At 38.5% G+C, this 123,769-nt stretch overlaps 2 protein-coding genes across 5 annotated transcripts; one reads left to right on the top strand and one right to left on the bottom strand.

Moving 5' to 3' along the window:
* Positions 1-2,417: 2,417 nt before the first annotated feature.
* On the bottom strand, positions 2,418-17,178 carry LOC139695065 (TNF receptor-associated factor family protein DDB_G0272098-like). 4 transcript variants are annotated; one of them, XM_071593679.1, is made up of 7 exons: positions 17,085-17,178; positions 16,663-16,819; positions 16,417-16,575; positions 12,660-12,971; positions 9,092-9,238; positions 5,963-6,083; positions 2,418-4,127 (listed from the first exon to the last, which is right to left on the bottom strand). In XM_071593679.1, the coding sequence occupies exons 2-7, from the start codon at positions 16,745-16,747 to the stop codon at positions 2,903-2,905; spliced, it is 2,049 nt and encodes a 682-aa protein (XP_071449780.1). In that variant the 5' UTR covers positions 16,748-16,819; positions 17,085-17,178; the 3' UTR covers positions 2,418-2,902. The 4 variants fall into 4 exon arrangements, with proteins under 4 accessions (XP_071449780.1, XP_071449777.1, XP_071449781.1 ...); XM_071593676.1 differs by having other exon boundaries at positions 16,663-16,844; positions 17,085-17,176; XM_071593680.1 differs by having other exon boundaries at positions 16,663-16,760; positions 17,085-17,126.
* A 13,118-nt stretch (positions 17,179-30,296) lies between these two features.
* LOC139695273 (uncharacterized) lies at positions 30,297-68,346 on the top strand. The gene is made up of 3 exons (XM_071593968.1): positions 30,297-30,423; positions 55,245-55,441; positions 67,322-68,346. Exon 3 carries the CDS (start codon positions 67,345-67,347, stop codon positions 68,344-68,346), a length of 1,002 nt encoding a protein of 333 aa, XP_071450069.1. The 5' UTR covers positions 30,297-30,423; positions 55,245-55,441; positions 67,322-67,344.
* The last annotated feature ends 55,423 nt before the right edge of the window (positions 68,347-123,769 follow it).

The raw sequence follows: 123,769 nt of genomic DNA, 5'->3' as shown, positions 1-123,769 counted from the left end.
CTATGATTGGTTGAGGGCATGTGGACATGAATACTTGGTCTTTTACATCTCCTCTTCATACCATTTTGTTCAATAGTATTGCCACAACTCTCTGGTCTTATCTCCTCCGCTGTATATTACTCTATATTATTATTATCACTCCAGTAATCACTACCATCCTTCCATCTCGCTTAGCACAGCCCTAAAACATCTATATTTCCTCCCTCCATCTCCTGCTTTATACTTTCTAATTATCTTTGTCCTCAATGTTATCCTAGCATTCAAAGTCCTATTCTAACAGTTTCATTCCACTTTTGTGCTGCAGCTGTCGATTCTGCTCTGGAAGGATTTCATGCGAAATCTCTTGCTCTCTCTCTCTTTGCCGAGCACAGCCAAGTCCTATAGTTGCCAGAACTCACTTCTATACTTGCTTCCATCACAATTCATGTGGTTTCCTATTGCCTTCCTCAATAGTGTTTTTAATGTAACACCATCACTAAAATGGCTACCCGGTCGAGATCAGATGCCTTTGAATTCATTTTGCTGAGGATTGGATGCTGTGCAAATTGTCTTAAATATGTCTCCTACCATTTGACCTATCTGGCATGGGTGATCCTACCAGATGCAAATATCACTGCACCCACCAGCATAGTTTTAGGGGTCAAGAGAACATACCAGCCCTCCCACCAGATCTCAACTGTAGTCCACATGAAAGGGTTGTAGTTTTTTCTGTCATCATTTTTAATACTGTGAGGAGGGTACATATGTATGGAATTGATTTACCCTCCATTTGCCTTGTCCAAAGTTTTATTTTGCCTGCAAGTTGAAAGCAATGAGACTAATTATTTGAGGCTTTTTTAAAGAAAAAAACTTTTAAATTCTACACATATGAACTGCATAATTGAATCCCCAAAACATATATCGCTTGCACAGTATTTTTAGGATGGACTTGATTCCATCCATAATTATTTATTTGCAGGAACCGCAAAGACAGAAAAACTGTAGTAGGCAGCTGTAGAGTTGCAACATATGCAACTTTCTGTCATGTCCAGAGCATTTTTATTGAACATGGCATCTATTGTATGTCTTATGACTACATTCCATCACTCCTATCTTTCATAATTTTATTCTAGTTAAGATCACTAAAAGTGTGCATTTTTAATAAATAGGGTATTTATTAATTTGGCTAGACAAAATGTGTTTTACCTCCAAGTAAAACTATTAAAGAAAACTTCGGGAATCAGTGGTGTAATTCATTGTTTCCTTTTTTGACATTGCTACACTGAATCAACAAATACTTTCTGGAAATGGCCAAGAATATGGACATTTCCCTTTCTATTTAAGTGAAAGGACAAGCACAAAAAATATTCCTTCTGTGACAGAAAATTAGGAAAAACCTGAAGATTATTACAGATGTTTTCAATGGTACATTGATTTTTTATGAGTGATCTAAGAGAACATTTAACCAATAAATGTACTTGTAGGCTTTAAATATTTTTCTGACCATATCAATTTTAACGAAAACCTGTTATATACATTTAGCAATTAGCTGAAATTTTACCAGGGATTATTATCACAAGAGGGCCAAGTTAATTGGCGATGAAAATTACAGAGGACCAAAAAGGCAGCAAAAATGGGCTCAATGTTTTGGAGGAGAGTTATTGTGAAATTTCTTCCATTAATATAGACACTGAATATTCTTTGTACTTTGACATCGCCTATGGTTATGCCTAGGAGTACTAACTCGACATTATACAAAGTGAAGTCTTACTTGAAAAGCTGAATTTGCAGGTGATCAGTAAACTATATTTATTGAAAAGTCCATTCAGGTCTGTGAACCTTTCTGTTTATATTAAAATTAGAAATAGAATAATTTTGATTATTTTTATTTATGACAAAGCTCAATGGTCTGTCATCATTAACTTTCCACAAAGTGAGTACAGCTCAAGTTAATGATGAATTGGCTATGCTGGACTTTTCCTAAAAGTTTTCCATGAAGGCCGCAACTTTTAACTTTTGCTAATTTTCCTTCCTCATTGTAATATTAAAATTTCGGGAATAAAACAGTAAAAGCAACTCATTTTAATTCACAACCAACATGCCTGTTAAGCCTATTCTGCAGTGAAATATGTTAAACAGCAGGCAATCTTAGCCAGAGCTCCTGTGTAAGTGGGTTCATTGTAGTCAGAATCTGTCATTCTCCCTTCAAATTCATGTTCAGATTGCTGTCAAAGCTCTTCGCTGATAACTTTTTGATTTGACAAGAGGGTTTTTCTGCCCTTATAAAAGAGGGAATATTGAATTGTGCGAGTATAATTAATTGAATAAATTTATTTAATTTTGTTCAACATTCATATCCTCACCACTATACAGAGGAAATATATGAGCATATATGAAGTTATTGTGGTTATGAAGATCACACAATAAGAGACCAGAGATGCTTTTTTAAAAAATAATTTAATGGGTATCAGAAATTATATTGCCAAAATAAAAAGTACACTCAAGAAAAAAATGATTTTTCATTAGAAGAGTCAAGAAAAATATCTCTTAGAAAAACTAACAAAAAGCCAGATCTATTAAAAAAGGACAGTGTAAAAAAAGGAGGACAAACAAAAAATAAAAGTGTATATTGCACACACTATTTTCAACTACTAATGTTGATAAAACATTCTTTCAAGTTAAAAAACATTTCCTTTCCACAAGAAAATTTGATATGTCAACTACATTTAACTACATTATTATATACAACAAATGTACAACATCACAATTTTCACACATTTTAAAACATTCCACATCAATTCCTAATGTTTTTGAAATCTACAAAAATACTCACAGACTAATTTTTTTTAAAGCTTTGCGTTAGTGATAAACTCTGATTATCCTTGGACATTTCTTCTTCAGGGGGACATAAATCCTCTATTCATTACTTTTCTTCACCTTTGCGAAAGTACCAACGGGAAGGTTGAATATCCCTCGATTTTGTACGAGATCGAGCTCGAGCAAAGACCCAATCACTTCGCCTTTCGTCTCTCCGCCGCTCGGCCCTCGAGTTGAACATGGCCTCCACCCACTCCCCACTATTCGCCAATTCGTACTGCTTTGCACTGTATCGACCATTCTCCCGAGCACCACCATTCTTAACATCCATCTCCTTCCTTCTCTTATTTTCCATCTTTGGATACCGATTCTCCTTGTTTCTACCTTTCTTGGGGTTGTAGTCAAAGTCAAATGCATTAGGGTCTTTATATTCCCTATATTTATACTTCTCTCTCAAATTTTCCGGTTTGTATTCATTTTTAAGAGCCCTCTCTTTAATTTTGTAACTCTCTTCATCACTACTTGAAGTCTTTACTTTCTTTGAATTAAGGTTTATGTATTTGTCGTTCATGGCATCATTCTGATCGAATTTCCTCTTTTTTGTCCATAAGTCTGAGTTTTCCACTCTTATGTCATCCATTGATCCTGGGAACCCATTTAGGCCCGCATCTTCATTTGTGCCATCATCTTCACCATCTTCATCACTACAGTTGTGGAAGAGTTGCTCATCCAACCAACCCAAGACAGGGCTTTGCTTTGAGAGATTCTTTTTGATTTGGCACCACTTGTTTTCAAGCTTCTTATTTATAGTTCGCAGCTTGGATGTAATGCCATTGGATATGGTATACAGGGGCTGGCCCTCTTTCAATGCATCCTTTGCAACCTTTTGAATTTTCTGTGACGTCTTCTGGATGACATCTTCCATTTTACTAATTGCCTTCATTGGGACATCAAAATTGAGCGTACCTTCATCCATGTTCTTCTTGAGGCCATTCAACTTCTCCTGGACATTGTCCATCAGGGAAGAAAACACTGTGAATGCCACACTCAATGCCTCTTGTGAACTTTCTGGTAAACTCTTTTCCCCATTTAGTGTGCTGTGGAATAGTGAGGCAAGGTCTTCAAGGGACTTTTCCAATTTGGGAAATGTCTCATCTTTGCCATTCGTGGTTTCATCAGGAGGGGTGGGAAAGCCACCAGAGGAAGTCCTCTCGTATGTGTCATCACGAGTATTTGCCCTCTCCCGAGATGAATCCTTCTTTCTCTGCTTTGGCATTCCTCCCTCAACACCGTGCTTTGCTGGAAGTTCCTGCGCTACCTCGCACTTTGCCCTGGAATTAAAAAAATTATCAAAGGTTTTAATCAGTTAAATAAATTACTCATGAAATTGGTCTCAGTATGACTCTTTCCCACCATGATCTTAAGAAATAAACACCACAGAACTATCAAAATGATTGAAATATGTACAGATTGTCAACAAAATAAAGTAAACCGAAGTATGTAAATAAAATTAAAGTATCAAACTAATATATAGGTTGATGACGGTGGGTTATGTGTATGAGTACAAGTATTTTACGAGTACTAAGTACCCAACCCAACGAAGAAAACACAAAATTTTTGCAAAAAAAACATATTTATTTTTTAAGGAAAAACTATCAACGGTGATTTTTTATACAAACTTATTGCGATGTTTGAGTGAGGAAATCAAGCAAAAGTGGCTGCATTCCACTAAGAAGAACGTGTTGTTTCATCAAGACAATGCACCAGCTCACAAATCCGTTAATGCAATGGCCAAAATTCATGAATTTAAGTTTGAGTTGCTACCTAATGCACCCTATTCACCAGATTTAGCCCCCTCAGATTATTTTCTGTTTGCAAACTTGAAAAAAATGGCTCGGTGGTCAAAGATTTTCCAACCGCAAAGAAGTGATGTCGGCAGTTAATGGCTATTTTGACGAGCAAGACAGTTCTTACAATAAAAAGTGTATCGAACTTATTGAACATCGCTGGGAAAAGTGTATAGAGCTGAAAGGAGATTATATGACAAAATAAATAACATTTTTTTCCAAAATTTTTGTGTAATAATTTGTTGTGTCGGGTACATCTGGGATTATCCTTGTAGAAGAATTGGATGGACATAATATGAAATGAATGGGCTGGTAGCAGAGCAGTAACAGGTTTTCTTACTGTAACATTTTTAGATCATTCAGTTTGGCACTATTTCGTTTATTTAAAAGTAAATTCCAGACTGGTGGGCAGTTCTGTTGCTTCTGAAAAGTTCTAGTCAATGTGCACTCGAAAGTGATTGTATTTGGTTATGTTTTTGGCACATCTGCCAATACTGAAATTTTTTTTCATCATTTCAAACATTATTATTGTAAAACAGTATCTTCATATTTAATAACTCTTGTATTTGACAGAGCATTTTTATTTCTGTATACATAATTAGAATGCTCACAACTAATAAATAATTAGTTGAGAGAATGGCATGTATTTAGCGGACTTTTTTATAATTAATACTTCGCTTAACTGTTTTAAGTATATGAGTAGGTTAAACCACTATGTTGCTAAGTTACTTTTTGTGCATGACTTGGTAACAGGATAGAGGCACTGACTTCAACTTATGAAGTGTCAATAATGTAGGTATAAGGGAAGTATTTTCACAAAACATAGTAAATTTATTTAATGATATTGATGTAATGAAAGGTTTGGTCAATATGTTATCTCCATAGAGTAACAGAGTGAAGATAAATAAATTAATACATCAAAATTACCTATCTTAAATTTAAAATTACGTATCTTAAATTACCTATGAATTAAATTGAGATTAAGAATAACTGGAGATACCAAATGAAAATTAATACGTCAAAACTACCTATCCTCAAGTTATGTTACCTATATCACAACTTGCCATAAAAGGTCAACCTTGGTTTGCATGTTTTACCATTTAGTATGTTCAGAATTCCATGTATCTTCAAAAGCGTGCTAACAGGAGTTCACTGTATTTGGGTAGGGATTGGTCCTGCAGGGGGTAGTTGGTATGTCCACTGCCTTATTTGATAATACTTAAGCCATTAGAGTAAATTACAGAAGCATCCACTATCTACTATTTTTGAATGCATTAAATTGATATTATGAATAACCGGAGATACCAAATGAAAATTACCCCATCATAGTGTTGAGTACTTTCTCCTCCTCCTTTCTGTCTAAAGTTTCAGCATTCTTATCATGGAGGTATTTGTTGTGACATGGAGAAATGGAATTATTGCGGCGGATTTCTTCAATCACTGGAAAATTAATGTCATCAATTAGGCATTATTTCCAAATAATTGCAGTTCACTATACAATTAAGCTTTGATATTCAGTCCTTCACTCGGACCATTGGGGACACATGCACATAAAGCAATATAACCACTTCCCCCTTTTATGTAAGGACCAGATATAAATTGAAAAGTAAATTAGGTACCAGATATACGAGGGATGTCCATAAAGTAAGAGTACTGAATTTTTTAATTTTATATTAAAAAATTTATTTAAAATTATCCCATAATACCCAAATGAGGTCACCTTCTGTGAAAACTCAGTTTGTTTTCTGCCTTGTGACAAACCTATTAATGTGATTGATTCATTTAAAAGGTATCTGCATTGAAATATTAAGTAGGGTCGATTGTTGCATGTAATGACGAGAGGTGTCTGATGAAGAGAATATTGGGTTATATCTGGCGATGTACATGTATATACAGTAAACCTTCATTAATCCAGATTATACACTTATGGGGCCAGAGGTTGTCAAGATTAGGAGAAATCCAGATTAATCAGGGATTTGACACAAGTAACTGAAAGAAAGACATCATCATACATCTGATGGTTTTGAGTTTTTTTAATGGTAATTGAATACAACAACAATGGTATTTAACTAACTGGTTATCTATCATAAACAATTATGTCGTGAATATGTAGAATTTTGTTGAACAAATGAATAATTTGCTTCATGTAGTAGTTGACATTCATAATTTACAATACAACTGAAAAAATGATGAATTATTACCTGTTTTCATCCATGACCAGGGAAACTTTCAAGCAAAATGCATTTTTTGGAAAAGTACTCGATGCAGCCATCTTGTGACCCCACAAGAAGCCAACCACACTAGCTGGCTGAACTCCACCCAGATTGAGCGGGCCTCCATTAGCGAGGGCTTAATGTATAATATATGTAAGTAGACAATTTTTGATATTTTGGATTGAAAACCACTTGGCCATTCCACAAACCTTTTTACAGAAATGACAGATTTGATTTAAAATGCTATACTCAAGCTGATGATCTGGCGATGATGTTGCACAATGAAGCCTGGGTCATGGCCAATTAAACAATTTTGGGGGGACAACAAAGTTTTGATAGTTAACTTCAAAATGAATTCATTCCAACAAGTTCTGCAGATATTTTGGGACTTAGGTGTATTTTTACCTAAACTTATATTGAGCCCTAGAATTCATGAATAGATCGTGATTTTGCATCAAAGTAACCCCATTTCCGACATAAATTTAATTGTTTTCAAATTTTTCCCTTAACGCACACCGTGTTAGCTGTAAATTCTTATCCACTAAATTTAGATTACAGTAAAATATTGCTTTATTTTCAAAATTCAAGAAACTGGTATAATAACTGCCTATTTGTGGGTGTGATTGGTCAATTATGGACTCCTGACCACTGGATATAACCCCTGAAATCTATGTAACTAAATTTTTTGGAGCAAACTTTGGAAATGTATCTTTTTCTGGTTGTTTTTTCTATCGGAGTCACACCTGTTAAAGTGGGTAGACAGTTTTATGCTTTTGATACAATTGTAATTGAGCTGCAGTTAGATTCCCTTTCATTATCTCACAAGAAGGAAATCTCTTTTAAGGCAGCACTTTCATATTTACTTTTAGCATACGCAAACGTAGTATGTGTACATAATACTTCTCCAAACTATTGTCAATGCTCACTAATCTTGTAAAAAATACTGAATTGTAGCACAATTACACTGAATTTGTAAAAATCAGGTTCATCACCAAATTAATACACAACTAATCTTATTACAACTAACAAAAGTACATAAAAATAATTGGTTGCATTGAAATTTAACTAAAAGTTCATCAACTATTTTTTCATTTTTGTCACATTAAGTTACTCTGTTATATTATTTAATTACAACTTGTAAGCTTACATGCATTTAACTGTAAATTATTGACTCTGAGATATCAACAAGGTATATGGAAGTTTTGGTGAAGGGAGAAACATTTTTGTGGAATGTGTTTTCCTATATTGTGACATGACTTTAAATTTTAGAGTGCACTTGTATCTAAAACATGATGACTAGGAGCACAGGATGTTCAAATTATAAGTAGTATCTACTTCGATTCCTGGAATTTGCACAGCACATTTCCCCTAAGTTCTTCTGTCACATGATTATTTGGATTAGATTTTTCTAATGAGTAAATGCATTCCGTTTCAAAATTAATAAATAAGTTGAGAGGTAATGCAAGAATTAACTCTTTTACTTAACTCATTAATGCAACAATTTCAGAGGGTAAAAATCATTTGTCATGACTGGGATTCAAACCCGGATCTCTCAATTTCTGGCCGAGTGCTTTAGCCAGTTAAGCTATCGAGGCATCCTCTTACACTCTGTCATGGCATCTTGTTCCTTTAAAGCCTCCAAAATTTTGGAGTGTAAGAGAACGCCTCAATAGCTAAACTGGTTAAAGCACTCGGCCAGACATGGATGGATCCAGGTTTGAATCCCAGTCAAGGCAAATGAATTTTACATTCTGAAATTATTACATTGAAACAGAAACATTTAATGATGAACACTTAAAATTATCTTCAGTAAAATTTTAAAATACATGACAGGTTTGCAAGCCCACAGGTCATGGTTTCAAATTTCAAGGCACATATATTATGAGTTATCCCTATTAAAAAGCATGAAAGGTCTCACAGTTTTTGGTCAGAGACAAATCTTAGCTTTAGGTTATGCATTTTTTGAATTAATTGAGATCAAAGCAATGAGATTTTACTGCAATGTGTGATTCAAAATTATAAATATCTACCAGTTAAAGTGGATTTTATACACTACTTATAATGATTATTTTAAGTACACCCACAGTAAAATTTAGAGCTAGAACTACAGAGCTGTACTGCAAATGGAAATATGATCAAGTTAATTTATAATGGAAATACTTTGATACGTCAACTAGAAAGACCTGTGACTAAATCACACTCTTGATCAGAAAAGAAATGCACACGAGCACTAACCTGATTGTAAATTGGCAAATTGCTCTTTAAGAGCATTATTTTCAAGTTCCAACTTTTTCAACAGCAATGCAGACAACTCCTCATTCTGGGAGGTGTTCACAACGTTATCGTCTACAGCACTCCCAGCAGGACATTCCTCCTGAAGACCTAAAAAATAATATTTGGATTTATGAATGCTTGAACTAAACAGAATCAACAATTAAGGATGATGATGGGTTTGTTGTTGACAGCTACGCTTAGCAATTCCATAAGGAGACACTATATAAAATCCCAAGAACAAACCTAAAAATATTGTAAAAATTCGATATATGAGTGAGTACAAGGGAGTACCCAAGAATAACCAGAATTATTTTTTTCAATTTAATTTTTTAACAAAACAACATTATTACATTCAAACTACTCTCCATTACACTTAATACATTAACCCAATCTGTAATTCCATTCCTGGAAACATTTTTCAAACTCATCTGTTTTGATGCCCGACAGCTCTTGCCTCATTTTTTCTTTACCCCTTCCACTTCATCAAAATGTTGTTCTTTCATGTCCCTTTTCATTTAAAGAAAAAAGAATAAATCACATGGTGTGAGGCCAGGTGAAAAAGAGGTGTGGGGCAAGGGAGTCATGTTGTTTTTGGTTTAAAACTGGTGCACTGAAATGGCTGCACGAGCCGGTGCATTATCATAGCGGGAAAACTAGTCCTTCGTCTCCCACAAATCGGGCCTTTTTTGTCACACACTGTGATGCAATCTTTTTAAAACTTACCAATAGAAAGCCTGATTAATAGTCTGACCTGGTGGGGCAAATTCAGAATGCACTTTCCCTCTCACAACGAAAAAAAATGCAAATCGTCTTATGGTTTGATTTCACTTGACGAGCTTTTTTGGGCAATGCTACAATGATATTTTCCACTGGCTTGACTGTTGTTGACAGACGTCTGTCCCTTGTCATCAAGTGACTTTTTACCTTCCTTGAAACAAAAAAACCATTGCATGAGCTTTTCCCATAGCACACTCCTTGAGAGCTGTTTTTAACATCAAAATAGTTTCTTCAGTGTTTTTCTCAAGCAGGAAGCAAAATTTCAGAGCGGTGCACTGTTCACTCAAATCCACCATGACAAAAAACGAGGAGCAAGCAAAACTGCTTCAAAAAAAATTGTTGTGACTGAACACATTCTACCCAGATGACAACAATGCCTGCACTAAACTCGGAAAATTTACACTATGTTCACCTAGCGGAAGAAATGCAAAAGCTCCACCAACCACAGAACTATTCTGGTTTTTTTTCAGTACCCCTCGTAAATAAACCACATATAAACAATCTGTATTATAACAAATCAAATCATCTGTCTCACCAACTTTTCTGACTTGGTGGATGCCGCATATACATTAGAATATTGAGTAACTTCCTCATCCACATCTCACTTAATTCTTGCACCAAAATTCTCCAAAGGTTCCTGAAACCAAATGAATACTGATCGCAGTAGTTTCCCCAAAATAGAGAATTCGTACTAAGCTGTGTACAAATGAGTTAACTTGTTAAGCTGACTAATATAGGCGGAACAGTTTATTTAAACCTCTGTGTGAATAAGTCCTCTTAATTTGCACCTGGTATTCACAGCCTGTTTGATTCATATCGATGATAAAAGCACGGTCAAAGTGAGGAATTAATTTACACACCTGCATTGGAATGGTTACAGTAGAGTGTATATTTTTTCTGCACTAACTCTTCCTCTTTGATGAAAATATATGTAGTTGATCATCGCTGATGAATATTGTATTGCATACTTGAATATTTTCACTCAAGATTAAGATGCTACAAATTTGATGTCATCAGAATGAAGAGGAAATGCTGCTCCCATATCCTATTGTTGAAGCATTCTCATTGTCAGATGTTCCCTGTTTGAAAAATTGGTCATATTATCGTTTGTCATTTTTTCTAAACTTTTCCATTATTTTCCTCCAGTCAGGATTTCCTTCTCCCATGACTTCATGTTTTCCATCCTTTTAATTCTGTGATTCACTTTGAGTTGAAGTGATTTCAAAGTCAAATTTGGATACAGTCAAGCAGTTACGTTAGCTTTAATTTTGATTAATAAAGGTATGATACACACTTGATTACAGGATTATTCAATACATTCATTGAAAGAACTTGACAAATGACATGGATCTTCTTCACAATTGGCAGCATCCATTGTAGTATTCTGTCCATCTATCAATTCTGAATTGTCATCTCACAATAGATCTACTCCATCCTCAGATGGCATTTCATCCATCATGTCCAATATAAAAATACATCACATTTCACCGCAGCTGTACATTCTAATATCACTGGGCTAATATGGCTAAAAATAATGCCAATTTGTTGAAGAAATGTGGTGCATAAATGGCATCAACAAACAAATCCTCTTCACTAAGAATATCTGTGCTGCAGGTAGAAAATCCCCAGCAGCTGATTTTCTTGGGATAACTTCCATTTTAGCAAGTTTGGAAGCTCTCTCTTCTTACATTTCTTCAAAACAAATAAATAAGATTACGTGACATTCTTGGCATACTTGGCCTATCAAGGAGCTGATAAGACTAACTGGCAGCATTAACTGGGAGAAAGGACACTGAATAATACTCTCATTGCTATCTTGAGGAATGGAAAAGTCAAACTTATTCCTAGGAAATGATTGCTTATGTGTTAGCTATGTGACATTTATCACAAAATAAAATATTCCATTTCACATCTTCAAAATGCAACGGTATTATTATGTCATGACAACAATATCACCAGCCAGATGAACATGATTAAATACATGCCCTGATCAACAACCAGTTATCTGTATCAGTGTCCCAATTGATCCTGTCTGGTTTGTTTCATGAATTTCACAGAATAGTCAACAAACAAATACCAACCCCCACCACTGATAGTTCTGTTATTGGTAATATCTGGCAAATGTGCTTTGATATCCTATAGCAGTCCTATGTAGATGCAGGATTTTGCCGCCACATAAAATTCTGGAATTTGAATAATGTAAGTTGCCTCCTACTTTTCATTGTCAGGATTGAAATACTCATGCTGTTCACCCATCAGTATATTTAAGATATTCATGGACAATTCATTGTTGCAAAAAGATTATCAGCAATGAATTCGGCATCATTAACGCACTGAGAGCGTTACATTTTAAGTTCTAACCCATATAGACTGATTTAGACATTCAAAACAGCAATAAAAACCTGCTTCAGTTTTAATAAATTCTTGGAATGCAATTAAATTAAAATTTATTCAATTACAATGGCCTTGCCAATATATGTCACATTTGACATGATTCCCTTTTGTTCAACATAGCTATTATAAACATGTGCTGTGTCACCATTTTTATACTCTTTCTTAATACATATCTGTAAAATTAATGGATAACTTTCCATGCTCAAAAATTCCACAATGCAGCTTAACACATCATACTTATTACAATGTTTCAAATATATTTCAACTTTTCTATAAACCTATGACTCTAAGTGGTAGTGTAGAATACTCATCATTCTCACAGCAACTAATTTCACACATTAAAAAGGGGTCAACTTACCCATAAAGTGTCCCATTCCGAGTCCTAAAACAGCAGCACAGGCAATAGCTAGCAGAATATTGAGTGAAGTGTTCAAGGCACTGTTAGGTTGATGGACATATTTCTTTTCAGATTCAGTTCCTAGTAAATCATGAGATTTGCTTGAACACTGTGATGAGGTGTCAGTTTCATCAAAGTATTTATTAGATGACCTTGACCCTGAGAGCTCTTCTCTATCTTGTTGAGGGGGATTGCAAGGCAGTAGGTGGAGTTCCTCTTCCTCCTCACTCTCACTAATGATTGAGATGCCATCGGAATCAATGCTCTCCGCACCTGCAAGATCCATGCAGAGAGATATATTTTTACCAAGGAAATATTTTTGTAGTCTAGTATTTAACTCCAATGTCAGCACAGGATGCATGACTGATTTCACAGTTTTATTAAGCCAAGCATTACAAGACCAATAGTCAGTTGTACTTATAATGCAGTGTACTACTGTAAGGAAATCACTTAACTGTCCTGATTCAGTGACATTCTTTTTTATTTTTGATACATGCTAACTTAGCCAGGCTTCTATTTGGGCTACTCAGGCCAGTCAAAAATTGATAGAATATTCAATAAAATCTATATCTTTTCTTATTTCAAATAACTGGCAGCGATAAATATACAGGGGAAATTTAATCTTAAGAATTTCCAAAGTACACAAACAACTAAACGCATACACAAATCATAACACTCCCTTTTGGCATAGGTAAAGTGAAAAAGTTCTGATTTTAGGTTATTTCATGAAAATTATTCCGTAGTGAGATTCTATGACCTAGTGTTAATTTATTTAATGCTACCTTATCCATGTACACCTCTTTCACTGCCACGAAATTATACATTGTTTCATTCAAGCATCGGTCACTTTGATCACGTCTCGTACATAAAATTTGGGATATAGATGCCAGAACTAGCGGACTCAAGGACTTCTTCCCACAGAAAATATGGGACAGCAACTATAGGGTTATGGGTAGTAAAAATTCCACTTCCCACCCTCAGCATCTAGTGAGTAAGTAGTTCCACTAAATTACATGCACTTTCACTAACCTTGAGTGATTTGTAATCAAAACCCTTCCCGCACGACCACATTAGAATGCCATTAAATAATGTACTGTTCGTAAGAGTATAGCTTGCTTTGCTTTGTCTGTTTTTAAATTCCCCTTCCATCCCTCATCTCTCTCTGTAGGGGAGACCCTCTCGCTATCTGGAGCATTGGGTCACATTCCCTTCCTGTGTTCTTGGGGGAGTAGACCATTACATATTGAATGTCCATGTGGTAGTGGAATTTTACCTTCTTACTCGTCAAATTATAGCTCGCTCATTATTGGATAAATATTTAATACATTATAAGGTGCAATCGTTTGTTAGTTGATAGTATATAGTATGTATTTGCATGAGGGTACGTTGAAAGGGTTTTTGAATGAATGTATACATACGCCACCGTGGGTTTAAGTTTGCATGGATGTGTTGATTTTGCAAATGGTTTAGTTCTCTTTTCCAGTGGTGACCTAACAACCACCCCTCCACATGCCCTTGCGGTGGCTTATGGAGTATTGTGTACATGTAGATTCATGCTCCTGCCCTTTAAAGTTGTAATGCCTTGTCTCCAGAGTCCCTCTGATTCATCCATGATTTTTCTGGTCTACTCCTTGACAACATACCATTTATTCCTCTAATATACATAATGTACATACTTTTATAGGTTATGAGGAATAATACATAATGGATACCAAAAAAAACAACTTTAAACTTGAGTGAGCATGGATGGGGCGGAGAGAAAAAAAAGTGGGTAGACCTCGGAAATAGGATAACAACAGCTGCACAGCAAACAATAAGAATGAGATGGAAATGGAAGAATGTTACCACAAAATTTGGAAGAGGAATGTAGAGAGAACTAAACAATTAACTTATTTGAAAAACCAATAGGGTCATGGTATAGATAGTTGAAGGAGGTTATGAAGAAATTCTAGCGATGAGGAAAGTACCAGCACAAGGTATAATGGCAAGAAGATTGTCATATTGCCGCAAAGGGAAAATTATCGTTACTGTATAAGAGCAGACAGGAAAGTTAATACTGGAGCCAAATGTAATTCAGCAAAGATAGAAACAATATAGTATAGGTTAATATTGGGAGCAAAAGAGATTCAGAGAAGTTAGAAAGAGTAGGTAGAGGAACTTAATAACTTTTTGGTCACTATTGTTTTAGCAGCAGTGGCCCAGGTATACTCTATGCCTATCAAAATAATGGTTCTGGCAGTACCTAACAACTATTCATTCTTATATATAATGTGGATTTCCTTTTGTACACTTCTATTTTATCCTTCTGTTCCTCATCAATTTTATCTGCCTTCATTCCACGCAAAAGGTCTATTCTCTTTCTTCCCTATCTCCCGTAAAACTTTACACTTGATGATACAAACATTTCCTGCCTTACAACCCTGATTGCAGCATAAAGTACATATCTCCACAAGTAATTGTCAAATAGGGAGAATACTGGTTGTCATTATATCGTCCTCTACCGATGAAAGGCTTTTCAATGAGATAATGTGCGGCTAACATTAGGTGTTGGCTGAATAGCAGTGACATTTTACAAATAGCATCGCTTTGTCTTATGACACCCATGTGGGATTTAGAAAAGATACATTTGGTGAAATATACTGAGAAGGTGCAACATAATTTCACTGAGTCCCATATAACATGAAATGGGTGCTTAGTTCGAACTCCGATTGATGATTTTTTACAAAACTTTTTCCAACCTCAAATATACAGGTCACTGTTCCAGTTTTACTAAGATACGAATTCAAAGGAATGATCCACTCGCCCGGGTAATATGTATTCACTTTAAAAGACGACATCGAGGAAACCTATTGTCGGGCTGGACAACTAATCCTCTGTCCGCCACTCAATTAGCTGTTTTGTTTCATCCGCCGACCAGTGAGTATTCGGAACCTTACGCATTTGGTGTCCGATTTAATACAGTTGCTTTAAACACCTCTCCTCAGAATCGCCTAAGTACCATCGCGGCTATCCGCTAAAAGGACTTCAAGTTTCTGATTTATTTTCACCTCTACGTTCTTGAATGCAATCATTGCCTTAACGTGAGAGTGTATAATCGCTTGATTCTTGCTGCAGCCTTTAGTGGCCAATCAATATTTTTGTGCCGACCGCTCTCAGAACGCAAGTAATAACAAAACATAGAATTCTCAAATTGCAAAATTAACAGGAAGAACATTACAGCCCCTTGACAGAGCGTAGGGACGATTGTTTACACGGCTGTCGGCGACTGAGTACGTATATATGAAATCGACACATCAAATAGGACGAGAGCGCGTCGATTTACTTAAACCTCGCTTGGCCTCACACAGATTCTCTACATCCTCATTCCTGAAGGAGCTTATTATTTGTGGGGCAAAATAGACGTCATTCGGGACAGCAGCTTTGATGTCATATGAGGGAAAATATATGACGCAGATGGAAGATGTGACTTATAACGTTTGAGGATAGAATGGACGTTGGATTTCTAGATAAAAGAGCTTATCTCAAAAACACAAGCTGGTCAGTACATACAACTGTTTTCCGACATTTGAGCAGCTTTGACAAACACCGGTAGTCTGTTGGGGATGGAAAGCAAAGAGAATCTACGATTTAGTTGGAGGTAGGCAGTAATTTCACAAGGCTGTCTTAATAAATCTAGTCATAAATTGATTTTATCTGTTAAGCTTTAAACACTAGGTACCTTCATTCGGCGATTTCACAGTACTGTCAGGAGGTAGTAAATCGGGGCTATCAACCGACTCACAAAGTTCACAAGTGTCCCGAGTTTCTTTTGCAGCTTCAGGTAATATTTCCGTACTGGAATTCCCCGTAGTAATTTCTTCTGAAGGTATGCCGTCGTCTGTAAGTTAGAAGCAAACACAATGAGACGATGAACAAAAAGGAAATTTACACTCATATATTTAAGTACAAGCGATAATTTATATACCTTGCTCAATGGTTTCTTTGTCAATGAGTGTCCAACTTTCAGACAAATCAGAATCTCCACCGTTAGTGGCTGTACCGTTGTCCATGTTTCAACAACTTCTACAACAGCGAAATTAACACTGAACTCGGTTGATCTTTATTGACAGCCGCAGCATTCCCTTAGTGAAATTTAAGCGTAGCGCACTAAAATTTACGAGCAAAATAAGATACCGATTTCATATGGAAGTCCATAAAGCCTGATTCCAGTTTTCGTCGAATTAAAGATAAGGGCAAAGGCTTTCTACTGACGTAGTTAACTATAAAAATATCATTACCTTCAACGTTTATGAAGTATATTTGTAAAACACACCACATACAAAAATATAGCTAAATCCAAATGTTATCATGTACATGCAATTATTTTGCTAAGAATGCACCACTTACTGTCAATTGCTCGACGTTCTTCAAAAATTACGAAATCTTTTTTGACAGTTTACCAAGACATACGTACCATACGTACACAAACGCGCAGAAATTGTTTTGGTCGAACAAAATGTAAGCGTTATGCGCATCGTAAGTTTTGTGTATTTGAGGAGATTAGAAAAAGCAGGCTAGAAACAGGAAGTAAATTCGATGGCTAAAAGAGCAATTTCATTATTTTAAGGGCAATTAATTTCCTGCCCATTGTCAGTAGGATTATAAGAGAGCTATTTAATAAAGTAGTAACTTACTGTCAACGTGAACGCATATCATTGGTTCGGTGAATCAACGTGTTCTTTTAAGAAAATTTTGTATCTGACGAAATAGGAAAGGGCGAAGGTATCGTCATCTTTCTCTTCTGCTGAAAATAGATTAATCCAGGAAATAATACGGGCCGAGACAAGTTACCTTTATTCTGATAACAGTTTCTAATTTTAATACATCGATTTGGTTGTAGTATTAATAGCCATTACTATTCTAGCAGCCATTTCATGCAGGCATTGTTCCGCATTTAGTAAGAGTAATAATGAATTAATTATTAATACAGTCGATTTTCAGTGGCCGCCTGTCTTCTAACATTCTCCATTGTTTGAATATTCCCATTCTCCCAAACCCATTGTTCATTTCCCTTCCCCTATATCCAGTTCAAATCCTCTCTAGTTCCTCTTAAATCTCTCATCCCTGAAGATCATCGATTTTTGTATCATCCATTTCTAGAATCTAAACGTCCACCAAATTCCTTAGTTATTCTCTTTTATGTCCTCTAATCTTGCATACTGTCATTTATTCCTTCCCTCAGAAAATTCTGTTATTCTAACTTATCTCTTCTGACGCCCCTCCCGCTCTAATGTCCTGACGGAAGACGAATTAGAAAGTTTATTCCGTTGTTCCTGCATACTCTAACGCATGCGATCACCATACTTCTTCGAGTGAATTTCTTCATAATTATACCTGATTTGCTCTCATTTTTATATTTATGAAATATCATTCAGTATTCTGAAGGCATTTCATAACTCCTTTATTAAGTGACTTATTCACAACTTTTAGTTTGATAACTGTGGTCACTTGTTTGGGTTCTTCTACATCCTGTCTGCTGTAACACTTGACTTAACCCTTTCCACTTTCCTTTTGACATTTATTTTGTTTATACACACACTGCATAGTGCAGATATTCTTATTCAAATTGCGTGGTAACCCTTAATACTTCTCTTCCTCAAATGTCATTACCATAAATAGACTCATGTCCAAAAATTCATTCATTATTGGATATAGCAACCTGGGCAGTGTTGATACATATTCTGGTATGAGTATTTGCCATCCTATCCTGGATGATGATGGAAATTTAGATGTTGGTGTGGCATCGTTTAGAACGAAATTAATTAAATATCTATTTTAAAGTGCATACTTGGTGGTTCATCACTGTCAATATTTTTGGACCCATTTCAATAATTAAGTGGCAATATTAATAAAATACAAGCTTCTAAGCTGTCCTGTGCATTTGAGGACCTCTCAGGAATATAGTTTTTCATTTCATGAATTTTGCTGCTCTTGTTACCTCTGTTGGCAGTATGCCTGCTGGCTTCATAATTGGTCATAGATTCAAATAGGAACTAGGCATTGTTCTTATCAAATGAGCTTTCGCGAGTTGAATTTAGTTTACAAAATGGCTGCAGCTTCCAGAGCAGCTTAATAATGCCCAAATTAGTGATTCTCCATGCCTTACTAAGTAGTATTTATGATAATTTCTAAGAAATGTGAGAGATGCTGCGACAGTTCCTTTAACAGAGTCATCTTCTAATGAGCATATAAATGCAGCAATTTCCCAGTGTAAAAATCTGTGTATCAATGTAAAGCATTTCTGAGCTCAAGATAATGGTCCACCAGCACATTTCCTCTTCATCTCTATGCATTCCAGATTTTTTTCATTGCCATTTAGTTCTTCCAAACATTCTTATGCAATGTGGAGATATCATAAACATCAAAAATATGAATGGCAAGTATGTGTTCTCCTATAAAAAAATCTTAAACCACCACCAACAATAACAAATTCAATTAACAATCTTGTTTGTTCCATGGCCAAAATTTTGCCATATCGAAAATTAGAGATTCAGCATTGTGAATTTCAAATAGTCTTAGTTGACTATATTGAATTACCTGGAAAATATTATTTAATGGAGCAATGTAACTGAATGATTCCTACCAAACTAATATGACTTTGGTGGAGCCAGTGGCTTGGAGTTTTAACTGTGAGCAGGTTTTTATCTGTTCACTATTTTCAAATGGCGGAGTTCAGCTTGAATAGAATGATGTTTGGTTTATAGAACAAAACATACATGTTTCCTAAACAGTATTACTAAAAGTCTAAAGCAATGCTAAAAATTTTATTTGTACTCAACCTGCAAAAGGCAAAAAATTGCACTGAATCCATAATTTAAAAATAGCTTATTAGAGTCCACACTTTTATGTTGAAATTTTTTCACTCAAAATTTTCAAAATCGATGAAAAAAAATTTCACAATGATTCCACTAAATCTTCACTTTATTTATTTTTTGCCACTATTAATTATTTTTAAAAAGGTTTACATAATTTGTAATTAGGAGTTGAAAGGATATTTGGAATGAAATCTAATACGAAAGTGGTATTGTAATAATTACACATATAACAATGAACATCAGATTTTATCTATAGCTAAAAATTGAATAGCTTTATGTTGAAGGGGTGGTGTTTGACTGCATAGCAGAGAAAGCTGAAATCTTTGGTCTTTTCTCCCACTCTTAGGTCTATCATGTTTACAAGTATTGTAATTGCAGATGTAATTGAAGCTGCAGCAAGCTTAGATGGCAAGCCTTTGAGCGATAAAGAAATAAATCTCACTCTTACTCGGACCTAAATTTATATAATAAATCCTATAATAATCTCAAGTATTCTCATTAAGTCACAGAAAGAGTTTTGAAACATCATACTGAGTTGTTTTCTGGTACTGGCCTTCAAACCAGTTAACTCAATGGTTCGGGACAAAATTACAACTCCATTGTCTTATCATTACCCAGATTAGATGAATGGTCTCCAAACGCCAACTGTGGCCCTAGATAAACCAGAGTTAATCAATTAAGATATAAGTCAATTGCATAAAGTTTGGAAGTAACACACATGGAAGAAAAATACTAACTTGTGCTCAGTATAATTTATTTTAAATATACATTTGAATCTGCTGCTTACCATTATAGGGCTACAATGCATATGTGAAAGCAACAACACATTAATTAAGTACTGTATTCATATCTGTACTCAAACTTGAAGTCACAGATCTTAGTAAATGGCATTCACAAATGGCGCAAAATTCTGGCATTTATTGTACGAGTACTAGGGAACACCTATTCATAATAAGAGGATTAAAAATTTTTCAGCATTTATTTTGCATACACTGCTGATGTTTTCTGTTTTGCTCATCCAAAAAATAGTTATATACTCTAATTAATAAAATATATCAATGCAAATTATTAATAATGGCATCCTAATTGAAGAAAAATCAATAGAGTGCCAAGAGGCCTAATGATTAGTTAATAATAACGTATACATAGTATCTTAAATTATTACTCTTCAATGATAGACTTAAAAATAGGAAGGCTAGTTGGGAATGCGTTCACTATTCGTGAATGTGCGTTACTCATCCAATAAATAATTCATAAATACCAAAAAATTGAAGCAAACTTCAGTTACTGCATTGCTGTGACAGATTCATTGGTTAAATAAATCTATTCAGAATGGTGGGATTATACTGTATGTATTCTGCATCTAATCAGATTTTTATTGCAGTCAGATTAGAATTACTTTCATAGTCTTCATTTGTGCAGGGGAACATGTTGGGGATGGGAAGTTTCAATGAAAGGATGCCATGGTGGTGATGAGTCATTATACTTTCATTACCTTTCCATTACTACATAAAATAAAGTGTATGCTCTTTTCTGGCTTCTCCTTTCCCATGTCAGGCTATGACGGCAGGTAATTCCCCCCAAATATTACTATCACATGCTTGATACCCAATACAATAGAAAACTTGAGAAGCAAAATGGTTTTTATGCCAAATATTAAAGCCTTAGAATTCTTTGGATTTAAAGTTTGAATATCATTGAAAAAATCAATTTAACGAAAAAAATTCATGTTGCATAGTTTATTGCAGAGATAAAATACTATCAGATTATTGTGGGAAATGATATGAATGAAATCACATCAATTGATGAGTAAATGCATAATTCAATTCAAGAATATAGTATGTACGATTGAAGAAAACTCAGATCTTAACAATGCAAGCTTAAAAATTAGGCTAAATTGATTCAAATGATGACATGAGTCAAACAAATATGTATCAAAATTTTAATGAAACATTGATGAATATACGTTTCAAATATCAATGTCACCTTCAGTTCTACTTATGGGAGGAATTTCTACCATGAATAAGGAAGTTGTCTCTTTAATGCTAGCATGCAAAATTAAGTTTCTGCACATTTCAACTCATGTAAGAATACATTATTCCTTCCCCTATAATTTGCAAGACATCCGCTTCTGGAGGACAGCCCACTGGTGATCACCAGCAAAAGATATTTGCAGTTTAATGTTACTTTTTACTCCCCAGGTCTGTTTATTCCATCTCGTTCGATGTCGTACTACCTGAAAATAGTGTGATTCGACAAATATCCTCGAATGAAATAGCTTGTGACTGCTAAATGTTCTTTTCGTTAACTCTCCCCTGGATAACTTCTCACGCCCCACACACATATACCTGTAATTATTCACGCCCCACAATCCGATAATTACTCACGCCATTAATCCGATAATTTTTAGGCAGGAGTAAGAAAAAACATGTTTTGATCCACCAAACTATAGTTAATGATGGAAAAAAATATTCTGAAGGCTGGATTGTTGGAAGCATAGCAGTCTTAACTCTTTTACGGCTATAAACCGTATGAACTATAAGGATAAAATAAAATATTAAATGTCGACATTAAATGAGCTTGTAATTTACCACGTACTTTATTTTAAGGTTCAAAGAGTTTCACGGGGATCGAGATGGTGCGGGGGCTGTCGTACTGGCTTCCCACCCATAGGGCCCGGGTTCAAATTCCGGCGGTGTTGAATATTTTCAGTGGTATCTCGATTCCTACTTAGCTTTGTGGAGGGCACTTTGAGTGAGTACGCCGTCCGTCGGATGGGACGTAAAGCTGCGGACCGCTTGGCGCCTTTCGTAAAGAGTGGACTGATCCCGACGCCGGGTTGTTCTCCACCCTTCATCCTTTCCTGTCCATCCCTGACGGCGCAAATGACCTCAGCTGTCGTTCGCCTCCCCTAAATACTACTACTACTACGTGTTTCACCGACTTGCGGCATAATCAGGTACAAGTTTAGTTCACATGCAGCAGTTGATTATCTCACTAATTCAATATGGACTTCAAACAATGCCACTAAGTGAAGCCTGAAATTGAAAGGTATAAAATATTAAAGTTTGAACAATACAGCTCAGCGGTAAACCTTAGTCGCGAAATCGGCAATTCTCCCAAGGCATCTCCCCGATTCATCTGAAACAGAATCCACTTCATAATCGCTCTTTTAATTTAAGGACAAAAGTTAAATGCTGAACTTATGGTGCTATGTGGTCGGTAGCATTCTGTGTTTCAAAACACGTGAGCTATAAGGATGAAGACAATTGAGAACATTGATGAGAGAGTTTTTGCTTTCTCTCACATTAGAGTTTTGTTTATTTTGCTTCTTTGTTACATTTTTGCCTTTTTAATAAGAAAGCAATGCATTAATTTTAGCTATCGAGCAAACATAATCCGCACAATTTCACCTGATTCCTTGGCGCGTAGTTGGTTACGTGCGTTCAGCGAACTTGTTCGTAACAGATGACGAAGTAGTGGGTACCTCTCTCAAGGTCAAGGACATTTCATGCCCACACTGCGTAATCTGAACGTATGTTTTCCGATTTTTCGTACAAAATAAATGGCCTGATTCGGGCTGATCGGCGTTTCAAAAATGCTCTGTTTACAGAAGCACACATCTGCCGTTAATGCCGAACTTCCAAGTAGCCATTGTAGTTTACTTTCGTAAAAAGAGAATTACTGCTTCCTCTGGGTGCAAAAATCGTGTTTTGCGAAATTTTGGCATCATATTTACGGGGTCCACACGGTTCTTTTTGTCATAATTCAATGAATTTCCTTAAAAAAATGCTGGCCGTCTAATCAGGCATTCGTGTAATACAAGTATGCTACCCTCTTCGGCGGACCGGAAATATCAAACCCGAAACCACCTACTTCGAGGTGCCAAACATTCTGCCCCGGTATTTAAGTCGAACACTGTGTTAGGAAAAAAAGCCATGACACTATTCAAGGGATTAGGACTTCTTTTGTTCCCAAAAAATGTTGTCTGACAAATTGAGGTCGTTGATTTTTTTAATCTTCGCGTTGCCCGAGACGAATTTTTGATTTTCCGACGGTGTACCGCCATTCCGAATCTGTTAAGGTCTCCCGCGCAGTTAGATCGTGTAATTGGAGATTTGGGTCATTAGGCTTCTTAGTTTTCTGCCCGCGGATAATAGAAAAAAACCTCAGTTTTCAAAGTAGAATAAACGTGCTTCATATATCGACATCGATTTATTTTGATGGAAGAATAGATTACGAGGCGGGAGTGAAACTGCATGGGAAATTTTTGGAATTTTATTTGCCCACTGAGATGTTGAAACTGTTTCACATGCTTCTGAGAATGCGTCCACAGTTACAACTCACTGAATACAGACTGTAGACGACGGGAATATATGTAATTCGTGTTCATGAAATTTCGGAGTCCGCCAGGCTTGAATAAGCTTTCGTAATATTTCTACGTCTTTTGCAATACACCCCCTGGCCGACTGTTTCAGGACATAGAACTTGTTATTTATTTGCAGTTTGCTCAAATGTAATGCATAAATCCTAAGCTATTTTTTGCTTAGTTCTTCCTAAAAATCTAACTTTATGAAATATGTAGTTTCACTTAAAATTTTGTAAACTATGAAATTGTTTAACCTGTAAGTTCCAACAAAGTGTTTTTCATCAACAAAGTTTTAAAAATATTTTACATACTCAACGCTATGTTTTTTAAACATTAAATACGAATAAAATCAGCAGTTGGTATTGCTCATATTGATGCATTAGTAAAAAAATCGTAAATTTCCTGAAATATGTTTATAACAACATGTTGAAATTCGGAAATTTCCACAAAAATTTATTTAGTGGCATGCCGCATGCAGGAATCATTCTTCAGTGTAAATTATTTGTGTCTCTGTTTTTATGCATATAAGAGGGGTGACCCAAAAATAACAAGAATGTTGTTATTGATTCTTTAGTTCTCAATATATTTACATTAAATTTTGTTCACCTTATAAGTATTCCCCATTGACCACAATGCACTTCTCCAAACGATGCTTCCATTGTTCGAAACATTTCTGTAATTCATCAATCGGGATGTCCTTTAGGCCTTCTAGCGCTTTTTGTTTTACCTCCTCCACAGTGTCAAAACGCTTTCTTTTCATGTCCCTTTTGAGTCTGGGGAACAAAAAGAAGTCACAGGGAGCTAAATATGGTGATGCCGTTTTTGTCAAAAATTGCATCATGGAAAGGGCGGTATGAGCCGGCGCGTTGTCATAATGGAAGAATCAGTCGCCTGTGTGCCAAAGATCTGCTCTTTTCTTCCGGATACTCTCCCTCAATCTCTTCAAAACCTCCAGGTAAAACTTCTGATTGACAGTTTGACCCGGGGGAACGAACTTCGGGTGCACAATACCTCTGCAATCGAAGAAACAAATGAGCATTGTCTTGATTTTTGATTTCACTTGGCGAGCTTTTTTTGGACGAGGAGAGCCAGCTGTCTTCCATCGGCTTGATTGCTGCTTCGTTTCAGGATCGTATCCATAGCACCACGGTTTATCACCAGTAATTACCTTGGAAAAAAATCAGGGTCCTCTTCGAGCTGATTTTGAAGCTCAAAGCATGCCTGAACTCGACGCTCCTTTTGCTCGTTAGTGAGATGGCGGGGGACAAATTTGGCTGCAACCCTTTTCATATGCGAATCTTCGGACAGAATCCTCTGCATTGAGCTCCATGACACTCCAGACATCTCAAAGAGTTGATCAATGGTTCTGCGACGGTCTTCACGATTGAGGGCATTGATTTTGTCAACGCTTTCATCAGTTCTTGATGTTGACGGGCGGCCTGAACGGGGCTGGTCTTCAATTGACATTTCACCATTTTTAAAACGTGTAAACCACTCATAGACTCTGGTTTTGCTTAGGGCAGCTTCCCCATAAGCAGTCTTGAGCATTACAATAATTTCCGCAACCGATTTCCCCAACACGAAACAAGATTTCACTGAAGCGCGTTGCTCTTGAATATCTGCCATCACGTTTTTCGCCGAAATGAAAAAAAGTAGTTTCACTGGAACAGCTCTCACAGATGGACCGATCCAGTCACAGCGACGGCGCTGCGCATATTGACGCAGGTGGCGTGAGCCTGACGTACGACCGGCCGAACAGAGGCTTCCCCCACTCTCGCTCCCCACCGCAGCCCAATTCCCTTTACTTTTGGGTCCCCCATGTATTTAGGTATTATACATTTTATGCACATATTTTGTCAGCTATTTACGGTGGGTATTTGGATAAGAGGCGCATAAGGAGTGTTTTTAGTAAAAATAAGAGCCAGAGTGAGAAATGATTGGACCATAAATGAATGCAGATTGGAAACATCTTACGCGTAAGAGAGTGAAAGAAGTGTGCCATTGGTTGGGAAAATTCAAGTACATCTGCATGAGAATCGATCAAATCACCTAGCAGATGTATGAGAGAAAGGCAAATTGCCCGAGAGGAGAAGAGATAGATCAAGAAAGTCAAGGATTAATATGGTTGACAAATTTCCCAAGGAGAGGAATATTAAATGTTTCAGGAACAGAAAATCATGTATGGAACAATGAAATAATGCAACTTATTCCACTGATATGCAATAATAGGTCAGTATAAAATCAGGAAATATTAAGTTAAATGGCTAAGAATGTCATGAAGGCTGTAGGCAATGCCTACCGTGAAAGGAACAGCATGAATAGGATATATACGTTCATGCAAATATTTTCGCTTCTATCCTCCAAGTGCTTCACTGAAAGGTTGTGAATGCTGGGCAATGTTATCTGATCACAACAATAATCTAGTCTTAAAGGCTATATGACTGGTGCCCATGCATAACATTTCGCCAGGGGGATCGCTGGGCCCGCCACAGAATGGGCATTACTTGCCTTAACTTCATATTTACGCGGCTATCATTAAGCAGGGGTGAAGTTATGCACTGCTGCTGAGAGGCTATACAGCGGACAATACTCTAAAATTGAATACGATACCAAAAAAGCTTTGAAGCTTGAATCGGAACGTACCGAAGCGCTTCGACGTGCATGAAACGAAACGAAAATCAGAAGGGGTACACGGGCCACCTCAAATGGCCTCTAGACTAATGAGAAAAATGGACGAGACTATATCTCCCCTATCCACTGTCGCGAACTGAACTTTGGAATTACGTTTGTGATCACTTAATATTCATATGCACAGGTACGAGTACGATATCTGTTCAAAAGTTATCGTGAATTTTGAATTTTCGCGGGTTACCTAAATTTGATTTTCGATTTTTTAGTGGCGTTATGTTGGTACTTATATCTATTACTTATGCCGAAAAGTTCAGTCATTTTGAATGTTCAGTTAATTGTTGACAGCAGTTTTGCTTGGATTTTGGCTTGTCTTCGATTTTTGCCTGTTCCAAAAAATGGATCAAAGAATCTGTATCAAATTTTGTGTGAAAAACGAAATTAAGCGCGCGGACGCATTCCGAATGTTGACTGTGGAGAAGCTACCTTGTACCGAAGCAACATTTATCGGTGGTACATAATCTTCTCAGAGGGCCGAGAAAATGTGAACGACGAAGAGCGTGCCGGATGCCCGAGCACATCAACAACAGACGAAAACATTGATGAAGTGAAGAAGAAAAGAGTATCGGGCAATCATCGAATCATCGTCAGAGAAATTGCTGAGGACCAAAACATCTCGATTGACTCGTGCCATTCGATTTTTACCAATAATTTGGGCATGACACGGGTCGCCGCGAAATTCGTACCAAAATTGCTCATTTCCGACTGATAACAGACGCGCTATGAAAACATTGCTAATGAGGTGTTGGACTCTGTCCGCTACGAACCAAATATGCTCCAGAGGGTCATAACTGGTGAAGAATCATGTCACGGGTCTGACGATCGGCCCGTGGTGGCCTCTTACTACCAAAGAAGTGCCCAACAGAAGCCCTACCCTTCTGTTGGACACCCCAAGCCAATAGATATTATATTCTAGTAGCTGTTTATAACCAGAGACATATGGATATCGTAGCTCGCGAATTTCCGAAGAATAAATGCATGATAAGAATAAGGGAATATATTTTTAAATACGTAATTATATGCTATTTTACTGCATTTTCTCCGGTAGTATCTCTCTCGATTTTGTCTCAAATTGCCAACCTTAATTCACGAATATGTTTATGATCAGTTTGCGAAAAAAATATTTTTTCTTAGAGCTTCGCTTGTCAGCGGGTTGTTTTTAATGAATTTGTTTGCTCTTAAAAGCAGATTATTTACAAGAGAAGTAAGAGGTGTTCTTGGGTATTAGTTTTTTTCTTTTGATTACACAGGAAAAGAGTGAAATTATTATCAGTTGACAAAATCGAAATAGTACCCTTAGTCTTGATTCCTGCTATACATTCCATATTCTCACTAAGAAATACTTGCACAGCCATGGATTTCTTCTCACTTCACTCGCAAATCTCCGAGAAAATTCGAACCCACTACTAATTCCGCGGGTGTGTACATAGTTCTTAAGCACGCCTCTCTGCAAAGCCAAATGCATCCTTCCTTTTGCACCTATTTCCGAACTAACTCCTTAGCACCCCTAGATCCTACTGCACTCTAGTCCTACTCTTCAGTCCTATTCACATTAATCCTAGTAGACTCTCTTCAACAAATTCATAGCATTTCAGGCAGTGGATTTCCCCTTTCTTTATAAATTGTGCTCAATCAGTCGAAAATTAATAAACATATGGTCATCATTGGTGAAAAAGGTTACAAGGAGATAACAGTTAACGAGGCTCGGGGGTTAAAAGATTCCCACCGAGCTGTTTGAGCTACATTATCTGCATTATCTTGATAAAAATGAATCACTTACCAAAATCAGGGTTTGTAAAATTATCTTTTAAAATTTTATTGTTTCAAGTAGCAATTCCATGACAACAGAATGGTACCGATTGGATAAAATTAAAGTTTATGTTAAATTGGCCAATTTATTAATAAAAATAAAATTGGAAAACAATTAGGTTTCACGTAATACATATGAGAGGCTAAATATGCAGACTGTTTCCCAGTGCTTTAGATAATATAATTGGCCATATTTTCGCCATTTATATTGAAGATAGCTAGATAGATATAAAGCTATATTGAAGATAGTGCCTCTCGCTCAAAAATTCGATCGATACCATTATGCCTGAAACAAGTGCAGTTTGCTGTTCTTCGTTCCAAAACACACCATCAGCGGACGTTCACTACATAACCTTTTTCTTCAATTCGGTCATGGCACTAATTCCGAAAAAATTAGGGTAAATATTTATAACTTTATGAATGATTATTTCTTATCTCTGATCAACAAGATGCTGTTTACTATGTTTGTGTTCGGTCGTCTCTTGTTTATACTTTGTCTTCAATTCGTATAGAAATAATAGATAGATTTTCAATAGTTGGTCTAAATGGGAATACATAACGAGATGTATTTTTTATTATATCGAGGGGTTTAATTGCAAACATGACCGAAATATTTTCCCGTCTCCTATTTTTTCTTTAAAGTAAACAATCATCAACTCGTGGGCTGGTTTGACGAGTGACGGTTGAGCAAATCCTATTTAGCCCCATGAGACGTATGAAATTCACACTAATTGCCTCCGATTTCCCATAAAGATGCCGCTCCAAAATATCTCTCAGCTTGGGTAAAGATGGATAGTCCAAAGTCACAGGGAATGGAATCCGGTCCCTTCAGGTTCGATTTACTTTTCAAAAACCCTCAAAATTCCGAGAATCGGTCAACATATGAGGAGTTTTTTTATGACTCGAGTAAATTGTAATTGCTGATTTAACCTTGAAAGTTAGCTATTCGAGGAAATCACGATTTCCGGTCTGAAGCTTTAGAATGTGTCTATACAACAAATGTTACCCTTGACATTATCATTTTTTCAACCCCATTTCATAATTTAAAAATAATTTGGATAAGTGCTATTTCGACCCGAATCGCTACATGACCCAAAAAGCTTCAATATGTCGTAGTTATTAAATAGAAATATGACAAAACATGGACTCAATTTCACTCGGAAAGCGCAAATATTTGCAACTGAAGCCCAGCTCAGGAAACACTTGGATGTAGGCAATCACTAGAATTACTGTGGAAATGTGCTCTTCGTTTCATGACCCAAATATCTCTAATGTAGCATAATTATTATTTTTAGAAACATGACAAGTACGAGTATGTCCTCGGTTTCCTTCAAAAACCTAGCGAGCGGAAAAATTTGTACCTGAAGCTCTTCTAAGACGGCACTTAAGTGCGTACATCCACTATTATTTCCGTGGAAACGTGTTCTACCACGGAGAAACGAACCCTGGCCATGAGCGTGGGAACCCGGGTCACGCAAGCACTTACCAGTGGTAACCCTGGTTGTCCTCTCCCCTCTCTTTGATTCTCCCGTCCACCTCTCGAATGCGGAGAGAAGGGAATTCCGTGTCGAAGGGGGGAATGGTGGGAGGGAATTTGTATAGTCCGGACCCAACGACGACTCACAACAACCTTTCCAAAATAGGTTCTCGGTCCAACCCTTCGCACCGGAAGCACGCTGGATGGACGATCGTCGTTTGTCGGGAGGGGGAGGTGGCGGAGGGGCGTGTCCAACAGCAAAGGAGAGAATGGAGGGCGGCGGCGGTGGTGACGCCCTCTGCGGGCAGGCGTCGAAGCGACCGCTGCGGAGAGCGCGCCAGGCAGTCAGTCAGTCGGGCGCCGAGGTTGGATCGAGTGGTACTACGGGAAGGGAAGGAACGAGGACTCGCGGTTGTTGAAGCCAAGCCGAAGAAGGGAGACAGGCCCGCAGCGGGACGTTAGAAGAGTGTCGTCGTCCTAGACACGACGCAAGCGTCAGCAACGCAACTCGTTGAGGATTTTTCCCTGGTGAGCATGGTGGTGCGCGGTGCGCGCTCCTTTACACCCTATTCCATACCCTGTGCAAGCCTCTACGAGAGCGCGTGGCATGGTGTACTAACGTTTTTAATTATGTAATCGGTGGAGGAAACTCATTCTCGAATTAGGAAGGGGTGATGATTTGAGGGGACTGTTAGCCCCAGATGGTACGTGCACTTGTGTCTACTATAGAGGCCGGATAATCAGGCTAAATTACACCACATGCGGCATATAGCTACACCATTCGTCAGCAAAGGATTTTTCACGAATCACCATGGTGCTGAACTCGGTTTTGCTGTCGTCTCAAATCGTGGGTGGGAAAAGCGAATATTTAAATCATTCAAGTCTGGAGAATCATGTTTCCATTGCTTTATCATAAGGGAGATGTAAACTGCCGATGTTATAGTAGATGTTCTAAGAATTAGAGATCTCTTTTGGGCCGTAATTCATCTTTATTGTTTTATATCTTTATAATATTAGTCTAGATTGCTCTCTTAATAAACTAGAGAGAGTCCTATCGTAGCTTCTCTAATAAGAGCTTCTTACCCCTCTTCGCACCATGTTGTCATCTGTCTGAACGTAGAGAATCCACTTTTATCTTCATCATAATTTACACCTTCTTCGATTGGTCACACATATTTACGATGCATCCTAAGTGTGATCTTACTTAAGCGATATGATGCGTCTCCTTCAATATTTCACAATAAGAGTATTCGTAGCATTCGTCTAGTGAAGCCTATACCCTGTACCTCGGCTCTAATTATTCATCTAAGGTACTTGTATATCTTTGTGAGAGATTACTGGAAGGAGTCGAAATTACTTGATTCGAGTTACTGAATCCGATGTCGACTTTTTCACATGCAATGATTTTTTCCCATTTATTTGACTCCAACTTTCATTACTGTGTATTTTTTGTATTAAATTTTAATTGTTATTCTTTACTCTAGCTTGAAATATTGTCTGAATTGCAAGGGAGTAATTCGTATTTTCAAAGCCCAAAAAAAAAGTTTATTAAACATTTTTTAAGATTCAACATGAAGAAACTGGTTCGGCGGTCGTGCAATTGGCGACATCTCAGATCAGAAATTGATTAAAATCGGGTTCTAATACAGAACAGGTTAAAAGGTTTTTCTTCCAGAAAAACCTACTAAACTGTTCCATTTATTTATTATGAAAACTTTTCTCCATTTTTTGCGGATACATTTACACCTGTTTTCGTGGCTAAATTGTGCAGGTGAACAGCATAATATCGGTAATTATTCTAATTGGTAATGATCAAGAAAATTTGAATTTCTTTTCATAACGTTGGAAGGGCGGTTACCAGGAATTATTTCGAATGTATTCACTCAATGGAATTTACTATTAGTTAAAAATGTACTTACTGAATGGGTACATGCACCTGATGATGTCGCCCATGCGTCAAAGCCGATAGTACCGAAATAAATTTAATGTGAACATTACAAAATTTACTCATTCCGAGATGATGAATTTTTGCCAAAATGGGTCTGAGACTATTGACTTCATGGAGGTTAAGTGGTGGCCTATCTGTTTTCCTACTCGATCGGCTATTCAATTACCGGTTTCCAATCTCGTTGAATTCGAATGAGTTCATAATCGGTGAATCTTTTATGTGACTAAATTCACTGATGGAGAGGCAAATACGAGTATATATCGTATATAGTCTTGAGTGCAAGAAAACGGGTAGAATTTATTTCTAAAATCTCTCCCTCGTTATTTCTCCGTGCAGAACGAAGACCAAGTTACAATTACTCTTTAAAATACAAGTGTTTCCATCAAAAAGGCTCACATTTTCCATTCGCAGAATCCGGCCGTTTTGTCTCTCGACGAGCGAACTTAACGGAGAGCCTTCACGTGGGGATCGAGATGGTGCGGGAGCTAACGTACTTCCCACCCAGAGGGCCCGGGTTCAAATCCCGGCGGTGTTGAATATTTTTCAGAGGAATCTCGATCCCTACTTGAGGTGCTTTGTGGAGAGCACTTTGAGTGAATACGCCGTCCGTCGGATGGGACGTTAAGCTGCGGACCCCTTGGCGCCTTTAGTAAAGAGTAGGCTTATGCCGACGCCGGGTTTCTCTCCACCCTTCATCCTTTCCTGTCCATCCTCTATGGCGTAAATGACCTCAGCTGTCGGTCCCCTCCCCTAAATACTACTACTACTGCCTTCACGTGTACTTCTAAAGAACCCGAATCGAAACATAACTTACAGATTAAAAAATGAGGATATAATGAGAGTTGGTGCATACCTCCTCGATACATTGGATCGACCTCAACTCATTAGATCAATAGCCTCTTTGCATTCCTTATCCTTTTGTGCATTTTTGAAACTTACAATTCTCAGATCCCTCTCGATTTATCCACCAATACATGCCCCTTAGCCTCCCCCATAGTGCCAATTTAATCAGATTCGCCTCAAATAGTGAGTGTGTCTTATTTAGCTAAATACACATTTCTACAAATGTGGCCTAGTACTTCAATACACGCCAAAGCTATTTCCTTTGACTACTACGTGCTCTTCACGCCCACCTGTCATTTTCTCCGCCCCATTTAATTTTTCATTCCAGCCTCGTAGTAATTGATGTTCTCCTCCAGGCGAATTGTTTTTATTGTATTGATTTAAAAGCAAATGATTTTATACCTGCTTTCCTTTCTGATTTGTTCCATCACCCATCCCTCCGTACCCAAAAATGCTCTGGATGATTTCAGAGAGTGTTTAAAAACTCGTTCCGCTGTAAGAGAGAGAGGTAGAAGGGTGAAATGAGAAAGAATTTCCATTGAAATGAAACTTTGAAATGCGTTGAAATGAATTATCCCAGAAATTACGGGCAGCGGAATTTGAGGAGAAAAAGTAAGGTTCTAGAAACGGAATTTCGTCGAGGATCAGTTTTTGTATTAAATAGGTTCTTTCATAATTTGCAGTTATCCCCCACGTGGGTCAGTGATTTAAAAAAACAAAAAAAGAGTGATGATTGTTATTTATTTTCCTGGCTGTGCCATATTGTACCTGTATGAATAGTAGAAACTGATTGAAGCTTTCCTCAAAACTTATTCAAGCTACATCGGGACATTTTTAGGTCAGCCAACTGTAATTAGTCTTAGCCATTTTGATTGTTTAAGCGGTATGTAGGAAACTGTGTTGTATCTGAAATGCTTGTTTGTTGTGAAGGTATAAAACGGACTCCGGTAGTCGTAATTTATTTTTCCGTTTATTCCGTTGTAATGCACTGCGTCCATACCTTACGCGTGAATCGAACTGTCAACCTCGAACTTCGACGGTGATCGCGTCATCTACCTAACTTATCGAATCGGCAGCCTACTTTATGCTGATTGCCAGTTTGTTATGTAGATCAGGATTGAAAGATTTTTTCTTTTCAAAAGTCCAAAACAGTAGCAGTTTGAGGAATGCTATTTGAATTTTCTATTTTATTGCCATGCCACTGCAATCTTCTCTCGGGTTGTCTCTTATATTTTGAGTATTACCGCTTTATCAAGTTACATGTGCATAACTATAATCTGTAGTAATTTTCCTGATGGGTCAGTTTTATTCCTTTGCATGGTCTTGCTGTAAGCGAAAAATTATAAATTATCACCGTCATAATTTTAGTTTTATTAGGTTTTTTTAAGGAAACGACATCCACTCTTTGGGAAGTTTCTAAGTTGGCTCAATCAATAAAATACGCACAGTAGCGGTTTTATGTAGGTGACACTACGCTGATGGAGGCTCTACATCGATTCTCTTTGAACCTTTCTCTGAAGCGGAGGAAAAATTTGTGAGGTCTAAATTTCATCGTCTAATGCGCGCGATTTCAGATGTCATGACATTGGCGACGGAGAATTGTTGGTTTGGAAAGACAATGGGGGTATTCTCACGCTAAAGACTGTTTTCAGAGGTGGGTGCTGGTGGTTTTATACTTTAAACCAGCCCCTACTGTCGACAAGATGTTTTCAGGTAATAGGTTTTCATTTATTGCCAACCGCCAGATCGGGCGTTAAACTCTCCGCCTCCTGAAACGCTTTTAGGCTAATTTTGACCTTGAATTATTACTTCTATTGCACGCACATCCATCCTGAATGAAGAAAATTATCTGATCAAATGAGGTCCTAGCAAAATAAAATAAAGCTCCCGCCCGATGAACTTTCACCGTGGCCTTCACCTCCGCTGTGGATGATCTTGACCCTATTAGTTTCTAATTAAAACCCTTGCCAGTTGGATGGTGGGCACGGTTTAATTTTTAGTATTTCACTCTAGGACACACGCCTTTGTAGGTGTACACCTGTGTATGCACTATGTAAGACTTAACGAATATTACATACAATTTAGGTATACCACTAAAGTATTCGAATATTCTCAACCACATGAAATGTTACTTCGGTTATGAGGAAGATAAATAAGTGCGAAAAAGTTTTATTGATTGGGAAAGTGGATGCAACTTTTATGTAACTAGGAAGTGAAGGAATAACATAGCTAAAATGATATATTTAGTTGAAAATTATTGCAAGAAGTATGATACAGATCGTTGATTTCTCTGTGATAGATAATGTTGGAAGATAAAATATTGACACTTAAGTTTCTGCTGTGGTTGATGCCTTAATTATAAATATTGAAAAGAGAAATACAGTGTACTTGGGACGCTTTCTACGGATGGGACTCGGAGAATAGCAAAAAATATGGATATATATTTCTAGCAATATGTCTTATTCACAGATTAAAAGCCACTTTTACTTCTTATTTCTCTAAAAAGCTGCTTAATACCTAATTATCTTTTAGTATATTTTAGTTTACTATGTAAGAAATTAAATACAGTTTAAAAAAATATTTTGTAAATAACAAGCAAATAGGAGAATACAAGAAGACAATCCCAAATAATTGGCTCAATTATGCTGAACTTTGAGCTGAATTACACCTTATTTTGATATGCTATTGATTCATTTACCTCCAAGATGATTTAAAAAGTCAAACTCTACCCTCACCATTTCGAGTATTCCAATCGAAGTGGCTAATATATGTATTAATCCGTCCATCCATTTGCATCTATCATTTCCTGAATATAAATTGTATCCACGCTATGATGTGAATTACAATACCAGTTTAACAATTGATATATTACAGTCAGATCGGAGGCTATAAGAAACCACCATTGCCATTAGAACGCTAATTTCATTAAATTTTTTCTATGTACCATCGTTTCTGTTAGAATACTGACCTATCGTATGTTATATTTATTGATTAATAATTAGAGGATAACCAAACTTTTTTCGAACGATATCTTTACAGATACACGAAACATTTCATGACGAAAAAAAGGTACAGTCTCTCAGGATCAAGTATAAATGTTCTTTTATGCTAAGGCATAGGCCATCTTTGCATTACCATCTCTTATGGCAACTATGAGATCCTCTTATTCAACATCTGTCTAGCTATGCGGACGTTTAAGTCTCTTTATTCGTCGCGCATTGAAGTCTTTTTTTTTTGGTGTTTCATTGCGGGTTAGTCACCGGCGGTGCAATCCGGCGGGATAAACATGACGAGTTTACTCTTCTCTCCTTCCAAAGGATGGAAAGGGGCGAAATCAATAACTATAAGAGACTTGTGCCACGAGGCTTCCGCTATGATTCCTTTGCCGAGTTTGCAAAATTTGCTCTTTGCGCCTTCGCAATTTTTAGCAAACGTCGCAGATCTCCTTTGAGACTTATATAATTATTTGATTTGTACATTTAAAATTAATAAATTATATTATTAATATATTAATATTAATATATTATATATATATATATACATATATATATATACATATACATATATATATATATATATATATATATATATATATATATATATGATTGAATTTTAAAACTATCTTAGCGCGGAATGAGTACGAGTTTATATAATATTTACGACCACACCACAAAAATAATTTTCACTTAAAATAACAGGTTAGGTTAGATTATAATGGAAAGAATTACTAGCAGTTCAACCGATACTATTATTAGTATTTTTTTTGGTAGAAAACATATTTTAGAATATTAAATTAAACGGCTGTTTATACCTCTCAGGATCATTCAGGAGTTTTCAGTTCTATCTGACTATATACATTCAAAAAGTAATAATATGGATTACGAGATGTTTTTGGTTGTATTAGGCAAAACTTTTCTCTTTCCTATTATACTTAAAGTGATCATCGTCAGTTTTTTTATGATTTTGTTACATTGAATATGTACACCTAAGAAAATCTGGGTCAAGCTCGGCTCCTGGAGTGGGAATGTAGCCATTAGTCGTCAGTGTAAGGGGCCACGCTAACCGTCGAAGCAGCAAACTGATATATTTTAGGGCGCGCCGACAGTTATGCCCTTCGCACGGCTCGATCGTGGTCAAAACGAGAGAATTCTCGCGGATTCTCTTCCTATTGTGTTCACGCGTTCATTTTTCCGAAAATGAAAAAAAGCGCGTGCGTGTCAAACTGATGACCATGCTGGCCGGCCGCCTGCGCAGGAAGTTGTGGGGAAGAAAGGGGTTCGGGGAGGGGAAGGGATTGGTGACGGGTGAAGGGAGTGAGTGGGTGCGATATATGGGTGGAATGGGCGGGCGCACAGACGGATGAGCCCGAGATGACCTTAGCAGGCAGTTTTGACGGCAGCAAAGCCTCTCACTCCAACACCCAACACTGGCGCTCTCCCTTCCGTTAATAAAAATGTAGAAATGAGGCATATGCTTTTTTTTTGGACGAAACAATGGGATCTCCTCAAGGCGTTCGTAAGAATGCCAATTCTTTCATCTTGCGGAAACTGTGGGCACATCTCTGTGCCCTATCGGAGTGCGGAGACTTATCATAATTTAAGTAGTGGGAGGTGGTAGGGAAGAGAATTGCATTGAGTGGCCGTGGCTGAGATCGCCCTGGGCTCAAAAATGGGTTTGCCAATGCCCGTGACCCCAAATCGGACTCTGAAATGGAAAAAAAGCGACCCTCAAGGTGGACGTGTAGCTATAGTTGTGACTTTTTGGCGGTATGAATGAAAAGTGAACGTGCTCGGGAATTACTCTCACAGAAAACCCCACAGGAAGTCAGGGAATAACATAAAGGGCTGGGGGGTTTCAGTAAAATTAGTACGGTAATTTGAATTGAGTATTAATATTTACATTTGTGGGATCTCTAAATGAATGCTTTTACTTTCAAGTTGCGGTGGGAAGGTCAAGGCCGGTAAGGAAAATTCATTAGAATATTTAATTTGTCTGTAGACCAGCCGTTTTTATTTCAAACCGAGTCAGTCCCAATCTAACCTATGGATTACTAAAACAATGGTCCCCTTTTCATATTCTTTTGAATTTTAAGCGTGTACATACTGGAAATAAGAAAAATGAGTAAAAAGAATAACAATTGCTAATCATCAATGGCACTCAAAAATCCACTTCCTTTACTCCTGTAGTACTTTTTGTGTACTCAAGTTAGTGTAATTTTTTAATCCTCCTGACTCTGATATTTTCTGCACTTGTCATGATAGCTATTCCAATATTTTTTTATGGTTCCATAGAGTCAATTTGCGTTTGTAGCTTAATGATTATTGAAGGCATGATAATACTTCCGGGAAATTCATTTTAAATGAAATTAGAAATAAATTTCTATTCCCCGTAGTTTTTTTTACGGTGCTCTCATTGTTGTATAGTTCTTAGCAGCTGCCTAAAAGTAATATTTCTTGGCACCCATGTTGGGCCGATTTTCGTGGGTATTGGGTAATTTAAAAGTTATTTATCAATCAAAATTCCTTTGGTAGGAATTTACTCTTGAATGAATCTTATAATCGCCAAGCTTATCGCTTTACCTGCAGTAGTTAAGAATATATAGACTTTGTGAATATGTGATCGCTCCAGGGCAGTTTAACAGTTATCTCGTGAGATTTTGGTCTCGTATTTTTCTATCAAAAGTCCAAGCATTTTAAATTTGACGGTAAACGAGAAGTGGAAGAGGGGAAAGGAAGAGAAAACAACTGTATTCACTCACTGCACGTCAAATATGATGAAACCTCCGATAAGCAGCTTAATAACCAACAGTCACGGTCAAAAATATGGCGGGAAAAAGAGGTGAAAGCCACAATTAAATCAGAGTGGGAGCGGTTTATAAATTTTGAAAACATAATAAAATATAAAATTGTACTACGGAGCATATGAATTCATTCTCAGAATATAAAAATGAATGATAGGATAAAGTACGTGCATTTCAGATGCGAATCTATCCATTTAAAACCAGGAAAGAAGATTATTTTCCCAGGTGATGTTAAATTGGAAATCTGTGGCTAAAAAATGATGTATCGTGAAGAAAATGCAGAATTCGAAAAATATTTTTCGAATTGTATCGTATTCGAATATCGACGTGTGTTTATGCAAAGCCTTACTTATAATAGAGGATGTGGTGGCCCAGTGAGTAGAGCGTTTGATTACTGATTGGAGGACGAGGATTCGAATCCCGGTGAAAACTTTGGAAGCCCTCGGACTCACCCAAGCTTTGTGATTTTTCGGGTACCAGGTCTTCCTGGGAAAAGAACTGGCCTCCCTAATTACCCTCGTGTGTGAATTTCCCTCGCCGTCGGGCTGAGTATTGGGTGAGCTCTGATTTAATCTCTCTAACCGACCTTCGGGTTGATAACTGTGGTTTTTATTTATAAGCTCACTGTTTATGGTTTTAGGGTTTTAAATACCGCAAATCTAATGTACAGGCACCTTAAAAATAGCTATTTGGAAATTCATCCGGTTTCTGGGTAGGTATTTTATTTTACGAAACATGCAGTCATGAAGTGAGCGCACATAATCACTCAGCAGCTGAAATCGAGATATTACTATTATTAAAAAAATTCCATCTATGCTATCCGAGGTTATCTAAGCTCACTGCATTACTGAATTTCGAGCATAACCTCTCAAGACTCGGCGGCGTAATAAATACTAAAAAGTTCTAGTACATAGGACTTGACGTTCTGCACAAAAAATATGAAACCTTGAGAAAGCCTAGTGTGAACCTTTATAATTAGGCTTTTGTTAATGGTTAAGATATACACGGAATATTCTAATTCTATACGCAATATCTTACCATGGCGCGAAAATTTGTCGAAGTCAATTTTTAATAACATGCTTGAAATTTAATAGTCTTCAAGCATGGAAAACAATTCATTGAGAGCATTAGGATACGTAAATTATAACTTATATGGCCTTATAATTTTCTTGCATCTGGTAGGAATTTCTTATTTCTTTCAGTCGATAATATTCTAAAGCTTATACGTATGTTATAAGACTACCGTAAATAATTATTAGTTCATCAGCAAGATTGGAGTTTTAGATGGGATGAAAACCGTCGCAGAAAAGCGTGCACAATACCCCGAAGAAAATTAGCATTTATAAGACCTATTTCACATATAACCCTTTGCATTCGGTTTAATCATTCTATAGCTCCACAAACTCCATACCTGCTTTCATTCCGTCCATACTCCCTTCTTTTAGTCCATGCCTTATCCTTTCACCCGTACCAACTCTCGTACCAACATTTCCTTTCCTCTTTTCTCTCGTACTAACATTTTCCTTTACATCACACTCCTCTTCGTTATATCCTATTACTTTCCCATATCTCTTTCATCACTTTTTACTTCCTCACGTGTCATGCAGCATTATCTCCGCCTACGCATCTTCCTTTGCTCTCTTAGAGTTAATCTATTGTCTCCATTCTGGTCCATGCTCACATCACAAAAAGCCTCCATTCCTCTTGCCTCAGAAACCCAGACTTCGGATCCATCCAAGGCCCCAAATGAAAAATTTCACTCATGTTCTTTCTTAATTTGATTTCAAGATGAGGAATCAAATGATTGGGGGCTAAATTGAAGAATTTTTCCTTTTACTGGAGTAAACTCCCTGTATTTCACACCCTCTCCTTGGTATACATGTATACTTATTTAGTTGACGCCTTTTTACCTAATATGCATCCTTTCTGGTAGTCGGTTCTTATGTCTTCTATGAATTGTTTTATCTGCTATACTTGGTGCTATTCTAAATGGATGCTTACGTAGCCTACCGGTATTATATATATTGTGTATTTTAGTTTTCTTATAATCCGTATCCATCCCGTACTTTTTACATTTATTATATAATGCACTTAGCAGTTCGCAACTTTAACGATAAATGCTATACATATTTATCCCGTTCTATTATTGTTCTTAGTATATATTTTGACACTTTGCATTTTCATCCTATTTTGAAGCCGAAATTTTCCTGCCCCTTAGTAGTTATTTTGTATCTTGGGATTCCAACACCGAAGACATATTCCTTTTCTATAACCAAACTTACATATACTACCTTGATCAAAAAGTTCCCGGAATAACCACCGTGTGGCGCTCCCATCGTTCCGATTTGAGTTCTGTTTTTTTTGTTAAATTGGTACATCTGTTGTTGATATTCCCTTTAAATCTTAGTGTCATAACTTGACATTTGCAAAAGTTACGTAGCCAAGAGTACATCTATCTCTGTGTGTGTTGGCGATTTTTTACAATTGCAGAAATGGATTTAAATTTGCAACAACGAACTTGTATTAAATTTTGCGTAAAAAACGGATTTAGTGGCGCACGGACGTTGGAAATGTTGGAAAAGTGTTTCGGCAACGATTCTCTAAAAAAACGGTCGTTTACCAGTGGCACGAGCGGTTCAGAGGTGGTCGTGAGTCAATCGAAGATGATGAACGCAGTGGCAGACCATCGAAATCGAAAGTCGATGAAAAAATTGATAAAGTGAAAGAAATGTTGGTCAATAACCGCAAATTAACCATCAGAGAAATAGCGGAGGACTTGAACATTGCCTATGGATCCGCCCAAGACATTGTGGTTAATGATTTGGGTTTCCGTCGTGTAGCAGCAAAGTTGGTGCCAAAAGACCTCAATTTCATGCAAAAAAGAGACCGTGTTGACGTCGCAAAAGACATGATTTGCGAGGCTGAATCCGATCCCACATTCATCAAAAGGATCATTACTGGAGACGAGACGTGGGTTTATGAGTACGACACGCAATCCAGACATCAGGCAAGTGAATGGCGTTCACCAAATGAGCCGAGACCAAAAAAACCACGTCGTTTTCAGTCAAAAAAGAAGGCAATGCTGACGGTTTTCATGGATTACAACGGTGTAGTGCATCATGAATTTTTGCCAGAAGGCCAGACAGTAAACAAAGAGTATTATTTGGGCGTTATGAGACGTTTGCGTGAAGCAATTCGCCGAAAGAGACCAGAAATGTGGGCAGAAAACTCGTGGATTTTGCACCATGATAACGCACCGTCGCACAGTGCTATCATTATTCGTAATTTTTTGACGAAAAATGCAACAAATACCATCCAACAGCCACCGAATTCACCTGATTTGGCTCCCTGTGACTTCTTTCTGTTCAATCGAGTTAAAAAACCATTACGGGGAACGCGTTTTAGCAGCCGAGAGGAAGTAATGGAAAAATCGCAGGAAGCACTGATGGACATACCGAAAACCGAATATAAAAAATGTTTCGAGGATTGGATCAAGCGCTGGCATAAGTGTGTTGCAGTCGATGGGGATTACTTTGAAGGGGACAATATAGATTTAGATGAATAAACTTGTATTTTTAATTTTCTGAATAAATTCCGGGAAATTTTTGATCAAGGTAGTATCTTGTGCGAAAGTCTCCTTCTTTCCCCTGATGAAGGTGGTCTTGCCACCGAAAATTTTGAATACGTGTGTGTCCTTTTAATATGTTTTTATGTATTTCAATTGTCGCGGCAGTCCAGGGGTAGAGCGTTCGACTACTGACCGGAGGGCCCGGGTTCGATTCCCGGGAAAAACTCTCTGAGCTTTGTGATTTGTTGGAGTACCAGATCTTCCTGGTAAACCATAAACCGCTCAGGGAAAGGAACTGGCTCCCCTACCTTGATATGTGAATTTTATACGCCTAATAGGTCTTGGCACTAGGTGAACTCTACCATCACCTACTGAACCCAACTTCGGGTTGATTGGTGTTTATCTATGTGTGTGTGTGTATATATATATATAAATATATATATAAATATATATATATATATATATATATATATATATATATATATATATATTATTAGGTAATGTACCGTTTAAGGTAGGTTTTAGGATGGACACAACTACCAATTAAATTTTGTGAATCCCAACAAAACAAAATCCAGCAACCTAGTGTACATCAGGTCCCTCTTCATCTCTGAGTACTTTCTTCCTCCCTTCATCCCGTCCAACATCCTTATCCTGTTCCTTCCCTTTCCTCGTTTGACTAACATTCTCCCCTCAATTACAGTCTTCAACATCCCCTTGCCGGTCAATACCCCCTTCATCCACTTTTCCTGCCTCCATAGGATTTCTCCCAACAAAACCCTCTCTTCGCCCACCATACCAAGTACTTCCTCATTTGTTTTCTTCTCTGTCCATTTCACCTTCCCCATTCTTCTCCAAACCCATATTTCAAAAGCCTCCAGTCTACGTCTATCCTCCTGCTTCAATGACCACGTTTCCGCAGCGCACATAGCTACGCTCCATATCAAGGTTTTTACGAGTCTTTTTTTAAAATCCTTAATCAACGTCCCTGTCATTAACTCCCTTCTCCTTGCAAAAGCCTCTTTGCCCAGCGCAATTCTTCTCCTTACGTCTCTACTACTTTGACCGTGTTGGTCCAAAACACTTCCGAGATAGGTAAACTGTTCTACCTGCTCTAGTTTTCGCCCTCCTATTTTAATGTTTAGCTTAGCCTTTCTTTAATCGCATACCCTTTGTTTTATTAATATTGATTCTCATCCCATGTCTATTGCACTGAATATCTAATTCAATCAGCAATGCTTGCAACCCCTTGGCTGACTGACAAACTAAAGCTTGGTCATCAGCAAACCTAACTGATTTTACGAATTCCCCGCCCACTTTCATTCCTACCTCCAGTTCTTCCCATGCCTCTTTGATCATTTCCTCTGCATACAGGTTGAACAGCAACGGTGATAATGGGAAACCCTGCCTTTCACCTCTTCCTAACACTGCCCATCCGGACTCCCCGTTCACCACTCGCACCTGAGCAGACTGAGGCATGTACAGGTTGCGGATTAGCCTCCTTTCCCTCCAATCTATTCCTATTTTCCGCAATATACTCATTAGTTTTTCCCAATTCACTCTATCAAACACTTTTTCGAAATCTACGGAACAGACATCCAGGTTAAAATACAGAAATACATCCTCATTGTATTTTATGTTCCTCTCGATTAATTATCTCATTACTGTAATGGCATCACGCGTACCTCTTCCCTTCCTAAACCCAAACTCATCATCCCCTTAGGAATCATTTGCCCTACTCTCTATCCTTTTGGTGATGATCCTGAGAACAACTTTAGTTGCGTGGGATATCAAACTTTTCGTCCTGTAGTCCTCACACGATGTAGCCTTTACCTTTTTCGGAATAGGAACTAACACTGATCTCACAAAGTCTTCCGGCTAGATTCCCTCCTCATAGATTCTACGAATCAGCCCATTATGAACACGGTAATAAACTCAGTATATATAAATTCCAAGAAACTGTGGGAGATGCCGCAACAATACCTTCCAACAGTGCTAAGTGTGCATTACAATACATCAATTTCAGAGTGTAAAAATCATATCCCTTGACAGGGATTCAAACCCTGATCCCGCAATGCTCGCCCGATATATATATAGGCGAATGATTTATATATATATATATATATATATATATATATATATATATATTTATTTATTTATATATATATAAGTAGAAGTAGAAGTATATCAGATATACAAACAGAAATAATTTGCACTGCATTCAATGTAAATTAGTTCTAAGAATAATCTTCCTTTTCCCTTCCTGAATCTCTACTATTTTAATCATCCTCTTTATTTCCTGACACTAATTTTACATATAATAAATAAAGGAAACTGAAGGTCACCGTTTTCCAGTTATTCGGCTGTTTATTTTATATAGCTTAAAATACTCAGGAAATTATAATTCTGTGATTTGAATTTTCGGGCGTCGGCCTAATTATATTTATGGTTCACCAGTGTGTATGATAACTTTGTTTGCAAAACAAGATGAAAGAAGCATAAAAAAATTTTGATCCTGTAATGAATACTATCTGATTGTGATTTAGTGAAGTAATTATTGTGAACGTTGTTCTATTTGCCTGTTCTTATCTGTAGTTTTTCCTGCGGGAAGCGGAAACCTATTTGTAAAATTAATATTTATTTCAGAGGAAAGCTATTATAAATTACGATGCAAAAATTTGTAGAATTTTAACATCATCATAGCTCGAGTGCGCCATTCTCTCAGTTAATGTTTGCTTAAAGTGGTTTCTTTGGAAAGGAATAATTTTGTCTCCCAATCTTTGAGAGAAACCCCATAATTATTTACGTTTACTGATTGAAATTCATTTCATTCTTCACGGTTCTTCAAATTATCTCTTTCCATGCTTAGTGTATCATCTGTACGGACAAAAGAATTAGACAACGGGTAAGAGAACAGCAGAAAATAGCTGTGGATTTGATTAGAATTCTTTTGAAAAGATTAATTGTGTTGATATAAAGTTTAAATTAGCAGACACGTGATTCCCACGCATTATGTGTATACAGCATACCAATTGTTACGCGTTCAATACCCGCACTAGGATATATAATCTTTTGTTGAAATGAGTGTGGATGAGATATTCTCAGGAACCGAACAATTAAAATTTTGTGGGAGAATCCACTCTGCTACGTCTACCACAGAAATTTCATAGTCAGTGTTAACTGAGAAATGATTGAATTAATGGATGTATTGTTTATATTATTTCAATGTTCGCGAAAGAGTTTAAAATGAATGTGAGCACGGTCAGAAAATTTGCTGGTAGTATGTCGAGTGCGTAAAATATGAATGATTTTCTAATTCAGCCACAGTTGTTGTGTATAAAAGTGTATTTGTCCTCGCATTATTGAATGTAAGCGGAGCTTTGTGTATGTTAGGATAATCATAAAAGCCTAATTACAGCCAATGAGACAAAGCTAAAAAACGATAATTATCTTAAGTATACCTTCATCAAAACTATGAAAGAACCTAGGATTTTTGAGTAATGAAAGCTGGACTACGTGTAATTCATTTGAGAAGTGAACCCACTCGAGCCCAGGATTTTCAATGTTCTCATATTGGGCTTAAATCCTCTGTAATATATTGATTAATTACTCGTTTATGAACGGTTTTACACTTTACATCTCATCGTAACGAATTTCACTAAAATGCGACATCTTGCGTTAGATCTGGACGCTGTGAATGAATCTTTATTGGGCGAATCACTGAGATGAGATTCGTCGTCTTGTACTGGACGCTTCTCATTTAATTCCCATTAAAGAGCCTTACTAGAGCAAGATTAAGTTCCCTCATCGTTTCTAGCCACGCCATTTTGGATGAAATCAGGTTGCCAGAGGGTGATCAGGAAAAATCTTTTTTTTTTTTAATTTTAGGTGAGACCGATCACTGAATATCATTTTGAGTTCCCTAATAATAAAAAAAACATAAAAAGGTAACGTTGAGATGACAGAAACGTTGTACCATTATTAATACTGAAAGCAGGTTTTGGCGCCTTCCTTTCATGTTGGTTGACTCAGGCTTGCGCAATTTAATGTTAAAGTAATCCATTAAGTACTTATTCTTCATTTGTCGGATGTTCGGATGAATGTGCATCAACTATCAATTGTGTTTTGTTTGGTGAAGACATTACTTTGTACTGCACTTTGTGAATTAAACTTAATTTATATATTGAGTGACTTCAATCAGAGCTATCGCAACCTTTTGAGGTTTTAACCTGTCAGTGCAATCTACGCAGAGCGAGGGGCCATAGTCAGAAATATGCCGAATTCCTGCGGCACAGTGAGAATAATTGACGTATCATTGCGGAAATTTATATATGGAAATGTTTTCCATTTGCAAAACATGTACATATTAGTTGCATCAATAGCATTAGTTTTATACTTTAGCACATGTATAAAATTCGATTTAAGTGTTTTCATTTGGAAATGATTTCATTTTCCAAATTTTTTATAAATATTAATGAAATTTTTACTGACAAAAAAGCGCACTTTAACAAAAAAATTATCATCAATTTATACATTTATATATTTCATGTTCGATATTAAATCCCTAGTGGACATAATGGAAGAAGTTGAAGACAATAAATATATAAATATTCGTTTTAGACATGCGAACTTTATTTAATGAATGCAAATAATTGGATTTAATTTAAAAATTTTCTTTCAAATTAAAAAGCTTTTTTAAGGAAAAATTTGCATCGCTCATGTATACCTGACTACACAAGCAAAGTGCCACAATTTAGGAAATAATACGTAGTTGACAATGCCCCTCTCATATGCTTTCGACTTTATCTCGATATCTCATAATTTAGAGAACCAAAAGGAGGTTTTAGTATTATCAGCCACAGATAAGAAAGACTCATGGAGCTTAAGAAGTCCTTCGACCATTTATTTGACAGCCTTGCTTTAAATGGTTTTCTCCATTGTGGGTCCATCTTCCTATTATAGAAGAGAATCAGCGTAGTCTAGCAGAACTGTGTGGAATTCATCGGCGAGATTATCATTAAGGACACCTTAAGGTATAACTGTGCCCCACGAAATACTATTCATTCAAGTTTTAAATATCCTTAGTAAGGAATCTCGTGTAGTTGCATGGAATCCACTTAAATTCAAGAACTTATACACTTTGGTGTACAATATTTACGTAAAAATAGCATACTACATTTATTTTCACATATATTGAAGACTAGATTTATTTTTGAAGTCGCCAGCAAAACAACGAATATAGCTGAAATAGAATAGGCTTCTATTTTAAAGATGGGGTCTTCAACTCACGAAAATCGTAAGTAACGCTATGCATCCAAAGTGTTAGATCTCCTCTAGAGGCAAAAATTCGTCCCTCTTCATCATCGAGCATCGAACATCTTTAACGCAGCTTTCCATTCACTTATTCGGTCGATATTAACGACATATTTTCGCATTTTCTTGGGTCCAGTCTTCCCTCTCTAATTCTTATTTCCTTACTTCCTGATTGGCCTTCAGTCTGATATTTTTATTTATTTGGGCTAAGATTTGATGCCTCGTAATTCCTCGAAGGGTATTCCCTTTTAGTATGCTACTACAAAATCCTTTAGGCTTCAAGTTGGGCCCAATACACCTGACTTTCTTTCCATGCCGTGTTCCATATTGATTTTTTTCTGATATACTTTTATAGGGCTTGGATGTTTCTAATTGTTTGCATATATATATATATATATATATATATATATATATATATATAGATATATATGCTTTCATAGACGTAACACGGAAGTGCCGAATAGTACAATACACAGTAACACATAATATAGAAACACAAAAAAAGAGAGAACACTCACACGTATTTTCTTGATATTTCGACGGAAACAATCCGTCTTCCTCTGAAGATGTAGAAGTAATGACTGCTGGAATTGTTGAGGTGAGGGGTGCGAGAGAAAGGGAAGAGTCATTACTTCTACATCTTCAGAGGAAGACGGATTGTTTCCGTCGAAATATCAAGAAAATACGTGTGAGTGTTCTCTCTTTTTTTGTGTTTCTATATTATGTGTTACTGTGTATTGTACTATATATATATATATATATATATATATATATATATATATATATATATATATATATATATATATATATCTTTGTAAGTTTGTAAGTCCTATGTGCAGCCAAAATGCTTTCTTCGGATTATGAGAAGGAAACAAAACAAGGTACTTGTAATAGTTAATAGTAACGAAAAAACACTGTGCCTTTATTTGGAATATCTAATTATGCTGGGCACGTCAGATGCCTAAATGACTCAAGTGGGGTGCCTGACTCCCAAAATACTTATTAATTCTTTTTTTTTATTCATGGGTGTGGCTCTATGTGCTTTTATCCTATTTCCCAACTCACGAATCGTGTTCCAAAGAATGAATGGCCATCTTTGGTAAATGTATGTACAATTAGGTTGCCTCATCTATTTTCAGAGATTTTTATTACACTTCATGGTTGCTCTCCTTAGAGCCACTTTTTAATTAATTCGACCCGTCCATTTCATTCTCATTATTCTATTAAATGGCGATACTTTTCTGTTACTTCGAGTCATCTTTCTCTCTCTTCCTGCTATTATTCTCCATGTCTCACGGAATAATAGGATCAAGTTCCATGTACGTATCACATCCGAGGTCTTCTCTATACGATTTTATTCATTACTTCTTCGACGTCTGTCACAGTCTATGCCGTATCTCAAAATGTGTTCCGATGAGTTTATCATTTCTGGTTTTAAATGTAATCATTGGATTAATGAATATTCTTCACACGGTCTTCGTGGAAGTTCTTCCTGCGTCATTCCATTGGTCCCTTGGAATATCCGTCAGTTTGTTGTGTCACCGAACTTCCATCGCTTCCAATCTTCCCCTTCCTCTGCTGTTCTAATCCAGGCTTATTTCAAACAGCTCTCGCATTGGTCTATACATATGGCACTCAGAAGTGGTTTGATAGTTTATCGCTGACAAAATTCATTTCTTGCTATTTTTAGGATTTTTAGTCTTCTCCACGTGTTACAAAATAAATTTTAGCCAAAGTATAAATATCTAGGAAGGCTTTCAAAGATTAAGAAATTGATTACCCAATGAATATAGGGCCCGGGGGCTTTTCCTGGTGATTTTGGACACCCCCAGTTTCACTCAGGCAGTGTCAATTTCCGGTATATCTTATTCCGTGTGTTGTCACTTTTGCCGGTGGAATTTGCTCTCTGTATCATTTTATTTTCGGGAAGTTGGAATAGTCGTACGTGATGTATCTTACTGTTGAGATCACGGATTGTGATAGGCAAAAAGGATTCCTTATTATCTGTCCGTTTGACACCCTCAAATCCTCGCTCTCTCGCCTACCATTGGAAAGCAAACCTAGGCCTTTTCCTTCTGTATCAGTGCTAAATTCGAATGATTTGTGTTGTCCATCGAATCGTTTGTGTGTGAAACCTTGTCCCAAACGTGGGCTATCCGATAATAATGTGAGGCTTTCCGTTCGTGCATAACGATCCATCACGAAATTAGCAGCTTAGTCTTTTATTTTCTTTAATTTAGAAATTAGGCCCTTCGCAGTGTGCCAAAAACGCTTGATGTACATTTTTGATGGGATTAGATCGTACTGAGTCACTAATAATGGCTGAGGGTGAGAATATAGCACCTCTAGCATACGTGACTTCCACTTGCTGTACGATTTAGCATTAGATGAGCTCCACCCTCGCTGATCAACCGAAACTTCCGAGTTGATTAGTGTTGTGGATTATTCAAAGACTAAAGTTTCATCGAACTAATAATCCCAGCGAATATCTTGAAAGATAATGAAGTTGTTTTCTACCTTTTTCGTTAGAATTTGGACGGGTGAAATCAGGCTCAACAGCTGCTAAGGTTAACATTTTTGTTTCAAAGAAGTGTTTCCCTTTTGTTGCTGTATTTCGTTTTGACACATGCCCACCAGAGTCCGTTATTATTATTTTAAAAACAAAACGGGGCAATTGGCCATCTAAAACATTCTCGTTTGGCGTTTGACTCAGAGTTGGTGAAATTCGGTAGAATCTCCGGCGGCTAATTGGCACTCCTTAAACGACGAATACGCGTCCGCGAAGGGCTTCCTCACGCGCGGCGGCCCGCCGGCCTTGGAAGATCCATCGCCTCTGCTCTCACGCCTCGGCGTCTCCGGCCCCTCAGAACGCCTTCGAGCCTGCACTTCGAGCCTCCGCTGTCCGCTGAACTTGACACACTTGGAACTTGATTTTAATCTCGTCAATTTTTCTACGGACAGAAGAACAGGGTACTCATGATTTTCGAAAGAAAATACGAGTTTCAGGGAGAGAGGGACCGGAGAAACATAAGTCGCTCAACAGAGGGGGGTATGTAAATTTATGGCAGATTTATGCTTATTGTTATGCTTAAGTTCCTGTGAAACATTCTGGCCCATGGGATAAAAATGTTCATATCTCTGCAAAAAAACTTGTGCCAAATACTCCCTTATCCGTTATTTCAACCGACAAGCGTGGTTCAATGTGGCTTTATTTCAGATCCTCTTACTGTGAAGGGTTATAATCAATCTCTTTAAGATAACGGATTGCTTTGAGAAACAAGCAGTGACGCAGTGTTTACTTCCGCTTGGCACGTGATGTAATCTCCTGCGTTCGGGAAGTCATATGCTTCCCATTAAGTTTACGCTTTATATTTCAAACTCGTGTATGAAGTCGAGATTCTAGACGAAAAAGAGAACTTTGCTTGAAGTTAATTTTAACGAATAATTAAAGATTAATGCGAATTGAAGCGTGAATTTAATTCATCAATATTGTTCATTATTGGTGAATTATTTGAAAAGTTATGCGTGTTGATGGGAAATAATTACCTAAATGGAGTATTTCTTGTGAAAAATCAATGGCAAAATAAAGCACTTAAATCAGCACATTACGAAAATGCCTTTTTTGGAATTACAATGTCCAAGACATACTATCGAATCAAATCTTGTCCAACTGTACCTATGTACAGTACAATCGAACTTTGCTGTGAATGAGAATGACATACGAGGAACTCGTATGTGCAGAGGATCTAGTGGCTTCCACTTTCATAATATAACAGAATCCATTTGCCTGTAAGGTCATTCTGATTGATCCTTGGTAAATATTAAATCCGGGTATATATAATAAGCTCTGCGGGCCATCGTACGGATATTCCTTAGAAATTCCTACATGCAGAAACTTCCTCGAGAGCTGCCGGTAGTTATTTAAAATTTAGACAGATAAAATGAAAAATTTTAAAATTACGAGTTCTGTAATTTTTTTGTTTTTAAATTATTTTTATGTGATATCTAATTCAGATAGTGAAATTAAAAAAATAGTCATCGTAAAAAATATAATCGGCTGTTTTGTTTATTACGTGTTTTGCACGTATAATCTTTTTGGGGTAATTTTTTGTTTTTCTTGCCGTGCGGTTGTACTCAGAGTTTTGTTTGGGCTAAGCCTGTGCGTGGTACTATGAAGGTCTTGCATTCAAATCTCGAGGAAATGGGTTCTTTTTCACCTTGGTATTGGATATTAAAATTGCATTTAGACCACTCCTTGTGAATCCCTTAAGAACTTGGAGACTGGTTAGAACTTCGGGTTTCTTTTTTTCGTAATGTAGGTAATTGCGATTTATTTCATGAAATACTTATAAAACGTGAGGCAGAAACAATTAGATCATTCCATGAAAATATTTTTGGCAACTTAAAAAGCTTTCTTAAATGTGGTAAGGTATATGTGGTAAGGGCGATTTCTGATAGGAAAAAACTAACTTTTATTTGCGTGAAAATAATAAAATTATAAGTTCAATGACTTGTACTTGAACGACAAATGTTTATGTTAAACACAAAAATTTTGAAAATTTTTTAATCTATCGCGGAAAGCTTGAGGATGAAATAAACACTGCAATTTTCACAATTATAGAATTATTAATTTTTACTATCAAAGTTTCATTGTGAAGCGTCATCATTAATTTCAAGGCATCTCGTATCGAAACATTGGCCGTGAAAAATAAAACATCATTGTTGTTTTTTCTGCCCCCTCCAATTTTCTTGGATCCGATATTTCCGTAATTTATGCACGAGACTCTTCTCTGTATTTATTATCGAATACGATTTATCATCGCATTCCAACTGAATCCAAATAGATTAATGGTACCCCTGTTTTTAGGTGGTGAAAATGCAAACTTCATTTATTCTATGGATAAATTTTGCATTTGGAAAAATGTTGCCAGGGTCACTTCGTGCAATCATCTTGTCACTCGCGGAAAATACGTCACGTGTCGATTCGGTAGTCCATTGTGACTCAGAAAGGTGACGGCATGAACTGCTGTGCAGGGGCGTTTCGTGGGGTTGTCTGCGTGTGTGTTATGGAGCAAAGGGGATGGGGTAGCGAATGGTCAGAGTGGGCAAGGAGAGGGAGGGAAGATAGGGCGGGCGTGCGAGTGTGCGCGCCTTAATTGCAGGAAGCACTGCCACCAAATCGAAGTCAATGACACTTTTGAACAGCCGCCGCTCCGAGGGCCGCAGGGTCGCATTCCGTGCCGCGCGCAGCACACATGCCCACTTGCCGTGAAAACAGATTGCCATCTCCCGCCGCCTTCCCTCCCATCCCTCTCCCACCGGCCCAAAACCCCGCACCTCACCCCTCTCGCCTCTGGTGCCCACCTGCTGGACAATTGGGGAGCAAGGCCAAGGCTATAGCGAAAGAAGGACCACTTCTGGATAAAAATGGGGAGGGGGGGGGGATAAATAAATACCGTCCACGCATTCCCGAGTTAACGGAAAGTCCTGAATTTAATTTGTTTCAAGAAAATTGTAATTACTTCTACGAGTCATTTCCGTATAATTCTTTCCTATACCACCTAATCCTTACATTCGCCTTTCGCCTCACTCATATCAATACGTTGTTTCATACGTGTTCATCTATTCCTTCTAATACATCTAATGTTATGCGCCTTAAGACACTTTTTGACTTCTCTCACCCATAGCCTCATCCAGTCTAGCCCTTCCCCTCTCTCAGCACTAACTCTTCTCTCACATTCTGTTTGGTGACTCCACTCTTCTTCATTATCCTAATATGACCATACTAGCTAATCACACTTCTTTCTGCTTGTCCAAACCCGGGCCATCCAATCTGCATTCTATCATCACCCACACATTCTTCACTCTAATCTCTCTAATTACTACCATGAACACTCGTCAAGTAACCCATATCCAAAAGATTTATTCGGCATATATGCCTATTACAACATACGTAGGTTTTAATTCCTTTGCATTCATGCGAGGGGGAATACGCTTTGCTACACACTGCCAGCCTTGATGACATAGTCAAACATACATTCTTTTATAATCTGTAATTATACCAAAAATCTTCTCCTGGAAATCGGACTCCTTTTCATCTATTAAGCTCCAGGAAGATCCGAACTTTGCTCGATAAGGGGGGCCTGTGTTAATTTTTCAGCGTATAAAAAATATTCTGTCATACATTAATTCCCATTGATAAATCATAAACATCTAGCCTGATAATGTAAGACAAACCAGCCATACATTACGAATCTATATCGAGTAATGTATAGTTTTTATGCATATTATTTTGCTTTAATTATAACACTAACCGTTTAAATGAATTAACGAGAAGCAATTCTATCTTCTGCAATGGTTCTCAGCCGGAAAATCTAACAATGACATTAATTAATTTATTTATTTTACAGCGCAAAACGTAACGATCCATTTAGTGAATTACGATTCCAGCAACCCTTAAAGTGAGTCTACCTTAGGTCGAAATCTAGCTAAATCTCTTTTCCGCGCCCAAAAACTTAAGATTCGATTCTTATAATGAAAATCCTTAGGCTCGTTTTTAGGATAAAATTTAACAGCTTTTTGGTGTGGAATTAACTACCTCTTGAGAAGCGATGGCAATTACCATTTCCTATCCGATCTTAGTTAGTACCTGACTCTACTTGTAGGAATTTTGGATGAATGGAGTGCAGAGATCCGTTAATATATTCGGGGCATTTACAATTCTCTAAATTTCGTCATACCCTGCGCCAGTTTATGATCGAAGGATGCTTGTCAGAAAAGTTTTATGCTTTCGCGGAGAATTAGAAGCACTTAAACGCATTGTCAATTCTGCCAAATATTTCGATAATTTGAAATGTGAGGCGTGACCGACAGATTTTTAGTTTAAATGGAAATTTGTAGAATTCCTGTACAGGAGTGAGTGGAGAGAATTTTAAACATCCAATTTACCATCCAGCGAATTTTTTCTAACAAGTCCAAAGGGCAGTATTATTGGTTTTCAATAGAAATATTTTCCCATTTAACACTGTCTTTTTAGCGAATAGGCGGTTGCGTCCAAACGTTCTCAGGATGCATCGACTTGTAATTTTTTTCGGTCGCATCCCAAGCAGTACACTTGGCGTATCTTCCAAGTATCCATTTATAGTCTAACTTAACGGGTATGCTGAGAGGTTTTAGTTTGAGATTCTCTGGAGAGTAAAAAATAAAGCCAAACGGGCTGTACGTGGACTGAATACGTTGGACGACATATTCAGAAATGTTTCCGGAGGAAATGTCCGGAAGGAATTAAATTAAGGACCAAAGAAATCCAGTTATATCAGTGGGAATGATCATCCGCCCAAAAAAAATATAAGCCACGAAATACAAGCATTGCGAAGTTTTCGTTTTTAAACAGAGAAATCATGAGTGGAACTCTTTTCAAATTGTCTGCAGAATTCGATGATGACTTTTCCGAAAGACTGCATTTTTATATCGAAATTAGATTTTCATTGTAAATCAACGGGGACCATGATGTTATAAGAGATTAATGTCGTCTACCTTTTATATTCTTATCTTTTCAAATTATGTGAGCTTGGACGTAAACTTGCTTTTATTATTAGGACATATGCCTCCTTTCATTTACTGTAAGTACCGTAACTGTTAATTCCCTTCTAGTTGCCACCCTTGTTGTCCAATTTCAACGTGTTCATGTAAATCAATAAATACGATACATGCAGGTCTACTGAGGGCAGTAGGTTTTGCAAATGAGTCGTGCGCGCGAAGTAGCGTGGCTGATACCCTAGAACCCCTAACTACCGGACCAGAGTCCTAGTATCCCTGCCTGAGCTCAATCTTACTCGTAGTGATCATTTTCCTTCCTTCATTCTGGGACGTTGAAGAACTTTAAAGAGGACTTCCTTCGGGCCCACGCAGCAGAACGGAACTTGGGCAGAATAACCCCACCGGAAACAAGAGGAGATATCGAGCCCGGGTTTCTGGATCAGAAGGCCATTGTTGGGTTCCCCTTGTGCATTGTTCCTCCGCCATCGTCTTCTTCGTAACTTGTCTGTGGCGCTTTGTGCAGAGGCATCGCATGGTATGTTATCTTGACAAGATGTCTGAGATGGGGAGAGGTCAGCCCCTGTTAGATTCGGTTGTCAACTGGGCTTCCCAAGTATGAAGGGGAAATGGACGGCGGGTGCGGTGTGATGAAAAATAATGCTGACGAGGAAAGAAAACGTGTCACTAGGCAAGGGTGGCACTGTGTGTACATACGGAACGATTTCAGCTGCAGTAATGAAGATTTTCCAATGTGTCTTACCCCCTGAAAATACTAATTCTTTCGCGAGGTGTTCTATGTTTTTAGGTTAACACTATGATGAAAATAAATTGATACTTGAAACACATCAAAGTGTACTAGAGTATATCAAAATGTGTATATGAAAGCTTGGTTTGGTTTAACCCAACAGCACTGCAGTTTACATTTAAATACTCCCTATCATGAAGTTTATTTTAGGCTATTTTTCATGATCTTTGAGGAAATAAATGCATAAAGTTGATGAAATTAGCACTTTCAGGCTTCACTTCGTGGAATTATTTAATACGGGTATAAAGCTAAGGTTGCTTCACATGTGCCCTCCTCCTTGTGTAACCGTACTTGGTAAAGGTAAATTCAAACAAGAGAAACCCACCATTTGGTGAATAATATTTATTCACATGGATATAGATATAAGGAAAAGGGATGGGGACACATATAATAGACAAACATAGGAGAGGTGGGGAAGGCGGAATCGAGCAGATCTCAAGTGCAAAAATATTTCCTTGACCGGGGCTTGAGTCACGGATCTTTCGACTTGCCAAGCCGATGCTCTATATACGAGTGCATTTATATATATATATATATATATATATATATATATATATATATATATATATATATATATATATATATATATAAACACACACACACACTCGTGTACATAAATACTCGTGTACACTCGTGCCGGGCACAGAGAACAAATAAAAAAAATTCTTTTCTAAATAGAACAATTGTTGAGTGGAACACCTTACCTGCAAAAATATTCGAGCCCTTTCCTAACAGAGTGTATACTTTTAAGAATAGATGTAAGGCATATATGTAATAATTTGATTGATGTGTGGTGTATTGTATTATGTGTAATTGCTTAATTTTTTTTAAATTTATCTTTTTTTTCTTGCTGATTAATGGTTGTAAATGGGGTGGGGATTCACTTGTTTTGTTAAAGAGATTTGTGTTTTGAAGTCTGGTTTTATGTATTATCTTTTGCGATTATTTGGGACTTGTGTGCCACCTGGCAATGTCTAACAGCACATGTGTATTTTTTAATAATAATAATAATAATAAAATAAGACCGAGAGACAAACACGCGATGTGTGTGTGCGTGTGTGTATTGGTTAATGATAGAACAAGCAGGTTTGCCTACAGAATTATAGTAGAAGCACGAAGTTTAGGTAACTGCAACCGCGGGAGGAAATTTATGATCACATAGGCTCTAAATTTGTTTTTAAATTCAAAAGAGCGGCCATACGTTTTGGCAACGGATAAGTTCACGCGAAATACATTCCCTCTTGAACGAACCATCGTCATAAGAAGTATCTCCACTTGCCGCCATTAAATTTACATCACGGGCTTCTGTGACGTCAGCGCCCTTCTACTCGAGCGTACCCACTCGCTTGTTATGACCGTGGTCGTTGTCATGACTACGCAACGAGATGCGGTCGCGTTTGAATGTGCGGATGCACTCTCCGGAGGAATACGAGGGCTTTGACCTCGTCTTCAGCTCAATTGCGTGTGTAGAGATTTGTGCTAGTTTTTGCCTTTCCTTTACTCCGCCTCCACGCCAGCTGGAAGATCCCGCTTTTTTCATCCGCATTCCTCAAGCCGCGATGACTGTAGTGCGAACTTTTTCGATCCACCACCGCTGTCCCGGCGACGAATCCCTTTCCCCTTACGAAGCTGCGAATTAAAGGAGACCGAACGGCGAGACCTAAAGACTGTTCAAGTTTCAGTCCTCAAGACTGAAACTTGAACAGAGTCGTCAGGGTGGGAGGCTGCTTTGGTCTCCCTGGAAATGTTGAACGACATTCTGAATAGGGGTTCTTGCTCTCGTAAGAGTCGTCGTATATTCCTCCGTAATCAATCAGACGGTTGGTTATTGGAATTATAGATATTTTTTGTAATTTTTCTGGAATAGAGTCTCACTTAGAAAATTTAGGGTAAGAAATGTGTCATGTTAATGCAATACGTATATATTTTTAAGAAATGAAAGGATGGAGAAATATTGTCACTCCAACTTAGGTGACAAAATGAAATCCGCAAGGTGAATACGGGGTTTGAAGATGACTCAGATTATGTTCATAATGAAATACAAATCAAATACAAACAACTGACTGACCCTGCATAAGATTAAAATAACCATCTAGTATAGATTTTAGCTGAAGTGTAAAGGTCCATGGACTTTCACAGTAAATAGAATATTAAGTACAACAGGCATTAAATGCTATGCAAAATGGAAATTAGTCGTGGAACACATTGTACAGATTGTCACCTAAAATACGACGCATAAAATAAATAGAGATCATTTTTGAACAGCGAGGTATAACGAGATATTTTGACTCAGATATGGGACAAATTCTTCGGGTGATAATTTAAGTTTAAAATCCAGTTTTTTGTACAAAGAATGAGGCAAAATACCCGTTTGGCTCATGTGAATATCTACTACTAATATATTTTATACAGGGTAGTCTAACAATAAACCTAGATTTTGGACCGTCCTTGACTTCTGGTTTCTTTTACTCGCCGCGAAGATTTTCGTTTGTGTGCCCTATTGTATATACTTCTTCATTTGTTCGTGACTTCTACCTGCCTTCGTGATGCATAAAAATCCAATCCCCTTCCTTCTTTATAGGTTGCCAAATATTCTACCTTTATTAACAGCCGCGAACACTCCATTACATTTCAAAATATCCACCACCCACATCATGTCTTTTCGTGCATATCTCCAAATCGTCATCTATTCTTCAACCCTGCTTGAATATTATGTGTGCCTAACATCAATTCCATTCCTCTTGTGAGTCCTTATTTCGCTAAAGCAATTCTTTCTCAAACTACTATGCCTATTTTACTTTGGAATACTGCTCAAATGCATGAATTCCTCCACCTGCCCTGGTTATTCCGTTTACGTTACTTTATTTTTATTTTGGTTAATATTCAACCCAGATATATCGCGTTGCTTCTTCAAAGCACCCAACAATAGCTGAAATCCCTATACTAATACTTATATTTGTACGGGATATTTACGGTGAAAATTATCAGTACATCTATTCTAATATTCAGCAGCAATTTCCATTATTTTTTGCACACTCCAGTTGAATTTCTGAGATTTTAATTCTCATGAACAAAGTAATTTAATTATCCCAAGGTTGGCTGTTTGCAATAGTTTTAGTTTAACTGTTCTCTGAAAATTCATTGACCATTCGCGGAACCCATCTTCAATATTCGTCCTTAGATCTCCTCTGCACTTCTTGCTGAATCTATTATGGCCATGGGTAAAATATCTTACCTTAAAATGAGCATAAATAAAATTCATTTCCCTGCTGATTTATGTTAATTAAATGCTTGTCTCATCAATCACTTCTCGAAGCTTGCCTGCTTATTCGTCATCCGCTCTCTCCATTTCATTGCCGTTGAATAGGGATAGGTGGAAGAAATCTAGTCTCCGAAGGCGGAAGAAGTCTCGATTTAGTCTTAATCTCGCACCATTTAAGACGTTATATCATTATTATTCTTACATAGTTATCAGGATTATAATTAATTGGCATAAATTATAATCCTAATTAAATTGTTTTTTCTTTGTTTCACAGCGCGAAGAAAAATTCAGTAATGGGCGAGCACGTTTTCATGAACTATTTCCCCATTTTCAAGCCAGATTTTCCTATTTATTTATCGCAAATATCTTATTTGATGTTTTATTTAGGTTTTATTATTGCTATTGGTTCTATGTTAATCATCTGCATCTTCTGGTAGGTTGCTGTAGATTTAAGTAGTACATTGTTTGAGATTACATGATACGATTTAAACCAGTCTATCATGTTTGAATGTCGTCGTTTTCGCCCGCCTGAGAGGTAGTATCGTTTCTAATATCTCAGAAAAAAAATTTAAAATACAACATTTTGTACGCATGGGTATCATTTCTCATTATACTCTACTCCTTGGCACATGGTTTTTGTCATATTATATGACGCATGGAAGGTAACGTAAACATTTTGGAGACGTTTTCATTATCTGTTTGTCTTTTTTGTCTTTACATGGCTTTGAAAGGGAAATAATCTACTGCTTGTCGTATGAAAAATAGGAATGGACTTAGGAGGCTGAAGATTGATAGGCACATTAGGGCGAGAGCAAGTGGCAATGATAAGATGTGGTGAATGGACACAGTACAATGGAGAAGGGTATCAGGAGGAAAAACTTACAATCGCCCTTGATTGAAGCCAATAAACGAGATCAAAAAAAGGATAATTGGAGGTCTAGGGCTGTGTGTAGAAAGCATATGCATGCTGTAATATAGGGGACCATGGTGTAGATAAAAACCTGGGAGATGGTTTCCGCCCTTATGCGTTAAAGGTGTGCAATTGAAGTTATGAAGATAGGTTTCAAATAAAGATTGACATAATACCCTTAAGAAACTGGAAAATATTTAATATTGATAGGCAAAGAGCCTATAAACTATAGGAGACGTGAGGGGGAGAGAGCAGTATGGGACAGTTGAAGGCTTTCTATTGGAATAACAACTAGACACTGCAAATAGCATTAAGAACATATGACATATAGAAGCGTTTAATAAAATTAAATGAAATTTTCCACGGTTGTGAGATGGTAGGACTAGCAGAGAGGGGATCGGTATGGTGCGGTGGCTGGCGTACTGGCTTTCAACACAGAGGGCCCGGGTTCGACTTCTGGAGACAGCAGAATTTTTTTCAGTGGTATCCCGATCCCTTCTTGAGGCGCTTTGTGGAGATCAATTTAAGTGAACCCCGGCCCCCGGATGGGACGTTTAACTGAGGACCCCTTGGCGCATTTCGTTAAGAGCAGGCTAATGCCGACGCCGGGTTTCTCTCCACCCTTTCTCCATTCCCTTCCATCCCTAATGGCGCAAATAACCTCAGATGTCGGTGGCCTCCTCTAAAACTACACTGTACTTCTACTATGAATTACCAGCGTTGAAAGACGTCAGGACATATATAGGAATGAATAAATTAGCAGGAAACAAGATAGCGTGATGAACTACAGCAGACCAATCCTCGAATTAATGTCCCGTAATGATGAAGTTCGTGTGGGATGCAAAAGTGGAGAGTTAAAATGGTGGCATCGTTGTGGTTAAACATCGTAATAGTGAACAATATCTTTCGATATGAAATTTTGACTGAAACGGTGAAGAATTGAAAGTTTCCGAAATGTTCTCTGGATAGATGTTGGGAATTAATAGAGCGTGGGAATGAAATGTGAAAAAATATAGAGCATGTAGATTTACATCTCGAAGGTTATATTTTTCCCTGACCCAATTAAATTTTAGTAATCGAGACCTGATTATTACATATGATATATTGGTACCGAAAGCAATGGATTTAGTGACCCATTCCCTTCTGAGCAATGGTTGGGGGCATAAACCCAAAATTCTCCCTTCATTATTTGATTCTTCTTTCACTACTACCCATTGAATATCCTCTATAGGTTCCCTCTGCTAAGACACTTCATTTGGCTTTCAGGATGACTATGTAGATGCCAATCCACAGTTGAGAGGTATATTTTTGGTGTTTGGGGATAATATTAATATAAAACGACATCTGCACTTCCTCAGTTGTATAGATGGGCAATTATCACAAATTGTTTGTGCCATGGCCTCAAGACCTTATTTTTCCCATTATATATCAGTTGCAGGTTCCTCAATGGTTTGCGGTCTTCATACCCTGCGAAACATAACGTGTGTCGGAGGGGTGACTTAGGAGTTGTTCACCGATTTTAGTGCATTTTTCTCAAGCTCTTCAACGGTAAAAAAAATTAAACTGTTATTAAATTATATTCTTCTCCATTTATTCTCCTCCTTTTGATGTTTTTGAATCCATTTCATACTTAACATTTAGCTTATTTGCGTTCATGGAGATGGCACATCCTAATTTTCTATCCTCATTCAACCATTTATTTCACTTCGTCACTTTGAGCCCCGCTATTCTCTAACTTTTATTTCCCATTTCGAAATATGGATGATGGAAGTCTTTCAGAGAATAGCATTAAGTTTTACGTAATCTCTAATTGTTGCTACTGACAGTAGTAACAATAGCCGGTCGAATATGCTATTTGATCTACCCAGAGACTAAGTTACCCTTATAAGCCTCGCCTAGCACCGTAGGAGTCAACGTAGGACTACGCGAGCCCGAATGCGTAAAATGAGGACCATTCCTCATTTTACGCATTCTTTCTGCCTCCTTTCATTCCGTCCAACTTGTCCAATATTTGCATTTTTCTACTTCACCTGCACGACTTTCTCATCTTTATCACAGGCTTCAACATTTCATTACCACTCACTGTGCCGTTTCAATTTTTCCGGCTTACTTTGAATTTCTTCCAATAACCTTCTCACCTACCGTCCCTGGAACATTTCATTTGCTTACTTTCCGTTTATTTTATTTTTTCAATTCTTTTCCACATCTCAAAAGTCCCCGACTCACGCTTATTTCCTCAATGACCAAGTCTCCTTAAGACCAAATTCCTCAATGGCCCATACTAAACTGGGCTCCACATCAAAGATTAGACTAATCTATTTTTTATATCTCTATTTTAGATCATTGCCATGCATGTTCAGTTCATCTTTAATAATCAGAAGAAAATTCTCTAATGATGTTTAGTGAATTAGATTATTTCACCAATTTCAGTAAATTAATTTTGCACTGACAGACGCTTAAGTTGTGACTTTTATTCTCCTGAGTTATACTTGGAGGACTTTTTAAATGCTGACTTACTCTCCTCCAGTATTGTACGATTAATCTATAATATAGTTGCATTAGTACCTACTATGCACCATAATTTCTGCAGCTGACTATCAGAGAATAGGGTGAGTAAATTGGTATCGAAACTGAAAGTATGAGATTGGAAATTACTGTACAAATAGACGGTAATGCCCGTAAGCCAAGTGAATATGCCATTTAAAACTGCCTCTTTCCAGTAATTTATTTATGTCGTCTCCTTGGTGTCTGTACCAGGGAATGGAAATATAAAGATCCCTACCCCTGCGTGATTCCTTGTACTCAAATCCGGAGAAAGTTCTTCAGGACGTGATTATTTCCCCAGTCCTTGGGAGGCTGACCGCATCAGCGTTTTTCGTATAGAAAGCGTGCTCTGAATCTCACGCTCTGAATGTCCCCGCCTGTTCTGTGGTGGGCTTGAAAGACGAAGGAAGCTTAGAAAGATTAGGGATCGGGAGATTGGGAAACTCAAACATTGTGCTCCGCTGAGACGACAAAAAATGAGACCCAGAAATGTTGGCATTAGTTATTCTACTATTTCCTATATATAATGTTCGGTATTGATAAGTTATAAAATGTTTCGTGGAAATATCGCAAAATTTTCAACTTTTATGGTCCTTGTAATAAGTATGATTTTATTCATTAGTTCATCGCTTTCCGCAATGTAATTTGTAAAATGTAGGTTCTGGATGGACTCTGAAATTCATAATGCTATACTGTGGTCCGTTTACGAATTTTGACACTGTTTGGGATTTGAAATTTACATTTAAATAAAATAGTATTCACACATACATGTTTTTATCCTCCTTCAAGTCTTCCAAAATGCCTTTTCCTCCCTTTACCTCGCTTACCCAGTATTTATCTACCACAATCTGAAGCGTCTAATGGCCTTCCACTCTCTTCTCTACCCATTTCTTCCCATAGATTTCTTCCGACAACTTGCTTTCCATTTTCTCCTCAGTAATCCTTTCCTTCGTCTTCCTTCCCGCATATTTATTTTTCTCCTTTCTCTTCAACACTCACACCATAAAAGCGTTAATGTTTCTTAGAGGCCTGTCATAGTTTATTTTAGCAGTGATCACCAGTGACCGATGTGTCTCCCAATTATCGGCAAATGTGAAATTTTCTTGAAAAGAGAACCGAATTACATGTTAATTCGAAGTTATGGAACACTGTTCTGCACTTAAAAAAATAAATACATCAGTCCATAGGTTGATTTTTTAATAGGGGTGGCCTACCGCTCTTGGCATGATGCACGAGTCTCGTATTCTGCTGCGGTCGATATTACCCACCAAAAAGACAGAAAGCGACGAATTGCTGACATTTGAACTTTGTCGCCATTTAATAAAACTCGCTCCTTTGAAAATGTATCCAATAAAATTAATTGTTGGAAAACGTTTACAGAAATACAGTTGAAAAGTAACACGGGCCTGGACTCACTTCATTTGTATCATCGTCATCATCATCAGGTGAGGCAAACGAAACTCTTTAAACGAGGAAGGAAAACGAGGCTCTTTAAACTCGACAAAGAAGGGAGGTAAAAAGGGGGGAAAAGGAGTCTTAATTTTCCTTTCATCTCCCCCCCCCCCTTGTATCTCTTCCTTTCCTAACTGCCGTCGTGTTTTTTCGGAATCCACCGAGGAATAATCCCATTCCCTGAATATTGGAGATGCATTTTTTGAAAATTATGGTAATTTCGTCTGAATGGACAAGTATATCAGTTTGTACCGCATTCAACTGTTTAAGAAGATATTTTAATTTTTAGTCACTCCTGTGGTAAGAATACAATAGTTGTAAGCTACGAATGAACATGATTCGTGATTAGGATTCGTGATTGCATTGCATTGCAGGATTCGTGATTGCGCGTGATTAGGAATTTGTTTTCGATCGTGTTTGGCCAACTATGTGACTGAGACTTAAAAGATGAACTTGGGCGGTCCCGTTTCCAGTCATGTGCTTAACTTTAAGTTAAGTTGAGTTTTTAAGCTCTTGTATACTCGGTGATTCACATTTCCCGTTTCTCACTCCGGCTTCCATTACCGCTACCCATATATATTTTAATTCGTTAGCTCTTCATAAATTATGATTTTTTTTCTCAATTCTTGAATTTCAAGTTGGGCCACCAGTCCTTAATCCAAGGCCATACGTGGCGTCACGATTCCAAGTGATCAGTGTGGCTGGTTGATCTGTAACCTATGAAGTGTCATAACTAAAAAACATGTGCTAAAATGTGCTGTCAAAATGTGTTGCAAGAAATCCAAGGGAGGCAGGAAAGGCCGGGCATTTTGATTAGAGATGAAATGTTGAAGAATGGGATAGAGAGGATAACGTTGGGCAGGAGTTATATGGGTAGGAAAAGAATAGGAATGCTGGACGGACTAAAGATATGTAGAAATATACGCAAATGATTAAGAGTTTACTGTAATGTGAGATGACAGGTTGTGTCTTGCAAGACAAGGCTAAGAAGTGTAGTTATTTTCAGTCAATGTCCATTCTAAACCTACCTTAAACGGTAGACTACAAAAAAATAATGTATCCCGTACTACAAAGGGAGTAATTCTTCTAAATTTTATCCCGAAAACGGACATTTAGGAAGAAAGATTATTTTCATTGAGTGAAACTGATTTTTCACCAATTTTTCGATATTTATTCTTAATTTATCTCTGATTCCTTCTACATTATCAATCCTGACGATTTTCAATTACATTATTTAGAAATAACAAATCAGTGTATATCATTTTGTGGATAATGAGTTTAACATTCAGGCCTTTACTAAGCGACGTTCGAGCTAGTAGATACTAAATAAAATGGTCGAGGGTAAAAGTTTGATTTTCTCAGCTGTGATCGCGTACACAACAGAGGATGTACTTGTCGGTGGAACTCAGCTTAATAATCCGCAACTGTTTGGAATCGGGGGACTAAACCGTATGACGTTGACGCCTTTCAGCGCATGAATCCTCGGTCGGTGGGTGCATGACATGCGGAAGTGGGTGTGTGTTTGGGCGTTTGCTTCATTTACGAATCCACGGCGATGCTCGCTGGGGCGACTAATGAACACGGAGCACTAAGGGAGCGAGAGAGAGAGAGAGACACGGGGAGGAAACAAAGCCCTTGCGGAACCCCACTTATTTTATGTTTCCTCCTTTTCTGTAGCCCGCCTACAAATCATACCGTAAAGATGTGACTCACAGGGTCTCATGAACTGAGCTGAGGGCGAGCGATGATATGCAAGGAAGTGCTGCTTGGTTTGTTTCATTTCCGAAGACTCCCGTTGGGGAGCACGTTCCGTGACGGGGAGCGAAGGTGAGGGGCGGCACATTTTCATATTCCGATGGCAAGGGAAGCGAAACGGCCGGCCCTAGCGGAGCGAAACGTCATTAGCCGCTCTCTGGCAACACTGGACTGGTGGCACTTGGATCACTAGCCAGATTGGACGTGTGTTCGTACTCATACAAAAATTTATGTTTGTTCACGAAAACCCACGAATAAGAAATACTTTGCCATTAAGGCGACCCTTTACTCGTTTAAAATATAGTTAGCATGAAAGTTAAGAGGATACGTGAAATTCATGAACATTTCAGGGGCGGAGTTTGCATTTAAGAATATGTACAACTATGAATGTCACGCCATAAAACTCTGCATATCACACAATCACAAACATTAATACTGACTAAAAGCATGGGTAAAGTACATAACAATACATACATACCAATAAAACATAAATCTCACTAAAACGTAAATCTCAGAAATAAAAAATAAAGAAAGGCTAAGGGGACACAAAAGGACGAACACAAGTTAAGCACGGGGGTTGGAGGGAAGAAGAAGTCAAACAGAAGAAGAGCTACTTAACCTGATATCGATTGATAGACCATCGTTTTGCAAACCGATGCGCTGACCATTGCATTTTTATTGTGGCATGGCACCAACAGTTATCTTTATTCTCAATTGTAAAATCTGCTCCTCCAATTTTGAAAATTCATTTCCCTCTCTCTCGAATTGATCACCAATTGTTTCTGTACCAAATCTGCTTGACAGTACACTATTTCCCTTTCCCTTATGAGGAGAGAGAAAAAGGGAGTGGAGTTTGAGGAGGTTACATTTATAGTTTCTATACATTACATATATTCATTAAATTTTTCGAAAATGCAGTCATCGTATATTTTTTTATAGCTTTAAAAAATATATTTACATTGTTTGGGAAAGGCTTGAATAGTTCTGCAGGTAGACTGTTCCAGTCAGTGATCGTTTTGTTTAGAAATGCAATTATTAGATATAGCGGCCAATACTCAGGCTGGAAGGTTCGATCGGAGAGATTCTAAGATTGCAAGTGAAAAAAGTCGTCGAGTCTCTGTATTGGTTGAGGAATGAAAGAATTGAATTGGAAAAGTGAAAAGGGAAGCTGATGCATTAAGTAAGATGTGATTATTTATGCGGAGGGAGAGGGAAATTTGCATTCTTAAACATAGGAGTTGTAGAGCTGAACTTGCAAGTGAGAATATAATATTCTCGATGTCACGTCATATCTACATGCATTACATGTCATAGTCAAAGTAGTAGGAGTACCATAAGTTTTTAATTTTCTTATACATTTGCTTCTCTATTCACTGCCTCTGTCATGTGGAAATACCGAGGGCGATTCACCGAAAAGATTGTAACGCGGCAAAATAATTTCTGAATTGGAAAGTAATATCGGAGGAAAAAGTGGATATTTAATATTTTCTTCCATAACATTTTATTATTTGGGAATCTACTCGTATTTTGATAGAGACTCCAAAAGCTCAAGTAACGAAAGATAAAGAATGTCCTCGTAGAAAGTCATTAGATAAACGTTCCTAATGCTGAATGTACAAGAAAAGTTCTGCTAGCGAAAGAGCAGTTTATGCCATCATGCCAATGTAAAATGCCCTTTTCTTTCCAGGCGCTGCCTTCCAGGGCTCCGCCATGACGTTCAAGACTCACAGCCTCTTGGCCCTAGCCCTACTGGCGCTGGTTGCCTTTTCATCCGCTGCACCTGCCTCCTTGTACCGGAAGAGCGGGCGGACAGCCTCTACGGACGCCTCCACCACATCATCTCCTTCCTCATGGTCCAAGAAGACAGCCTTGGCCCCGCTTCCAGACTCAGCCCTGGTACCCTTCGTCACCTCCCGGGTCGAAAGGGTCCCGAAGCCGGAAGAGGTCCCGACGGCACGTAGAAGACCATCAAAATCCCGCGCGTCCAGCATCCCTTCCGTTGACAACTACATTGACGACGACAGTGATGTTCCGAAGGCCCCGAAGGCAACTAAGGGCCCCAAGCAGGCGAGTCGGAGGAGGTGGGGCCCGGATGCCTACAACCTCTTCGCAGATACCGAACCCCACTCGCCCTCCTATTCCGTGCTCAGGAAAGTGCCCACCAAATACATCCGCAAAGTTCAGCTCCCGTACCAGAGGACTCCCATGGCGTACGAATCCACCGGATCTGTGACTTCCTCCACTATTTCCGTCGCGCCCATCCGGTACAAGATCATCGACATGGGCGACCCGTGGGTCACGTGGTCTCACGCCCAGGGCTACAACCCGCACGAACTACAGCAGCAACATCAGGGTGGTCAGCAGTCTCAGCAGCATTTTGTACGTCCGAACCGCCAGGAGGGCCTGATCTCCGCAGGTCCAGGAATGTACGGAGGCCCCGAATATGGAGGTGACCTCTACGGTGGAGGTAGCAGCGGGGGATTTTACAGGCCTCCTGGTCCACTGTACGGGGGCGGGGGGCAGGCGGGGGCTTATAGCGGTTTACACGGCTCGGTGATCGATCCTTTTCAGAGGGAAAACTACGGACCTAGGGACGTGGTCCCGTGGTCAGTGCAAGTGGGGACCAGCCTCACGGTAAACGATGACGGACGGCGGTCAAGGAGGCAGTTCTACGTCCAGAGTCAGAGGCACCGGGACGACATGCTAGGCTGAAGCCAGGGGGCTACGTCGGGCGAGTGAACTATAGTCATTTTCCTGGATCATGCGGATTGACGTGTCGGTGGATGTATGAATGCGTCGGTCAATCACAAATTGAGTGTTTTGGGACGAAGAGGGACGAAAGTCTTTCTTTAGACATCACACCTTTCACCCTTCTCTGAGATTTTTGGTGTAAAACTAGTGTTTGTGTTTTGGCGTAGTATTCCAAGCAAGATAGAAGTTAAACTCCGGTGAGAACGGAATTTCATCTTAAATATCTGTAAGCACTTAAAATTGGAAACTGCAACTTATTCAGGAAAGCTGTATAACAAGAGAAATATCAAGTATTTGATTTCACAAGTTCAAGTGACATTTTCCAGGGAACATACTGTAGTCATGACTCCACCCCTTATTTCCTTTCACGTTGTCGACCATATTCTCAACCTTTATGAAGCAGGCTGAGTGTGACATTACTTTCTCGAGTTTACCGACTATTATGGTTGCGGGACGAATATTCACGCGCACGTGGAATTTCGTTTCGAACGAGGTACTCTCGTGTGTCGCTCAGCTGGTCTTTCGTGTTCACGTTAAGACTCAACTAGGCGTGTTAGAAATCACGTGGTCCGGCGGTGATCCTGGCAGCGACCCTTCCACTGACCGTGCTTCGTGTTCCTGAAACAGTGAACTGTGAACGTTAAAAGTGGTCAAGAAGTAGAAAGACAAGGACTGTGCTCGGCCAATTTATTTATTTTTCACCGCAGGTTAAGGGATATGCAGTGGAGAAACAAGTGTCATTGATGGAATTAATAAAAATTTTGCAGCAAAAAATTATGCGTACTCGTGTCAAAAATTATTTCCGGTAAGACGGGTGCATTGTTTTTTTAAAAATATCATCGAATGAATGGAATCGATGGGTAATTATGGATAAAAATAATACAATTTCACCGTTAAAAGTTTTTAAAGAATTATATAGGAGGGGATTTTTAAATATTTACATGCTTCCATATGCTTCGCTACAGTTGCGGATAAAAGCGAGCCACATATAGGGTCCTCACATTAGGGTCTCATATGGCATAAAATTTTTTACCTCTTTCTCAAAAGAACTTTCACGTAAAGTACGATCACTCGTATGTACGCTGATCCTAGACTGAGGTAAGTACACTTGTATAGGCTAGGGACGCTATAGGCTAGGCCTCAAGCAGCTTGTGTTTCATAAGAACTTAAACATCGGTAACGTGGACTGCTTTCATTGGCATTTAAACCTTAAATCCTTTGGTTAATCGTCATACTTTTGATAGTTTCCTAAGTTAATTAATTGGTTATATGAAGTATGCATACATCCCGACCACCCTCACTTTACCTCTCCGCCACCAACTTGTTGACACTTCCTCTCAGATCGTTCCAATTGTTAGCAAACCGTCATTTTTTGTTTCCACGTGTTGCGGCGAGCGCTAGTAATCAGTTCAGGTTTATTTGAAATCTCCAAAAATACTTTCCTTATTTGTGGTTCATGACTTACACAAGTGTGTGTGGACGCGTCTGGACCAGTAATCGCCGTCTTGGCGAGATGAATTTTTCTCCGAGTGAAACCATTCTTAAACTTGTCTTACACAATTTGATGCGGGTACTAGTGGTATGTTCCAGGGTTAAGAAAAATCAGTGTTTGAGTGAGGTTGGATTTGTCAGACGCGCTAACCCATTTTGTAGTAGTAGTAGTTTTGAGGGGAGGCGACCGACAGCTAAGGTCATTTGCGCCATAGGGGAAGGACAGGACAGGATGAAGGGTGGAGAGAAACCCGGCGTCGGCATTAGCCTACTCTTTACGAAAGGCGCCAAGGGGTCCGCGGCTTAACGTCCCATCCGACGGACGGCGTACTCACTCAAAGTGCCCTCCACAAAGCACCTCAAGTAGGGATCGAGATACCTCTGAAAAATATTCAACACCGCCGGGATTTGAACCCGCGCCCTCAGGGTGGGAAGCCAGTACGTTAGCCCCCGCACCATCTCGATCCCCCCCATTTTGTATCTCGCGCCCTCTGGTTGATTGTCAAATGCCCTAAACACTGGTCATTCACACTCGGAATACTGGAATTATTTGAAAACAGTCAAAGGGAATATTATTTTTAAATCTTTCTTCCCTATGGAATTTTTTTACGTCTTTCATGGACGCACAAATTATTCCAGATACGGACGAATGAGGCTCAAGTCAATACTGAGCGAAAAATTCTGTAGTCCATTTTCTGAAAAAATGAAAATTGATCTTTATGGTCTCCAATGATTACTTTGGGAATCAGTTTCATCATTATTGTTTATTGCAAGAGCATGCAGCAATGTTGATAGTTCTGAATCATTAGGAATTGGATCATATCCACTCCTTGTTCTCAAACCCTCAGCTTTAATTTGGTTCATTTTCTTGATCTATTATATATTCACTCACAAATATATTTCAATGAAGTTTTTAAAAATACCACAATTCCGACCGTAATATTATGTGGATATTAAAATAACTCTTACGGTGTACATCCACGACAGAAATGCCTCCTTGCTTAATTATGGTGAGCATGCATTTACTGTCTCGTTTACTGCTCATTGCTTTAATAAAAACCTCTCCCCATATTCAGACAGTTTTACGTTGGTCTTAATGTTCTCTGTCATGGGAAAACAACGCATCATTTCTATTCATGGCAATGAAAACTAATCTCAGACCTTTTTCTACGATTATAGCGAAAAAATGCTACGGTTTTCAGAACAGTTGGCTCAATAGATTGTTGCAAGTACTGTTTTCAGCACTGAGACACATCAATTACTTCCCATGATTGTGTTTATCATTTTCTTGGATTTCATACTTTATTTTTCATTTGTACCAGTTCATCGGCCAGGGGTACCTGCTATACTAAGGTAAGGCCAAACGACCCACAAGTACTTCTACGAATTGTTTTAAACATGCATGTAAACCATTTGCATGGACTTATAATGCCCGACTCTATTATCTTTTGTGATTAGTTGGGACTTGAGTGCCACCTGACACTGTCTATCAGCACATGTGTATTTTTAATAATAATAATTTATAAAATTCACTTAATTTTTACCTTCATTCCGCCTGAAATGGTTTACCTTTCCTCCCCGCACCCACATTCCAAAAGCATCCATATCTACGCTTATCATCTCTCCGTAACGACCTAGTTCTAGAAACTTAGATCATAAAAGTTTTCGCCCATACAATTTTCGCTCCGTACTGACGATTTCACAAATCAAAATGTCAAAATGCTCACGTTAATTGCTAGAAGATTTATCATCAGCACATCACGAAAAATGCAAAATAATAATTCGTCCAACGGAATGCTAGGAATTTATTTGATGCAGGAAAGGAGACACTTTTCTTAGTGCTTGTTGGTACGCTGAGACTTCAATTGTGTGAAAAGCATTTAGTTTATGTGTCAACATTCCAGCGCCGGAAGGTTCAACAGTTTTCAAGTGTGACCTCACGAGAAATGTTCAATAGGTACATAAGAAATATAATATCCATACCAAATTGTAATGCATACAGTTATATTTGCCATTATTTTGTGAGCCAACATTTTGTCTCACGTCAAGCCATCGGTTCAAATCCATTATTCCTAATGTATAGATATGATTACATTTATAAAGCATTAAGGAAACATTTCAACGCAAAGCCATTTATTTTTTCTACTAGACAGTTCCATCATTCGATGTAGAGTCACAGGCGATCGGCAAATAATGTTAACACATACTTAAAGCACAAACATTATTTATTTTGCAGCAATGGTGTCTACAATCGTAGGACAACGGTGCTTGTAATTATCTTTCACATTGGGTATCGACAATTGCGGCTTTGCTAAGAAAACGAAGATAACCATAGAATTCACAGTATTATAAATTTATCGATAGGAGAGGGAATCAACTGTCGATTCCTAATCAAGCAGAAGGGAAAATTGATTAGCTAGAATTCCTGTCTTCTACGAAGAGAAGCAGATATTGGAATATTATATATTTGAAATACTTCGACATTCCGATGTCGCGTACTTGTTAAATAAATTTAGCATAAAGGCAGAATTTTTTACTTTTGGGATTTGAATCACACGTACATGGACGCATAACTTTAGCTCGTTTGATACGTCATCAATATTCTATTACATTTCAAATAATGAGTTATAGGGAAGAACTGAGTAATCGAAAATTATCTGATATCCGCCATTCCATATTCATGTTTTCGGTAATTGACGCATAGCCAGAGCCAGATTCCGATCGCTAAGACTCCACTTCACGAGGAGGAAAAAATAACAATGACCTTGCCTAAACATTGGCGTTATTGTGAATGTATTTTTTCTTTACTCTTGAGTATTTCCATTTCGTTGGAGTGGTACCGTTGAAAGCAGTTTCAGAACAAGTGAATAGACATGTCATAGCATGAGATGCCCTTCTTTGTGCATCGGGGCATTTTATATTAACAATATTAAAGTAAAGAGTTTTAATATTAAAGAACCAAAATGAAAACAATATTTTAATAAACAATGTGGGCTCGCATCTTCAGAAACGTTTATGTCATCGCTAGTCGTCGGAAATGTTGTTCGGTTAGGAAAGACGACGGGGAATATTTTAGTCGAAAGATAAAAAGAATTTATTTTCTTTTTGCTTTGCGAGAATTCAATTTCCAGCGGCGTTTATCTTTTGGTGGTGAGGTAATAAAGCCTGGAAAATTACTCATTAGTACCTTTTCATAAATATTTTTGCTGATATAGGAGATGAAGAGGGGCATTATATAGACTAGGATGTTGGGTTGTTTTTTGTTAGGAGAAACAAAATATTTATTTGGTAGTTGTGTCCATTGAAAGCCTACCTTAACCAGTAGAATACCTAATGATAATAATACGCATTCTTGCTTTGACGAATAATAATTTCCCTATACTTATACACCTTGAGATGTCATAAAAGACTTTTAGATCAATTATTTATTTAACCAATTCATTATTTACTAAGAAAGCAGCCTTGATTGGAATGAACAGCTTTCGACAAATTTTTGGGAAACGTTGATTGACTATCATCGATATGAGCTAAAATGAAACTAGTTTGAAAAGTTGGGGTTGGTTTTTTAATATTACCTCGTTTATAGCTGAAGTAAGTTTTACACCACAGCATCGTTGGGATACATATCAGAGCATTTTGTCGAAAATAATGTGATGTATTGGTGACGTGAGTCCTCTTGATGATCAAACATCTATCGGCTGTCCACTGGAGTCCAATCTGGATGATATACGTGGACCTTCGGCAAAAATAAAGCTTTTCTCTATTGCATCAGCTATATCTCTTGGAAGCCGCAAACGATAGTAAGGAAAAGGAACTCATAGAAGTCTCGTAAACAGATGAATTTACAGCTATACTAAATATGGGAGAAAGTTAATTAATGTTCATCTTTCCCCCTCATGTCTCAATGAAAACTCCAGGTTAGCCACTGTCGGATTTTTCTGAATGTTCCTCATTTTAGGTAAGACATCAGTATGCTATAGGGAGCCATTTCGTTTTGAACACATTCAAAATTCAAAACTCCTTGCGGCTTCATTTCAACATTACTATATACTCGTATTCCTCTCAATAAATTTGTGATCGAAATTGATCTTCCGCATTGCAATACGATATTACCAAACCTATTATTCTACATGTATTATCACAGAACCTGTCTTCATCCTTATGCATAGTGGAACTTATTTTCCATCGTGAATAAAGAAATCAAGTTGGAAATACTAACGGTTGTGTTCAGTGTCTCTCAAACACTGAAATGGAAGAGCTGCTGGTGAACCTAGGCGGCGGAAACTACAATGTGCCAACTGGAGGCGACGCGTCGCTCATATTCGCTGCGTGCTTGTTTTATAAACAACCTGTTTGTATCCTAACAACCTGTCGCGGTTTCTATACGAACGTGCCACACGTATCAAAACCTTTTCTAATTCACTCGGGCAATTCGACTGATTCGTCGTGTAACCAGGTATGTACAATTTCCATATTTATTTATCTATTTATTTCAATCATGGTCTATATTTAGGTATGTATGGATAAATAGAAACATACCAATGAGGACAGCAAAATATTTAAGTGCTAAAGGGGCCTTCATTAGCTATAATTTGAGTTGATAATGAGAAGTGTTTTCATTACAAATAGTCTTTACATTTTTTAAATAAAATGAACTAAGCATTACCCTCGTGGCTTATTGCTTATATTGTGATAGTATCTTAAACAACAGTTTTTGGTGCAATGCTCAAAACTTAAGTTATGGAGGGACTTTATAATAAGACTTTGAGGACAAAGTTATCTATACAATAGGCAGATTTTACCAGATTCACTCCCGTAATTTATCTTCAGTGAAAGATATAGAAGGAAAACTCGGTTAGTTGACGGTCGCTGAGAAAATTTACTCACGCTACATAGTTGTATGTAAATCACCCTGATTACCGGTGGCTGAAGATGGTTCAGAAACGAAAAACTATGGACGTAGAAACAAGCGTGTTATTAAAGGAAATAAATTGACCGTAGTTAATTCAATAAGTCAAGATAATTATTGAAAGGGGCCATGAAAACTATTTTTAAATGAAGTGATGCCAATACCAGGAAACTTTTTGAAAATCATACTTTACAAAATAACTACTTCTGGATGAAGAGGAAAATGTAGTTCTTCAGTGGGAAGTTGAAAAATTATCGGGTTGACTCGACAAATCGGAATTCTCTATTGTATGGAAATTGAATTCATTTTATTTTTGACTAAATACTGGTAGCAGGATGACCTCTCCTCATATGCTAGAGAATCTATCAAATACTTTTGTGGCCCTCATGGATTCAATGCCGGAAACCCGATATTTACTTCTCCGTAGTAAAGAGGGGACAAATATTCTATAATATTAACTGTGCTATTAGTATACAGGTGCATGTAACGGCTGATGGATGTAGAATCCTAATATTTCCGGGAATAAAGAGACCCAAAGCGAATTCTGTCATCAACATAGTTTATAACTATGCATACCCTGTGGGAAATTCCTCACTGACAATAAGTTATTTTTTGATCTAATAATATTTTTCTAGCCCTGGTTACATAGAATCCCCGTAATCCAAGGGAGGGAACTACAGTTGGAATGAAACATCGTTTTTTTCATGATTAATTCCGCAATGAAACTAATAGATCAAATCGTATGACATGCATTAGGAGTCAGTGATAAAATAAAATGGAGAACAATCCTGAAATGTGGCGTAAGAATAAGTAATACGCATCTCTTCCTGTACTATTACAAGAAAAAGGATTTTTATATACGAGAAATGTTTAGGAGGCCACTACTTATTGGATTTTCATTTAAAATTTATAATATGTTTTCATCAGTACAAACTGTAGACAGTAAAGTACATTAATGTTATCAGTAAAGTTACATTTATTTATTACAGATCACGAAAATTATCACATTATTATTACATATGTAGTAGCCTACAGGGAGAGCAACAGGGGGTGTTTACACACCAGACTACTTTTGATCCGAAATACTTTCCACACAAACACAGTCCAGCAGACAGAGGTCTATTCTGATTCCTAATTGCTCATGAGAAAAATGACACCTTAAGTCTATTTGTTCTACATTTAATCTCTCTATATTGAAATTAAATAAGTAACCTAGTAGTTCCACTCACATTTTATTAAGAACACGACCTAGGTCTCGACGTTGGACGTCATTGCCGAGACAGGCTCAGGTGTTCTAAATAATGTGTGTGTGGAATTAATTAGTTATTTTTTTAATTTCAATATGTTGTATTAATTCCATAAAGTTACGCCGGAGACAACAAATTTAATCTCTCTAATTTTATTGACATTATCCCTCCTACCATAGTACGACGGGGGTAATAATGCATTTTCAACATCATTTCTAGAGAGACATCCTTCCAATTTATGCAAGAGATTTAATCTGTAATTTAACCTTCGCTCCGTAAGTGATTCTCAGCCTAGCTGCTCTAGTATTTTGGATACGCTAATAATTTTACCATGCCAAAATTTTACAAATCTAACTCCTCTACGCTGCATGCGATCCGATTCGGCAATTAATCCAACTTCGCGAGTATCCCATATACAAGCAGTATATTCTAAACGAGGCCTAATGAGCGAAAGATAACATTTCTCTTTGACCTTATAATCATATTTACCCAGTGCTCTCCTGATAACTCCTAATTTTTTGTTAGAATGTCCTCATATTCCACACATATATTTCACCCAGGAGGGGTAGTGCGTGAGGGTAACGCTTAAGAATTTAATCGAGTTTACACATTCCATTTCGGTGTTCCTAATACAGTTGGAGTTCGGGAGGGAATTTTCTTATTTGAAAAATTCATCACTATGCATTTCTGTTGTTTAATTTAAATTGCCAAGTGTCGAACCAGCGTTTTATAGAATTTAGGTCATCTGATAAAGCTGATGTGTTCTCAGGATTACGGATATCACGGTAAACCACTGCAATACATAGAAAGAGAATAGGTCGTAGATGAAGATAACATAGGTCCTGGCTTACTTGATGGTGAGTTAGAAAGAACTTTAAGCGAATTGAAATGAAATAAGCCTATGGGAGTGAACAACATTCCTGCGGAACTCCTTAAACATTTAGAAAACTCGGGTAGGAAGAGTCTTTATGGACTAATTCGTTTGATTTCACACGTAGCTAAAGGGGATCTCAGGATCCCCAATAAGATAATGGAGAGGAGGGTAAATGATTACCTACGGGATGATCAGTTAGGATTAAAGAAGGGGAGAGGAACGCGTGATGCCTTGCAGTGATGAGGGCACTAATAGAGAGGAACATAGGATACAATCAGGACGTATTTGCCTGTTTCATAAATTTCGAAAAGGCGTTTGATAGAGTGAATTGGCAAATCTAATGAATAGATTGGAGCGTCAGGAGGCTAATCCGCAACCTGTACATGCACGAGAGTGCACAGGTGCCAATGGGGGACGGAGAACCTGGATGGGCAGTGTGGGGAAGAGGTGTGTGTCAGGGTCGTCCATTATCACCTGCGCTGTTCAGCGTATATGTGGAGGTAGTGATTAAAGAGACATGTAAGAATGAGAGTCGGCGGAGAATTCATAAAATCAATTAGGTTTGCTGATGATCAAGTTTTTTTTTTGTCAGCCAACCAAGGAGCTGCAGGTATTGTTGAGTGTCTTTGTATTTCAGTACGGTAGACATGGGATGAGAGTAAATTTAAAAAGAACGAAGGTTATGAGCTTTTCCAGGAAGAAAGAGGCTAAGTTTAGCCTTAAAATAGGAGGGCAAAAACTAGACAGGTGTAGCAGTTTACGTATCTTGGAGGTGTTTGGACAAAATTGGTCAAAGTAGTGGGGACGTAGGGAGAAGAATTTTATTAGGCAAAAGAAGTTTTCAAGAAGAGGAGAGAATTGATGACAGGGACGTTGAGTGAGGATGTTAAGAGAAGGCTTGTCAAAACTTCCATATGGACGGTAGTTATGTACGGCGCGGACACATGGTCATTGAAGTGGGATAATAAACGTAGATTGGAGGCTTTTGAAAGGTGGGTGTGAAGAAGGATTTGAAGTGCACAGAAAGGAACACAAATGAGGAAGTGCTAGGTATGGTGGGCGAAGAGAGGGGTTTGTTGGGAGAAATCATAAGGAGGCAGGAGAAATGGATGTAAAGCATATTGATTGGCAAAGGGATTTTGAATACTTTGATAGAGGGGCAAACGTTTAGGCAAACGAGGAAGGGGCAGAAACAGGATACGGATGTTGGACGGAATGAAAGGAGGAAGGAAGCATTGTATATGAAGTTGAAAAGGAGGGGTGTAGGATGTTGGGTTGTGTTTTGTTGGGAGGGACAAGAGTATTGTTTGGTAGCTTGTGTCCATCAAAAACTTACCTTAACCAATAGATTACCTACAATACTAATGTTTCTCTTTGGATGGAAGAGGATCAACTTAGCTGCATGCTGATCAAATACATCCACCTGCCTTAAAAGCCCCTCCTCTCACTTTGCTGCCTCCATTAGAAAAATACGGCTTACGGAAAGCAACTGAACTGGCCGGCAGTCCTTTCAAACGGAAATAATACGATGCTCTTCTGCACGCATACAATACCCCACGACCCACGGAAAGGGCGAGTTGCAGGGAGTATAGAACACAATACATACTTGGAGAGGAAACAAAGCATGAAAAGTAGGATTTACGTTGATTGTATTTCATATTTTCGTATCATTCTCGTTTTGTTTTGGTAGACATGCATGTATGCACACTATGTGGGTAGTCTGCGGTAGATTTGGAAATGCTTCACCCGCGAAAACTGAAGTATGATAAAATAATGGACATTGGAAAATTTCAATATCATTTTGTCAAAAAAATTACCTGATGGCATTTTTCTGACTTCTTGGCCCAAAAAACTGTTAGAAACAGATATGAGGTCTTAAGTAACTTTTCCATCGTAGATCTCTCTCTTCACCCCCTCCCTGCATCCCTTAGAGACGCGGTAAACCAGCATACAGCCATTTGAAACTTCCGACTAATAATAATTCATTATTCAAGTTTAATTCATTTCCCCGATTCCGCGTCGGAATGTCTTTCACGCTCCGTTCGCCGCGCACACTCCCACGAAATCTTGTTCCCCTAAGGAGCTGAGCAGAGGTGGACAGCCACGGAGAGTCGCTCCTCTCCTTTTAAATACGGTGCCGTTAGACAAGTCACGGTTCAAGTCCTCCAGCACGAAAAAAACAAACGAAGACTCGACCGCTCGCGTAGAAATAGGAAGGTGCATAATACGAGTTTTGAGCTTCCCTTTTTTTACCTTTTTAGTAAGACTCGATGTTGATTCTCACACCACCCCAAGCCTGGCTTCTCGACACGGACCACGACGACGTTATAAAAGCCCCCTGAATCGGGGGCACAACAATGACGGGGCCGACGAAGTGTCCCCCCTCCCTCCCGCGCCCCCCCCACTCCTCGGGAAAGCAGCGTGTCAAGTTTAAAAGCGCGGTGAATGTGGGACGCCTTAGGACCACCGCGGCGAGAGAGAGGGAATGGTGCCGGAAGCCCCCTTCGACTCTTCTCCTTTCTCTCTCTCTCTCTCCACCCCCTCCTGCCCTTTCTGTCGCCCGTCTACCGACCGAGGGAGGGTGGGAGGTGGCTGAAGGCTACCCTTGGCAAGACGACGCGGCTCACACCGTCTTGGGCATATGTGCCTTCCGCGCCATCATTCTTCGCCTCTCACGGTTCATACGTTTTCTCTTTAGAGGAAGCGAAATGCTAAGAGCTGTTTCATTTACCTACGAGTACGTGTTGGCGGCCTCAGTGCTTTATGCAAAGCGAGGCACGTTCAGTAGCGTCGCTTAAGCTTTGAATATTGGGACACAACCATGGAAAGTCGATGGTGTTTTGATAATTAATTCAATTGCTGTAAATTATTTACTTGACACTGTGATGATTACAATAGAATACTATGATTTACAATATTGAAAAAGGTGCGAGATTAACTTACCATGGGGTTGCTGCTTTGAGTCATATTTGTGAGGAAATAAAGTGGATTCCGAAAGGAACCCAAAAAATAAAGGGATATCACGATTATTCGAACTTCTCCTACTCACTGAGGGAGGGCAATCACACAGAACGTGTCAGAACAGTCGGATGTGTTTCTTTGGCATACACGATCTCTGGTGCCTCTGGTCTGCGAAGACAGCGAGGGACTCGGAGGTCCAACTCTCACTACGTTTCCTGATGCAAATTCATTTAAATAAAATTTCAGCTTTCATTAACCCCTCGTCATTACTACTCATATAAGCACCTTCTTGCCAATTCCCTCATATTAGCAATCGATTCTTTCATTTTACTTTGATTGTCTTACTTCAGTGTCCATGTTTGGAAAAATTCATCAACCCTTCGACTTACGCTAAACATTGCCCTTCTCCTTTGATGCTCCACTTGGCCTCCTACTTTTTGTCATTGCTTTGATTTTCTTATGTTTTTTTTCGTCATTCCGTTCATCTCACACAGATTCTACTATGGAGTCAATTATCACGCACAGTATTCCAGGGGCTGACAACCCAAAGATTGGTCATGCTCAAAATAACTGACCAAATGAGATAATTGCTTACTTTTTCATTTTATGGCAGCATTACATGCCTCGCTTGCCATTTTCTTGGGGTGCCTATTAAAAAGCGCACGTGAAAATGATATCACTGTCTTATCTGCACATCTTGAATCCTCCGCCTTATTTGGGAAGTTAGAATGGTGCACAACTTTCGAATAAGGCACCTATCTCTTTGGTTAACTATATTTATTTCAACAATTTCATTGATTTTCACTCCAGCGAAGTAAGGAAAAATATTCTCTTCAATAGTATTTCTAATACAGTTGTGTACTCAGGTGTTCTCTTTTTCTAAATCTGAACTCATATTCATCGCAGTAGTCTTTTTCCTTCTTATAGTTACGTTTTAGGGCGACCTTTGCCGTTCGAGTAATTTCGTCTGTTTCTAAGTCCATGCACAATACTTCTTTCCTCTTTTTCCGTAATTTTGAATTCCTTCTTTCCGTTAGAATATCGTCTACCTATCTTAATCTGTTTATCTTAATATTTCCAACAACGGTATCTTTTCCCCTTTTTAACTCTCTGACAACTCTTTCAACTTCTTGAATAACCTTCCATTTCTAACTGTATTTGAAATTCCCTCGTATGTTCGCACCACTTTTTCCACCTCAGTTTCTCCACATTTATCTTATTATCTCTCCTTAGTTTATTATTTAATTATTTGCAATTTATCCGTCTTAAAGCCTTGTTCACGTCCTTCCATATTTTCTGTCATCTCTCCCTGTAATCCGTGCCTTCTTAATTATTTCCGTCTTTACCGTTCCTATTGTTTTGTTAGCCGTTTTCATGATATCTTTTCCGAGATTTTCCATCCTTTTTACCACTGTGCTCATCTCCTTGCCCTTACTCATAATTTTTTCAACGTATATTTGGTATAAATTCCTTGTAGTTCAAGTTGAAGAATATAAATTACACTTATGAATATTCATTTCATTTTCAATATATTTGACTCGAAACTTCATAGATACTTAAATAAATAATTTAATCCAAATAATCGAAATATACGTCTGATCTTGCTAAACGGTGCGAATCGATAGTGTTGTTTCGATATTATCTTATAAATGCTATGGCAGTAATACCTTACTTTTAGCTGCAGTTTAAGCCTCTAAATTTGACTTATGAAAACTCATCTCACTTTCAAATCCCTTGCCCTTAAGTTACGCTTCATAAATCTTAACAAAATATTTTCTTCATAATTATTATTCTATTGATTAACAATGCGAATAGATCCATATTATAATCGATTTAGCATTTTCTTCTGTCTTCTATGTGTGACTACGTCCGTTATGGTTTTTAAAAAAGCTAGAAATTTTGGTCAATCCGCTCTTATACAACAATCTGCCGTTTTCTGACCGCGATGATTGTTGTGTTTAAATCATATACATTAAACCAACTTCACTCTTAATTCTCCCTTCACCTCCATTGTATTTTGATACCCAATAACCATCTAGTGCTTTCTTCCCCTAGATTAATATCTCTATCTAATTGAGCATTGGAACAAAAGAAACACTCTCTCCGAAAACCCCTTGATATTCCATTCCGCGGTGTTTACTTCTCAGGACTTTGACGCACCACAGTCATGACACATTGCCCGAGTTTCACGTTTTTAGTCCACGAGGAGGGTGGTTATTTATAACACCCTTTAACTCAATGAAAGCCTTTGAATTATCTTTTCTTTCGAAATATATTTCCTAAGATCCCCAGGGAACGATTACGCTCAGGGAAATGTCACGACAAAGCATTGTTAACAGTCATGCAATCGGGGGTGAGTTAATATCTAGAAGGCATATTATAATTGTCCAACCTTATTAAATTCTCCTATCGTCGTTTTTCCGTTATTTTCCAATGCCCTGCGCGTTCCTTGTCATATTCGGCATTGCAATGTGGGCAATTTGATTCGACTATAGGTTTATGCTAATGCTGACATACTATATTATGTGAAAATATTCGGCTGGAAGAAATTTGATATGATGAATGGAATTTTTCCTTTTTGCAGCCTTCCAAGTAAACAAAAATGGCTTAATATTATAGTCGACGGATGCGCTAATTGGAAAATCCATTTTTAGCTAAAAGGTGATATTTTTGAGGAGTCAGATTCTTATTATTTATCTTTTTGCTAATGAACCTATACTACCTTGATCAAAAATTTCCCGGAATTTATTCAGAAAATTAAAAATACAAGTTTATTCATCTAAATCTATATTGTCCCCTTCAAAGTAATCCCCATCGACTGCAACACACTTATGCCAGCGCTTGATCCAATCCTCGAAACATTTTTTATATTCGGTTTTCGGTATGTCCATCAGTGCTTCCTGCGATTTTTCCATTACTTCCTCTCGGCTGCTAAAACGCGTTCCCCGTAATGGTTTTTTAACTCGATTGAACAGAAAGAAGTCACAGGGAGCCAAATCAGGTGAATTCGGTGGCTGTTGGATGGTATTTGTTGCATTTTTCGTCAAAAAATTACGAATAATGATAGCACTGTGCGACGGTGCGTTATCATGGTGCAAAATCCACGAGTTTTCTGCCCACATTTCTGGTCTCTTTCGGCGAATTGCTTCACGCAAACGTCTCATAACGCCCAAATAATACTCTTTGTTTACTGTCTGGCCTTCTGGCAAAAATTCATGATGCACTACACCGTTGTAATCCATGAAAACCGTCAGCATTGCCTTCTTTTTTGACTGAAAACGACGTGGTTTTTTTGGTCTCGGCTCATTTGGTGAACGCCATTCACTTGCCTGATGTCTGGATTGCGTGTCGTACTCATAAACCCACGTCTCGTCTCCAGTAATGATCCTTTTGATGAATGTGGGATCGGATTCAGCCTCGCAAATCATGTCTTTTGCGACGTCAACACGGTCTCTTTTTTGCATGAAATTGAGGTCTTTTGGCATGCTACACGACGGAAACCCAAATCATTAACCACAATGTCTTGGGCGGATCCATAGGCAATGTTCAAGTCCTCCGCTATTTCTCCGATGGTTAATTTGCGGTTATTGACCAACATTTCTTTTACTTTATCAATTTTTTCACCGACTTTCGATGTCGATGGTCTGCCACTGCGTTCATCATCTTCGATTGACTCACGACCACCTCTGAACCGCTCGTGCCACTGGTAAACGACCGTTTTTTTAGAGAATCGTTGCCGAAACACTTTTCCAACATTTCCAACGTCCGTGCGCCACTAAATCCGTTTTTTACGCAAAATTTAATACAAGTTCGTTGTTGCAAATTTAAATCCATTTCTGCAATTGTAAAAAATCGCCAACACACACAGAGATAGATGTACTCTTGGCTACGTAACTTTTGCAAATGTCAAGTTATGACACTAAGATTTAAAGGGAATATCAACAACAGATGTACCAATTTAACAAAAAAAAACAGAACTCAAATCGGAACGATGGGAGCGCCACACGGTGGTTATTCCGGGAACTTTTTGATCAAGGTAGATTTTCAACGAAGAAAAAAATTGACTTGACCAGAGTATGAACATGTGATCTAGTTGCACAACAGGTGATATAATTGCAATTGAGCTTTTAATACCCAGTTGAAAACTCCTTGAAAAATTTGTTGATCTAGTGATATTTTATTAACACTGACTCCATAGAATCCCTTAGCTCAAAGAAGGGAACTACAAGTGAAATGAAAAAGTTTATTTCCATAATAGTTTCCCCAATTAAACTAATGAATAAGATTTAATTACGTAATTGGGAGTCAATTTTCAAATAAAATGAAGAATCATCCTGAAATATGGCGCAACAATACGGCATGCACATTTCTTCTTGTACTATTACGAGTATAAGAGTTTTTAGAGAGCCAGATGATCTAATCGCCATTGAGCTGTAAGGGGGCCAGCAGTCTTTTTGGCATTAAACCCCTGGGTGGAATGGTCATGAGTTGCTGCTTTCCTTTCTTTCCAACTTTCCAACATCGTTGACCGAAATTTGAAAGATCAGATGTACGATTCTGTCTGAATTCAAATTATGAGTTCAAGGAGAACCACCTTATTGTAATAAGTTTTCCCCAAAAATTCTAGCAGCCTTAAAATGTGGATTTTGCAGTATCGTTTTTGATATATTAGTCTTTCTTCTCAGTGGGTGTCTCTTTGATGTCTATGACCATGATGGATCACAAGCAAAGTTAGTGTTTCTCATGCATGATTGAGGGATTTCAGGATTTGCCATCCTTCACCATACATAATTATGAAAAAAGTAAGATCACGTGGATTCTCATCTGTAGTCCAATTTCGTGACCTTAATACCCAATAGACATTGCCATTAAACACCTAGTGTAAATATCATCATATTTAATGACTTCTTTATCCAAGTAAGAACTTCATGGCCAATGCCACAATTCATATCCCTAAAATCATAATCTTTATCACCGTGCATTTCTATATTGGTGGTTATGCCCCTTGCCATAAGGGTCTCAAAGAGTTACAAAGGCGACCTCTATACGTGAATAATATGTTACGGTGGGTTTAAGTATCGTATTTTCCCTCTGATATTTATCGTGTATTTTCCTTTTTTATATCTAGTATTTGTTCACCAGTGCTTGTAAATCCAAATGCCTTTCTTTTCCATTAATTCCATCCAACACATTCTGAAGCCATATTTGACTTTTCGTGCTTCCTTCTCTCATCTACATGCGTTAGGTCAGTCATTCATGATCTATCGTTCCTTGGCCTAGAATTTGTTTCGCGTCTCCCAATAATCAACCACTTCTTCTTAATTTACCAAATTTCTTTGATCGATTATGTGTTGTTATATTTTACAATTATTTTTCTATAACCCCCCGAAATGCGATCTTTGACTCAGATCCTTGACTCTACCATCCTAACTGCCATTGATTTTCATTCGTTCTTTAACTTCTTGATTTAAGATGGAATTTCATTACTATTAAATGGCCACTTTATATCTACCCCGTGTAGCTTTTGCAGCTTTTTCTTTAATTTATCAATGTCTGCTTAATACATACATATTTGTTATATATATACATTCAAACACGAAATCCCGCCAAACGGCGAATAAATACTCATTTATATAGAAACAGATATAAGGAAAAGAGTATATATATATATATATATATATATATATATATATATATATATATATATATATATATATATATATATGTGTGTGTGTGTGTGTGTGCATAGCTGTGGTCAATTTGGTCCTTTATTAGATATGTGAGGGTATCTACCTTGAAAATTGCAAGAATTAACGTGTTTACTTATTTGCCCCTTATATTTTTTCCCTAATCAAAGGAATCTAAAAGCTCCCCCCTGATACATTGCGTCTCTCTAGTTATTCTTTTTCATAATGCTTTCCCTTCTGGGCCTTCTCAAGCGGTTGTATTCCATTCTCCAAGGATGACTAGGTTTTTACGTGGGTCATTCCATAGCCCCATAGCCCCTTAGAAAAACCAAGCGATAGCGCTCGTATTATCAGAAAAGGTGTGCTTTTAGTAAGCCTTATCTCTCTCACTAGACTGCTGTTTAATTTTCATCTTCGTGTACTCTCCATTTGCATTTATATAATCTCTATCGAATCACAATTCACACCCTTCACCTATTTATCTCTACTTTCTAATTTGGAGGTAAATTAGTCCACCACTAGGCTATCCGAACTGTGAACTTGCTTACCTGCGAAATACTTTACGGGAGAGAGTTGATCACCATTGCGTTTTAAGTCAATGGGAAGCGAAAGAGAATTGGTGAGCTGGGCTTTATGGGATGACGATATGGTAGTTTCCCGTTTCCTTCCGAATCACCTTTGGTACTTCCGCGACTGAAGTGAAATGTGTGCAGCTCTACCGATCACTATAGTCCCCACTTTCACTCATAAAGGAGGGTTGCTGCACCTTCCTCCTTGTAATTGGTGGCCTATTGTCTTTAGAAATAGTTCGGAGGAAGCCACTCGCCAAGTCACGACACCTTCTTTGGGTTTCATAGCATTTTACCCAAGAGTGAACTCGTACGCCCTCCGATTATCGTCACCTATTGTCCACGGCTGCTTAGTCCTCGAGTAAGCACTCCGGCGCATGCCGAGCTAACCTCCATATCTATAGGGCGACTCACCATCCACAACCAGATGGGCGCGCTCAGTGGCTTAAAGCCCATCACGATTTTGTTGCAATTGTTTTTTTGGCATTCAAATGCGTTTCCTGCTGTTTAAGTTTCATCTCCGTGTAATCTCCATTGTCATTTATATCATCTCTCTTATGGTCTCCACTTCGTCCGAACAAACGTTTATCTATCTATCAAAATATCCTACACGCCCATGGTTATTTTTTTTTAATCGTACATTACTGGGACAGTAGTCCATCGAGCAAAAGAATGCAAACAATAGAAAGGAATGGAAGATTCATTAAATGAGAAGGCGAGAAATTCTCTGTGTTGTACTTCCAATAGGCCTTACCCTTGTCAAGAATAGACCAGTCATAAATCATGGCACGGGCCTGAATTGTAAGTGGTCATCACTTCCCTTTGAATTTTCATACATTCGATGGCTTAATGGCCTACTTGCAATGCAATCATTACATAGGAGAATGTTATCATCACATAAGCCTGTCAATTATTATCCAATTTCTGCAATATGGTTACCAATTTGCAAAATTGTACTTATGTATAATTCATTTGTCATATAAGAAGTTCAAAACTTCATAGCTTTTAACCATACTTGATCACAATATATTTGTGAAACTTGTTAATGTAAATGGAAAAGATATCAAGTTAATACAGATTGTGAAATAATGCAATTTTTTATTCCAAACAGCCAAGCTTTACGGACGTCATTGAAATAATCCGTATTTGATAGCAATTTAGAGGAAAAGTAAAGTCATTGGAATTCATCGGAGGGGCTGAAATGAAATACAATACACAGATGAAGAGTCTCCGTTCCTTTTCATACTTCAAATTATCCAGTTTCGGCATTTTAAACAAAAGTATTATTGAATAAATTGAGTGCAAAGTACTTTAAGAATAACGTTTAAACCACAGTCATTGGATGATTAAATGCTGGAAAAGTAGTTCTTTAAATTCCCTTGCAAATATTAAGGCCAAGAACATTATATGCTATTCAAAGAGCATGCTGGTAGCAATCAGCTTTCGTAATAACCTGTAGACGGTTTCCTGAAAAAATAAATATAGAGTTGGTCAAATCAAAAAGAAATCATCATGGTTGGAATGTTTTTCTTGTGAATTAAATAGCTGTGTATTTCCGCTCGTGCAAGTGAATTAATTCGCATTGGGACTCTTTCTTCGCGGGCAGAGCCTTGATACTATGGCCGCCCTGGACAATACTGAACGTTGAAGATAATAGTCGAATGTTGGAAACATCACATCAGAGCTCCTCCCTCTGTTCCTCTCGAATATTTCGCCACCGGCCCATTTTACGCGTCAATGAACCGCGTCGGAGCTGGCCGTCCGGCGGATTTGGCTGTCTTTCGAAGATTCACTCCTGTGGGACTTCAGCGGCGCCCGCTCGTGTTTTGTCGGCCAATGTCACCGGCACGCTCCGTCGGGTTTTCCTCTGCCTTCCCATGTCACGTGAGGAAGACTGCTGCCTCCCCTCCCCCTCCTACGAGGAGAGAAGAGATGGAAGGTGAATATAAAACACAATAAAGGAATCCCCTTTCACGGTCTGAAAAACGCTTGCCAAATATTTTCTGATTTCTTTTCTAATTTCCCACCCTCCAGATGTTGTGGTTTCGCTTGTGGTGAGTCATTCGCGGAGTGTGAGAGCTGCTAAGCGTCGGGTTATAAATATTTACGCGTGTCGATTCAAACTTGTTTGCATAGTAACCCAAAGGGGCGTTGCATTCTGTGTCAAACCTTTCTTATTTGTATCTATTTTAATGGAAAATATCTTGCTATAATGAGATTTCACCTCGACGTTCCCGATTCTTTTGTTAGAGAGAGCACTTTTGAAGTGAGATAACGACAGATTATCGATTGAAATCTCGGAGAAAACAAGAAAGTAGACAACGAGAGCGCGGAAATTTTATCCACACTTGTTTTTCTCGTGATCATTAGCAAATTAATCGCTCGTAGTGGAATTGAAGATTAAAAAACAGGAAATGAAGACTCCAAACGATTGTGATGCTAAACTTTATTCATCACATTAAAAATAAATAAATCAAATGCCATTGCTGCCCTAGAACGGATTTCAAAAAGAGACCCTACCGAAAGTGTAGAGGGCAGCGGATACGTTTGTGCTGGACGAACTCCCGAGGTGTTGATTTTAGGTAAAAAATAAATACAGCCTTCAATTCAACAATAAGACAAATGTTTTGGACAGGAGGAAGCGGCCATTTGGTCGGCGGATTGATGTGTGTACAATGGAACGATGAGTGCGGATTCACGGGACCAAGGGTTTTTAACGGCGATTTATATCGATGAAAGAAATGCCTCTCCTTGGCATAATTTCCTGAAAAGATACTTCAAGTCTGAGAACAATACTCAATTCACTTTATGCCTATGAGATCAATCTCAATAAATGTAATTAGTTTTATTGAAAGAGTGTCAAGGTCATTACAGAACTTCCCTCAAAAATGTGTTGTTTTTCAAGCCAACGATCGATTAAAAACAATGGGTCGGTGCTTTATGAGATTTTTCGATATTCACGGTAATGGCGGTTTCGGTAAAACTCGTCCACTTGAATTGCTCTCCACATGATACCCAAGTAGGGCTCGGGAGACAACCGAAAAATCTTAGCACCCTCGGGTATCGAACGCAGAACCCCGAGGTTGGAAGCCAGTACCTAGCTACAACACCATTCCGATCTCCGTGATTATTCTTTGATATATTCCGAAGCTTCCATAGGGTTCCATGGTTTCCAAGAGTATGTATATATATATATATATATATATATACATATAAATAAATAAATAAATATATATATATATATATATATATATATATATATATATATATATATATATACACACACACAGACACACACACACACACACACACACACATATATATATATATATATATATATATATATATATATATATATATATGCAAATAAGGGAACGTAATTAGAAAAAACAAAAGAATAAGAAAAATTTTCTTCCTTATATAACTTACGATACTTAGGTAAACATCACTGTGTAATCACTGTTTTCATCAGCGGAATGTCTTAGGATTCGGAAATTATTTATACGTTCTGTAGGATTTTTCCAAAAGATTGATCCTTTCATTTGTCCTCATGTTAATTTAAGCATTTGGCAGTATTTGAAGTTCTCTCATATGCCAGGTTCATATTAGAGCAATTGACCTCACAAATGCTCACATTTACAGGACCCATTGTCAACGTTGGTCGAAGTTGTTACAAGTTCAAAATTCTGATTTATAAATCAAGTCAAGCACAGCAAGTGCGGTTTTTGTAAGTAAAGATTGAGCTTAGCTAGTCGCATGATCCAAAATATAAGAAAGACGCCTTCACAGCCGCCTCACTGATGAACAGATGCTGCGCAGACTACTTTTGTCCGGTTCCTACGCTTCATCTAATTATAATGGGCGATCTCACCAGGAGCAATTATCATTACTCCCACCAGCACAGCTCAAGGATAATCAAAACGCACAAGCCCTTCCATCACGACAAGGTTTTAGCCCATGTGGTGGGTCAAACACAATAAACATTAAATTAAGTGAACACTACTATATTTGCACCCACGCCCTCATTCGTGTGTGCTGAGCGTAGTGACCCTCGTGAGACTCCAACACACGCACATACGTACATACAAAAGGTTTAGGGGGAACCCAATCGCAGTCATCTGTCAGTCAGGCTAAACATAAATTAATAAAAATAGTGAAATAAGCACATCAAATGGAACCGAATAGAATAGAAAACTAGAGCCTTACCTCAAATGAGAATAGAAAATCACGTCTTATCGGTGAAAGAAATCTATCAGAATATAAACATATGTTGGATATTGTGATCTCTCGTACCCAGGAAATAATTTAACGAGTGTGTCATATATGTATGCACAAAATAATGTTAAAAGAATCCTAATGACATTAAAAACCAGTAAAACAAAAATCAGTGACACGATAATACAAAAAGGATGACGGAATTATTAGAAATGTCTTGATATCTTGCGCAGGCTTACTCAACTACGGCGTTTGCATTTCATCTGATTGGAAAGAGGTAAAATCTTGTGAAAAGGAGAGAACACAAGCGGAATAGCTTGCTTCGAGAGATATCATGTATCGCGTAATTGATGGAATTCCGGAAAGAGGCGGAAGAAGAGAAATACCTTGCTCGCTCTCACTCACTCACGTGAAAAATTAAGTCACATTTTATCCGAGCTCAGTACCAATTGAACACCACCGTATGTGTGAAGCCATCCTTACTTTTCACCAACATTCTTTTCGAAACGCGTTTAATGGCCAACGTTTTTTCTCCTCGTCTTTCTCAGCTCTGATATAATTGAATTTTGAAGCTTTATTGACCGCCGTTTATGACCATCCATTAGTCAGTGAGAAGATTCAGTGCTGGGTTCACCGAGTACGTTCCCCTCGTAATTGTGTGGTGAAACATTAACCTTTTTATGAGGTGGCCAAGCGGTGGGCGAGCCAAATGAGCTGTTATTTTCGTTCAGCTTTCCTTGTGCCCACTGCTATCCTACCTTCAGCTCCTCTAAGCCCACCTTAGTAGGTAGGGGTGGTACTTTAACCGCGGATTACAGTAAAGTTTTGGGCCATCGTATAACTACCAGGGACCATAACATCATTTAATCGGCGGAAGACAGTTGGAGTTCGTGGTTTCATTTTATTGCTTCGCACTCGTATTGCATGTTCTTTCCTTATAACCACAAAACAGGTTGAATTTCGGCGAAATTAAAGAGATCTCACGAAATACTTCACCACCAAATGATAATGTAATGGTTGATGGTCACTGCCCTGGACGAATGTTATGCACTATCCCGAATCCTTGAGTTGAATGTGACTGGGTTCTGGTCTCCGTTGCATAATGAGTGGGCGTGTGACGATGACAGGATGTCGGGGAGGACTTCCCATTTCGATGACCGGGGAAGCGCTGTCTATGACAAGGAGGATCCTCAAAGTGGTATTTTTAAGTCATGACATCAAATTAATCTAATGATACATTAAAGCTTTTCTCCGAAAGAGTTTCCAAAGCCTATAAAGGTCACTCTATTGCAGCGGGATCAAACATATATTTAACATACTTTTGAAGTGTGGCACGGGCTGTGTTCTATTGAGGTACTGTGTCAAAGCCATACCCTCCAAGTGGAATTAGGTCAAACAAAGTCACGCGAAGATTATTGTACGTAATTGGTTTGGTGTAACAGACACCCTCAATGACGAAAATTCGGGTGGCTCTTAGAAGGGGATACCCGTATGATGATACCAGTTTTCGAGACACTGTCTTTACGCAGTTAAGGTGGGGGATATTTAAGCAGTGATATTTATGGTACACAGGCATCATCATCGTCATTATAGGTTTCTATCCTACGATTGGCTTGGTGCTTTCCAATCATCTGCCAATTTCTTCATTCCTTATTGCGTTTGCGTCTTCCATTCTTTGCATCTCGTCATTCAGGCTCGGCTTTACCTAGTTGTTCCTCCTTTCTCTGTTTATTTCTATCTTAAGTAACCTATGGATGTGCCCAATTATTTTCCTTGTTCTTTTTGTGGAAATCCTCCAATAGCTTCTCTCTTTAGCATATAGTCTAAGGTATTTCTTTGTAAACTAGCGGAGGAAATAAAGTTGCGTTTTAATTTTGTGGAAGTTATTGATCACGAAAATGTTAACAAACTTTGTTGAATCGACTTCATGATATTTATTAACATAAGGTATTAAATAAAATCATGGAATGGATTTATCAAATATTTTTCATTATTTTTGGTGTGTACTGAAACTTAACGGTGAAAAATTTTAAAACTTCACGGCAAAGTAGTTTTTATTTGAATTTTGTCTTGTGGCTGAGAATTATAATATTTCTAAGTATAGATACCCAGAAGTATGATATTGTAGTATGATACCTTTTCAATACCGCTTGTTCCTTTGAAACCACGTCACATTATTCAGTAGGGCAACAATTATCACTGTGACTAAGTTGTAACCTATCATGGCTCTTGAATATAATGTTTTTAGCTTAGCAGAAAAGATTAAAACAAAAATATCAATGAGAAATGAACTCATTTTGTCTAGTTATTAAGCTTTTTATCCACATTTCATTTTCGCATTCCATGAACGAAGCCATGCCATCGTGTGTCTTGAAGTAAATTTAATAAAGAGATTCCAGAGAAATAGAAGCTCAATTTTTAATTGCGAAGCGAGGGAAGTGGTAGAAATTAACAAAGATCTAGCTTGGTGTTAAATATATCGCCATTGAACATGGTCCTCTAGAGTAAATGGGTTCCTAGAATCTCCGATACATGCATCGTCACACGCCTATCCTAGACTTAAAGAGGCTTCAAAGTACTGATTCGAAGACTTTCATAGATGAAACTATCAGAGTGTAACGTTCCCACCGCGAGTTCTTTTGGAATCCACCTCAAATACAAGATGACCCCTTGTAATTTGTAGGTTCTATGAAAAAGCATACGCAAAGAAATCCTTAGATATCCAATTTCGCTTAGAGGAAAGCGCGTTCGGGATTAACCGCTTGAGCTGGAAAAATTGTTGGAGGCGACCGAGAGATGAGGTCATTTTCACCATTACTGATAATTGGGGGACTTGGTAAATTTGAGTCGTTCAAGGATTACAGGAAGGGTGGGGAGAGAAACCCAGCACCGAAGTTAGGCCACTCTTAATGGAAGGCGCCCAGGGATCAAATAATTTAACGTTCCATATGCCGGGCGGTGTACTCCTCTTGAACTGCTCTCTCCAAATAAAATCCCAGAAGACATCACCTGTCATGGCGTGATATCTTCTTTATACAGGGTACGGCGGTTAAATACGGACAAGCACGCGTTTCCTCGAATGAGATTTCCTCGCCGGGTTAGCAAACCTTCCTCAGACTTCTCCGAAGCATTATACTTAGCCAAAATATCGAAAACAGTTGATCTGGGGTACAAGAAGAAACGAATTATTTCGAAATATAACCCCCAGCGCGAACACCTTCGAAAATAGCGGCTCTTCGAATGTACTCCGCACTTGTGCGTAACATCTCGGCCATTTTGAGATTATGATTGTTTACTAGATGCCTATAACTTTCAAGAACGCCAATCGCGACCGCCATTGGAACTACGATATGGCGGGAAATTCAAATTGAAATTTTTCCAGATTTAAGCGCCACACCTTGTTTATCCTGTCACTAAAATTATTTATTAGATTGGCCAAGAGAAGAAAGGACTTCTGAATATGACGTCTCCATTGGTGATTCACTATCCCCATTTAATAATGTTCATCATTGAACCCCATCTCCATCACTTAAAGTCTCCTTTTCTCCTTTTGTTTCTCCCAATACCTCAGTGCCGCGGAAGAAATAATTAAGAAACGATTAAGCAGGGAACTTCATTCACTCGGCTTCGATGAGCCGACCCCCTCACCCTTTTATCGGTAGCATCTCTCTCTCTCAGTTCTCGAAGTGAATTGCCCGATCCCTCAGCGGCCCTCGGAGTCTTTCAGATCCCCTTAAATGGAGTCCTTGCGCCCGTGGAATCACCCCGCATGCATCTCGCGCCCTATCCAATCCATCTGACCTTCGCGCGTATCTTGATTTCTTTCCGAATCTTCCGGCGCCTACGTGGAGACGTTCTCGACTTCACGAAGACGGCCTTGATCTGCTGTTCTTCTCACCCCTTCCCCCTACTACCTCTTCCCCGTCTCTCTTCCCTCTCCTGAAACCTCTGACAAGATTCCTCGGTACTCCCTTGCTGGAGAGGGACGGGCAGCGTGGAAAACATATCGAAGTACATTAAAATTACGTATCTATTAAAGAAATATGTCCTCTTGTGATTATAACATTGGATGAAGTATGATTTGGTATCTGCATCGAATACGTGCACTCCGATGGATCTGCGATTCCATAGTTTTTTAATATCATTTTTGCTATGCCCTGACATGATGTCAGTGGCCAATATCAATATTCTGAGGGGCTTTTATTTATATAAATGCCTATCAGTTTCGTTTTAATCACTATTTTCATTATTTCAATAAAAATAAACAATATCAAGTCACATTGTCATAATGAAATGGAGGAGAACCGAATATGCATTGTAAGAGCAGGGTTAAGGAAGGGTTTATGGAAGGACCTTTGAAGTGGAGGAGGAGGGAGCATACGCTCAAATCAGTGGAAAATATTTATATTTATCGTAAAAATTTAAATTTCGGTCTGCTCCTCGGTCCATTTGCTTGGAATTCAGCATTGGGGAGTAGAAATGTCCCCCTCTTGAATTCATCTCTGAATTCGTATCTATGCATACACGGGTTGAAAATGCTCATCAAGCTGGAGCAATTGTTTGTAGGTAGGGCATCAGCTATGGAGGGTGTGGAGGTAAATTTGGGTACATTTGTGTTACTCTCGTTGTGGTACGGTGTGAAGGGAAAAGAAATATTTAAATATGCTCAGTTATTTATGCCTTATCTTGACGGGCTTTTCTGACATTTCAATGTTTGTTGACGATGTGATAAAGTTTTTTCTTAATGTCGGAGTAAACACGTTTTTATCAATCCTTTTTACAATAAATTAATATAGCTTTGAGTCCCCTTGTGCCCATAGATCCCATCACAGATCTTATAATAATGGTTTGATGATTTTTGTCACTTTATGGAAATTTTGACTTTGGCGGAAATGGCTTTCATATGCATTTTGTTAATTCTTCAATCCATCGAGCCCACGGATTCAATCTCAATGCAGTGGAAGCTATTAATATTGATTTTCATTTTAATTTGTTCTGTTCAACAACATTAGAAATACTGATTGCACTTTCCCATGCCCGTTGCCGTAGTATGGTGAAACACCTTACTCCATTCTTTTTAAAGAAGTGAACCATAATAATTCGCATATGAAAAAGATTACAGTCTAGGGAAATCAACTTAATCGTTGAATATATTTTACATCAATTTTTCACGTGATAGATTTATTAAAATATACAAGCGCATGAAATATCTGCTTTCGGTGGGAAGTCTTGTAAAAATCCAAAGTTTTAGTATCGAAAAAGATTCGGAGTGGAGAGGCATAAGAATAACGGACCAAGTAAAATATTTGAGAGTCATTTTAACATTGGACCCAATATGAGATAAATGCACAAGACATTTTGGTTCATTAAATGTATACAGGGGAAATATTCGAACGAAAATGTTTAGGAGTGGTATTATTTTGCGTTCAACGTGAATACGCGACAAGCATTTGTGATCCCGCGCAGACGAAACTAGTTTCAGAATCAAAGATGGCACAGGGAAAAGCTGCCCATTTCGCAATAAATATTTATGAACGAACAGATTTTGTCACATTATCATTGGGATGGGAGCGAATTGATATCACGAAGATTTCACACACGCGTCAAACAACTCGATCCATGAAAAAAATTATTCGAGTTTGACGCTGACACTGAGGCAACCATTTTTGCTCAGCATAACATTAAACCACAACGAACATTTAAGGAAAATTGACCACCGAACAGGTCAATATCAATCAATCGAGGTTTGTAGCTATTTTACATGTGAAGCTAGATATTTTACCGCTATTTATTTCTAATATCGTGTGAACTTCCTATTTCTCTATTAATTTCTTCGTAAATTCTGAACTATTTCATGGTGTGTAAAAAGCCAACTATCTTCCTTCCTCTACCCAACTTTCCCAACATTCCGCCTTCTACCACGGTCCTCAAAATGCAACTACCATTCAAAGTTTCCTCCATTCACTCCCTTTGACTTTTTCGGATTTTCCCCGGTCACTTCCTCTCTTCGCCCACTCCGTGTTTATCTTCCTCTATGTCCAATTTATTTTCACCATTCTCCACCACACCCGCGTTTTAAAAACCTCTCTATATACTATCATCGTCATGCCTCAAAGTCCGCGTCAAACGTCCATGAACCACTACGATCCATATTTAAGTCTTTTGACCGACAAAAAGGAATCTTTTTTCCCTAAGACAACTCTTACCTAAGACGTGAAGCATTACGCACCACGATTCAACCTTGACGAAATTAAAATATTCCGGAATGTTAATTATCCCCAATTATTATTGTGCCCGTTGACCTAACACCCTCTACGACACACCTCATGGTGCCTGGATGGGCAGATGTAGAAATTCGACTGAAAAAATTGAATCACGCCTGATAGATTTATTTCTATTGCCTGCTGTTTAGGCCGGTGACTGCGCCGCGGAATCAATGTCCGTCAAAGAGTCCCTCCCTCCCCTTGCCATTCGAAGTGTTTTTATTTTTATTTTTGGGCCGTGTGACGTTGCTCTCCCTTTCTTTTCCGAACGCCTGCCAAACACCCCCCCCTCCTTATTCCTTCCTTCTCCCCCATCCGCCCTGCCGCTTGTCACATGTTTCGCGCCCCTCACCCTTCCCCGTGTTATGGACTTCCGGTTGTCACACTCTTCCCCCGTTCGACGGTGGCGTTGTCCTTGGGATTTGGGCGACTCGTGGCTGAATCCGTGTCCTGTTTTGTTTTCCACAGCGATCCGGAGAAGGAGGGGTCCTTTTTCACTTATGAGGGAGGAACTCTCGGAAGCCTCACGCTCGTCCTTGGCAAAGGTTCCACCTGTGTCTTAGCAATCACTGCCGGGGCGATAAGGGAAGCAATCTTGTGACGGAATTCAAACCGATGCACACGCACGTTTTCATGCGTTATCGCTGCATCAGCGCCTTCGGATGGATGAATCTTGGCTGCGTTGAAGAGGCTCGGAAATTAGAAGGACGCGCTAATTTCTCGCTCAAAACATGTCCCGAGAGTCACCGTCGATGTTATCGACAAGTTTGGGATTCTAGGTTCAATTTCAACAAAACAATGAAAGGGGAAATACGTAGTAGTTCTCACGAGGAAGAATACAGGGTCAAATATGCATTATTGGATAGAGGTAAATCGAGGTCACTCGTCAACCAATATTCTAAATCTTATCTTGCAAATTACCTCGAAGGAGTGTGGCAAGGGGTATAAAGTCACCAGCCATCAGGATCATAGGTGATTATTGGCATTCTCTGTCATTTTATTTTCGGGACATTCGAAATGTTGCGCATGTGGTAGGAATTCATCTTTTCAATGATCACTTTCCCGCGGCATGTTCGCTTTTACCTGTGCCGAGAGTCTGCAAAATCTTCAAAGTCTGTAGAGTCTGCAAAGGATTTACCGATGTAAATATCATCTGTCCTTCCTCATTTTCCCACAATCCTTCTGATGAAACGTTTCTTTAAGACGGAATTTCTTTTAAAATCGCATGCTGTAGGGGTAAACGAGTCGCGTGGCATCTTTTTCTGTTCACTATTATTGTTGGATAGTCTTTTAGAGCTGTTGGCTAACATTGCAGTCGCAATTTTTCTTTTGAAAGATAAACCGAAGTCACACATTAAAGTATTTTAATGCTACAGTTGGTCAATATTTATATGAAGACATTCTCTCAGTAAGATACTTTTAATTTGATCCATTTCAATTTTAATTCATACTCGATTACTAAAAAGTCAATCTCTGGCGACTATAATAACTAAACATACATCAGATGAAGAGTGTTCCCCTATCTCAGAGTTGTTCCAGTAGTAATTACGGGGGGCGACCGACTGCTGAGTTCATTTTCATCGTTAGGAATGGATGGCTTCTCGGTAGGGGTAGGGTTTTCAAGGATAGGGGAAAAGTGGAGAGGAACTCAGCGTTGTTTTCAGCCTACTCTTAACAAAAGACCCTTAGGAGTCCACAATTTATTGTTCCTACCATCCAACGGATAGCGTAAAAAGCTTGAAGAACCCTTTAGTTAGTATCCAAATAGGGATTGGGATATCTCTCAAACATTTACCTTTCCGACAACACCAGGACTCGACCCAGGGTCGTCGAGGTAATAATTCAGTATATTACCAATTCGATCCCCCTGTCCTGGAGCTTGTAAGCTTTTAAAATTGATTTTTGCGACACTTAGGTAACCCTCGAATGTATATCAATCTAATGTGGCCTCTTCTTGCTGCAGTGTCCATCCACTTGGTGCATTTTCTGACTTGAATTTGTATCAATGTCTTAAAATGACAAAGCCTGCCAAAATTAATGTAGTCTCAATTTACGCAAAGAGAAGATTAACTCAGTTAATTTTTTCTGCCATATGAATATTAGCCATTTTCACAAATGAACGCATACTACACTAGCTTCAATTTGGTGGGACATCAGATTTCGAATGCCTGTGCTACAACGAGGAGAGCTACTTCAATAGTTTCGACCTCTTGAGAGTAAAAAAGCGTATTGTAACAAAAATATGCCGAACTAATTGATTAATAAAATTTAAAATTGAATGTCAGTGCTGATAATACTAGGTTTGAATTCGAGTATTTAGCGGAGAGACAGCGAAATTGAAAAAAAAAGTTGAAATACCAGACTTTCAACCCCTTCCAGAAGGAGGAAGTAGCAGTGATATTCAAGTTGAAATGATGGAAAGAGTAGTTTGTTAAGCAAATAGCTCGGTACTAAATGATTATGAAACATGGCTGAAGGAGAAAAGAAATAATTCTCCAATAGCACATGCATTTATCTGCGGCCAATAGTAAACACCCTTTCTTCGAAATAGGAATCAGCATAAATACCTCGCTTTTCTCTATTGCACACGTGGATTAGGGTAGGAGTTTTTGCTTCAAATATTAAACTGATTTTTATATATACACATTTATTAAATTTCTTATAGTATATTTCTTTTCTCCAGATTATTTGAAATGGTTTCAGCGTTTTCACACTTACAGCTGTTTTCACACCTACAACTGTAAGTGTGAAAACAGTTTTGAACTTTTTAGCATGCTCAAGGTTCGTAGAGGGAGAAAAATACGCAAAATGATCCTCCACATACCCATCTTCCCCCATCTCATCCCCACCGATTCACTCTGTTTCCATCACCACAAATTTCCAAGTTTCCTTTCCTCGTTGTATCGAATCGTTCCAAAAACTCTTGTTTCTTCCTTCAACGATGTAACTTTTTTCTTTGGGTTCACTCTTTCGAAATTATTCCACTTTTTCACTTAAATATTCTTCTTTCTGAGATGGGCGTTCCTTTTCACAGTTGTTGCCCTTTCAGATTTGCTTTCTCTCCTACTTTTTCTCAAGGATTCCAAATCTTCTTCTCCGTACTGTAGGAAGGGGGCTTTCCCTCCCTCACTGCGGGCCTACACTAAATTAGAACTCTTCTGTTTCCCCTTTCCGATCTCTTGCCTCGAGATGACGCGGAGTACTTAATCACCATCGGTATTTAAGACCGACAATTGGTTGCCTTCACCCCTCCCCTCTTACTTACCTAGTGTACATGACTTAACTTAAAAAAATTTGATTAGCATAATTTACGCAGGGGATTTGAGGATTTATTCATGATACAAGTAGATGGGGAGGGACCTTATTATCATTCTATTACACCGTATCTGAATGTTCGATGACCTAATTATCAATATAGTATTCTGAAGATCGGTCGAGTACATTCCTTCGCCATTTCATTTATATCGTTTACTCACCCTTCGGTGCCCTGATAACTCTTCCGTCCACCATAAATTTTCCGTTGCCCTACGCATTTGTCCTATGGAATTCCTTGTAAAACCTTTTATCCAGTTATGCCCTATTAATGAATTCATAATGCTTAAAGATTCAAAACAAAGAAGAAGTTCGTCAAAACGTTCTTAACTACTGATTAGAGACAAGGAATGTGGGGACAGTAGACCAACGAAGAATAGAAGCCTTTGAAACATGGTGCTGGAGGAGAATGCTGATGATTATATGTAAAGGAATCTGAGGAATGGGGGATTATATAGAAGAGGATATGAAAGAGGAAGGGAAGAAGAAAAAAGGATCATATGGAGAACTACGGCAAAGAAGAACTAAATGGATTGAACACACATAAAGACACAATGCAATTTATGTTAGGATTTATTTATATTTTTATTAATAAACATAATAGAGGGGAAAATTGAAGGAAATATCCCACGAGGAAGACCGAGAGACGAGTACATCTTAGGAAACCTAAAGTTTTTCGTGTAATAATTTCAAAACAACCAGATTTCTGGAGACACATTAATGAATGAATTTCGGAGAATGACTTCTTTCTGCAGGTCCGACGGCTTTTACTTAGCTTATGATTCTCATCGGAGTTGGCGACTTTACCAACTTTCTTCAAGTATTAGCGCTGTAGTGACCTTAATTTGAGCTTAATACTTGTAAACACTGGAAAAAATGTAAATCATGACCTCCTGGATCAACGTGTGACATAATGTGATATGAGTACCATTGTGGAATAATGTGTAAAAGTTACATTTTCTTTCTGATGAAAATATCAAAGAAAATAAAACTTTTAGCTGGAGTGGTGGCCCCGCAAATACGAGTAATACTGGGGAAATGAGTTTCACTAACGAACTTCTTTAAAAAAATACGCAAAACCAACAGAGAGAGAGAGAGCTACAGTCGTGCGTGGGAAAGTTAGAAAAACACGCATTTCTCTGCCTAGTGGCCGTTACTATGCTGACCATAAAAAATGACCTGAAAAAGCCACCTTAAAAATGATCACCATAAAAAGTAACCTCGTTCAAGTATCGAGAGCAAGCGAAAAAGCCTAGCCTGTGAATCTTGATATCACGCACGAGCTTTGCCTATTATCTTGTGTCAAGCGAATGCATAATCCTTAAGTTTTAATATTATTGTTCATTGTGGTTATTTGTAACTAAAATAATTTTGTTCTTTCAATAATACTGTTGATGATGACGTGAAAACGTTAAAACCGATAGAGTATTTCCACTAAAATAGATTGTGGGAAATGATATAAAGTTTATCTAAATGATGAGTTAATGACACACATGTACAGCGCCGACAACTGATTAAACCTTATTTATACTTGTGTATAGAAATGGAAATCTTCTAACCTCAGCATTGCCCTTGATTGTAAGAATATCATCGAAAAGATCCGAGAGACCTTGTCAAAAAGCCAGTTAAAACTATGTCAAGTTAAGTGCAATTTATGTTAGGATTTTCAATAGATACATATTGATTGTAAGCTATACAGGTAGCTATTCTCAAATGCCACATTATACCTGGCTCCTAAGGCCGCAGGAATTCCGAGTTTGTAAGAATTTTGATAGCCGTTAGGAATGTTGGTAAACTCAAGGGGCGTTTTAGGAACCTGATTTGAAGTGCCTCCCATAGTGATGAAAGAAGACACTTTACTTTTCCACATAAAGAACTTTCATTAAAACCTAGGTTTCGTTACAGACCTGAAGACACTACACTGCAACGAAACCTAGATCGTAATAAAAATATTTTATGAGGAAAAGTAAAGTAGAAGTTAAAACATCTTCAGGTCTGTAACGAAACATAGGTCGTAATAAAAATACTTTATGTGGAAAAGCAAGGTGTCTTCTTTCATCATGGAGGATTTCCACCACGTTGCGGCTGAAAATACGTTATTTATCCTCCCATTGGTTACAATTATCCAAAAATTAGGGATTATAAAAAAACCCTTTTGAACTAGTTTTAATTCCACTTATTTCTGTCTTCCGGTTTCCAGGATTTCCTGCCTGCAGACGGATAGATAGGCGAACTAACAAACCGGAACAAATATAGGCACGCTGAATGAGTGTCAAATAGTCAAAAAACGCTTAAATATCACGCTAATAATGCCTTATTAATAATATGGGTGAATTAATAATTGGAGGAGTTAATCCTCGATTCGAGGCCGACCTCTTTACGTTTCAAATGTACCCTTTTGTAATTGCCATTTCGTGACTAGAAAATGAGAGAAGGAAAGGAATTGAGAGAAATAAGGAGAATGACCGCCAAACCTAGGGAATATATCCTTATCCTGCACTCCACATCATGGTTGGTTTATTTGCCCAATTAGATCGAGTGCAGGGAAATTTAGATAAGACTTGTTAGACAATGCTATCATCAACTTAATAGCGTGACTAGATTATCAGAAGAAGTAGGGTTGGGATCATTTACAGACTGAAGGTTAAAACGTAGACCAAGTCTCTTTCGTAAATGAAAGTCAAGGCTCTTTTGAGATATGCTTAAACGTATTACTAGCATCGCCGAAATACGTAATAAGAGATTATAAAAATTTAATGTCTATATATATACATATATATATATATATATATATATATATATATATATATATATATATATATATATATATATATAACGATTGTCCAGAAAAACTCATACGAGCGGCACAATAATGGGCTGACACAACATAACACAAATAGAAAAGAATAGACACATATAAAAGAACACTTACACGGTAAATTGTTCGAGCTTTCGGCCCTCTCAGGGGCCTTCTTCAAGAGAGACTCTATATATATATATATATATATATATATATATATATAAGCTGTAAACCCATTGGTTAAAATTTTTCTTTCTCCTATGAACGAAGAGGAACCAGAATACTCAAATAATTTTGAGACCAGTTAGCGACCTTAGTGTCATCATTTTTATAACTTTTATTATATTATTATCACTGCTATCAGCACATCTCGTAAACACAGAGATTCCAAATTAGTAATGGAAGTTAATTTTAAATACATCAGTGTACATGTATTCAAAGCTGTCTTTGAACACATTCCCTTTTATATACATTCTTCGTGTTGTTTCGCAATGACTGTTACGAAACAAAAATACTTAAAGCATTTCTTCTGATGCTTCCTTCACCGCATACAGGCAGAGATTTGTGTATCGCAGAATGATCTTTACGAGTATCCTGGTTTGAGGGCAGTTTCATTGAAAATTACGATGAATCGCAGATTCCGGTTAAAACAGAAAATATATAGTTTCCGAAGCAGAGGGAAAGGACGCACTGGATCCAACATTAGATAGAAATTAGAGAAGAGATGAAATTGAGAATGGGCCACAATATAGACGGGGAGACAAACAGGTTGATCTTTTCTCTAAAATATCTGCTTCGATTTCATATTTACGTCTTTGAGATCGTGAGGCTTATTTTGGAAAACGATTTCAAATCAATAAATTCGGTCTTTGAAAAATAGAAAACGTTTTTAGCTAAATGATAAAAAATACTCGTCAATATAAAAATTTTACAGTAAGTAATAAATGTATATTTAGACTACAAAAACGTTTATTTGATATTGGGCTGTCTTTTTATTCTTGGAATTTGAAATTCTTGGATTATACAGAATGTAGCTAATATAGCTTCACTCGTCACTTTTCTGAGCCTTCGCTTCACGTCTTAGTGACATTTTGTCCCTGCTTCCTTTCTCACTTTTGACAAATATTATTTTCACAAAACAAATGATTCAAAGACGACACGTATAAACGACTGTTGAAATTTTACGTGCGTGGAAATTTGTTAATCACAGGGAGCTTGTTTCTCTGAATATCCAAGCAAAGGTTTTCCATCGATGTACGTGTTGTGCAAACGTGAGTTCCTATGTGCTAATTACATTAAATAGCATTCTGCTCTTATGGAAAAGATACTTTCAAGTGAAGTTCTGAAAAGGAACCTCGAAAGTAAATGAACCGCTTAAATCGATCCAAGCGAATGGTAGTCACGACCGTAACGTCACATACATTCAAGTTCACTTGCATATGATTTAGGTATGGAATGTGCGACATGTAGACACTTTGTTCTTAGCATTTGAGTAGTACACATGATAGCAAATTTTCAAATAAATTCAAATGCATTAGCCAAAATTATATGCGTCAGCTATTAAGGTTAATAATTTATATCTAAATATGACTTAAAATTGACTAAAGTCAAGTGAAATCAAGGCCTTCCATTTGTTTCAGGGGCACCGCAAAATATTTTATCTCATAAGTACGTACTTAGCTTTACGTCCCTCGTACTTAGCACGTACGCTTATGCGTTTGAAATATTTTATAATTATGTTACTTAAACTAAATCGAAGCAACAGAAAAAAAATATATATATATATTTACTATATTTATGTTTATATTGTATATATATTTATATTATGTTTATTATTATATATTATATGTATGTGCATTATATATTTTAAGTTTATTATTATATATATATATAATATATATATATACAGTAATCAACCCGAAGGTCGGTTTGGTATGTGATGGTAGAGTACACCCAGTACTAAGCCCAACGGAAATTCACACATCAGGGTAGGGGGCCAATTCCTTTCCCTGTGCCGGTTAAGGTTTCCCAGGAAGATCTGGTACCGGAAAATCACATAGTTTGGGTGGAGCTGCAGGTGCCCAGAGTGCCTCGCCCGGGAATCGAACCCCGGACCCTCCAGTCAGCAGTCCAACGCTCTACCCCATGGACTACCGCGACCCGCTACCCGCGAAAATATATTAATATAAATATATATATATATATATATATATATATATATATATATATATATATATATATATATATATATATATATACATGCCTATGAAATATATGGGTCTAGTTAATATTCTACATTAAAATGCAGCAGTTGGGAAGGGTTCTTTCACCCTTCAGGAAATAAGGAAATACTTGGAAACAGTTGACATCAATTTGCTAGTGAATCGGGGCACTAAGCAGGACTTGATGGATACTTTTCTCGTTCCCGTTCGTCATCAATATTGTTAAATTAAAATATCAATAAACTGCTTAATTTTTTTCCGCAATTGAGATGGAACAATAATTTACGTCATATACGCTCACACTTACATTCATGTAGATACGCTACCGAACAACGCCAGCGATACCGTATCGTGACGTCATCCGCTGGATCGCTGCCCAAACCAGACCGTTTTTTTCAACCCGCCCAACGCACTCGCTCCTCAAGTACCCGCGTACTCACTCTGAGGCAGCCTTTGTACACGCCGATGACCCTGCGGCTTTCATTTATCCTCCGCTGGCAATGGCTCAGCGTCGCGTGGACGTCCCTCTCCAAGTTGGCTATCCTCCCCTTGTTCCGTGCCTCCAGCAGCTGCACCTCGGCCGCCATCTTCTTCATCTCCTCGCTCTGGGACAACACCTGTTGGGGTAAGGAGGGCGAGTTTCTTTTTTCAGCAGCCTGGATACCATGCCAATTCTGCACCCTGATTCTCTGCTCTTACTTCGTTTGGCAAATAGCCCATTGAGAATTCCTGCGAAAATTACGATTTGGAAGGCGATGGAGACAGCAGAGATAGTTTTTTTGCGTGCTCATCAATTGTAAATACAGTGTAATTGCATTACCTGTAGGGATTGAGGTCTGGGAGTCGATCGAGAATTATGAGGACTTAGGTTGAGAAAATATTGTTAGCTGCTAAAGCAGCCCATCTGTTCATTCACTGATTTGCGAAGTTTAGTGCTTCAGTTTTATTTGATATTTGGCATATGGCAATATGCAGTGCTGCCCCGGGCCGACATATACGTATTATTTCAAGCATCAATCGCTTGATCTCTTCCCACCTGGTGCTTGCACCCTCTGTCAAACACCTTTTGGTGGATCGCGAGGTGTTTATGTCGATGTCGATCGAATTTCTGCTTTTATCGATTTCCATCTCAGACCCTTTCTCTGCCTTTTCCTCCCTCTTCCGCGGCTCACGTTTTACAGAGATTCCAAAATCTTCAACTCATCTGGCAAAGTAATATAATAATGCCCGTAATACAAAGATGTAATCACATTGTTCACTTCCATTCCAAACAATGAAGGCATTGCTGCTGTTCGGCTCTACTTTTCTCAACGCCTTACTCCCCGCATTCCCACCACTTATTTCCCTATCAGCGTGACCCGTTTTGTATTGGACAAAAATGCCTTCTCTTCCAGAGACTGACTATTCCTGAAGATGAAAGGAACTGCAATGGGCACAAGAATTGCTCATTGTTATGCAAACTTGTTCATAGACCTTCCTCTCATCTCAAAAACTGAAACCATCCTATTGGGTCCACTTCATCGATGATATATTTTCCACGGCCGCGAGTACCTCTCCAAAGTCCTCTCCCAAAGCAACTCATTTTTATCCATCCCATTTACCCCCTTGACCTCCAGCTCCTATATCGTCTTTTTAGACACGAAAATCTCCCTCGCCAACTACCAGTTCCTCACATCAGTTCATATTAAGCCCATCAACCACCAACAGTACAAATAGCAAGTGCTATCGTGTTATGTATCTTCATCATAGGGAATTATTATCGGACCTCTTTTATTTCTACTTAACGTTAACGACATATAATCCGTAGTCACTAGTAAGATACGTTTATTGGCCGACTATGCAGTGGCTTTTCAGAGATATCCGTAATCCTGAGGCGCGTAGTGATGAACTTCTGGAAAAAGAACAATTTCCTCCCGGACGCCTTCTGCACTGGGAACACCGAAATGGAATGTAAATACTCGATTAAATACAGTCGCTTAAATACCATTTCGTTTGTCGCGACCCTCGCGAAGTTGGATTGATTACCGCATTGGATCGCCTGCAGATTGGGGGGCAAGATTTGTAAAACGTTGTTATGATAAACTTAGAAGTAAATCCAAAATATTAGAGCAGCTAGGTTGGAAATCACTGACGTAGCGAATCAGAATCACGACCAGATCAGAAGCAGGACCACGTCGGACAGACACCCAGCTTCGTAAAAAACTCGACGCATTTCATTGACGTAATAAGAAACATCACCATCCACGACAACGATCTCATGGTCAGCTTCGACGTTGAATCGCTTTTCACCAGCGTCCCTATTGAGGAATCGCTGAATATCATCAAGGAACTCACCTCCCGCGGAATCCCTAAGGACTTTCCAGGATTGGTGGAGCATTGCCTCCGCAATTCCTTCTTCCTATGGAATGGTGACCATTACGAGCAGACGGAAGGAGCTGCGATGGGCTCACCCCTCTCCCCGGTTGTGGCCAACCTCTACATGGAGAGCTTCGAAAAGAAAGCACTGGAATCCTGCGACAAGCGGCCCTCACTGTGGCTAAGATATGTCGACGACACTTTTGTCATTTGGTCACACGGAGAGGGAGAATTAAAAAAGTTCCTGAAACATCTGAACTCACAGCATCAAGCCATCCACTTCACTATGGAGGTGGAAAAGGATCATCAACTGCCCTTCTTGGACGTCATGGTGAAGAGAAATAAAGGGAATGGGAGGCTTGGACACAGAGTATACAGGAAGCCTACTCACACCGACCGCTACCTTAATGCTGCATCGCACCACCATCCCAGTCAGAAGACCTCACTGGTAGACACACTTATCAACCGAGCATATAAAATATGTGACTCCGATTCTATTGCCAACGAGAAGAAACACTTGACAAATGCCCTGCAAAGGAATGGGTACAGCGCTCATATGATCCAAAAAAGGGCCGAGAAGGAAGAAAAGAAGAGACAAACCACCGCTGTTCCTGACAGGGAGGAAGACTCCAGACCACGACCGAAGGCTTACGTCACCATCCCCTTCATCGCAGGGACTTCGGAAAGAATCGCGAGGGCTTTAAGGAAACATGATGTGGTGACCAGATTCAACTGCGTCACCAAGATAGCTGACACCCTACCCGGACCCAAGGATGGAATTTCACCGTTAATATCAGAAGGCGTGTACCAAGTGCCATGCTCCTGTGGCAAATGGTACATCGGTGAAACATGCAGAGCGCTGAAAACACGCATGAGTGAACACCAGAGGGCAGCCAAGGCCAAACAGTTTAGAGCATCGGCCATCGCTGAGCACGCCTGGAGTGAACCTGGACACTCTATTCTGTTCGACGACGCTAAAATAATAGCGAAAGAAGGAAAATACTTCCAGAGAATAATCAGAGAGGCCATTGAAATCGTTAAAAGGCCAGAAAATTTTAACAGAGAGGATGGATATCCACTCCACAGTGCGTGGAAAAGAATTATTCCGCGGAAATATGAGGACGTTCCCTGATTGGCCAAGAAATTTCCCGGCATTGGCGCCGGATTTTTCCTATATAAGACGGGACAACAAGCTTCTTTTCATCCTTGACCTGAGGACGCCAGCAGGATAGCTGGCGAAACTGTTGTACATTTAAACGACATACGCGGACGCAGCCCGAAAAATGTGGAAATCACATATTATTATATAGCTGATACGCCCCGTGATTTCCAGAATTTTCCCCTTTTATCGTCTGTTGCAGTGTTCATCAGGTTTTAGCTGCCATTAAGCCATTTTTCCTCAAATCTCTATTGAATTCTCCCCGCGGTCATTCCTTGTTTGTAAACAACACTCTCCTTCTTCACTCTCACCTCTCCGTTCTACGACTACTGCATTCTAATCTGCCATCTCTATCAAGTGTTTTCTTCCTCAAACACATGAAATAACTTCCTGGAGCTTGTCACATATCGCCTGCTCTTTCATCTCCATAATTTAAACTTGAAAGGTATTAAATTCCTTGGATTTGTTTTGAAGCCTTGAAATAATATTCTATCACTGACTTGCTCTTAGTTTACTATTCTTCTTCCTAGCTTTTAGCTTAATACCACTGCTTAACCTCTGCTATACATAGCTATCATTTCACTCACACTCGCTATCTTCCCATCTTAACTAATCCATGTTTCCTCAATACAATTTCTGTTCGAATTTACAACTTTCTAACCGCAACACCATTTTAAATTTTCCATATCCCTATTCTAGCAGTTATCCCTAATGTATTTCATGGAACATACTTAAAAATCACCTTGAGAGCTAGTGGCAAAGCCACTTACTTTATCGTTCATTTTCTTCGCGAGTGACGTGAGTTCCTCCCGTAGGCTTTTCTTCTCATCCTCAGACGTGGCCAGGAATCTTTTCTGAATCATCAGCTGTAAGAAAAGCCGGGGTTAGAAAGAAACTTAGAGTTTTGAACGGAAAGTCAAAGCGTGAATCTAGGTATTCGCCAGTCAGATGTAGCAGTACACTCCTGCCTGTGGAATTTTCGCCGTTAGCAACAAGTTTATTAAAATGTTTACCCATTTGGATAGAACTCCAGAGAGGAGTAAGTAGGCTGCACTTATATTTTTATTATTCAGTTTATCACTGTTGGAGGGAATGTTTCCCAGCGGTAATTCTTATGATAAATTCACATATATTTAGGAAAATCATTTGGACTGTATGGAAGAGTGTATGAAAAGTAAGACATTAAGTACGTGAGGATTACCGCGACATACAGATAAATATCATATGTTGAATAGAGATAGCCCGGGCAGACGTAAGTTCCCTGGATATGAATGAATTGAGCTTGTGAATTAACGCATATTATTCAGTGTGGGCCGGTATGACTCCTGACCCGATGTGGAATTTAGGAGCACGTAATGCATCTTTAATCGAGAACTGAGATTCCAGAAATAGTTTTCTCAACAACTATTTATCCATTTTCATCAAATTTGCCGATTCAAAGGCTGAGAAAAAGAACCAGGAAATTTGAAAATGAAATCTCATCAAACGTAATGATGAGCAGTGGCTATTAAAAAAGCACATGACTGCGAATGACTGAGGTTATGGTTTCCCAAAAAGATCTGGTACCCGAAAACTCACATAGCTTCGGTGGAGCTGCAGGTGCCCAGATTCAATTTCTCGGGAATCGAACCTGGGTCCTTCGGTCAGTAGTCCAACGCTCTACCCCCTGGACCACCTCGACCCACATGTTTAAAAAATTGCCTGCCGGAAGAAAAAAAATATATATATATATGTATATATATATTTATATATAGAGAGAAAATGTATCCTTATTATTATCTTTCCGGCAGGCAATTACCCTTCCTCTTTTTAATTTCTTATCGTAATAACAAGTAAAAATGCAATGAGGGGATAGAGTGAGCATTCCCTCAGATTAAGCATAACATTGATTAATATGAATCCGTCTAATAGTTTTAAGCAGAGCATAAAATCTTTGTGATTCCTGTGATCCCCAATTCAGGAATAAGATTACTATTTCTTTTCGTTTGCAATGATATTTGACGAATTGGTCAGCTTTCTCTTGTTCAGTGAACAAGATACGCCCTTCCTTGCAGGGGCTCAAATACTCGACGAGTATTCACGTTGAGATCCCTCCACCGCAAAGTAAGGCTCTCGTTAAATTTTTGTTCAGATATTTTCCCATTACACGTTTGATCAAGCAGAGTTTTTTTAGTGCCGCCCCGCAGGTTATTCTGACGTATTTATTCCATGCTACTATGATTCCCAAATATTTTCTTGGCCCAACGAGGCCAACCTTTTTATTAGGTTTTTTGAACTCTGCATGTGTTCGTTAAATAATTAAAAAGACATATTTAGTTTAACCCTTATAATCACGGAACTACTCGGTTATCCCAAGGTAGTTGTTAAAGTTTCGCCCACAATAACTGATTCCAGTAAATTTATGGTTTATAAGAAATAGAAAAACGCATCGCTCGTGCACTATGGATACTTCTATTTTGAAAAAAGAGTCATAGATACCCACCTCCTTCTTTAGGCGAGTCGTCGAATCCCGGAGCACTAGAACTTCTGCCTCCAAAGATTTCTTCTGCTCCTCTAGTTCAGTTTGCCGTACCAAAAGCTCTGCATTATGGAATTTGTAGTTTTCTATAATGAGCTGTTTATTTACGTTGTTTGCTTCGCTACGATTGAACCTATAGGATGAGGGGTATTTTCTTGTTAATTAGGGTCCGTATAACGAGGCATTCGAATCAATTTTGAAACAGAGTAGGCATAATAACATAGGCTAACGAGTACAAATAATTCACAGATCTATTCATTTATTGAAATAAAAAAAATCATTGTTAAAAAATTCGGTTTTGGGTGCCTAATATACAAATAAAAGTCCAGACAACATAACTGCCATATCCGCTGACTCCATGTAGATTGTTTTATGACAGAGGCCAATTGTTGTATTAATGATGCTAATTGAAAAGTTGGAAAAACACTAAAGGTGTACAAGTATTTGGGCAACCTCGGTTAATGACCTCAAAAGGTGTGGTTTCTGAATGGTATGGATTGCCTTCGTGAAATATAGCCGGAAATCCCCAAATATTTTTATAGTAGGTGATTTCATTACGGATATATTTCGTGGTAATAATTCTTCATTTTTACGAAACTTTATCTATAGCAATGATCTTTATCTTGCGCTTACAAATGCTAATCAAGAGAAATAACCTCTCTCCATAATCTTTACATTGTCCGTGGACAAGGAAAAGTGTCTACCAACCTCCTTTTCCATTTCTTTCTCTACATTGCAAAATTTCATTTTCTAATTTAGCAATCTCAAGACCATCTATAATTATCTACATAGGATATTAACATTTATCTGCCTATAGACTCAAATATAAGTTGATTTATATCAATGATTGAAGAAATTGGTGCTATATATTTAGCTCCATCTCGATTGAATAAAAAATGATATTTGTGAATTAAAAATGCCTATTATGTCCGAATCGTTTGGCGCCGAAGTTTGTTTGTAAATCAGGAAGATTCTCAGTCTGATTGGTGACAAGTGACCTGAAATATAATTTTGGAGGAACTAACTCAAATTTTCATCCGGATCATAAGCTAAATTCTGTACGAAATGATTATTAAATTGCCTTATTAGTTGAGATAACTCGTGATGGAGTCTAAATGAGCCCCTAAATTACAACTATTTGCTACTGGTCCGAACACATTCAGACATGGAGAGAGATGAGAAACAATCAATGATACAATTTGGTTGCCAGTGGATTTTTGATGCCCAACTAAATGACCAATTCGTCTCCAATGATACAATCTCAACCGGTGCTGACACCAATGGATTTGATATTCCACTAGTCGAACCGTTAGCATCGCACATTCCCAGTTTCTTACAGTACATCGCATTATCAGTCCTGTAAACCACGTGTACTGTAATCTTATTCAAATTTCAACTCTAATGGAGTGACAGCATTTTTCATCTCAACATTAGCGCTATTTTCCGTTTGTATTCTATATTTAATTAAATATTTTAAGTACACCGTCCCTTCGAGATTTGCAGTCACTTCCATATGAGTGGATCAAATGAAACAAGGTAAAAATAAAAACAAAGACTTAAGTTAAACCAAGATGCTTTTCCAATCGATTCCAGAGTATTATAAAATCATTTGTTCCTAAATTAAAAATCCAGGTCTATAACTAATAATAATCGAAGGGTTTTTGAAAACTCAGTATTGATATAATATCTAGAGTAAATTTGAGAGATGTGTGAATGTAAAATATTTTTAAAACTGTGATTTCTGTTCTCAGAGTTCAAAATTACTTAATTAATCCAATTTTTCTTTTCATTTTGCCAAATGACGCCAAAATGCTCGCAAAAAGCAACCTCCCCTGATAACTTAACGATAACGTTTTTCTGCAGCCCAAGTGTAATACTCGTAAAATAAAGCATTGTTTTCCGCTCTCGCGCTTTCAAAACGAGCGCCAGTAGACGCTGGGAGGCTATGTCCACTAGTCATTTATTTACTCACTTGCGCACGGTTTTAGTGCTGGGCAAGGATGTCGATAATACCTGGGGAAGCAGGACTCCGATCCCTGTTCACCGTTCGGGTCCCGTAAGTCCCCGCGGTCTAATTGGGCCTCCCTCAGCTAAGCCGTCGACACCGCGCCCGCCAATTCCGATGACACACGCCGTCGTGGCCTCTCACGAGTACGCTCGGCGAAACGTTGATCTTTTGTCTGGAGATGGCATTCAAACGACAGAGGGTGCTCGAGTGCCCCTGACTTGCAGTCATTTAAAAATCATCGAGGGCCCCGAATTCACCTTCATTCCATACCATAACCTATCCGGGCTCACGCCTGGTTTTACAATTTTGTCCGCAGGCCGGCAGGCTCTCTTCACGGTGCTCGTTCAAGTCTGTGCCGAGGCTTGAGGAAGAAAATTAGCTCGTCGGTAGTCACGGGAGGAGATAGGCGAAGTGATCCCAATCCAAATCCATTTAATCCACTGATCCACCGAGCTGGGTGCTGATATTAAGTTCTTGGTGTCCTTGCGGATGAAGACATGGCTGATGGCCTGCTTTGGAGTCGTCCTGATCACCATTGAAGGGGCGTCTTGTGTCCTTCTCAGCTACTGCTGGTTGCGGAATAGAATCGTCCGTTGAAGAAACGCACAAGGTAAATCCTCGACGCCATAGCTTTAGGACCCGTTCATTTCGAGCAGGAAGTAGGTTAAATCTGTGCTGACAAATGCTGCTCCTTGTCACCATTCTCACCGATTAGTGTAATAGCGAGCTTCATAAAAAATAGGACAGCCTTTGAAATCCATTTTACTCGATTCCAAAAGACTGAAAAGTTAACGAACAGAGGCTCGGGGCTTTAGAGATTACCTACGTATCACTTCGTCTCACTTGTAAAGAGGGCTTTTGGGCAAAGGGCGACACTGCGAGGAATGGAAAGGCGGTTGTTATAATACATTTGGCGGAAATCGGAAAGTGCCTCATCTTTTCACTCCAAAATACAGTAGATGCAGCGACGGTTTTCCAAGTCCAGCATGCGGGAGTATCTACACGTACAATTTAAATTGATTGTTCGACTGTCAGGTCATTAAATCTCTGAGTCGATCAAATCTCTTAGGCGGAGATGCAGAAGTCTGGTACGATGAGACATACGAGTGTTCACCGGTCAGATATAAAGAAAGTGTGCAGCAATTTACTGTGAACCCATTAAACGCTTAATATTAGAAATTTACGACTAATTTGAGTGAAACGCTTTGTTATTATTTCCCTGTGTGGTATTTGAGACTTATCATAGGAATTAGGTTCCCCTGCCATTTTTCTAGGATTGGAATTTCCCATTTAAAGTTAATCACCCGAATCCATTCATCTTTTACCCTTCGATCAACATCCACTTCTTCTACGCTGCACTGCCGGGCCCAGAAGCGTTTTTTATTCGCCTGCACTGAAATAAAGTTTCTGTGTTTCCTGCCAACAATTATCTCTTTGGTGTTTCCAATAAGTTAGATTAATTTGTACCTATCTAATTATTCTTCTTGGTCTGTTAACTTCGTGTTGGATGTTTGACCTCATCCTAAATTATTTTGGGAAGGGATTGAAGAAGACTCAGTGACATTTCGTGGCAATTAAGGCATATGCCCTTTGAAATGTATCTACTTCCTCCATTAGCGAATTTCTGCAAGGAGTGTCAAATACCTTTCTTGAATTTGGCGTGATATCAATGAGAATAATTAATGTTTTATAATGGGTCACCTTTGATTTTGCATCCAATTCACCTATCTCCTTGTGCATTGCGTTGTGTTTGCAATGCATCATTCTCTGGTCCAATCCCAATTCTGTACGACTTCCCCGAAATATTCTCCGCTAACTCATCTTCTCACACTGACTTATTCAATCTCCTTCTGTTTCAATTTATTCCCTCATGATTTGATGGCTGATTTATTATTCTAGTTTCTCTAGAATGTCATTTATGTTATGTATTTATTCCTAATCTCTCACATTGGTTCTGTAATATGCTCTTGGAGTAACGTTGACTGGCTGCGTTATTAAAACTTTTAAGTTTGACTTACTGTTCACATTACATCTACAAGTTAAACTTACCCACTTTAATTCTGTGACCTTGTCCATCTATTCCACTCTTTTTATTTCCTCTGAATTATAGTTAAAAAATACGGGGTACTTAGGAAAATTTTGCTTTACGCTTTAGCCAATTGCTAACCATTCAAATTGTCAATCGACTGCTCTTGTATAGTCTCAGTCACATTCATGTTTGGAATCGTATTGCTTCAGCCGAATACTGAAAGTACCGTAGAATATTACATTCTACATTACTTTCATCAATTTTGTCTACTATTTAGAATGATTTCTTTAATGTATTGAAGGAAAAACTGCCATTATTATAATTCTCTATATTTCGGCGATAAATAGGTGTGTGTATAATTTTAGGTCATATCGAAAAATATCGTGAATATCGTCCATGTTCACTCTAATCGTAAATATCGACGACATGCTCACATACAATAGGGATAGAGAATTTATTGCAGCCAAATGGAATGATATCGTATTACTAATTTATAAATTGACATCCAAAATATCAACCAAAATGTTTGCGCATTTGACACCGTCATTTTCGTTCGCAGGGTTTATCGTACATTGGTCCACATCGTCAAGTAAAATATATTTTTCGTATCGTCACATCGACATTATCGTACGTGATATCGATAATAATCATCAACCCTCTCTATAAAAGTTCCCGAAATTACTCATACTGACCTAATCAAAAGAGAATAAGTGCGACTTTTTACCGTTTTTCAAAATGGCTTCCGATACATCGTCGTATGGTACGTTCCCCCCTATGGAGGGCACTTATTTGGTCAGTCCGTGTTAAATCTCGCCTCCGCTTACCTATTCCTGAGACCCTGGTTAGTTTCCCGGAGCATGGCGGCCGAGGCTCTGGCCTCCTTGAGCGACCCCTCGAGGGAGGCGACCCTCTTCTGCAGCCAATGCATCCGCAGGCCCTCACTCCTCTTGTCCGCAGGGAGGCAGGTGGGTTCCCTTGACTGCTGCTGGGTCCAGGACCGGCCCACCATCACGGCCTCTCCAGAGCCACCGTCGGCCCTGCACGGAGGGCGGCAGTCCTTCTCTCCCTTACAGCGCCTCGCCTGTCCCGAGAGAAAACAGTGAGGGGACGCGATGGTGCCGTACGGTAGGTCAGGCAGCACTGAAACAGAGTTGTTTTACATCGGAACAATTTTCTCTTTTCGAGTTAGTCAAATGGACGAATCTTAGCTGAAAAATGGACCATTCAAAGTTGAACTGCAATTAATCTGGAGAATGAACATAATATTTGTCCAATATTATGCTGAGTCATTATGACGAATTCGAATCTATTTGCGATAACTTTTCAATTATTTATTAGATAATCTGCCGGTTAGGTAGGTTTTGGATGAATACAACTACCAAATAAATATTTTGTGACTCTTAACAAAAGACAACCAAACATGCTACTCTACAAGTCCCTCTTCATCTCTGTGTACTTTCTTCCTCTCTTCATATGATCCAATACCCCTATCATATTCCTACCCTTTTCTCGTTTGCCTAACATTCTCCCCTCAATTACAGTCTTCAACATCCCACCCGATCAATACGCCCTTGGCTTATGTACAGGCTTCCCACCGAGAGGGCCTGGGTACGAATCCCGGAGGCGGCAGATATTTTTCTGTAGTATCCCGATCCCTACTTGAGATGCTTTGTGGAGAGCACTTTGAGTGAGTACGACGTCCGTCGGATGGAACGTAAAACTGCGGAACCCTTGGCACCTTTCTTTAAGAGTAGGCTGATGCCGACACTGGGTTTCCACCCGTCCATTCCAATCCATCCCTAATGGTGCAAATGACCTTAGCTGTCGGTCGCCTCCTCTAAAACTGCTACTACTCAATACGCCTTTCATTCATTTTTCCTCCTTCCTTATGAAACCATCCTCTCTCCTCGCCCACCATGCATTTCCTCGTTCGTTTTTCTTTCCGTCCATTTCACCTTCTCCATCTTTCCCCGCGCCCACATTCAAAAGCCTCCAAGTCTATCCTTCTGCTTCAGTGACCATGTTTCCGCGCCGCAAACAACTACGTTCCATATCAAAGTTTTTACGAGTCTTTTCTTAATATCATCATTCAACGTCCCTCTCATCAACTCCCTCCTCCTTGTGAAAGCCTCTTTGCCTGGTACAATTCTTCAACTTACATCCCTACTACTTTGACCGTGTTGGTCCAAAACACTTCCGAGATACGTAAACTGTTCTACCTGCTCTAGTTTTTGCCCTCCTATTTTAATGTTTAGCTTAGCCTTTTTCTTTCTAGAAAATCGCATAACCTTTTTTTTATTATTATTGATTCTCATCCCATACCTGTCGCACTGAATTTCCAATTCGCTAAGCAATGCTTGCAACCCCTTGGCTGACTGACAAACTAAAGCTTGGTCATCAGCAAACCTAACTGATTTTACGAATTCCCCGCCCACTTTCATTCCTACCTCGAGTTCTTCCCATGCCTCTTTGATCATTTCTTCTGCGTACAGGTTGAACAGCAACGGTGATAATGGGAAACCCTGCCTTACACCTCTTCCTAACACTGCCCAACAGGACTCCCCGTTCCCCACTCGCACCTGAGCAGTCTGAGACATGTACAGGTTGCGGATTAGCCTCCTTTCCCTCCAATCTATTCCTATTTTCTGCAGAATACTCATTAGTTTTTTCCCAATTCACTCTGTCAAACGCTTTTTCGAAATCTACGAAACAGGCAATTACGTCCTGGGTGTTCTATATTCCTTTCGATTAATAATCTCATTACTGCAATGGCATCACGCGTACCTCTCCCCTTCCTAAACCCAAACTGATCATCCCCTAAGTAATCATTTGCCCTACTCTCTATCCTTTTGTTGATGATCCTGAGAAGTACTTCAGCTGCATGGGAAATCAAACTTATTGTCCTGTAGTCCCCGCAAGATGTAGCCTTTACCTTTTTCGGAATAGGAACTAAAACTGATCTCACAAAGTCTTCCGGCCAGATACCTTCCTCATAAATACTACGAATCAGCCCATATAGCCTCTTCCTCCCACATTTTCCTAAGCATTTTAAAAGTTCCACGGGAATGTTATCTACCCCCTCGGCCTTATTTAGCCTCATTTCCCTTAATGCCCTTTCTATCTCACCGTCGAGTATGCCTGGACCTAAGCTGTCTTACTCTACGTCATATTCTTTTTCAATGTCTAACTTTATTGGCCCATGTTCTTTAGCATACAGTTCTTCTATATTTTCCTTCCATCTCTCTTGGACCTTTCCTGCGTCAACTATTATCTTACCCGACTTATCTCTAACTGTTAGCATATATCTTCCCTTCTTACTTCCCGATAGTGATTTAACCTTGCTGCATAGCGTACCAATTTTACCCTTCTCCTCAAAACTTTCCATATGCTTACACTGCGTCTTCCAATATGATTCTTTTGCCAAATTGGTTACCCGTCTCAATTTATTATTTAACCCTTTATAATTCCTTCAGCCTGACTTTATGTTTACACTCTTCCATTTCCTTCACTAATCCTTCTTTCTAATCATCTCATCCGCAATCAATGATTTCCATGTCCTTTTCATATTAACGATTTCTACAGCTTCCTTTGCGGCTTCCGATATCCCTTTTTTGATGTATTCCCATTTTTCCTCGATTGTGCTGAGCTCTTTACCGTTATCCACGATTACTACTTCCTTTTCAATCCAGCTAATACTTCTATATTCCATTTCCTAACCTGCCGCCCCTGCCTTATTCCTGTGAAACGGGCGATACACTCCATTACAACTAAATTGCGATCAGCCTGCATCCGCTCCCGGGAAGCTGTGCCAATTGATCACAATGTTCCTAAACCTGTGCCTAACCAGGATCTAATCTAGCTGATACCTTTCCGAGTCACCTGGCATTTTCCATGTATACCTGCGTCTTTTGTGGTGTCTAAACCAGGTGTTGGTGATGAATAAGCCCTGTCTCCTGTAGAACTCAACTGCTTTCTCCCCGCGGTCATTCCTCATGCCTAAACCGTAGTCCCCGACCTCGTCACCATCTCTTCCTTCGCCTACCGTCGCATTCCAATCCCCCATCACTATCAAATGCTTCCCTGTAGGAACACAACCGATTATGTCCTCTAACTGATCGTTTATCCCATCGACTTCTTCCTCCTTATAATTGCTCGGTGGCATGTATACCTAAACAATTACCAAGTTCGTCGGTTCTGCTTTTATCATTACTAGTATTAGTTTACCCATTGATCGCTCTTTGCTAACTTCGCTTCTTTCTACCTTTTTATTCAATATTATGGCAACCCCTCGTCGACTCTCTTCCCCTCCGCTGTTTAATATTCTATAACTATCACTCCAGTGATCCCCGCTACCCTTCCATGTCACCTCGCATACACCTAAAATATCTATATATATATATATATATATATATATATATATATATATATATATATATTTTTCCTCTTTCAATCTCTCGCTTTATATTTTCTAATTTTCCTGTCCTCAAATTTTTCCTAGCATTCCAAGTTCCTATTTTAACTTATGCGGTCTTCTTCCTCTGCATCTTCTGTTCCGCTACTATCGATTTTGCTTTGCGAGGTTTTCGAGAGATAACGACCGCGGAAGCCTTGCCCCTCCCGCTGCCGGGCACGACACACGGCTGATTGGGCCGAGTCTCGCAGTTGCCAGGACTCAAGATTCTCTATACTATCCATCACATAAACCTTGGGAATAATAATTGAGGTGGTTTCGCGTTACCTTCCTCAATATTGTTTTTAACGTGACACAATCAGTTAATGGCCACCCCACTGGGATCAGACGCCTTTGCAGCCACCTCACTGTGGAACAGACACTGTGTGGACTACCTTTCGTCTGGCTCATTAGCTTCGACCAATCTGGCATGGGTGACCCTACCAGGAGCAATCATTGCTCCCGCCAGCACAGCTCTAGAGATCATCGGAGCACATAGGCTCTTCCACTGCGTCAAGGTTGTAGTCCATGGGAAGGAACTTCTCAATAAGGAGTTTTAATATATTTTTTATCGCAGAATTTATCGTTGAATAATATTACTTTAATATTATATTGTTATTTTAATATGTACTTTATAGTTGGTAGTAGTTTTACTAATTTTCCTTTAGTACTGCGTCAGCGACATCCCGTGGCATATTGAAACGTTCAGTTCTCCTACGGTTACGATGGAGGCAAGACGCAATGCTGGTTTTAAATGCTGCTTTCTCCTTGACGAGTTGTCAGCCGAGGCCAATACTGTGTTGCAAAAGGTTCAGGGACTCCTCACCTCTCTAATCCAATGCTTGTAGATGATTTTGAAGAAGAGAAGCAATCGATTTTAAAGGAAGGGGGGTCTGTATCTCTAGTCAATGCTCTTCCGAGGGTGATCATTAACACCGATGCAACCGTTGTGTAACGAATTTTTTTCGTCTATTCATAGATTCGTGAATATACAAAAATTTCGTCCTGCTAGCATGAACTGCACATGAAAGAAAACGCTCATGAGAGTTACGAGTACGTGACGTTATTCTATACACCAATCAGAGCCCAGAAAAGAGTGGTGCGGAGATATCCGGAAATATTCAGCGAAAACACGATGCTGAATAACCACAATTCATGAATTAACGCTAGAGTAACATATACTAGCATCAAATTACAGTATCGGGGCTTCAGTTAGGAGTCGATCAAACTCTATATATGAGCAATTGATCTATTGCTGAAGATAGAATTAGGGAAAAATGGAAATTGAAAAACGTCGGATATGGTTTGAAATAGAATGATGATAGAGATAAAGGAAAGGAGAACGATTGAGGAAGTCTTTCGAAGAGTGGTTATAAGATATTAAAACCAGAATCACGAAGGGAGAAAAAAATAATTGATCTAAGTCGGAGTTCGTACGAATTAGAACGGAAAAAAATTCATTCCAACAGAGCATAACAGTTGAGGAACGGAATGATATTGTGTGGAAAGAAACGGAACTCACTTTAAACGGGAAAACATTGTAGATAGAAACAATAGAAATATAAGTTCCCCACTCCGATTGCGTTCCAAATGACTGTGGAAACAGAGTCATAATTAGAAAACAGTTATATTTCCTTTTTAATTGAACCTGACGGTAGTTTTTTTTAAAATATTAAGTTCTAGTATGATAATTAGTAGAGTAATGCGAAAGAAGAAAATCAATGAAATATATATGCAGCAGTTGAATGATAGGCGTAATTCCGACCTCTCTTTGTCAGGATATCAAATTTTTGGACCAACAATACCTTGATGATAATTGGAAAGACGCTCTGCCCAGTTTCCGTGTACATATTATTTACATGGCCTAGGTACTCTTACGTGTCAGAGTATTGACACAAATATCATTAATAAATATATTGTTAATTGACATTAGATAATAGTCACATGAAATTTCTGGGCTCGTAAATTAACCTTTGGTTTTGGTGGGCCGAATTAAGCCGACATTGAATTAAACGGTAAGGTGTGTGGAATTTGCACACTCAATGTGTGGGGATCGGTTCCGTTTTCTCTGCAGCAATTCGGTTTCCCAAGAAGTTCAAAAGTGTCCGAAAAAATGTCATCACTTACTAATAGAGACGGTTGCCACGGCATCTCCCCATTTTTGAACCCACGAGTCTTCATTCAGTTCAATCACTCAAACCCACTCTTACCTCCAACAAGGAAATCAAGGGAATACTGTAGCAGTAAGTTTCCTCCACTATTCTGATACATTTTTGATAATATTAGAAGAACTAACTGCATCAAAGAAAAGATAATAGAATAACATAAAATACCGATGTCTCCGACCAACTTTAAAAATTGAGGCAGCTCATTGTCCCAATATTATTCCCATTGTGCCACTGTCTCAAACTGGGGCGTATTCCCACAACCGAGTCCACTCAATTAATTTTTTGCAGATGGTGTAACTATACCTTCCTTCCATATCTGGCTCAGATTTTCCAGACAGAGCCTATAGAAACAGCTAGATATCATTGCCGAATGGCTGTGAATGTGGAACATCAAGGCTAAAATTCACCCATTTTTTATCGACTCCTCATTGAATCCCGTAGTATTAACTCTAAAATAAAATCAGATACAAATCCCGTCATTAATATCATATGAACACTTTGCATTGACGATTTCAATCCTCCGAGAGATTTAAAATAATTCATTCCTTTAACAGATTTCCCATTGTGAAAACTAAAGTTTAAGTCCATCCATTCTCGAAAGATTTAGATATATTTATTCCTTCTTCTTCGATCACCTCCACCGGTTAAAATCGTACTCTCCGTGTTATCGTACATCCTCCCATAGCCTGATTATTATGTACAATTTATCAACGGCCAATCAATTAGACCAACATACCCAAACATGAACTAGCACTTTACAAGCCCAGTATAAATAAATCCACCACATTAGCCGTGAAGGCCCTAAGCATCAATCGTCCAGCCAACACCCAATACTCTACATCATTATCCTAATTACAATGCCACCCTTTGGAGCCCACCTGTAAAAGAATGCTGAAGAGGATAAGCAAATCCATGCCGATCGGTGGCCAGAATATATTAAGATGGACATTCAATTTGTTCCATATATTACGGAATTAACATCTTTTATGAATATTTTAAGGCGAATGACCGATCTGAGGTCAAAGTTGACAGTCAGGCATGTTTGATTGACATTCATCAGGAACATTAGCTTTATGTCCGATGAAATAATATTGGTTATTTTTTGATGAACGGATATTACTGGATAATGTTGAAATCCAACACGAAGTAAGCCTTGACTAAAACTGAACAAACTTTTCATTGTGAAGTCCGATCAATGCTACTAAATATTATGATATTAATTTGATATATTTTAATTATGTTTCCACAGACATAGCATACCATCATGCTGAAAGTTTTTCTTGAATATTAATCTTCGTGAATACTAACCAACCGTAGTAGTAGTAGCTTTATGGGAGGCTACCTACAGCTGAAGTCATTAGGGAAATTAAAGATGGATGGAGGTAGAGAAAATGTGGAGAGAAACCCGGCGTCGGAATTAGCTTACTCTTAACGAAAGGCGCCACGGGTTCCACAGCTTAACGTCCCGACTGATGGACGGCATAGTCATTCAAAATGCTCTCCTTAATGAACCTGAAGTAGGGATCGGGATACCACTTGTAAAAAATCTGCCGTCTTCAGGAGTTGAACCCAGGATCTCAGAGTACGTTAGTCATAGTACCATCCCAAACGTTTGTGGTGAACTTCAACATTTATGGTTAAATGACCAATTCTGATACAATACTATTAATATTTCGTAACATTTTAGAGGAATATCAAGAGCCACGCGTGATTGCCAAGATTCACAAATATACAGCCTTTACCGTAAAAAATTAAAAATAAATCCTGTCTGATTATAATAATTTCCGGTGACAATTGATAAATATCGATCATCCTGTTCTTATTCGCTGCTCCCTTAGTAACTTACCTCGGGTGGGAGGAGGACGCTACCGGTGGGACCCGAGTCCGACTCCCTCCTTCGGCCCCCCTCCATAGCATTTGGCCCCGATGGCTCGACCCCCGGCCTGGCGCCCTCTAGGCCCCCCTCCCGGTCCCCGGACGCCCCCGCCGTCCCTAGGGGTCCGAGGCGTCGCTCGAACTCGGCCAGCACCCGCCGGAGCTCTTCAGTTGCCTTCTGCTGGCTCTCTGCCCCCCGCACCCCGTCATTCATCGCCGTCGTCCCTCCGACCTCACCCTCTCGCTCCTCATCCTGGTTAGGCGGCCGCTCC

Source organism: Hetaerina americana, unplaced genomic scaffold, assembly GCF_022747635.1.
Source record: "Hetaerina americana unplaced genomic scaffold, ioHetAmer1.1.p SCAF_6, whole genome shotgun sequence".
NCBI lineage: Eukaryota > Metazoa > Arthropoda > Insecta > Odonata > Calopterygidae > Hetaerina > Hetaerina americana.
Note: the sequence above shows the minus strand (reverse complement) of the source record. Positions and strands in the feature narration are given on the sequence as shown.

What these genes read in the sequence shown, in the direction of transcription:
- LOC139695273 (XM_071593968.1), top strand. Translation starts at nt 67,345, where the DNA reads ATGACGTTCAAGACTCACAGCCTCTTGGCCCTAGCCCTACTGGCGCTG.
- LOC139695065 (XM_071593679.1), bottom strand. Translation starts at nt 16,747, where the DNA reads ATGGACAACGGTACAGCCACTAACGGTGGAGATTCTGATTTGTCTGAA. An exon ending in CGGAATGGGACACTTTATGG is followed by an intron (nt 9,239 to 12,659) that starts GTAAGTTGACCC and finishes ATTATTTTTTAG; the next exon opens with GTCTTCAGGAGGAATGTCCT. An exon ending in GTACTCAACACTATGATGGG is followed by an intron (nt 4,128 to 5,962) that starts GTAATTTTCATT and finishes TTTTAATTCCAG; the next exon opens with GGCAAAGTGCGAGGTAGCGC.